This window comes from Cryptomeria japonica, chromosome 4 (genome assembly GCF_030272615.1).
Source record: "Cryptomeria japonica chromosome 4, Sugi_1.0, whole genome shotgun sequence".
NCBI classification, from domain to species: Eukaryota; Viridiplantae; Streptophyta; class Pinopsida; order Cupressales; family Cupressaceae; genus Cryptomeria; species Cryptomeria japonica.
The window spans coordinates 403,103,202-403,226,888 of record NC_081408.1 but is presented as its reverse complement, the minus strand read 5'-3'; the positions used below and the strand labels follow the sequence as shown (position 1 = coordinate 403,226,888).

Genomic DNA, 123,687 nt, shown 5'->3' with positions numbered 1-123,687 from the left:
TCTTTCCTGCCGGTATGCTCGCCTGAACCAGGATTCTAAAATTAAAATTCTTTAATAAATAAAATTTTGGCTACAACCCATTAGCTATAAAAAAAAAAAACTAACCCTATAGCCTAGAAATTGAGTTTTTATTTTACATTTGAAAATTGTACCTTTTATAATGTTAACATTAGAAACAAGGTTGAGACACATTGCTCAATATAATATCCATATTACTTTGGCTTTTCTTGTGCTTTTCTATAATTTTTTGATTAACCATGTATTTTTTATAGATCAACTTGTCTTTAATAATCCCAAATGTTGTTTATTTTTCCACACATCCTCTATAACTCTTTGCATTATCATGATTTGCATAATATTGTTCTTGCCACATGCTTGGGATTCCTTCTTAACTAGTATTCATTTTCTTGAAAATATCTATTTGTATTATCTTCCTCTTTTTGGTTTGTGTTACAAATTATTTAGTCCATCTCCAAATTCATTATCATAAATTCTAACATGTCTCATTTATTTTCTAGGGTTCATTCCATATTAGTAACCTTAACTCTAGGACTCACATTCATTCCTCTAATCTTCATGACAACAATAAATCACTAATATTTGTATATTCCCTCAACTTTCAATGCTTGATTCACTTACCCCTTTGAATCACTCTTTATTGAAATCTTGTTCAATAAACTTTAGATCTCAACTGAATTGCCTCCCAAATTGGCAATTTGTCCACCTTATTCTTTCATGGTCACTTTCAAATCTTACTTTTATAATTTATTTTAAATACAAATAAAATATTTCCTCTTTGTTGATGCTCTATCTATAGAGTTATCTACTTAGCATTACTCTTGTAAATTGACTCTTAGTTGACAATCTCATTTCTCAAACTTATCCACTTCTTCACAATTCTAATGTTGACTACCTCATACATGATATTTTTTCAACAAACTTGAAACTTTGTTTATCATCTACCCAACAACTTAGTGCTAGAATATTTCGTCACACTTCTTTCCTCAACTAAATTCTTTAAATTAAATACAACCTCTACCTAACTTATAGCTATAAGACCCTAATACAAAGATCTCACTCATCTCAATATTCAAAGTCTTAATTTCTTATTTAGATCCAAATACAAGATTCTCAAATAAACCTCTTATTTACTTTCCACCCTCTTTTAGGATTTCATAACCTTTCTCTAATCCACTTCTTCTTCCTTCTTTCTCAAGATTCAATTTGTTTTTAAATACTTCTACTTTTCTCCACTCTTTTTTTTTCCTTTTCAAGATTCAAATATAAGTTATACTTCCACTTCTCTCATTTTTCTTTTGTAACTAATTGCTTATTTTACTTTTGAACCAATTTTAAAAAATGAGCAATCATCTAAGCTAAATAACAAAAATAACACATCAACCACAATCTCTTCACAATGAGGAAATAATACTTCCAATTCCAAGAATAAAACTAGACTATAATATACTTCTTGTAATTTACAAAATCATAACAGCAAAGTTTTTAATAAAAGGATTGCAACTTTGGAAGAGGTAATGAAGAAACACAACATTAATATTCTCAATTATTTGATTTTGATATATGTCACTAGTTGCTTCACCATTGTGTTTGAAAAATTAGGCCATGCTAAACAATTACTTTAGGATGAAGAAATTATTGTCTATTCCCTTGGTTCACTTCTATGCCTATGGAACCAACCTTTGTGTTTGCAAATTTGAACATTGTGTGGATATAAAGTTTGCTAATTTTAATTCTAGGAAGCTATTTACCTTGATGTTTACAAAAAGTGTTTGAAAAAGAGGTGTTGATAAACATTGTTTAAATGCTTAGTATGCTATAATTCTTCGCCTTAGGTCAAACATCTCTTGTAGAATTAAGATATAAAACAATAATGAAAGACAAGAATCAATCATGTAATATATCTAGAGCATTGATTCAATGTTGAATCATACTTTTATGATGATGTCAGGCATAATTTAGCTCTTTAATAATTTATAAATTATGCAATAATAAATTATTTTTTATCTTTTTATATAACATAATTTGAAATATTTTACATTTTAATAAACTTATAATAAATAATTGAAAAGATAAGAATATGAATTTCAAAATTCATATCATCTCACTTCCAACTTGTAAAAATAATCTGAAAGAATATATAAATGAGAAAATCAAAACCCCTCTCTTCCAATATGTGGTGATAAAGAAGTCAGAATCCACTCATTTACAACCTCCAAACCAAACATCATCATTTTGGGCACTAATCATTGCATTAGGAAATAAGAAATTGGACTAATGCGTTCGAAAATTACAATTACCAAAATGGGGAGTATAAATGGCTATTTTGCTCCCAACATGGGCATAGGCAAGGAAGTGAAGGTGAATTAATGGCTACTTCAATTGCAGCTGCAATAGCAACAGGAATAGGAATGACAGCGACCTTCTGTAAGCCTCGTTTAACAATATCCAATACTTGTCTTGGTCCTCTTCCGCGGGGGAGGGAGAAGGGGATTCGGAAAAGCACGAGGAGCCGGCTATCCTCCAATTTCTTGGTAATCAAAGCAGATAATGCTTCCACGAGTATCTCTTATGCTAAATTGGGCTGGAAAACAAAGTCTAATTGTTTTTATGGGCACTCAATTTAATTATGTTTTAGCATGTTGAAAGGCCATTGGAATGGAAATGTTTGCCGGTTCAAACTTAGGGGCAGCAGGATTCTACAGGGTCCCATGCTTGAGCTTTTATAAAAATTGGGTAGCTGTTTTCAGAAATTCCTTTAATGTTTTTACTATAATGGAGATTTCGTAAAGTTTTAACAATTACATACAATTCCTGATATTTAATGGATGGCATACGGTGGCAGTGTTTTCTGTTCATACATTCCGACCTTCACATTGCTAGAGGAATTAGCCTATTTTCAGTCACCAGAAAATTCAAAAATATCTAATCTATGCATAATAAATCGTAGCATCGAAACTGTAATTTCCTGAATAGCATGACTGTACTGGTGCAAATTGACTCTTTACAGTATTTACAGCACCAGTAGCTGTAACAATAAATTGAGAACGAGGAGACTGAAAAAGGAGAATGTGGAAAGATGGATTTAAAGGGATTATTTAGAAAAAAAGAAGATAATGTGGATTCGTTTGATAACATTTAGGGCAACAATAGGCAGTTACTGTGCAGTTCTTTTCTCATTATATTTGGGAACCATTCATACCCTGATCAACATTGATTATATCAGGGAAAAACTTCTTTAAAACTTTCTGCTGAAAAAGATACACAAGCTAACATTTATATCCACATAAACATATGTGTACGCCGGTTTTGGCCACCATCACTTTTGTTTGCGACCTAGAGCACTCAGCACTCAAAAGGATAGCTTTCTAGGTGACGTGTAAGTACTAATTAGTACCAAATATTGTTTCTCTGAGTTTCTAGGATGTGGGAATGCGTGCATGTGGGGGTGCAGGGATGCTTTTTCGAGGACGGAAAAGAGGTAAAACTATGTTTAATTCTGGGGACAAGAGTGGGACCATGGGAGGACAACTATTGAAATAATGTGAACAGACTAAAAGCAGTTGAAATTGTAAACAGTAAATGCAATGTGCTAGATTTGCAACGTCAATCCTTCCCCTTTAGCTTTTTAGGGGTTTTTAGCAGTGTTTTCCTATACCTATTAAAACTTCTATGCACCAAATGGAACAGGTTCTCTATTCCAGAAAAAGGACATCCCCTCCAAGTCCTATGCCACTAGGATGCCAGGGACATCGGGGACATCACCTGGGCACCTTGGGATGTGCCCCTGTTGGCACCAAGCAACTCTAAGTGCTATCAACATTATAACTAGTCAAGTATCATGAAGCTGCATCAGACAGACTCTAGAACAAACGCAGTAGATCAAATTCAAGATAACTCTTTTGCCACCTTGTAGGCATTGGAGGAATTTTCTTGTGGTTCATCCAACAAAGGGCTCTCCATCCTCCTCCGTTATTCTCTTGGCCTTTTTGTGTGCTGGACACCCACTTGTCATTTCTTGTATGTGGCACTCTAAATTGTGAAACTCGCAGATAGATAGAGGTTATATTTTTCTAGCAAGACGTGGTTCTTTAAGGGCAATCTTGGCTTCAGTTGTTGGATGTTTTCTTTGTTCATTCTACTGCATTTGGAAACCTCTTTATTTGATGTACCTTCCCATGTTTACACCTTGACCCTCCTTGACTGGTGATATTTATACCTTAGAATTATATTTCACAAGACAGCTGGCTCTTTCATTTGATCAAATAGATCATCTATTCCTGGTACGGGTTACTTGTTCTTAATGGTGGCTTTAGTCAGCATCCTATAATCTATGCATAGCCTAATATTACCATCTTTCTTCTTGAGGAGCAAGGTAGGGGCACCTAGGGAGATATTTGGCCTAGTCAATACTTTTTCCAATAATTCATTGATATGAGCCTTTAGCTCTTGCAAATCTAATGCATTCATTCTATAGGGTGCTTTGGATATAGGAGCAGATCCATAAACTATATCTATGGAAATAATTAGCTTCCTTTTGGGAGGCATACCCAGAAGTTAACCCAGAAACACATTCCCATACAAAATTAGTAGTGGTATACTCAATTTCTAGTGGATGGTCATTTAGGCTGGTTTACACTGATTTTTAGTGATTTCAACCCGAATCGAGTACGATTGACGCCTTTTTCTAACTGCTTTCAGTTTAGGTAGCTGCAAGTATGGTATGGTTTTAACTTCTGGCTTTTTTTTGATGCCTTGCTGGGTTCTCAGATATCCCTGGTCATCAAAGCACTGTACCAACTTCCTAGTACAATCTACCTAGGCTGTGTGATCATGCAACCATATCATGCCAAGATTAAAATCATATCAGCCCAATGGTAATACCAGAAAATTTAATTTAGTCTTAAATTCACCTAGGTCCAACCTTAGTTGATCGTGCATTGCTTGATAGGTTGTTTATATCCTGTGCCTAGCTTGACACATACCGCTTCTTTGAGTGTTCTAGTGACGATTCCATATTATTTTATTACTTTAGGTGAAATAAATCAGTCAATAGCACCAAAATCAATTAAAATAGAAACAAAAGCATTGCAGATTTTACCTTTTATTTCTACTAGAGAGGTCTACTGGTAAACTTGTTAGTTTTCTACAGCAGCATATATCTTATGGTAGAGTCCTTATCCTCTTCTTGGCTTAGGACAGTCCCTGACTTAGTGGTCATTGCCACAGTTCCAGCAGTCGTTAATAGGAATCTTATACACCCCAGTTGCAGGTGTTATCTCTACTGCTACAACCCTTTGAGAAGGCTGATTTTTGTTACTGTACTTCCTTGAATTCTGCCTTTTGTTGGTTTGGCAGTAGGTTGGTAAGAATTCTTCCTTGGGTTTGAGTTGTTACTGAAATTCTTAGTGTTCTTTTGATGATTTCTGTAACCATCCTTTCTAAATTTAATCAAACTTTGCTCTGATCAAATTAACATTTTGTTAAATAGTTTGCATGTTGCCTGTAAGTTGGAAACTTGGAGCACATTTGCCATGGGACTTCTTCTTGTAAGTTTTTTGGCATAAAATCATTTACAGTTGCATCTCAAGATTCCATAAATAGTAATGAGACATTTTGACGAACAGTTTGCAAGCTAAAACTCAAATATTTGCAGACCAACTTATCCTAAGATAACAGATAACATTTGACTGTAAGGATTGACTGCAAGTTATTCCAAAATAGCACGTTACAGAGAATGAACAAAGAACATAAACATGTACTCAAAAGGATTTTGGCCTTACACTTTGATCATTGATCGTTCTGTAAATAAGATAGCTGTGCAAGATATTTTCAGATACCGTTTTTACATATAACTCTGTCCTTGCAAACAGTAAGAGCAGACTTCTAACCATGCTGGTGCTGGGAATAAGTCACTCTTACGCCCAATACATAAATTTTTTGTTTGGATGGTGCACAGAAGAACATATATTGAACTCAGCAATTAAGATACGGCAGAAATATAAACTATGAACTTCACATTCAAATACTCTCCTTCCCATCCAGGAATACCACCTCTCTGTTCAAGGAAGAATTTCTTCAAATCTGACTTCCAAACCTCCCACAAAATAGCCAGCAATAATATTATATGAAATTCCTCGTTCGTAAAGCACTACAAGCAAATATGATGACAACGGTTGAAGCAGAGAAATAAAATATGGTTTGAATGGGACTAATGACCACCCCTTATGCTACACCAATGAAATAATATTGTATATACACCACACAAAGATATGCAAATAAGTGTGAGTCGCTTAGTCTGCAGTGTTAGTTTTAGGATCAGACTGTAATATATAGATAGCAAAATCAGAAAACCAAAAATCAATACACATAAAGAACACCAGAATACCCTAGGAAAACCTCCCACGTGGAGGTGAAAAACCCAGCTATAATCTCAAATCTTATTATGACAAATCAGTTCGAGACTTTACAAATCTGCTTCAACACTTGAAGCAATCAGAACTGCAGAATGTGAACAGTAGTATGGAGTACTCAAACTAGGGCATACACAGTAATGAAATGACTTATCTGCAGTACACTTGAATGCTGATTCAATACACTATTTGCAGATCAATTCACTGCCTCAAGAAGGTTCGCTGCCCTTTGTATCTAGTTGGCTGTCCTCTGAATAAGGTTCGCTGTCCTCAAGGTGGAGTTCGCTGTTTCCAGAAAGCAGTTCACTGAGCATAGAAGATGATTCGCTGCTGATAAGAATGTATTCGCTGATGACTGCATGGATTCGCTGATTACTGCTGAATGTATTCTCTAATTGTCGCTGAAGGATATCACTGTGTGGGATGAAAATATGTAATAAGCATGAATGATGCTTTGTATATATATGTGACATAGCCTCCCAATTTACCTAGGTTGGCTTTATTGTTTTGCCGCCAAGAATAGGATCAAACCTATAGATTACAAGTTACATTCATATAGGTCTTGTCCAATACAGTTGCAAGTTACATATAGGTCTTGCTTAAATACAAGTTACATTCAATAGGTCTTGTCCTATCCACAAGTTACATTATATAGGTCTTGCCCTATCCACAAGTTACATTATATAGGTCTTGCCCAATATTCATAGCAAGATATAATTACATGTAATCCGAACTTAGCTATAATTTCAACATGCAGTTGCCAATGTTAAAGGAAATCACCTTTGTCTCATTCACTGACGACCACTTGCTCTATATTCTTCACATTCAAGCATTTATACGAGTTGGTATTTATTCAAATATATGTTTCCAAATATTTAATAAAAATAATAGCCCAATGCCCTTTCTTCGAATATGAATTTTATACCCAGCGTACAGTTTCCTGACACAAGCACATTAGTCTCCACAGATAATGTAATATTAATTCGCCAGAAGAGTCCTCTAGTTACATGTGCGGCTCAGTCACTAACTCAGACGCGACAAACAACGAATTAAAAATATTCTATTGCTCCCCCACTATCCAATACCCTAATTATAGAATATATATTGCCAGAATTTCATTACAAGAACAATGCCACAGGTACTCTTAGTCAGGCTACGAGCATGCACAGGTTAGATAGGTTGTTCCTCATTTGTCACCAATAAGAAAAGACCTTGATGACCAATAGAAGGTTTATAAAGATTGCAAAGTAATAAGGGAAATGCCATGCCGTCAGTCAGAAGAAATAACATAAACTTCTACAAAAACCTTACGTTTGAATGCTGGTATTGCACCCGGAGTTATTCAGTCCAATCCTTCTGATTAACCTTTCTTTGTCCAGACTTAATTCTGACCCCTCCTTCTGTATAAAGAATCCGAATCATAGAAGATATCCTGAAATTTGTCTTTTCAAAAGACTTTACAAATCTTCTTTATTATGATCATGCACGAATCCTGAAGTGAATCCACCCAGTAGAGAGATTGGGTTTCCGTCCAACTCTCTGAGAAGCCTCGAGGATATTCGTCCTTAAACTTCCTGAAAAGCCACAACTCTCCAATATTCTTCAATAAATATTTCCCTGAATGAATTCTCCTTTCCAAGCCTCCCTTTTTTTAAATTATTTTGGGCAACTGCTTTTGACAACTTCCGATGATAATTATATAACATTTTAGCCATAAAGTGATTTTATAAATATTTTACTCTTAACCAAAAATCGCTTTATTAAAATAATTACTAATAAATATTAATTTCCTTAAATAATTTAAGACAAATAAATAAATAATTTAATACAAATAAATAAATAATTTAATTTTGCATAGCTGTCAAAATGGGACATTACAATTTTTAACCCTGTACTCTTGCCTGTGTTTACTTTTGACTTATCTTTTTCTTCAGCCCTATGGACAGATTCTATGGCAGGAGAAAGATCAAGAGGATTTATCATATTAACATCATACATAAGCATGTCGCGAAGCCCCAGTTTGAAATGAATTTCTTGGGATTTGTTGTCTAGCACATAGTCCATGTAGTGGAGAAGGCTCACGAATATTGTCCTGTAATTTTCTATAAAACCATTGCCTTTCTGTAATAACTGAAATTTTGCTCTTTTCTTTTCCCTATGATTAGTAGAAATGCACTTTTCTCTGAATTGTTATTCTAACAACCCTAATGATAATTCTTCTAGTGGGGATCCCTTTAATGCACTTAGGTGCTTCCACCATAGAAAGGCATACTCATCTTATTCAAACACTCCAATTCTATCCTTTTCATCGGGAGCCAGTTCTTGAAGTCCAAAATATTTTATCATGTTTGCTAGTCAAGCCTTGGCTGTATAGCCCCAGTCTTGGCTAATAAATTTTGGTGGAGGCTGCTTCTTTAAGTCCTTAATAAAAGGTGCAGTCTCCAATCTGCTTCATTGCCTTCAAGGTATGCCCTCAAAGAGTCTAGGGTATATCATTCCCTTCATTCTGATTTGCTGGATGATTCCTATCCAATTGATTCAATTGAGCTTCTTGGGCTGCAAGCCTATCTGTTAATTTTATTGTCATTGATGTCTATCTGATCAGCTGTCTATTTGTTGGAGTTGAGTTGACACTTATTTCCCAGTTTATTGCTTGCCACTTGGTTGTTTGCATAATTGGTTTTGTCTTCATTTCAGTTTGCTCAGAATGTTCTATGCCTGGCACAGCTGTTGGTGTTTGACTCTGGCTTTGAGTTGTTTGGACAAACTCTTCTGAATCTTTTTGAGTGTGGATAGGCTCTTGTGGCATTTTTTTTTCTTTACCTGACTTTAGCATCTTTTTGAGTCATCGTGGCAAGAAGAGTATGCAGTGTAACCTAAGTGCTGTGTAATCTTTGGCAGTATTAATGATTCACTGTTTCTGTGTGCAGTGTGCGTTTTTTATTCCTGCGTGTTTGCAGTGTAAAGAACCACGTTGTCATGCTTTTCACGTAACAAAAAGACCTGTGCAAAAACATTAATCTTTCGCAGTGTTAGTGATTCACTATTTCAGTTCGTGTAACTGAAATCTAAGACATCTTTTGCTGAGAAGGCGTTATGAAACTGAAGTATAGTATGTGGTTCGAAAAAATTATTTGGTGTTTTAAAAAAAATTTGCTGGTTTTATCTCTTCTTGGCATTGATTCATATTCTCTAATCATGGATTCTGGTTCTTACTTCATTCCGACTTCTCTTTTTGCTGAAAAAGTTTTGTTTTTATTCCTCAACACAGATTTCAGATGACTGGGCTGGTTTGATTGGTGTGTTGGGAATTTTAACGGCCGGCAGCGCTTTCTTCTTATGACTTACTTTTGCCGACTTAGAGATGTGCAATTTTTAATTTGCACCATTATTATCTTAGCGTAAAAAATTTTCAGTTAAAAAAAAATTGGCATGTCTTATTACTGCTGTGTGGAGGATATGACTGGGATGAGCCCGAGAATTTTGAGATGGGCTGTTTACTCTAATTATCAATGAGTCAAGTTGGGTGCGGCTGAAGTTAAGGTGTGAGGGTGCTTATTTCTGTTTTGGTATGTGAAGAGTCGAGATATATGTTAGCCGTTCCATGTCTGGGTGGTTTTGAAAGATTGTGAGTTCCTCTGATTGGATTGTGGTTTGTCTTGACTTAGTCACAGTTTTCTTTGGCAATGCTTTTGTTCTGTCGTCCAGTATAAATATACGAGAGGTTTCATGAGTATATGTAAATTCATTACAGTAGTTGAGAGATTTCGTCAGTGATTTTGCTTTTACATCGAGCTGAGAGGATAGTTTTTGACAATGTCATGTCGATACACTTCTTATACAGCAAAGTGCATATTACAGAAAGTTGTTTATGAACAGTTCTGTACACCGCTTTGTTATAGTGATGAAATGTTCTTAGCTGAAGCGTGAGGAGTATGATACATGGATAGTAACAAGAGTGACTTTTGATGTAATTACAAAATTTGTGTTAAGGAGAGCTTGCAGGTACTCAACGGAGAAAATCAACAGCTATCAAAGAGCTTTATCACTTCTCAAACCCGTTAATCTTTTCTGTGAAGGTTGAAGCCTTTCAGTGAATTGTTGAAGTTATGTAATCAGAAGTTGGTGCTTTGTTTGTTATAGAGGTTGAATCCTCGATAAGTTATAGTTGAAGCTCTTTATTATAACTGGGTTGGTGCCCATTCATTTGCAATCAGTAAACTGTGGTTTTTTACTTGAAAGGCTTTTCCACGTGATAAACATTTTGTGTCTTTGTCTTTCTGGGAATCATGTTTTCAGTTTTATGTCTTCATGTTTTTTTTAAATGTTAAAATACTGATTCACCTCCTCCCCCTCTCAGTATTTTCTGTTCATCTTTCAATTGGTATCAGAGCAGGTCATCTTCTATCAATGCTTAAAAGCTTGAAGATTTGTTTCTAATAGTTTATTATGAATCCTCTAGAAGGTCTAGCTACCCACAAAGCTCCCTTGTTCAATGGGTCTAACTATGCTTTTTGGAGTGTTAGGATGAAAACATATATCATGTCTCTAGGTTTTGATGTCTATACGAGTTTGGTTAATGGGTACACTCTGCCCTCTCAACCACCTACAAATCATGATGGAAAGAAGGCCTTTGAAAACAATGCCAAGGCCATGAATGCAATTTTGTGTGGTTTGTCTGAATCGGAGTTTGTCAAAGTCATGCATCGTGACTCTGCTCAAGCTATGTGGGAAAAACTTCAGAATGCTTACGAAGGGGATGAAAAGGTTAAAAATGCAAAACTTTAGACACACAGAATGCTGTTTGAAGTTCTTAAAATGTGAGAAGAGGAGAGCATAGTTGAATATTTCTTAAGAGTTGATGAAGTGGTCAACTCCTTGAAAGGTTTAGGAGAAAAGTTGGATGATAAAGTTGTTCCAAAAATCTTAAGATCGTTGCCCTTAATATTTGATGCTAAAGTGTCAGCGATTGAAGAGATGACAGAACTTGATAAGCTTACAGTTGATAAGTTGCATGGGATCTTGACGACTTATGAAATGAGAACAAGTGCTGAAGCATCGTCAAAAAGAGAAACTGCTTTCAATCGTCAAAAAGAGAAACTGCTTTCAAAGTATCGAAGAAGGGCAAGGAGAAAAGTCCTGCATCTAGTGATAGTTCAGAGGAAGAAAGTGATGGTGAAGAAGCTCACCTTGCAAGAAAATCTAGGAAGAGTTCCAATAAGTTTAAAGGCAAACTGTCTTTAACATGTTTTAACTGCAGCAAGAAAGGGCATTTTGCTTCAAAATGTCCTTATGAGAAGGAGGAGGACAGTTGTTGTGGAAATGAACACAAAAACAACAAGAAGAAATTCTTGAAGAAAGGCAAAAAGTTTTGCTTTTCAAAAAGAAGTCTTTACTCGAAAGAAGAGAGCAGCTCGTTAGATGCAAGTGAAGGAGAATCTTTAAATGATGAAGTCCTTTTCATGGCTGTAGAAGAAAAATTGTCTGAAAATGATGAAGAAGTTGAGGTTGATTTGGAACAAGAACTTATTTTTGTTCTAAATGAAATAAAGAAGCTTAGAAAGAAGAAACAAAGTTTGAAAGTGCTGCTACAAGAGGAAAGTAACAAGGTTTTTGAAAAAATCACTGCATTAGAGGTTGCTGAAAAATTTATTGAAAAGCTAAAAGTGCAAATTGAAGAAGCCAAAAAGCTTGAAGATCTTAGGAAACAACTCAAAGACAAGGAACTTGTTTGTGAAAAACTTGAAAGTGAAGTTGTCTCTTTGAGAAATTTTGAAAAATCCTCACAATAGTTTAGTAATGAGAACTCTTTTCAGAATAGTACTATGACTTTGGATGGTCTGCTGAGCTCTCAGAAGCAGTCTCTTGATAAGAGTGAGTTGGCCATGATGAAGGTCAATGTTCTAAATCCTCTAGAGGTGAACAACGAAATCCTAATGCTGGTTTTATTCCTAATAACAAAAATGGTAACTTAAACAAGTTTTCTAATGCTAGACAAGCTCATATGTCTAGATATAACAATGCTTACTTTCATGGTTACTGTTTCTTTTGCAACTATTTTGGTCACAAGTCTGTAAATTGCAGAATATTTCCTAAAAAAAAATTTAGTTTTGTGAATCAAAATCCTTTTGCTCCTTTGAGGAATTATAATTTTGTTTGTTATAAGTGCAATAATCTTGGTCATTCTGCAAAATTTTGTAAGAATGTTTTGATAGATTCATCCAAGAAGGTGGATGCCAAAGGGAAAGCAAAGGAGAATGTCAAAGTCTGGAGGAAAAAGGAGAAGCCAAGTTCAGAAATGTCTTTAGTTGTGCAAACTACCTTTTTAGCACAAAATGAGAGAGACATTTGGTATGTTGATAGTGGTTGTTCCAGGCATATGACTGGTGGCAAGAACAAATTTCAATCTCTTAGAAGAATGAACGGAGGTAAAGTTAGATTTGGAGGTAACTCTTCAGCAAGAGTTGCAGGTATTGGTACTCTTGTTTTAAATGATGGAGAAACAAAGGTTGAGAATGTCTCGTATGTTAAAGGTTTGAAGCATATTTTGTTGAGTGTTAGTCAGTTATGTGATCACGGATATGATCTTGTAAAAGTGGGAAACATATTGCAAATGCAACTAGAGCAGCAAATAATTTATATATTCTTGATGATTCTAATGATGAAAAATGTTTTTTGAGTCAGCTAGATGAAACATTGTTGTGGCACAAAAGACTTGGGCATATGAACTTTGATAATCTGATTCAAATTAGTAAGAGAGAAGCTGTTAGAGACATGCCGAAGCTTGGAAAACCAACAAATACTATTTGCAAAGACGGTAAGATGGGTAAGCAAACTAGAACTAGTTTTAAATCCAAAGACTTATCCAACACTAAACCACTTGAGTTAGTCCATATTGACATGTGTGGACCAACTAGGACAGCAAGTTTACAAGGTGAAAAATATTTTATGTTGTTAATAGATGATTTTTCTCACATGACCTGGGTTACTTATTTGAAAGAGAAATCTGAAGCTTTAGAAATATTTAAAGCTTTCAAGTTGAGAATGAAAAGGATTTAAAAATAAAGTGTTTTTGTTTGATAATGGGGGTGAATTCACTTCTAATGAGTTTGTCAGTTTCTGTGAAAAGAATGGGATTAAAAGATAGGTTTCATCACCCATAACACCTCAACAAAATGATGTTGTTGAGAGGGAAAATAGAACAGTTCAAGAAATGGCTCGTAGCATGATGAACGAGGCCAAAGTGAGTGATGCTTTTTGGAGAGAGTCTGTTCATAAACAGTCTATATTCAAAACAGAGGTTTGTTGAGAGCAAAGCATAATAAAACTCCTTATGAGTTATGGAAAGGTAAACCAACAACTGTAAGGTACTTTAAAATTGTTGGTAGCACCTGTTTTATAAAAAGAGATGATGATAATCGAGGTAAATTTGATCCTAGATCAGATGAAGGCATCTTTTTGGGTTATTCATCTAAAATTAAAGCTTATAGATGCTTTAATAAAAGGTTGCATAAAATTGTAGAAAGTGTTAATGTTAAAGTTCATGAGCTTATTAACACTAGTGGTAAGAATGGAAATGGTGATAGCAGTGTTCAAAATGAGGAAACAAGAGGTGTTGTTCAGCCTTCTTCACAAACACAAGCAGGGACAACAAGTAGCAATACACAAAATAGTCCTAAGAATGTTCAATCAGGAGCAGCAAATACCCTTCCTTCCTCTAGTGTGCAAAATGGGACAGTAGGTACACATTCTGAAAACGAGTCAAAGAGTGATCATGGTAAGACTTCTTTCAAGGCTCCTAAATTTGTGCAAAGAAATCATCCCGTTGATCAGATTTTACTTGAAAATAGAACTAGAGCTACTAGAAGGAATGCTAACTATTTTGAAGATGAAGATGTTTTATTACTTTCCATGTTTGAACCTAAGTGTTTTGAAGAAGCAACTGATAAGCACTAGATAGCTGCTATGAAAGAAGAGCTTGAGCAGATTCAAAAGAGTGACACATGGGAGCTTGTACCAAGACCCAAAGACAAGAATGTCATAGGCACGAAATGGGTTTACAGAAACAAACTGAATGAGGAAGGTCAAGTGGTAAGAAATAAAGCACGTTTGATGTGTAAAGGGTATGCACAAGTAGAAGGTGTAGATTATGACGAATCCTTTGCTCCTATAGTACTTCTTGAAGCTATTAGACTTTTTCTTTCTTTTGTTTCCTATAAAGGGTTTAAAGTGTTTCAAATGGATGTTAAATCTGCCTTTCTTAATGGATACTTGAGTGAAGAAGTTTATGTTGAACAACCTGATGGATTTATTTTGACTGACAAACTTGATTATGTCTGTAAGTTGAAAAAGGCATTGTATGGCCTTAAACATGCTCCCCGTGCATGGTATGACAAGTTGGATAAGTACTTACAACAGTAGGGATTTAGAAAAGGAATTGCGAACAACAACCTTTACGTGAAAGAGGAAGGTAGCACATGTTGATTGTTGTGGTTTACGTGGATGATCTAATCTTTGGCAGTGACTTTGTAGGTATGTACAAAGAATTTGCAACCAATATGAAGAAAGAATTTGAAATGTCTATGCTAGGAGAGCTATCTTTCTTCTCGGGTTTGCAAATACATCAAACAAAAAAATGTATCTTTATCTCTCAAACCAAGTATATAAGAGAGATGTTGAAAAGGTTTAGACTGGAAGATTGTAATCCTGTCAGTACTCCTATGATAATTGGATGTAAACTCAGTAAAGATGATGAATCTCCTAACGTTAATCAAACTTATTACAGGTCTATGGTAGGCAGTTTGCTTTATGTTACAGCTACTAGACCTGATATTATGTAGGCAGTTAGTTATTTTGCAAGGTTTCAAGCTACACCAAAAGATACTCATGTGCAAGCGGTGAAGAGAATCTTTAAGTATCTTAAGGGTACAATGAATTTTGGTTTATGGTATCTAAATGTCAAGATTTTACACTAACAGCCTACATTGATGCAGATTGGGGAGGTTCAGTAGATGATAGAAAGAGCATGAGTGGTGGTGCTTTCTTTGTTGGTGGCTGTCTTGTTTCTTGGCTTAGTAAAAAACAGGCTTCTATTTCATTATCCACAATTGAAGCTGAGTACATAGCAGTTGTATCTTGTTGTACACATGTTATTTGGATAAAACATACCTTGTAGGACTTTAGGGTTGAGTATGCTGAACCAATTTCTATTTTATGTGATAATACGAGTGCTTTTGATATTTCGAAAAATCCAGTTTTGCACTCTCGTACTAAACATATTCCTATTAAATATCATTTTTTATGGGAACAAGTTGCTAATTAGATTGTTAAGCTAAAATATGTGCGCTCTAAAGAATAGGTTGTTGATATATTCACCAAGCCTCTCACGGGAAACATTTGAATATTTAAGGCAGAAACTTGGAGTGATTTCACTCCATCACTAATTTGTGGTTTGGTTTCAGGGGGAGTATTCATTGTTATATTTCATGCCCCGGATTAGATGTCCTTATTATTCTCAAGTTCGCAGTTTTATTTCAGGTCATTGATGTCAAAGGGGGAGCACAAAGACAGGGGGAGTGTTTTAGTGTGGTTTATTTCTTCATGGGTTGCCATCAATGACAAAGGGGGAGAATGTTAATTTTATTGTCATTGATGTCTATTTGATCAACTGTCACATTGTTGGAGTTGAGTTGACACTTATTTCCCAGTTTATTGCTTGCCACTTGGTTTTTTGCAGAATTGGTTTTGTCTGCATTTCAGTTTGCACAGAATGTTCTATTCCTGGCATAGCTGTTGGTGTTCGACTCTGGCTTTGAGTTGTTCGAACAAACTCTTCTGAATCTTTTTGAGTGTGGATAGGCTCTTGTGGCGTTTTTTTTTCTCTACCTGACTTGAGCATCTTTCTGAGTCATCATGGCAAGAGGAGTATGCAGTGTAACGTAAGTGCTGTGTAATCTTTGGTAGTATTAATGATTCACTGTTTCTGTGCATTTTTTATTCCTGCGTGTTTGCAGTGTAAAGAACCACGTTGTCATTCTTTTCACGTAACGGTAAGACCTGTGCAAAAACATTAATCTTTCGCAATGTTAATGATTCACTATTTCAGTTCGTGCAACTGAAATCTAAGATGTCTTTTTCTGAGAATGCGTTATGAGACTGAAGTATAGTATGTGGTTCGAAAAAATTACTTGGTGTTTTAAAAAAAAATTGCTGGTTTTATCTCTTCTTGGCGTCAATTCACATTCTCCAATCGTGGATTCTGGTTCTTACTTCCTTCAGACTTCTCTTTTTGCCGAAAAAGTTTTGTTTTTATTCCTCAACACAGATTTCGGATGTCTGGGCTGGTTTGATTGGCGTGTCGGGAATTTTAACGGTTGGCAACGCTTTCTTCTTATGACTTACTTTTGCCGACTTAGAGATGTGCGATTTTTAATTTGCGCCATTATTATCTTAGTGTAAAAAAATCTCAGTTAAAAAAAATCGGCTCGTCTTATTAGTTCTATGTGGAGGATACGACTGGGATGAGTCCGAGAATTTTGAGATGGGCTGTTTACTCTAATTTTAAGTGAGTCAAGTTGGGTACGGCTGAAGTTAAGGTGTGAGGGTGCTTATTCGGTTTTGGTATGGGAAGAGTCGAGATATATGTTAACCATTCCATGTCTGGGTGGTTTTGAAAGATTGTGAGTTCCTTTGATTGGATTGTGGTCCGTCTCGACTTAGTCGCAGTTTTCTTTGGCAATGCTTCTGTTCTGTCATCCAGTATAAGCATATGAGAGGTTTCATGAGTATATGTAAATTCATTACAGCAGTTGAGAGATTTCGTTAGTGATTTTGCTTTTACATCGAGCTGAGAGGATTGTTTTTGACAATGTCACGTTGATACACTTCTTATACAGCGAAGTGCATATTATAGAAAGTTGTTAATGAACAGTTCTGTACAACGCTCTGTTATAGTGATGAAATGTTCATAGCTGAAGCGTGAGGAGTATGATATATGGATAGTAACAAGAGTGACTTTTGATGTAATTACTAAATTTGTGTTAAGGAGAGCTTGCAGGTACTCAACAGAGAAAATCAACAGCTATCAAAGAGCTATATCACTTCTCAAACCTGTTAATCTTTTCTGCGAAGGTTGAAGCCTTTCAGTGAATTGTTGAAGTTTTGTAATCAGAAGTTGGTGCTTCGTTTGTTATAGAGGTTGAAGCCTCGATAAGTAAGAGTTGAAGCTCTTTACTGTAACTGGGTTGGTGCCCATTCATTTGCAAATCAGTAAACCATGGTTTTTTACTCGAAAGGGTTTTCCACGTGATAAACATTTTGTGTCTTTGTCTTTCTGGGAATCTTGTTTTCAGTTTTATGTCTTCATGAATTTTTTAAATGTTAAAATACTGATTCACCCCCTCCCCCTCTCAGTATTTTCTGTTTGTCTTTCACTATCTTGGATTGTTTCCAAGGCACCCAACATCCCTTGCAAAACTTCCTCACTACCCTGAGAAAGAGGTCGAGAATCTGTTTGAGGATTTCCTCCTCTTCCTCTTTGTCTCTCTCTCTCCCGCTTGGGCACCTTGATGAACTCCTGATAGGGTTTGGACCATTGAGTTAAGCTCCTCTCTGAGACCTGTATTAGGGCAGAGAGAAGTCACGCTTTGGTTTTTGTTATTTCCCTTTAAGGTCAGCAGTTTCTTAAAACTTGGCTTTTAATTCCAAATGTAAAGTCGCTTGAAACCCAGATTACAATTTTTTTGGTAACCAAGGGAACTTTTAGGAACATTACTTAGTTTGCCCCTATAAGAACCTTGATATTGAAATTGGCATTAACATGTTCTCAATTTCTTTCTTTGAATCTTTTTCTTTGATTATTCCTTTTATACTATCTGATCATAGAACCTGGTAAAGTTTTCCAAACCTTGCTAGATGCTGGGGCCCAAAATGGGTCCATTGGACCAGAAATGCACTCCGCGGTCATGATAATTGCGGTACTAGGTAATACAAATGAATTTCACAGCCTTTTGATGCTCATTAGTGCTCCTTGTATAAAACACTTGACCCATTAATTCTAGAAGGTTACACTATTGTGTTGCATGTTGGATGCTAGTATGACAAGTACATGCAGATTTGACCCTGCAACAAATGAGTGGGACGTCAAGAAGTCAACAGCGATCATATCTCGCAACACAATCAAAGAATAGCCACCACCGGGGCATCTAGATCATTAATTCTTACATTTTGGCATCAAATGGCTTTGATTTCTTAGTATGCTTTTTCTATTATTTATTGGTAAGCGCTCCAAATGTTTTTGACTATATCCTTTATATACTTTTGATTAACTACTTCTTTTCACCTTCTTGAAATTATATATTTTAAATTTTTATATATTTTAATTTAAAGAGAATCTCTTCTCTCCAATATTATGCAACATGATTATTTTCATACTTTTTCATCTTTGGTCTTGTTTTGAGATTTTAATATAGTAGGTTTTCCATTGTTCTAGTGATCATCTTCAGACAACTGGATGACAATCTAGGGATTCTGTTTTATTAGCCATTTATCATCTACAGTTAAGCATCTTTGGCATTACATCTTATTTCATTTCAGATTCTCCTGTGTATGTGGTTTACATAAGCCTCAAGTCATTGTCAACCTCTTCCAAGTTCAACTTATGAGAGATTTGGATGATTCTGATCATCATTACATCTGTCAACTGAGGTCTGATGATGGGTCAAGGATGTTGCTTCTGTATCTGTTTTTTTGTTTACTAGAAAATAGATCCTCCCACACAAATCTCATATTACAAAATGACGCTGTTCTTTTACAGAACGTTTTAATATTCAGTTGTAAAGAATTATTTCTTTGAATTTTAATTTAGTTTTGAATCTAGTTCATTGGTGAGTTTTATTTTCCTCTGATCAATTTGTTTTTTCAATCAGAATATTTCTATATTATAAAGCTACTTCATATTTTGGTACATGGGTTTGTGCTTTTAGGTACAATTGGGTAATTGGAGTTGCTCTCAGAGAATATATGATTTGAGGCCAAAGGCACATTTAGTATATTTGTACATTAGTCTTTATGGTGACTGATATGCCTGATAGTTCATGACCACTTTCAAAATGCATTTTTAATATAACCTTTTGTTCATATACTTCCAGGACATGGCTCAGGGGAAAAATAAGGGCTACCTTATGGTCACCTGTGAATCAACTGTTAGTACAGGTATGTGTTCTAGTATCATGCTTGTAGTACGTAGAATTGTACAGTTCAAATATATATGGAATTCTTCATGGATGATGAAATGATGCCCTTTTGTTTTTATGCTATGGATTCTTATGCTTTAAGAGTAACATGAGTGGTCCTAATGGAAAGCTTCTTTAGATGTACATGTAGTGTTTATTTCTTTATGCTTCCTCTATTTATAACATCTCTTGGTATCCAATGATATTTTCAAGCTTGCTTTTTCTATTCTAACAAGCCAAAAAAGCAGTTACATTTATCTTTTCTGTCTAGTCTTAATATTGATGATTGTATTTCCCCTTCGGTAGCAGCTCCAACAGAATGGACACAGAAGACCTTTTCACTTCCTCCATTTGGAAGGTCAGTTTTGTTCTTATAGCAGTTAGTGTGTGTGTTTTTCTGTGGTGTCAAATCCTAAATTTTGAGTCGCTCACCATAATCATCTTAAGATATAGAGTTTCAGTCTGAGTACAGAATGGTTGTTTCTTATTTTATTGTATCATTACTATGCATCTAATTTCAATGCATTTATTCATCCTTTCAGTATTGAGTGGATCATTGCCTTTTTTGTCCAGGGGTTGCCATATGATAACCCAGTATATATATCAGGCAGTTCCAGAAATTAGTCAGTTTGAAGTTGGTCTCGCAAACTTGTTCAGTAAGAATGGATTAGAAACTGTTTACTTCAACAAACATAAAAATCCTTTTTGGCAAATTGTCTGGATGGAATTGCATCATTCTTGGGTGGTCCAATTCTTCTTGTGTCCTGGACAAACAGTTGTTCTCTGCATTTGCATTTGATTCTAAGAAGGCATGTTAAGGAAATTATTGTTTGCTCTTAATAATACTCATGCTGTACATAAAAAAATTGTAAAAGGCATATGTGATTAGCTTTTATTTTATTATTAATTTTGTCATCAGGCATATTTGTTGTTGAAAAGAATTGTAAGCTTTGATTTGGTTATTTCTCTACATTGTTTCATAGGTTTTCTTGTTACATGTTTCTCAGTAATGCACACTTCTGCAAGCTTGACTATAAATGAGAATGCAAGTAGCGATGTTCCGCTTGACATGGAAGATACCTTGAACCGGATTGTTCCAGAGGTATGTTAGTAGTTGCTTTTATATTCTTGCTCAACGGTATCTCATTGTCTACTGTTAATCCCCTATCTGTTTGTCCAATCAGATTGCAACATGGACCTCTGCTGAGGAGTTTTGCATAAAATCTACATGCATAAGTGAAGGCCACTTGAAGATGTTAATTAACATTGTGGCTTTGCATCTAAGCTGTATTGCCTCCTTTAATCTAAATCCTTGTAATTGACCTTCTCACTTTGGATAGAGTAAGCTTTGATTTCTATTGGAAATGCTATATCTATTTCAGTTCTGGATTAACCAGAAGCCCTGACTAAGAAGTTGATTTGGAACAGCCTTCACTGAAGGTATAGGTTGGAGCAATGAGAATTAAGCAATCACGGCTTGTGGGAATTTTTGGTACCAGAACAACCTTATGTTCATCGTGTTGAGAAGCCTATATTGGAAGAATTTGGTTGTAACATTGATCATTGTAGGAAAGGATTTAAGATGCTTAGTTCATAGGACTTGAATGGGTTATTGTTCTAGAAAGTAGTGAAAAATACAAATATTGATTTGGAGGAGTTAAAAAGACATTGGCCCAAGAAGGATGCACAATATTAGTAGATGGAAGAAATTACAGTACACATTAACTTATTAGCGGCTTCAAATGGTCAATGGTGTTTTGGAGGCCCATTGATGCCTCTAACAAAGTAAAGAATATTTAGAATTTGAGTCAAATGTTGGAGGGGGTTCTATTAAAGGTTGGTATAAAAAATGTGTTCCAAGTTGTGATAGATAATGTAATAGTTGTTAGAATATTGTCATTGATGTCAAAGGTGAGATTGTCAATAATTAAGGAATTGGATAGCTGAAAGAGCTTAATACACAATCCGAATGGAAAGATTGTCATTGAGTTCTCATCATTATCATTGATGACAAATGAGAGTAACAGTTATGAATAATGTTACCACCATCATCAGGATTTAATAAAAGAAATGAATAACTATTGGAAACCACAGACAGAGTATGTGAGATAGAAGGCTTTGAAATGTTGGTGTTAAGATAACAATCAAACATTTAAAGACATACAAATGAAAGTTCAAGCGCTCAAGTCCAGGACATATTGTCATTTATGTCAACAATGATTATTATTGATGTCAAAGAAATTGGACTGAGAGTGATAGATGAATCATACAGAAGATATAAAGAGTTCATCCAATCATGGAGCAATGAAGAAGATTGTACATAGGCAAAGGGCAAGAAGATGAATATACAAGGTAGATGATCATAAAATGACTGATTTTGATGAGTTAGAAGATGAATATCAAAATCATGGTAGAGGTGATGTGGATTCAGATTCAAACAATGAATATGGGCAGTGAATATAGTTAAAGAAGAGCGACTTGAATACAAGATGCAGCAGTTAAAGACATTGAGCAATGACTTGTGTATAAAGTGCAGTAACCAAAATAAGCAGCAACCATCTTATGAAAACATACAGAATGATACAAAGGAAGCAGTCAGCAAATGCCGTGTATCATGGATAAAGCAATGAGGTAGCACTTATCAAAAGAATATAAAAGCAATAGTGGCAGCAATTACTAAAATGGTGGCAATCAAGATAAACAAAGTATTGAATAATTTATGTGTGTAGACCTCTATGAAATAATTACATATTACTTTGTGCCTTAAAAGAATTACAAATAGATTATGGGGCCCACACCTTTATGTTAGAGCCCCTAAAAGACAAAATAATCCTATGTAAAAGAGTGATAAGGTAGTAATTTAATAATACTAAATTGCAATAATAATGATTTGTTAAAGACAACGATCAAGTAAAAGAATGACTTCTAAAAAAGGTTGTTTAATAAGTGAAGAGATACGAATCATAAGAATCAAAATGGTACGACTTGTTAATATATGAAAGGTTGTGATAATTAAGATGCATTCTTAATATGTTTCCAAAAGATACGATTTAAGGAACAAGTTGTTTATGAAATCTTTTTATTAATTAAGGTTGAAAAGTCATAACTGATAAAGGTGGGTATATTTTGAAAGAATGCAACTTTTCTATGAAAGGCTATGTGAGTAATATATATAGGAAATCAAATCATTCTAAGAAGAGTGTGTGTGTAAAAATGCTGAGGAAATGATTTAGAGGAAAGAAGTGTAAGGAATGTGTGTGGTGTGTGCTTTGAAGACAATCAATATATACACACCTGATTTTACGAAGGCTGTCAATGAGAATATCATATCAGATTTGAAAGGAGGAATGTACAGATCTATAAAAGCTTTGTAATAGACGAGCTATGAAGCATTTTCAAGCAGATATAAAGAAAGAGAAACATGAAGTGTAATTCTGATTTAGAGCGAAGTATGTGTTATGTATGAAAAGGTTATGAACAGATTTGTGAGGAAAAATATTGATATACTTAGTGATAAAATTGAAGGAAGATGCTGACAGGAATTGGATCAGAGTTATGAAAGAGAAGTGTGCCTAATCATGATCAGAATTGGAAGGAAGATTGATATTTGATTGTGGATCAGATTTGTGTTTGGAGCAGAGTTGTGATCAGATTTATGAGAGAAGCTTATCATGTGAACTTTGATCAAAGACATTATATGGTGTGTGATCAGATTTGGGTGAAGGAGTAAATCATATCAATCATTGAAGAATTTTTGGGAATTGGTGCTTCCAGTGGGTTGGTGCCTACAAATTCAGAATTGGGAGTTCGTGCTCACAAACTAAGTTGTGGAAGTTGGTGCTTCCAGTAGGTTGGTGCCTACAATTCCAGAAGTGGGAGTTGGTGCTTCCAGTGGGTTGGTGCTCACAAACAAAGTTAGGGGTTGGTGCCTCTAGTAGGTTGGTGCCTACAAACATTGTAAAAGAAGAAATATAAAAGCATTAATTTGTCGTGGTTTTTCCCATTAGGGTTTCCATGTATATCATGTGTTCTATTTGTGATACTTGGTAGTTAGATCTCATGTGAATGATAATATACAATGAATATGTTTATGAGATAAGTTATATGCTTATGATTTAAGTTGAAAAAGTAAGAGTTTGTTAATATACTGATTCACCTCCCCCCCTCTTAGTATATTTGTGTGCTCTTCAATAGTGTATGTGATAGTAGGTAGACTACTTGAGGAGAGACAACCAACACTTCTTTGGAGCCCTTGCTTGCCTATTCCCCTAATCTTTTGTTGCAGGATATAAACAAACTTGATTGGGTGAAATTCATGGTGGAAGATGCGAGGAACATCACCAAGTACATCTACAATCACCTTACAAAGCGTTCATGGTTTGCTAACACCTTTGAGGCAAATATTTATGAGTCAATAATGGATGGATTTTCTTATTTTAAATTGAAGAAGACAAAAGGGGGAGGGCCACAAAGAATTTTTTTTGATGATGTCTTTGCAAAGATCATTAATGAGATTGTTAATGTAATTTCAATCTTATATTTAAATTTACTTTTTCTAAATTCTAATTACTAGATATTGTTAATTGTTTTTAAAGTTTAATATTTAATTGCTAATTAAATTTTTTGTAGGTTTTAAAGCCTTTACAAAGATGCAAAATATGCTTTCTACACAAATCTATGAGAATGGATGTGTGCAAAAAATCAAATTGTTCAAACAGTTAAAAAAAATACACACAAAAGCAATATACTATAACATATTGATTTATGTGGGGAAGGCTCTTTTGGTAGAAAAAGTCAACTCTGAAGCAACTCAATGTATTATTAGCAATCAATGGTTATGATATACTTGGAGAGACTAAGCCTTCACAAGTCTATCACCAACAAGAGATTTGGAGCACTTCTAGTAGCTTAATAGTACCTACAAACCTAACTATGAAACCTCCATCTCAAGCACCCAATAAATAGGAGAAGCAATTTATGAAACCATGAAATAGTAATTAGGAAAACATGAGCTAAAACCATACAAATTGTGAAATCTATAGTAAAAATCAATTGCCCAAATCCCAAGATGAGTCCTGTTGTGACATTTTCACACCACCCCATTGCAAATGGGGACCCCCACTTTTTTTTGCTTTCTAGGTTAGTTGTAGTGTCTTTTGCTATTAACCTTTTACTTGAGGTAGTGTAGCTCTCAGGTTGTCAAGAGCTGATCAAGTCTTGTCTCTCTTGTTGGGTTGAAGTGAGGTCAGTAAGCTCTCAGGGCTTAGGAGATGAGCAATTTGGATGATCATTTCATTAGACCATCAATGTCATATGCCTCCAAAATCAAAGATAATGAGTCTAAGCATAGAGGACTGCCAAAGAAAGTTCAAGGATGCTTGAGATGAGGACAGTCACAGCATAGGCAATCAGGATGAGGGTGTGTTGATGACAAAGGGCCCTAAGATTGATGAAGTAAGTGTCTCTATCTGTGAAATTGAATAAGTAAGGTCATAGTAAAATCAGACCTGAAAGCGAGTAAAATCAGACAAACTAGACCTGAAAGCAAGTTCAAATCAGAAACTAAAATCAGGATTAGGCACAAAATAAGAGATTAAAACACTTAGAATGCATTTCAGATTAAAAGATTTGAGAAACATGTCTATATCAGGCATGCTTCCTTTGTTGGTTATGCAAGCAGGTCTAACTGGAAGGAGATCAGAGCAGCATATTTAAGCTGGCAAAGCATATGAAAAGAGAGGTGAAGGCTCATCAGCTCACCTACAACATCAAGATCACACCATCCGAGACATTGCAACACTCCAAGACTCAAGCATCATAACAAGGAGATCGAATCATGCAAGAAGAAAAAATGCTAAGGACAAGATCTGTACATAAAAGGTAACTTCATGTGCATCAAAAGACAACTTATATTTTATCAAAAAATGCTAAGGACAAGATCAATACAGTTTAGGCTTTTTTGATATCTTTCATCCTATTTGGGGCTGACCTTACAGTCTTGGATTGATGCTTTTGCATGCCATTTATAATAGGGAGGGCGTTTGGAGGTATATTCTTCAATGCAAAGGTGACTAGTGTATCAAGATTTCCTACTTCAGCATCACCCATTGTTGCTACTATCTCTTGTACATGCTTTTGAGTAGGTTCTTCTTGAATATTATCAGAAGATATTGGATCTATAGGTGCACCCAGGCGGACCAAGGCCCGTGGGTTGCCAAAAACGGGGCTCACAGGTCATAAAGCTGCTAAAATAATTAAAAAACACTCTTTTTTTAATATTTTTTTAAACTCTAAACCCAAATTTCGTCCCTTATGATGCATGTAATGCATCAAAACATTCATTCAGCTCATTTCATTTGCATTTTTGAAGTTTTTTTCTCTACAGCCAGGTTTTGAAGTTTTTGCATTTTTCTTCGAAGGTGAAGACTACGAAGGTGTGAGACACGCATCAAAGGCATAGGAATCATTGGAGAAGGAAGATTTGGCCACCAAAGGTGAGTGAATCTGAATTTTTTTCAAGTTTTCAAGAATTTTTTCAATTTTTTTTTCAATGTTTTTTAAAGAACTCTTGTATATTTTTTTACACTTTGTATGCATAGTATGGGGTTATAATGCCGAATTTTCTCAAGTTTTTTCAATAATGTTGTATTTTCTCTTTTTATTTTAGGTGCATTATTCATATAATCATACATAATGGTTGGAATTGGAAGTGCAAGTGCAAGCCCTAGTTTAGTTGCCCAGGTCCGAACTCAAAATAACCCCTTTAAAATTGATCCAGATTCACCACTTTGGCATTATACGACAATGATTAAGCAAATGTTTGGTGGTGGGAGTTTTCTTTGGCGGTGTAACCATTGTGGCATTGAGTATACCAGCTCATACTATCGAGTGAAAGGTCACGTTTGCTTCATCCCCAGACGTGGAATAAAATTTTGTAAGGGATCAGATGGCAAGGGGCTGCCAAAAGCTCTAATTTTGGACTATATTAGAGAACAAGAGGAAGCTGATAGGAGAAGTGGCAAAGCAAAGACCGATCATCCTCTTGTGCAGTCAAGCTCGAAGAGGCCTTCTAGTAGTTCTAGCTCCACAAGACCTGCTGGTTCACATCCTTTCATGCCAAAACCACCAATTGCTGTAGTAGAGAATTTTGTGGCTTCACAGAAAAGAGGCCCATTGGATATTGCCTTCAAAAATGAAATGAGAGAGATTGTAGATTAGAGCATTGGGTGTTGCATTTATGGCAATGGGCTTCCTTTCAATCTTGTTAGATCACCTTACTTTCAGGACATGGTGCATACCCTTTGCAATACACCTTCTGATTATGTTTGTCCAGGGTATGAAAAGGTGCAAACCACCTTATTGGCAAAGGAGAAAGCATCCATAGAGTCATAGTTGAAAGTCATCAAAGATACATGGCTGGAAACAGGTTTGTCCATTGTTTCTGATGGATGGAAAGATTGTAAAAATAGGCCATTGATCAATGTTTTAGTAGTGTGCCCTAAAGGGGCAATGTTTTTGAAAGCGGTGGATTGTGAGGGGGAAGTGAAAGATGCAAGTTTCATTGCCAATATCCTGATAGAATGCATTGACATGGTGGGGGCTGAAAATGTTGTCCAAGTCATAACGGATAATGCTAAAAATTGTAGGGCAGCTGGGATTATAATGGAGGCTACACATGGTCACATCTTTTGGACACCGTGTGCAATCCACTCACTCAATTTAATCATGCAAAAGATTGGCACACAAATTGATTGGGTGAAAAAATTGTATGCGGAGAGCAAGGAGATTCAAATGTTTGTGACTAATCATCGTATGTCACAAGCCATTTTTAGGACCTTCTCCAAGTTGGAGTTGTTGAAGATAATTACTAATTTAAATTTTATTTTTTAATTTTTTAGTTCTAATTTTTAATTTTTTAATAATTGATATGTGCTGTGTATTTTTTTATGTCATGGTAGGTTGCTGAAACACGATTTGCATCTCACACGCTTGTCTTAAGACAACTTGTGAAGGTACAAGAGGCCTTGAGTTCAATGGTCATCAATGGATTGTAGAGTGTATGGAAGTAGTCCCACATAGATTGAGCTCTAAAAGTAAGAGCATTGATCCTTGATGAGAAATGGTGTGATAATGTGGAATATGTTTTAAATTTCATTGAGCCCATTATGAGATTGATTAGGTATGCTGATACTGATCGCCCATGTTTGGGTGAGATTTATGATGCCATGGATTGCATGGTGGAGAAAATAAAAGAAGTAATAAAAAGAAAAGTAAATGACCCAACAGAAACATTTTTCAAAGTTGTGCAGAAAATTGTTGTTGACCGTTGGAACAAGATGACCACCCCCTTACATCTCTTAGCATTTTCTTTGATGCCAAAATCTTATAGTTCAGAGATGCTTGCAACACCAAGGAGGGTGCCATCGTATAGAGATGCAGAGGTTGCTTCTGGCTATAGGGCTGGCTTTAAAAAGATATATCAAGATGAGGGGACAAGAAATGTTGTCTTGAGGGAGTTTGGCCAATTTGTATCCACAAAAAATCATGATGTTGTAGCTCTTAATGCTAGATATGGGATGGAAGCTGATGAGTGGTGGTATGTACATGGTCAAGGTTCCATTTACTTGCAGCCTCTTGCAATTAAACTTCTCTCCCAAGTATGTATCTTTTTATTTTTTATTTTTATAGTTTTCTGATTCCATTTGATGCTATCATATTTTTATTTTATAATTTATAAATTTCTAATTATGTTTTAACTTTTAACAAGTTACAAGTTCTTCTTCAGTTGAGCGGAATTGGAGTACATACTCCATCCACTCAGTCAAACATAATCGTTTGGGTGAAAAGAAAGCTGAGGATTTGGTCTACATACACTCCAACCTTCGTTTGTTGTCACGTAAGGACCTTGAATATAATGCAGGTGCAACAAGGAATTGGGATCTAGCCCCTGAGTGTGCTGATTTAGATGCTACAGTTGCATAGCTTGCTCAAGTCTCTATAGACGAGACAACTATGGAATTTGAGAGAGACATAGCTAGTGGGAGTGGCATTCCAATCGATAGTGGTTCAATTGATGCTGAATTTGAACCAATTGCTGACCTTGGGCTTGGGTTGGATGCTTCAGATGAAGATGAATATGGAGTTTAAATCCCATAGATGGCTTGTAATTTGAATTTTTATTGTGTCATGACATTTTCACATTTTGAAACTTGAATTAGACGAAAGTTGAAAGTTGAATATTATCCTTTTTGCAAATTATGAATATGATATTACATTTATGATATATGAATATTTATTGGCATTGGCAATTATGGATTTATGATTTATCAATTATCATTTATGTACGGAAAGTTATGTTGCATATTTCATATTTGTATGGGTTGCATCTCTGTAATAATCAATAATGATAGTGATAGTTTATACAATTATATTTTATAATCTAGGTTATCGGGTTCGACCCCCCTAGACCCTTGGTACTGGTCCAGTCTGGTCTTGGTCCGGGGTTTCAGTCCGGTCCACCTGTGGTCCGGACAGGGTCCGTGATTCACAGGCCTGGTTTGGACCAGGTAGAACCCAAGAGGACCCAAGTTGAACCCAAGGGTCTGATGGCCCAAAAATGGTTTTTTTTTTTGCAAAATTTAATTTTTTTTGAATTCTACCACATAAAAAATTAAAATATAACCCTAAAAGTGAGTTTTAAAACATTAACTTGGCTCATTTCACACAAGCAACATGACTACAAGCAAGGGGAAACGAAGATGTGGGATATAGAGCCAAAGCATACTGATTTGGATGCTTTCACTTCTTAGCTTGTTGCATTTGATGACTCAGATAGCGAGCAAACTTAAAGTGGCATTGGCATTGGCATTGATTCATCTAATGTCAATGCCAATGATGAGGAGGAGGAGAATGAGGATGATCAATTAGAGAATCCATTTGATGATCAAACTTTAAATTGTTGAAAGTTGAAACAATGATACTTGAATATTTTATCATTTTGATATTAAACTTGATGTATATGATGCTGTTATGGTATGATCATGATGCTATGATTACAAGTTTATGTTGGTTTTGTTGTTTATATGATGCTATGTGACATGCTAATCTTAATTCATGTTTATATATATATATATATGTTTTTGTACTAACGAACCCAAACCCCTTTTCAAAATTTTACCATACTAGTGTACCGGTTCTTCGAACCCGAACCCAAACCCAAACCGGCAACTTAGTTTATAATTTTGATGTTTGAACACACACACACACACACACACATATATATATATATGTACGGACGTACTCGTACCCAAGGAATTTTTTTTTCCTGATTCTGTATTCGTATCCATACCGAATCGGGAACTTAGATATTAACACTATAGGAGTTCGTTTTTATAACAAACTCTTTTATTGAGTAGTAACACAAAAACTAGGAACATGGTTGCTTCATTAGTTCAAGATTAATGATGCACAACTTCATCGGTTTCCATGATGCATTATCTTCTCAACGTCCTCTGGAAAGACAGAGTCAACAAGGACTCTTCTTGTCCACATTTGCTGCTCCCATGCGTGCTGATAAAGTTTCACCTTCTTCAGCTGTGTATGAAATAGAGATATGCCGGCTACAGCCAACTCTTGCTTCCTATTGCATGTTAGTTCCAGCAATGGCAATAATCCACATAAGTTAACATTCACAACATTTAACATGTCATCCATTAAAACGCATTGCATATCCATATCAATATACCATATGTATATATATTATAATTAGCAATAATTTGATTCTAAGGATGATCAAAGCATATAATGAGTTTGCTGATGATCTAGTAAAAGTCTTTTAAAGTAGCTGAAAATAAGTAAACTCAAGACATTAACAAGTCTCTTCACACCCCCCAATTTTACCCCTTGCTTGTCCTCAAGCAAACCATTCCCTAAGATTAAGTCCTAGAACATCTAGTCTATAATTTATTATTTGGGTCAAAGTTCAAAAACTCGGACTCGCCATGGACTCGGCAAACCAAAAATTTGGATTGGTGAAAGACTCATGAAAGACTCGGCAAGGACTCGGCAAAAAAAAAAACCGTAGTTTTACAAAAAAACATAAAGAAATTAATGCATTTAGAGAACATAAGAGCCATAATTGAAACATTACACATGTCATATGATCAACAAACGTGCAATATTTGAAATTTCATCATTCATACTCATAGTTTTAAACTTTCAACTCTAAAATGTATAATACCAAGATTTCTTCAATGCTAATTATGTTGTTATATGGAGCCTAATCAGACTCGGAGGTTAAATTTTCCCTACTTCCATCAGTGCAGTTTCCCCCTATATTTTTTGACAGGGGTTTGGGGGCAGTGCCCCCAAGTTGGGGTCAAGGGGCATTGCTAGCCCCCTTGCGTGCTCCCTAATTGGCCCACGTCCAATTAGGCTTACCCCTTAGCCCCCCAAAAAGTCAAAAAGGGGGGGAGTTACGCCAAATGAGGGCAAAAAATCCGAAAAAAAACTCATTTTTAAAGCTTGCCTGATGGTTTTTCTGGGTTGCGGGAGTCCATCTGAAAGACTCGCGAATCTGTGCAAAAGAATCACGCGAGTCCTTGCAAAAGACTCGCGAGTCTTTCAAATGGACTTGCCAGGACTCGCCTCGCGAGTCCTTGGCGAGTCGACTCGTGGCTCCCACGGACTCGTGAGTCCGTGGCGAGTCCACGAGTTTTTAAACTATGGTTTGGGTCACTTTAAAACTCTAATTTGATTAGAAGCCTCTGTCGTTAGTAATCTTACTTTAGTGCTCCCTTTCTCTTTTTGGATTGATCGCTTGATTCCCTATCCAGTGTGGCATCGGGTAATGAAGGAGTGGAGGATTGAACTTGAGTGGCAGCCATGCTATTCCTCTGTCCTCCACAATTCTCATGTACCTTTTAGCTTTGAGTTCTAGGGCGATAAAATTATACAGTGAATGGGGCTCTCTCCTAAGCTCATGAGTTAATTCCATCCATCTGTGCTAAATATGTTTCAAAGTTTTGTCTTTTACTGTTCCATGCACAAATACCCTGAATCTCTGATAATCTTGTCTTCTGAGCCCATAAAGTTTTGCTACCACCTCCGACGTATTAACCATTCTAGACCATTCTACTACAATATTATTTGGTTCTTCACACAACCCTTATTTTCAATGGACATGTCTTTTCCTGCTCCTAATACTGCTGATATAATTTCCCTCGCTCTTGCTCCTTCCTAAGATAGGATGTGAGTGTTTTGAGTTATAGGTCTCCCACATAGTATAAAGGATTCCATGTAGTGTTGTAGGGAACAACCAAATTGTGCAGATAAAACACACACATCTAATCTTGTGTGTCTGAATCAACTTTGGAACAATTAATAAAAATGACCATGGTGATACAATAGAGATTAGCAAATTATTTAACAATTGACTAATTTGGAAACATAGAAATTTCTCTTGCAAATATAAGGCATATACCTAGGCAGGAGGGCGACAACTTCTCAATTGGTTGGCTTAATAAGCCATCTGTGTCAGATTAACAATCAATTTCTTGACCTGTACATTTTTCTCCTTTAACTCCGCCTTATGCCTTTACTAGAGCAACTATTTTTCCTTTTCCCATTGTGTCTTTTGCCATTCAAATTTCATTTGCTACTTCCATAGGGCTTACCCAAGTGTAATAGTAGTGAATGGTGCAAATGCATCCTTGCTCTTCACAGGAGGGTATCCTTTCCTTTGTAACTCTATGATGGTCATGTTGGCTAAGTTTTGCAATCCAATCCCTTCTTGCTGCTGCAGGGCCAATTGTGTTTTTGATCTTTACTCCTTGCCCTTCAATCCAATTTCTCTTTCTCTGTATTCAAACAATTGTTGTTCCAAAACTTTTATTTTTTTAAGAGTTGCTTGTAGCTCTGCTTTTTATTTTCCTTCTAGGTTGTACTCAGGACCAATAGAAATATCTAATCCTAATTCCTTTCCACTATCATCATCAAGTTCCTCCATAGGGGGAATGATCCTTTGTTCCACAAGACTGGACACTCTTGTAGGCAAAGAAACGAGACTCGGACTCGGCAAGGCTGACTTGACTCGAGACTTAGCAAAAAATCGACAGGACTCGGCAAAAACTCAGCAGAACTCGGCAAAAAAACCAATTTCTAATGATTTTTGCCTAGAGCGAGTGTTGGAGAGTCACAAGTCCTTGAGACTCGGCTAGGGTCACTCGGCTCGGGACTCGCCAGGACTTGGTGAGTCTTGGAACTATGCTTGTAGGTATTCTTTTGGGGTCAAAAGGATCTTCATTTTCCATTCCTAGGTCAAAGTCATATAGACCAAGTCCCCCTTGTTCCTTTTCCTTCATTGCCTCTGTTTTTGGCTTCCTTGGAGCTTTGCCCCAATTTCTTTTATTTTTGAATGTATATTCCCTCTGAGAATCAGTATCATCCACATGTACAGTCTCTTGCATTGGGGTTTCTTGCTCTAATGAGGATTTTCGCTTACCGAGACGGGTAGAACATCTCCTTGAATCTTGTTTCTCTGGTGTCCCCTTTTTCCTCAATTTTTGTTGCTTAGACTGTTTTATAGATTTTGAAGTTTCACTTTCTTCTTCTAACTTCTTCTCTGCCTTCCCTGTGGACGTTTTCTAAGACTCCTCTATAGCTTTTTGCCTCTTGGTTATATGCTCCTCTCTTTACAACTCAACACTCAACCCCTTTTGTTTTGAGTTAGAGGAAGAGATAGATTCTTTCCTCTTGCAGAAGATTTTTGCTTTGAAGATGAGGAGTTAATTTTTTCGGAAGCTGCAGATGCATCTAGTGATGTAGCAGGTGAAACCACCAACTCACTATCACTAGTAATCTCCCATTCCAGGTTCTCCTCTTCATGCACACTAGGGTTTTGAAGGGGTGAGGAAGAAACATCTAAATTATCCTAGTCAACCGCTGAGGCTTCCCCTACTAGGGTTTTAGTTCCTTTACCCGTAGGTGCTTGTTTTTCATGAATTCTCACAAGCTCTTCTTCATTATCCCTTCTTGGCTTTGGAACATTCCTCAACAACCTACTGTGAATATTGTAAGGATAGACTTCTCTTGACTAACAAAACAACCAGACAATGGTGGGACAGAGAAGTAGGTCTTCTTTTCTTTCTATATTCTATTGCCATGGTGGTCAACATGTGATGCAAATAGTTGGGTATATTAACCAGTTTATTGTGCCACAAATGAATTAACAATTTAAACTAAACAATGTACAACATAGAATGTCTTCCATCATAGATAAAGTACCTGATAACTTGTATTGCTACAACATGCTAGAGTGGAGGAAGAGTGTGGAGTGGTGCCTTGATTGGTTGAGCTAAAAGTCTCATTTGGGTAGGCAAATTCTAACCTTGATAACCTAGGCTCTGGAGATGTCTAGAACTCCTCTCCCATTCTTGGAAGATCACTAACTTCTGCAATGGTGGCTTCAAATGCTTCCACTCTCAACCCTCTAACAGTTGCTTCATTGTTTCATAAGGTGGCTGCAAATTCTTCTGTCAATTCATCATTGTACTCGGTTAGTCGCAAATAGTAATCTATCCACCTTGACTTCTCAAAGAATGGAAGAGCATGCGTATCATTGAGCAATAGAGTGTGGTTTGAAGGTTCTTGTCTAATTGGGTCACCACCCATTCTTCTTGTGTTCCTGCTTCTTTCTCATGCAATTTCAACAAGCTGTGTTATACCTTGTTCAACTCAAAATCCCAATTTGTCTTCAAAAGTCACCAATTCCTGCTCAACTTCCTCAGTTTCTTTCCTCTTCTAGATAATTACCAGAAAATTGGTAACCTTGTAACCACTTATTAACAATTCATTTTGCCAACCTATATGGGTAACTAGGGTGATTGCGCATGATTGTAAGTTTTAAACAAAAGACTGGTTTTGGTTCTAAAATTCAGCCAAGAGGTGGATATTACTAGACTTTCAAAACAAATGTGAGTTCATCAAATGGTGCACGTATCATTAGTCACATCACCTACCCTTTAATGAGCAATAATGACAACAAAATGCTTTTTGGATGGAAATGTAATGATGACAACATCACAATATCCCTCCCCCCAACTTAAATATTAATTTGTTCCCAAATTTGAACAAGGGAGGTAAATACGATTGACAGGGAGAATTATAAATAATATATAACAATGCCATATTGATACGAATATAACATGTGAATCAAAGAATGGAATAATTGCTAAATATGTCATAAATGCTTTTTTATGTCGGCTCATACCTGATGTGACAACGTAAATATTTTGAAGTACTTGTACTTGTTGAAGAAAGAGTGTGGAAGCGATATGCATGGCAAGTGAAAAGTTTTGAAGTGATTGTGATGTGACGAATGTGACAACAAGGACGACAGTAAGTTGTTGATGTGGGAAAATCAAATTGGAATGTGGAGTTGGTGGCAAATGTGAATGCATGAGAAAGAAAACTGCCAAGTGTAGTTGTATGTAATTAAGTAGCTACATGTAATTGAAGAAAAGCATGCTTTGTATAAAAGGAAGTGTAGTTGCAAACTGGATCAATAAGTCCCATTGGAAAGAAGCACATCAGGTCCCAACCATTCGTTCTTGTGTTACTTAAAAAGAGAAAAATAACATAGAAGTAAATATGTGTAGTGTGTGCATGTATTCTTAGGTAGTGAATTATGTGGAGGTAGTAAAGTCCAATCTCCTTCTTGAAACTCCTTTGTCTTAATGTACTGATCATGCAATTGATACATCACAGCATTGGATGAACTGACTTCTCTTTAGTGATGGTAGCAAGCTTCATCTGCAATTGGACCTCTTTTGTCTACAATGAGGACAACACTTTGCAAGAGAAGCCTTTGCTTCTTGTTTTTTCTTAAGATGTAGAGTATCCAACTATGTTGCCAGATGACTTAGTATATCTCCTTTCATATTGAAGAGTAGGTTACTTAATTCCACCCTTGAGACACCGGTAGATGTCTGTTTAGTCTTAAATATATAGTGGTGGATAATCAATAACCCAGTAGTACCTGCGTATACTAAGCATTCATAGAACAGAATAATTGTACATCATAACACGAATGACAGATGATAATAATCAGACCAGAAAGTTATATCTTTATTCCAATGTCTCCAATGGTTCATACATGATCCCCCCCGGCCAAGGTTCCAACCAAACAATATATAGACCCGACGGTTGGCCAAGTTGCCAACTGTCACCAACTCCCAACTACCCGACGGGAACCTTTCGGCAACAACAAAACATAACCACACATAACACACTTATAATTATTATTCATACTAACATACGTTTTTACCCCTAACATTAGCCCCCCCAAAAACGTAGTCGTCTTCCAGACGACTCAGACAAGAGAAACTGAATTATATAAAACATAGCTAAGACCGAGAAGAGGGAGGAGGCATCCCTGTAGTGGCCGCAGGAGGAGGTTGTTGTTTGGCCTGAAGTTTCAGGTTCTTTTCCGCCAGCAGCTGCTGTTCCCGTGCTTTCTTTACCATGTGAGCAGCTTCCAGTAGCTTTTTATCTTTCTGTTCCAGCTGTAAGGTGAGCTCTGCCACTTGGGCTACGAATGCCTCCCAGTCACCCGTACCAGTTTTTGCTGGTACCGTACCGGTTTCTACCTCCAAGTCACCCGTACTAGTTTCTGCTGACACCGTACCAGTTTCTGTAGTCGCCGTACTAGTTTCTGCTACCGCTGTACTAGCTTCTACCGCCGTTGTACCAGTTTCTGCCGACACCGTACTAGTTTTTGCTGCCGCCATACCAGTTTCTGCTGTCGTCGTACTAGTTTTTGTTGCTGCCGTACCAGTTTCTGCTGCCACCGTACTAGTTTCTGCTGCCAGCGTACTAGTTTTTGTTGCCACTGTACCAGTTTCTGTTCTTGCTGCAAGTACAGCCAAACTGATCTGTGGCAACGATATCCGTCGCTGTGCCGACGGTTCCCCCTCTCCAATCTTCTGGAACATTGCGCTCGTACTCTTCCATTGCACTCGTAGCCCTCCATGCCAATCTTCTGGTTTGAATGAAACCCACACTGTGTACCCTTGGAACTGGATGACCGAAGCTCGTTCGTGAGGGTTATAACCGGATACCATGGTCCGTAGGACTAGCTCAAACTCTTTAATGTTAAATATGGGCATCTGCACAGCGTGGTCGACCTGTGCTTTTTTAAGCGATTCCTTCGTCACATGGTCTGGAGGGTTTTCCTCCCACCAAGTACGGCATTCACTGCCAGCCACACTCTCGAATGCTACGTTTGCTGCCATGAGTTCCTTTGCGTCCTTTGTTGCCTTCAGTTTGCTCCTGGTTTTCCTGCTGCTGGCAAGTTCTGTGGCAGTCATGGTTGTACTGCAACTGCCTTTCTTTGCTCTTCTGCCCATACCCCTTTCTGAGTCGTTATTATAACCGCCTGACTAATTATCTCGCCAGTTGGTACGACCCATTGTGTCACTCTTCGTTTCCTTGTTGTACGATCTCCTTGATTGTCTTGACAAGTGCCTATCATACGGATGTTGTAATGTCCCTGCGAATTAGAGATCTCAGGCCTGCAAAACAGATTGTTAGAATACAACAGATATATATATATATATATATATATATATATATATATATATATATATATATATATATATATATATATATAAACCATTTTTAATTTGCAATCTATTTTTAATACTTAATTAACATAATCATAATTTTTATCTAAAAAAAGGATACGAATGCCATACGAAAGTATGTCCTTAGGCGGTCATGAAGCTCGCCTTCTTGGAACCCCTTGGTTCCAAGCCCTTCAGGAAATCGAAGTTGAGTTCGAATCCTGTCTTGGGTGTAACCTCTTACACCCAAGCCCTTCAAGGAAGACCCTTGTCTATTCCTTGCCTTGGGCGATGCCTTCATCATCCAAGTCCTCAGAGGGGATTGGCCAGATCCGTCTCTTCTTGGTTGAGTTTAATCAAGCAAACCCTAGATATGCATATCGACTTTCAGTATATACTGTCCTAGGGATTATCATAATCCCCCCTTAGACTAAGAGAGTTTCCTCCCTATAGCCTCCCTCATGTGATTTCATTCATAATACATTCCTTTGCATTTTCATTTATTATTTCCTATTTCATAATCCACATGTACATAGTCTTGTATTCATTACCTATATTCATAAAATGTTCATTAACCATTACTCATATGTAATCCTAACATACATTCCTATTATCCTGATATGTATTTTTCCTATCATTCTTTACTAATTACGAATCATTCATTATATATGTTTACAACAAGTTCTTCATTCCTATTTATTAATATATATATATATATATATATATATATATATATATACATTAACTATTCCTCTATGTATTAACACACACACACACACACACATATATATATATATATGTATGTATAATGTCACTATCTATCTTTATGCATTTGTATTTATTAATGTATATATATTAATTATTCCTATTAATATATATACTAATTCATTGCCTATCTTTATATCTTTATATTCATTAATACATACTATTCCTATTAATGACCAAAAATCATTAATACATACTATTCCTATTTAATATATTAATGCAAAGGCCATTAACTATATAAAATCCCTTACCTATATTTAATGACCCATGAATTAATTAATACATATATTTATGTGCACTAGACCTCAATTAACACCCCTTATTAATTAACGTTACATATTACCCTTTGAGTGTTACCCATTAACTAGTAGTAATGATGTTACCTATTAACTGCTGTTCCCCCATTAACTGATATGATTATTTAATATCAGCAACCAACTATTACTTACCTTGCCTCTTCGTAGAAGACCTTTCCTTTTTTTTCCCCCCCCTTTTGGAAATGATCGGGATTGTCTTCATATACGATGGGAATGGTGACTTAAGAGACACGTCCCTTGTCTCTTTATAATGGTGCCTTCTTATACCTTGCATTTGGGATGATGAGATGTCTCATAGCTCTTGATTATATTTGCACCATTTAGTTATTGATTGACTTGTATTGCTAATCGGACTCTCCTTATAATCGCATCCTTAACATTACAAAGGATAGCACTCTTTTATTATTATTAATTTCCCAAAATAATCATTGTTTCGTTATTCTTTTATTTAATCATCTACATCGCTGCTCATTATCCTATTTGTGTTTATTATTAATAGACACTGCTTCATCACTGCCTTAACAAAGCATAGGATTGTAGCCTGACGTGGAATTTTAAGACTTTGGTACCATATTATTTCCTCTAAGGAAGGAAGCGATTAAAGTAAATAAACCGGTGAGTTTAAGATGCTCATTGCCCCCTCATCATTAGTCAATGCAGCCCCTAAGTCTTCCTACATCTGACGTAACATGTTATTGTTTGATGAAGTTTTAAGGGACCAAAACTGACACTATTCTGACATTCTGACATCCTCTGATTTGTTGTCTGCTGAAGGCAGGCACTTAGGGAAAAATTAACTTTAATGTTAAAGAATATAATTCGGTGGTGAACAATTAACGATCTAAAGTATTTAATTCAAGCTGGTAGGTCCAGGATGTACAGTGGACTGAATATTGATACTTTATTTCAGATCAGATTTGCAGTATTTATTATTTTTGCAATAATGTATTATTATAATATTAATATTATTTTTATATAACATCAATTACATAATAAATGATAATTTATTATTATGATGAAGAATCACAAAATCTATTATTAATTACATCACTAGGATGTGGGGTTATGACAACCCTCTCACTTTAGAGGAAAATGGTGAAATCTCATAAATGAGACGATTTTCTAATATTATTAAATGTTAATTAATAAATGTTTTAATTATCGTATTTATTTAATCACAATAATCCAATGTCCAAAGAGGGGTTATGACAGATGTCTTTGCTTGTCCACCTGGTACCTTATGCCATACAGATCTCCCTGTTTGCCTGACTGATGCCGTACGCCGTACGGACTTTGCCTTGTGGGTGTGGTTGATGTTGATTGCTGTACGGATTTTGATGATGTTGGCCGTACGGATGCTCTTGGCCGTACGAATGTCTCTGTTTGTCTGGCAAATGTTAATGCTGGTTGTCGTACGGATATCTCTGCTCTGCACGTACTGGTGGAAGTGGGCCGTACACCGTACGGTGGGGGTATACCCTCGAGGGTTATGGTCGTACGGTAGCTCCGTACGCCGTACGATACTACAAGTTGACAACCCCCTGTTTCTCCTAAGCCGTACTCGTACGGCGAATGGTTTGCTCTTCCTCGTGCCACAATTCTAGTCACTATGTGCCGTACACCGTACGGAGCTTGTATGTCGTACACTTGCTCCCCTTTAGATGTGTTTTGTATACCGTACACATACGACAGCTTAAGCCTTTCCCTTCCTATATTCAGTACACCATACACCGTACAGTGGCTCCAGTCTCTCGTGCCCTGAATCCGTACGTCGTACGATATGACTTCTGCGTTGTTCGATAGACTCTGGCAATCTTCTGAAAACCATACGCCATACGGTATAGCCCTCAGATTTTCGTGCCTTCTTGATCGTTCACTTCATACCCTATATGGAATTGTCCTCTCTTGGGCGTCCGTACACGTGCTCCGTACTGTTTCTTCTGTCCTTGCAGCATGCCATTGATCCGTACGGTGTACTACTTCCTTTTGTACGCCCAGTCTTGTCTGCCTGTCAGGTTCATCTTCTTGATATTTCAATTTTTTAGTACTTGCCGACTTGGACTTAGTTGCTTTTTCCCTTACAAGTATCCCCTGTGGTTTTGCCTCATTGCCTAGATTAACCTTCTCCACACCCTGTTCCTCGTACTTGATGGTTTCATCCCGTTCAAATTGGTGTGCTGGCATGTCGTCCATCCGTGCCATTCCCTCTTGGTATCTACCGTACTCCGGGGGAAAAGATTGTTCTTCCATCCCGCCGCTTGATTCTCCTATCTCACATATTTGAAGTATGTGACACTCCGGGTGGAAGAGCTCATAGTCCTCCATTTGCCAATGAAAAAGTCCTACCAGTGAACTGGTTCCATCCTCGGAGCATCCGTCTAGTTCCAGCACTCCTTCCTCGTCAGGTTCTTTCCCTCCTCCGTCTCCTTCAGAACTCCACTACCATCGATTGGAATCTTCTGAGTCGGAGTTCGATGACGCGAGCTCTTCGCTGACGGATTGGTTCCTGAGATCAATTACATACTTATGCCCGTCCTTCTCGATTGAGAGCGTATTCCTTTTCTAGTTGTGGTTAGCTTTGGCCATGATCAACCACCCCCTTCCTAGAAGAGCGTCGTACGCTTTCCTTTCCAGAGGAATGACTACAAAGTCGAGAAGGAATTGCTGGGTCCCAATTATCACCTTTTGTGCCATGAGGGTGCCAAGGGGTTTGATGCCGTGCTGATCCGCCCCGACCAGGTGGAAGGTTGGTGGCCATAGTGTTGGCTTGCCGAGGTTTTGCCAAGTTTCTTCCGGTAGTACATTGACTCCAGACCCACCATCAACGATGGTGTTTGTAAGCTTTTGTCCCAATATATCCATCTCTACCACTGCGGGTTTCCGTCCGACTCCTGCCGTTAGTAGCACAGGGTTCATAGCATCCGTACCGGATCCCTGAACCGGGTCCGTACCAGACTTTGTCAGCGTTTGGTGTTCTTGACTAATGGTAGTGTCCTTGGTTACATTTGTTAGAGCCATCCTTAGTTGTGGCATGGTCTGCAGAAGGTTAGACACCTGTACGAGTATTGTGGTTTGTAACATCTGCTTGATGATAATTTTTTCTGGTTCCGGCTGGACCGATGTATCGGTGGCCAGGTGCGAGGCCCTTCGTTCTCCAGCCATCGCCCGCTGGATATCTGCCCTTGCCTCTTGAAGTCTTTCTTTTCTGTGCGAGGGTCCGGGTACGTGACTTTCTTATTTTGCAACCTTGTGATTGCCAGTACGTCTTCCTTTGATCCCTCTACATTGAGCATGTTCACCCCTTTTTGCTTTGGGCAATCTATGTCCTCGTGATTCCCTGGGCCGCACCATCTGCACAACAAACTTCCTACATCACCTCCGTTTTGGCATTCTCGGGCATTCTCGGGCAAAGTGACCCCATTCATTGCACTTCCTGCACTGAATCATGGGTCGCCCCTTCCCGTCGTATTGAATTCTGCTCCTTGGTGTGTTATTATTGGATCTGTTGTTCCCCCGTCGATTGTTTCTGTATCCTCCGGGTGAGGCATCAGGGTTTGTTGTTGGCCTTGGAGGCGTTGCTGGTGGTGTGGTTTGGTTGGGTTGGGCATAGAGCACTTGTGTGCTCCGTGCCTTCAAGTTGTACGGGCATTCCTTGGTGGAATGTCCCGTTATTTAGCAGATGTCACAGAAGACTTTTAGGGGACAACCTCCTTTAGTGTGCCCTTCAGTCTTGCAGTCAGTACACCATAGTTCTTTTCCTTCCCTACCACTTTCTTTGTCACCTTTTAACTCCTTCATCAACCTCATCATATCTTTGCGGAGTGCTTGCACTGTTTTTGATCCTCCATTGCTGTCGTCGTCCATACTATCACCATCGCTGCTCAGTCGCTTCCCCTAGGATGTCTTGTTTTCACTTTCAATATCCATGACACGATTGCATGCTTCATCGTACGTTGGCGGAGGTACTACTTTCATCGTCCTTCTTAGGGATGGTACCAATCCTTCCACAAACCACCGCTTCTTGAGGCCATCCGCCGGCTGGTTCTCCATTTTGTTCAGTAGTTCCCTCAGCCGTCTGTTATATGCGCGTACACTTTCGTTTTTTCCTTGTTTGGTGTTGTAAATTTCCGCCACAATCTTGTTGTCGTCCCGTAGGAGTTTGAATTCTCCCTCAAAGGCCTTCTTCAGATTGTTCCAGGATGTTTTATGCTGCGCATCGAGATCTGTGTACCAGTCAATTGCTATTCCTCGCAAGGTGGCTGGAAATGCCTTCACCCAATAGTCTTGGTCGTCCTGGCCATTTGCTTCCAAGATGGTAACTCATGTCTTGCAATGCCGTATGGGATCCTCTGATCCGTCGCCCATGAATTTTGGAAGTTTTTGTTTCTCCAGGGTGTGCCATCGTTCTTTCTGTGCGGTTTTATGTAGTGCTTGGAAATGGCTATATGCCGGGAAGGTACTGTGTCCGGGTGGTGCCGTACGCTCCTGGTCTGGTTGGGTCCCTGCTAACCGGGCTTTGGTCACCTTCACTTCTATAGTCCCTCCTTCCCGGGGTTTCCGGGTCCAATCTTCCTATTTTGATGCCCTATGACAACGACAAGTTTTTAATGCCGGACAATGTTGCTTCGAAAATAGTGGCGATTTCCTCGTGCAGGTCTCGTACCGCCTCCTCTCCTTGTTCGGAAAATTCCGATTGGGTGCTTTGTGATTCGATTCCGGAGTCTTCTTCACTTGACGTCGAGTGTGGGGCCTGGTCGGCGAGATCTTCCTCTGCTACGTCTGGAAGTGGCAGGTTCCTGGCGACCTCGGCCAACTTCTTCCACGTACACGGTTTTTGCCTCTCCCGACTACGACTCCGACTTCTGTTGTGTTTCTCCGGACTCTTTGAGTCGGCAACCTCTCTTAGTCGCTGTCTCCTGTTGGCCTGTTCTTTTATGCGGAGGGATGGCCATACAGTTCCCTCGTTTACTCCTTCGGTAGCAGTGGTACGTTTGTCTTTGTTCGGCCGTAGGGGCATCAAGTGCTAGAGGTACGACGCTGACTGACCTCCCTCTCCTCTTCCTCTCTACGACTCCATTCCTCGTACCGTCGGAGAACATGTTGCCGCCAAAGTTCCTTTGCCGTTTTCTCCCTTTGGTCTTGGAGTGCAATCAAATTTCTGGTGAGTAACCTTGGAATACTTCCGAGTAGGTCAAAGACGAGGGTGCTGACGGTGAGTTCACCACGTACTGTACCTTCCGAGACGGCTCTCTCTTGAGCCTCTTGCCGTACGTACTGCGTGACCGACACGTCCCACAACTCCACCAAGTCTGCCGTCAACTGATCCTCTCGTTCCTCTTCTGCGGTACTCTCTTCGTGCGTGTTGCTGTCCACGACAATTAATTGCTGGTTAAATGGTCGGCCCATTAATTGTTTCCGCTTGCCGCCATGGTTATCTCCAGGTTCGTTCAGGCAACAACGCCAAAATGTTTAGTCCTAAATGTATAGTGGTGGATAATCAATAACCCAGTAGTACTTGCGTATACTAAGCATTCATAGAATAGAATAATTGTACATCATAACACGAATGACAGATGATAATAATCAGACCAGAAAGTTATATCTTTATTCCAATGTCTCCAATGGTTCATACATGATCCCCCCCTGCCGAGGTTCCAACCAAACAATATATAGACCTGACGGTTGGCCAAGTTGCCAACCGTCACCAACTCCCAACTACCCGACGGGAACCTTTCGGCAACAACAAAACATAACCACACATAACACACTTATAATTATTATTCATACTAACATACGTTTTTACTCCTAACAATGTCTTAGTGTTAGGAAGAAACCTAGAGCTTTTATCCTTCCTCAGGGTAGCACTAGAATAATTCCTTGCTAGTTTGCAAATATCATCAAATGTTGTTTGTGTAATATCATCTCCACCCATTGAATTGAGTATTCCTTGTTAACTCCCCCGAGAAAAACCAAGAGTGAGCCTATTTTGTTTGGATTTTTCAAACAAAATTGAAACCTATCGATGTAGTCTTCAAGGGGTTCATCTTCTCTTTGAGACATCTTGAAAATGTCTTCCTTCTTTGTGTCTCCACTCTCCACCTTTGCAATAGTCTTGATATTTCTGCAGAAACTTCTCTTTCATTACATTGCAACTAGTAATTGCATTGCTTCCCAGCCCCATGAACCACCATAATCCATATTCCTTCAAAGTGTCTAGAAATAGCTTTAAGCGATGAGCATCAGTTACACAGTCATAACTTCAACAGAGTACATCAAATTCAAACAAAAAGGTATCAGGATCTTCAGTGACTAGGCCATAAAAGTTAGGGAGGGCGTTTGGGGGTATATTCTTCAATGTTGCTACCCTCTTCAAGTCAGTGATTGGAAATGCAAAGGTGACTGGTGTATCAAGATTGTCTACTTCAGCATCACCCATTGTTGCTATTATCTCTTGTACACGTGCTTGAGTAGGTTCTTCTTGAATGATATCAAAAGATATTGGATCTATAAGTGCACTAAATGGATCTTTTGATGTCTGTGTTGAAGCTGATGAGTCCTCTAGCCCCTCTCTTGAAGCTAGGGCATCTCCTACACTTGATGTATAGGGAAGAAATCTTCCTCTAGCATCTCTTTGTTGGTGCATGCAATGGAAATAACTTGATGCCAGTTTCAAAATCTAACTTTCCTAATGTTGTAAACAAACATCTATGCTACTGAAAGTTTATAACAGAAAGTATATCACAGAAAATAAAAAACTGAAAGAAATCCTAAACTTGAGAGTCCTGAACCTTAGCACCATCCCTGACAATGGCGCCAAAAATGATTGGTCTCCACTATATCCATTGAGTTGGTGTAGTTTGTCATGCACATGGCCCAGTTGAGGTATTCAATGGGGTAATCCTATGTTCTAAGTGAAGGCTCATTTAATTATTGACTAGGGACGTATCTTCAAAGATGGCACTGGCATTGTATGTGCAGCAAGGATTCCTAAGTTTTCTATTGTCGCATAAAAGGAATGTACTAATCTACTAAAAACATAAACAATGCTGAAATGAGGAACTAACAAACACAACAATTGCTACGGGTGACTCTAGGAGTAACTCAGCAGTGGCTACAGGTACAACTTATCCATATAACCGAACGAACTAGAAATTGGATGCAACTAGGACTCTTAACTACAACATTGCTAAACATGAAATAACAATTGAAGATTAAGAACAATTATTAACTGCATTCATGAAACTAAATAACAGAAAAAAGAAAGGCTCACGTTACCTCAAGTGGCCCTTGCTTGAAGAATGCAATTTTTGTGAAAGATAATAGTAACTTGAACTTACAAAATAATAATCATTCCATCATCCTTAACTCATGCTCGAAACAACCAGGTAATGATTACGTAGAAGATCTAGCAATAAACACAATCTATATTGTCTGCATTGTATGTTCAATTGATAAGTACAAAAGTAGATTGATTCTAATAGCAGGAGAAGATTTTTAGCTGGAATGATACTTTCCCTATTTAAAGCATTTAGAGAAAGTATGCCATTAACTTCTTCCAACTGAATCTAGCCAAATGTCGCTTCTCCCTAACACTGAGGCGACTTATTCTAAGAAGAAAAACAGATTAACACTACAAGAGTTCGTTTCATAATATACTCTTTTATTGAGCAGTAACACAGAACTAGTGACATGGTTGCTTCATTAATTCAAGATTAATGATGCACAACTTTATCGGTTTTCCAAGATGCATTATCTTCTCAACATCCTTTAGAAATACAGAGTCAACAAGGATTATTTTTCAACCGGACTCTTCTTCTCCATGTTTGCTGCTCCCACACTTGCTAGCAGAGTTCCACCTTCTTCGGCTATGGATGGAACAGAGATATGTCAGCTACGGCAGCTCCTACTTCCTGCTGCATGTTAGTTCCAGCGATGGCAATAATCCACATAAATTAACATTCATAACATTAACAACATGCCATCCAGTAAAACGCATTGCATATCTATATCAGTATACCATATGTATATATATCAGATATAATTAGCAGTATTATGGTTCTAAGGATGATTAAAGCATATAATAAGTCTGATGATAATCTAGTAAAAGTCCATTAAAATAGCAGGAAAATAAGTGAACTCAAGACATTAGCAAGTCTCATAAGCTCCTATGTTTGTTAATGCCCATTCTAGTTCATCTTCTCATATGAAGAAATGAGAGCCATAACCTCTTGTATAATATTGGGCTCAACTTTGTCACAAAGTAAAAAATCTCATCAACAAATTTGTGCAAGATGATATTTGAGGCAGTCGATGCCTCTCATCTTCCTTTGACAATAATTGCTCACTACTTTACTCATTTCTCTTTTTTGGGTTCCTTGCTTCCAGGTAGGGTCCCTAGGGTTGCCACTTGATTCCATATCTCAAACAAATACCAAATTTCAAACCTTAGCATAAACAAAAAATCAAATATCATAAAATGTGTCATGAAAACCTAGTAGCTAGCCAAAAATAAAAAATAGAATAGTAAAACTTCACAATGAGATGGAAAACATAACAAAAAATTTGAAAACAAAAAACACAAGTGGGACATTGCTATGTTACATACATGCAAAATCTATTGAAATCACTTAAATGCATTGAATGTTATCAATGTGTTGAAATAGTGGTCTTGCAGAAGAAATTGTGTAAAAAATAAAGTGTTTTGATGCTTTTCTAGTTGCGGACTATATTTATGAATCACTGGGTGAGTTTTTCTCTTGAACTTGCAATTTTTGGCAAGTTAACTCAAAATCTACCTTTGAGTCTTTGTGCAAAACTCATTGGCAATTGAACTTGCAAGTGATGTGCCTTGTGATTTTTCACACGAATCAATGACAAGTGTGTTGGGCAACTAAGAAATCTATAGATGAATTAGAATTGGCATTCATGATTGCTGCCATCGCATCCCGTGTCCTTTTCTTTTCCATTTTTTCTCATATCAAAATTGTTAAGTAGGTCATTCATTTCTCTCATAACCTCTCAGGTGCTTCACTGCATGCCTTCTCGTCATGTCTAGGTATTCGAGCAGGGTGGCATTACAATCTATTGATTCATAAGAAGCTTTCAAGCATTATAGTAGACATAGCCCTTGATATCACCTAGTGTCTTGTACTTCCATCTTGAGTTTTTCCTAATGCTACTTTGTACTAAACTTGACATTGCTGATTTTAAAATAGAAAAATAAAAATTAAAAAATAACAGCAGTTTTTTGAAAGAAAAATATCATGGTGAAATGATAAACATTTATAAGAGAAAATAGAACGAAACCATAATAGAAATACGTTAGGAAATGAGGAAGGGAAAAATAGGTAGCATTTCCCTTGGGCTTTCAACTTTCGTAATTCCCAATTCAGAAAAGAAGATAGATTCATTTGAATCTTTGTGAAGGCACCTTAAAATCTCTTTTCAGTCCCTTCTCTCAGGGCATTTTGTCGTGTGGATACTAAACACATCTTTTGCTGGGTGAAGTTAGAGCATAAATTGTCAAAGTAAATTAGACAAATGACAAATTGTGTGGGTTTTTTCTATCTTTCCACCAGATGAGTCCACTCCCAAAATCTGCAAGGTTTTCTTTAGAAATCCACATGTTTACAGGGGGAACTGTGACTTGCACCGAGTCTGCCAAGTTTTTGGCTAGTGTTCAAACAGAGTTTTTTTTTCTCACCTATATCTTTTTTGTGCAATCATTGGTTATATTAATTTTGAACTTGTTATCTATTATTATCTTGATAAACTACAGTTACAATTTTATTCCTTTTTGACATGCCAATATATAGATATGAAAATTTTGTTCAAAGTTTAGTTTATATTGAGAGCACACTTTCAGTTTGTGTTCTCCCTCAAAGATAATTGTCTCTTCTAAAATATAACTGTTTTTTTAGGGAAACCATTATCGCCATTTGGATGAAGGGTATGACGACATGCCTGGTAAGTTTATTGAGCCTGATTGGTAACTCTTTATTTCCAATATCTTTTCTGTTTCAACATTTGTTTTGACATTGGTTCCATGGGTTTCGTGACAATTGTGGCAGCTCATGTAAAGGCATCAATGATGGGATGTTCACTGGTTATTCCTGTGAGAGCAGGAAGGTTCCATCTGGGTATTTGGCAGGTGCATTAAAAAAATAGTTAAAGTGGTAGCATGCATAGACCAAAGATTTTGTTACCTTTCTGTTTCTTGTATGTAACGATACTCTGAGCATATCATGTGATTGCTAGTTCATTACTCCTTGTTCTGTTAATAAAGTAGTTGAAATTCATGAATCACATCAGTTTTTGCATCTTTTCCAATTCCTGACCGCCTGTTTTACTGTTACTAACCTGGCTACATTTACAAAATCTGTGACAGCCAAATTTTTAAAATTTTATCATTCACTAAGAAATAAAAGGATATAACAACTGTTATTGCCAGTAGGTAAGTCCAGTATATTAAGATTAGCATTGTTAATACTTTCTGCCCTTAAAAGATCTGTTCAGTCTCTTCAGACTGGTTTCCTAATGCATAGAGCTTCTTCCTTCAACCTTAACTTTAACACAAGGAGATGCCTTTCTAAATAATCAACTAGAAAAGTTTCCCTAAGAACTGGTATTATCATACTCACTACTAGAAGCTTCACTTTGGTTTATGCTTATAGTTTCTGCTTTCACTTTTTGAACAAACAATCCACATCTCAGGTTGCTTACTCATCAATTTCCCATAAGCTGCTTAAGTTTTACATTTCCATTTCATATGGTATTGCATACAATTTCCAGCAATTGCCATTGTTTAGTATACCATATAGTCCAAAGTTAGTTTTCTTTTATTTTTGCAAATAACTGTGAATAATTCCCAGAACATCCTATTTACCCTAGTCATCTAGTTAGTTGCAGTTATTTACTTGAGTCTTGAGCAGACTTGTTACACCTCAGTCTTGTCTAGATTGATCAGGAGTTATGAATTGTTATACTAGGATTGATTGATTAGTTGATTGTCTCTCACTCCAGTGAGTTGTAAACTCTACATGGAGCCTCATTTGGCATGCATGCTAGTGTTTCTTAGTTACACTCTTTATTGAACTTGCCATTTGAAGTGCACAAATTTCGTAATAAACATAAGAGGTCGAAAATAGGTTTGAGGTAGTGTTTTGTAATATTACTCTGCCATTTTTCTTGATAAAATTGTCTCTGATAATCTTTTCAATGTGAAACGTTTAGTTTGTGAGTTGGTTCTAGGATTTTGGATCTCATGGCTTGTTTCAAATGGTTTAAGATTTCAACATTGCATTAGAGCCATAGGACTATAGCTCTTTTCCTCTGTATAAGAGCCTTAGGACTCTGTTAGCGCAATACTTTATTATACCAAATTTTAAACTTTGCGTCGAAATTGGTAAAGGTCATCATGCTGAACCCATTATGATAACTTAGTTGATCCAGGTATGTTTAATCACCCCCAAGTGTCAAGTTGTTTATTAGGTTGAAGATGCTCACCCACCTGTGTCAGAGCATGAAGTCAATGCTGCGTGTTTCTACACACAACTTCACCTAAATTGGCTGAAACAATTAAATCTCAAGCTCTGTTGAGTCTGGAAGAAGATTGTTTTACAAAGATATTGGTCACATCATTGAGCAAATTTTTTAGGTCAAAATACCTCTCTGTTTGGGACATTTTAGTTTTTCATGTTTTCATCAAGTAGTTTGTGGAAACAATTAAAACACAAGCTTTGTTAATTCTAGAGCAAAAACAAATCAACATGGTGCTTTTTGAAGTTATTATGAATGTGCTTTTTGAAGTTATTATGAATTATCTGGTTAGTTTTTCTGCAAAATTGTTCTTGTAGTCAAAAGTTATAAAATTTCCAATTTCCAGCATTGGTCAAGTGGAGTCATTATTGCAAAGTTGAAATGAAAGAGTTTCAAGGTTTTATTTTAAAAATTGGAGCTTTGAAAGGTTATAAAACTCTTCAAATTTTCGAAATGTATTATTTCAACATTTTTAAGCGGGAACAAAATTGCTTTGATAAGGAATTTTGTTCTAAAAGTAAAAGGTTCGTTGGTGCTTTTTTGTGGTTCTATAACCACTGTCATAATCCGACATGGTTGCCAAAACCTTAAAAAACTCACATACATTTTTAAAGAAAAGGGAAAAATGAATTCAGAGGTTTTGAGAGATTTTAAAACCTTTGTGGGCACTTGAAGTGGTTGTGAGAACTGCCTAAAAACCCGACACTTTCTTCATAACAAATTATAACACCAAAAAACACATGTGAAAGTCTTTTTTGTGATATTAAAAGGTTTTGTAATTGTTGGCAGCGTTTGAAGTGGTTGTGAGAACCACTTCCAATTTCGACTTATACTCCAAAACCTTGTTCATTCTTCTTCTTCACACAAAAGAATCATGGAAGCTTAGGCCATGTGTGTTGACTTGGTGGTCAGCTCCTCCTTCGGGGTTCGCGACATGGCTCAACCGCCTCTTGTGGATTTGGGTAAGTTTGGCGTTTGTAGTGGGCATTGATAGCTCGAGCTTTTGGCGCAACGACAGACATACCTACAATTGGTATCAGAGCCTTGGGAAACGGGTTCGAATCTCGGGACGTCTCCTTCATTCCGTTGGTGTGGAACCCTTAGTCGGTGTTGAGGGGGATATTGTTGACTTGGTGGTCAGCACCTCCTTCAGGGTTCGCGACATGGCTTAACCGCCTCCCGTGGATCTGGGTACGTCTGGCGTTTGTAGTGGGCGTTGATAGCTCGAGCTCTTGGCGCAACGACAAACATACCTACAATGTGAGGTTTTTCTCAATGGGATGCCATTGTTGCAAGATACACACAAAATGGATTTGTTAAAAAGGCTTTGGAAGCTTCCAAGCAAATCAAGCCATGGGCCTAAACTAGAATCTTCAACATTTGCTAGCATCTCCCTGACTCATATAGAGATAGCTGTAAGTGCCTTGGTAATCATGCTTGCAAATATGAAAGTAGACACAAGTGTGGCTTTGTCAAAGTTTATTCTGAAATGGGTTGCGAGACTCAAACAATCACAATGTCACATTGTTGCATCTAGATTTGAACAATATTTGGATGGTACAAAGGCAAGACAAGAGGGTAGCCTCTCAATTCCTTGATTTCACCCAAACCCACCATTAGTGACAACTCTATGAAGCCTACCCATGTTCTTTGTAATATTTCTCCTCTATAACTTAATGAGCAAGCTATAAAGTATGAGAAAGGGACCTTCATCGCTTGTATTGGTACTCCAGCTACCATGTCTGGTGTGAAAATAGGCAGATGTCTAAGGGTTTTGAGGGAAATGAAGTTTGAGTAGGGGCTATGTTGGGGAAGTGAATCTCCAAACATTGAGATGGACGAACAAACATTTGTGGTCAATCTAAATTCATTGGATAAGGTGTTTTTGAGCTATCAATTCCTCAATGGGGATCTAAAGCACATTCTAAAAGTAAGGATTATCTTTGTTAGAGCGTATCATTCCCTCTTCATGCATAACGCATGTATTTGGCTAACACCAAAAGAGCTGGAAAGCTTTGGTGTACCAGAGCTTATCATCTATGATGCAAGACAATTCTTATGCAATTGTTACTCATGCTACATTACCTCCTCAACTTGGGCGTAGGGAGGCAAACATTAGAAACAAATTTATACTCCCTCCACATCTAACCCTCAAGAACTTTAAAGGCTTAGACCTTGATAAGATAGAGAAGGTTGAAGACTCTAGACTAGCTCTTACCAATCAAATCAACAAATGACCAAGTTGGAAGGATGTTAAGTGGTTGTAGATAATAATGCACTTTGCAATACTTTGTGAAGTAGTACATAATGTTGAGGACACAAGGCTAGTTGTTCAAGTAGGTATGGCAAGCATAAATGTTTTCAACCACGGAGCTCGATAGCTTGATGGTGTTTTGGCAATAATAAGCTACCTTGAAAAGGTAGTAAATTTTGCACAAGGCCAAGTTCCTATATTTCTTGATGGTGGAGTTTGGCATGGAATAGATGTTTCGGAGGAGTTGACCCTTCGAACCTATGGTATTCTTATAGGAAGGCCTATTGTGTTTGCCTTGGTTGCAGAAGGTGAAGCTGGAGTTAAATAAAATTTGTGCATATGCTTCAAAATTAATTTGAACTCACTATGTCTTTGGTAGGATGTTGTTTAGTGGACATAAATTGACATTGCCATAGAGACAATGTCCTTGCCAATACTTTATTGTTTGCATATAAAAAAATGCCTTTTGTAGATGTTTCAAGTAGTTACTAGCGGGCATTTCTTGATTGTGGTTCTGAATTGATATTTGTATTTGGACTTGACATTTTTGAAGAATGATTGAAAACATATATTGTGGGTTAATGGTATATGATATGAGTTATAGGAAATTTAAGGTAATGGGAACTTTGTAGGGATTTACTTTGACACAAGTGATCCTAGAAAGAATGTGCTGTTTGCATATTAAAGCCTAGGAATGCAACTGTTTTGCCTTGTCAACATGTGCATATGCAGTGAATATGCGAGTTACCATGACAAGTATGCGTTTCTTAGGTTTTGTTATAATGGCCTTAAAACTGACCAAAAGGAGATATTTTAGACATGGCTTGTTTAGTCATAAGAAGAAAGAGGGAAATTATGATCAGCTAGTGGGAAGCAAGTCATTTGCATTCCAAATGTAGGCCTTGAAGAAACACACACTTATATTGAGAGGGTAGGGGGGAGGGTGAATCGATATAATACAACTTTTCACTTATTAAAACTTTAGCAATCACAGAGCAATAATCAAAAGTATGATCTAACAATAGAGAACACAAGATGAACACATGATTTTATGTGGAAATCACAACTTTTCACTTATTAAAACTTTAGCAATCACAGAGCAATAATCAAAAGTATGATCTAACAATAGAGAACACAAGATGAACACATGATTTTATGTGGAAATTCTTGTAATAGGGATTTTATGTAATAATATCCATGATGAATAACTATTTACACCAACACCCCCCCTTAAGTGCAACTTAGGGGAATGAAGACTCAAGTCAACAATGCAAGATGGGTCCCGGCTACTAGGCCATGATAGGTACCCATGTACAATATGCAAATGCAAGCAAACCTATGCAATGCAATCTCTCACAAACGGAGAAAGGGAGAAAACCCAGTGGAAAAAACTCCCCCCTAAAAGAGAGATGAATGTACAAAAGACTCTCAAAGAAGGACAAAACCTCAAAGAGGAAAAAGTCCCCCCCATAAGAGAGGAAGGAGAAGTCGGCCGACCCCCCCTAATGAGACATCCTGCACCCCCAAGAGAGCTCGCAACTGCTGGAACTTACTCTCGGTGAAAGGTTTGGTAAAGATGTTAGCAACCTGCTCTGCTGTAGGACAATACTGCAAATCAATGACCTGCTCCTGAATCAGCTCTCGGATATAGTGCATATGAATCTCGATGTGTTTGGTCCGCTGATGGGTTCCTTTCTTCTCTCAGCAGGGTTCACCAGGTGTCATTCCGATCCGAATGTCTACATTTTGCGATAGGATGACTCTCACTTGATACTTGTGCTCTATGTTGATGATTTGATCATTACAGGGAGCACCGCATCCATCATTAGCAAGGTCAAATCTGTTTTGCATGACAAATTTGCTATGACTGACTTGGGTCTTTTGCACTACTTTCTCGGGATAGAGATTTCATAGTCACCTTCCGGGATTACACTATCGCAGCCCAAGTATGCTCTTGATCTACTTGCACGCTTTCATATGGCTGATTGTAAGCCTGCACCGACTCCCTTTCTTTCAGTAGTTAAGCTTGAGGCTCAGTGCTCTGATACCATGTGAGATTTTGCCAAGATCAAGGGTACAATGAAAAGCACAAAAGAGAGACAAAAGTATGAAAAGAACAAAACTATATTCTCATCAATATGCAAATGATCAACTGGATTAGCCAATACAATGAATATGGGCCTGCTTATATAGGCAAGGCCATATGGATATGTGAGCACACAATCATGACATGTGGCTCAATGAGAAACAAGGGTGGGTAAGAAAAAGTAGGGGTAGGTAGGAGAAATAATATAATATTCCACAAGAGGTGGATGACCCACCTAATGTGGAGTGTAACAGCAAGATAAGACCACAAAAGGCGGAATTTCTCCTACAAGCTATATCCCTATGTGCACACTTCCCTAAGTGTCTCATATCCAAACTATGATGAGATGCATTATCCGAAGTTAACTTAAGTAAAGTGTAATAATATCCATGATGAATAATTATTACACCAACACTTCTCTTGTTTCATCTTCTCATATGTGAAGACAACACCCATATCTATCAATCTGTTCATCTGCTTGTCTATCCACTCTCTGGAGAAATCCATGACGTCCTGTTGTGACCTTTTCACACTTCGCCCCATTGCAAACAGGGACCCTCTCTTTTTTGCTTTCCGAGTCTTGTTAGTTTAGGGTTTTGGCAATAACCGACAATTTTGAGCTTCCAAGTTCCAGTGTTTGAGTCTCGAGTTTTGAAATGTGATCATGCCTAATTGCTATTAGGGTTTTGAGTTTTGAATAGGATCAAGTGTGTAAGTGTTAGATGTCTAGGTAATCCTAATTTTGTCTAAGTGTAGACCCTTTTGATTGTGAATGAGTTTAAAATGTCCAAGTCAGTGATATTTTTGTGCCCAAGTGTTAAAAGGTCCTTTAGGGGTTGTTTTCTCGCTTCTTGGAGGTTTATTCGAGTTAAATTTGCACTTTATCCCGATGAAATTCCTATTGTCTCGCTCAAATTTTGATGAATTTGGCTAAGTCCCAATGTGTTTTGTTGAAAATTTGAAGTGTCCAGATGATTGAGTGGAAAAATCATTAAATTCTTGATGAAAATCCATGTTCTAGTGGTCAAAAGGTCAAAATTCCTGATGGGAGGTGCTTTTCCCCCCACATTTCCGGTGACCCATGATTTTCCCCCTCTAAAAATCTTGACGGGAGGTGAATTTCCACCAGATTTCCGATGGACCTTATTTTTCCTCCATTCAAGTTCCTGATGGAGGGCGATTTTCCACCAGGAGGGTAAATTTTGACTAAGAGTTGGGAAATTGTCCTGATGACCTACGTTTTTCCCCTAGGAGTGCAGATGACTTTGATGCGGATGAAATTCAAGTATCTTGGTGTAGTTTTATTTTCCACCAGGGCAATTCATGATCAAATTTAATGGATTTTTATGCAGAGGATGATCTTGATGAAGGGTGAATTTCCCAAAGTGCAGATTTTGATGAATTTTGATCTGGATAATTATCCAGATAGGGGGTTGATTTTTGGACTTAGTGATCAAAATGAAGTGAATTTTTTGACTCCAGATGCAAGTTGATTTTCCCCAGAGGTGTTTTTGGGCAAATTTAATGGATTTTGATTGGGATTTTTATCCCAAAAGAGGGCGATTTTCCCCCAAGGGCAACTGGTGACATGGGGCGATTATTGGAATAAGTTTTATTTGGTTTTTTAATCCAGATATGGGGCGATTTTCCCCCAGGTGCCCAAAGTTGGTAAATTTTTTAAGATTTTAATGTAAAAAAGCCCAAATTTAATTGTTTTTGCATTTGATGACAATTATTTAATTTTCAAAAACAGTTATTAAATGATTTGCAACATTAATTAATGATTAAATATTTTTCCCATTGCAAATTGATTTTCCCTGGCTAGTATAAAAGGCAAGTTTTTATTCCACATTGTTTGTGTGGTGAAGTTTCAAAGTGAAAACATGAATAAAGAGACCCAATCAGCATTGTAATAATATTATATTTTGCTGATAGTGATTGCTAAGTGGTTGATTTTGAAGATTTCTTCCAGCTGGGTGATTTTTGAGGAGTGTCCATTGGACACCATTGAAGGTTTGAAGTTGCAAGTTAGTGATTTATTTGTCCAAAACATCTGGGTGTTGCCATTAGGGAGCCGATTACAACAAGTTGGTGGCCATTTTTGCCACATGAATCAATTTTGCTAAGGTGGCCATTCTTGGGAGTTGGGCGATTTTGTTTTGGAGGTGATTTCCTCCATTTTTGGAGTGATTTGCTTGCATTTGTGAGATGCCATTGCTGTTGGGAGGCTGTGTTGTTCTCAAACCTGCATATTTCGTCATTGCTGAAGGTGATTTGACCTCCATTGTTGGCTGAAAACTCATTTTTCAGAATTATTTCTTCACTTTTAGCCACTTCACTCTTGGGCGATGTTGGTTGAAAATTTTGTACACCTGGGAGGATGTGCAAAATTGTGGTTTCAGCCACAATGTGTGAGTATAACTCTCCTAATTTAGGGAAGGCTCCCCCTTTTCTACTAACTAATTAAAACTAACTTAATCTAATATGGGTAGGACAACAACCTTTCCTCTTTTTTCAGGAAAGACTATACTCTTTTCTTTTCACAGAAAAGTAATAAGAGATGTAAAGTAATGATAACAACTTTCAAAATAAAACCAAGAGAGGAAATGAAGTTTCCTGAAAGCACGAAGACTTCCGTCACCTCCTTCGGGATGGGAAAATAGTAATCAAGCACAAAGTCTTGAATGTCTGAAATCCTATCTACCCTTTTAGAATGATAACTTAAAAACAAAGTACAACGTATAGCAGTGCAAAGTCTGCAAATATGATGCACCTTTAAATCACTCTAGATGGGAATTACTACAAGCACAAAGTCCTGCAACTCTTCTTAAATTCTAATCACAAACCAATATGACACAAGAACATAATGGGTACAAAGTAAGACTTCGACACAGTCTGAAATTCTAACTCCTTGATATTACTTGAAAAAGAACAATTTACAGCGATAAAGCTCAAAGTCTTTATGAGTATAAAATTTTGTAGAGTTTACTTGCTTGCAAAAAAGATAAAAATTACAATAGACCCTCTCCAGTATACATAGGAGAGGAGCCTTGAGAAAAAGGTGGGAGGATCCTAACTAACTTGAGAAATTCTCTCAACCACCATGACTTATTCCAACTATAGTACTAATCTAACTCAACTTGTAGTTGCTTTACATGTAATTACATTTTATGAAAAATGCAAGTGAAAGTGACACTTGCAATTACAAAAAAATGGTTTTACATGTAACTTGTCAAAAACAAAATACATAAACTAAAGAGTAAGTGTCATTTGACACTTTTTATTCTTTTCCATTTCTGGCCCTGAAAGACTGAAACTTGCTGATGGATCTCTTCAACTCATCAGGATCAAGAACTCCTGTGTTTTTGACAACTGCAAGAGTTTTAATGATAACATCATAATATCTTAATGTTGCCTCCCTGTGCTCTTCAAGAACAGTTTGCATCTTATCGAAAAACACTTGGTAACTTACAAACCTACGGATCGAATCCACAGTAAAATGTTCTGAGTCTTGCGCCTGGCAAAGACTTGATACCATTTCAGTGCCTACTAAATCTGCTGCAAGCAACTCTCCATCATGACTTAGAATTTTGCAAGACATCTTGTCAAAATTAGAGAGTATGTTCTGTTCGACTTCGTCACTCATTTCAAGTGTTACTTGAATATCTTTGATGAGCTCGCTGATAACCAATGATTTGTTTGTCAAAAGTTCATCAAATTCTATATATTTTTCTCTGCCAGGTATCACCATATTGTTGCACAGAATTTCCAGTTTGATCTGATCCCTCTCGTGCCAGATCTTCAAATCTTCTTCAATTGAACCTAGACTTTGATTGAAAGCCTCCAAAGTCTTGTTCAACTTAACTTTTGCTGCTCTAACATTGTTCAATACATGCAATGCCTTCTTCACCACTTGGGTACCTTGATCAATCAACCAATCTACCCAATAATCGACTGCCCTGGCCTTCTGAGCAACCTTCTTCAATCGCCTAACAGATTCTTCAAATGTGGAAGAAGTCAATGGATCAAGCTGCTCTGAAGCATTTGTTCTTTTCTGAATTACCTTAATGAGTTGTGGATTCTTCTCCTTGAGCTCATTCTTCTTCGCCAGTAATTCATCATAATTTTGGACCAAAGAGGCTACTGAATCCGTGGCATCATCATGATACTTGTATGTGTCTGCTGCCCAAGTTCTATCCCAGTGAGCCTATAATTTGACAGCTGCATCTCTTTTGGCAGTTTCTCAACCAATGGTTTTGTTACTTTTGCATATTTCATTATATTCTTGTCTTCTACCACCCGCGAGACTATCTTTGCCTTCTTAACATCTCTAGGTTTAAGTTTTGCAATCATTGATTTGCAGTATTGTCCTATAGTGGAGCAGGTTGCTGACATCTTTACCAAACCTTTCACCGAGAGTAAGTTCCAACAATTGCGAGCTCTCTTGGGGGTGCGAGATGTCTCATTAGGGGGGATCAGCTGACTTCTCCTTCCTCTCTTATGGGGGGGGACTTTTTCCTCTTTGAGGTTTTGAATTTTGTTCTTTGAGAGTCTTTTTTACATTCATCTCTCTTTTGGGGGGGAGTTTTTTCCCACTGGGTTTTCTCCCTTTCTCCGTTTGTGAGAGATTGCATTGCATAGGTTTGCTTGCATTTGCATATTGTACATGGGTACCTATCATGGCCTAGTAGCCGGGACCCGTCTTGCATTATTGACTTGAGTCTTCATTCCCCTAAGTTGCACTTAAGGGGGGGTGTTGGTGTAAATAATTATTCATCATGGATATTATTACACTTTACTTAAGTTAACGTAGGATAATGCATCTCATCGTAGTTTGGATATGAGACACTTAGGGAAGTGTGCACATAGGGATATAGCTTGTAGGAGAAATTCCACCTTTTGTGGTCTTATCTTGCTGTTACACTCCACATTCGGTGGGTCATCCACCTCTTCTGGAATATTATATTATTTCTCCTACCTACCCCTACTTTTTCTTACCTACCCTTGTTTCTAATTGAGCCACATGTCATGATTGTGTGCTCACATATCCATATGGCTAACTAAGCAGGCCCATATTCATTGTATTGGCTAATCCAGATGATCATTTGCATATTGATGAGAAGATAGTTTTGTTCTTGTCATGCTATTGTCTCTCTTTTGTGCTTTTCATTGTGCCCTTGATCTTGGCAAAATCTCACATGGTATCAGAGCACTGAGCCTCAAGCTTAACTCCTGAAAGAAAGGGAGTCGGTGCAGGCTTACAATCAGCCATATGAAAGCATGCAAGTAGATCAAGTTGCCAACTTGTTTTGAATAGTGTGTTAAGATAGACTTATTTTTGCAAACAATCAACCAAAGGTATTTTTAATTATTCTTGGGTTTATTAAGCATGCCAGCTCTTATCATGATTAGAGCATTGAACCATTCTAAATTATGATGATACATAGAAAGATTAGTTGTTTGCTGGGCTTGAGCATTTAAGTTCTTTGTTAGGCTTGAGTACTGTGTGTGTGTGCACATGTGCATGATTTAATTCAGGTCTTGGAGACAATTAGAGAACAATCAATAACATATGGTATTAGGAATTGTAGAATGTGTAATGGGACTTAGAGAGATGCGGAAAACCGAAGCAAATTCAAAGAGACATTGACATAAATGCTACTTCATGTATTACCAAAATAGGATACGTGCATATAAGTGTATTCATTACAAAAAACAGGAGAGAAGAGAATTAATGTGATAAAAAGGTGATGAAACATCTTTCCTGTCTTGCCTAGATTGCATAGGAGGCTTTCTTAGATGTGTAGAGCATGCTGATATGTTGATGTTTGTATGGAGCACTTGACTTTCCAAAGTAGAGTGCTGGACTTACTAGGCTTTGAATTCATATGCTTTGATGGCTCTTCTTTTTGAGTCCCCTATATTAGGTGTACAGTGCCAATATTTATAGGTAAAGATTGATAGCTAATAGTCACATCTATTCTAATATGTGTTCAACATGCATTGTTGTGTGGTATGTGTGGAGAGGACGTTACCAAGTGTCAAACACATATGTTGCAGATTATATTACATGTGGCACAAGGCATTGCCATGTGCCAGATGCATATGGTGTCAAATGTCGAACTTGTATGGAGCCATTTCTTGTGGTAGTTGGGCCTTGTAGGTGTTTTGTACTGTAACATGTGGATGTTGTTGTTCCGTGTGTTGCACACATATGGTTAAATACAAAGTTGAATAAGGTAGAACATATGTGGAGAGGCTTAAAGCATATGTAAAGAATTATACTGAAAGGAGCATTGTGGAGCTAGTAAAGCTTGCACACAAGGGATTCTTGATGTTGTGCAGCTGTGCATAGAATTCCTAAGATTGTTGCTTGTGTGGTTGTGTATGAAGCACTATTGTTGGATATGCATCTATGCACGAGGCATTTGGGTTCTATGCTAGCACCCAAGTGGTTGCACAAGGGATGTATAGCAAGCAATTTTGTTCATGGTCCTGTTGATGGTGTTTTTATGCACAATCGAACACATAATAAAGTATTGAATATTCTATCCTCTCTTGAACAAAGACTTCTCAAATGCTGAAGATTAGCAAAAAGGATCACTTGAGACGACTCCAAGGTTCTCGATGTCAGGTTTTGACATGTTGGATAGCTTCAATGGTATGATGTGTTTGCTATACCTGCGAGGGGACTTATGTAGTTGTTCTTTGCTCGATTAAAGCTCAATGGAATGATGTTCTACGAATGATGTTGCAATATTGCTCTTTCCTGCTACTATTGATCTTTGATAAAAAAAATGAAAAAGGAGCAAGGTTTAGGAATACTATGCTAATACTAGGAATGCAAGGCAATGGACAATTTCAAGTGAACTCAACTAAGCTTTGTTTCGACATGCCATGAACATCTCTACAATGCTAGTGCAATCTTCTAGGGATAGCTTGATGATTTTCAAATCACTACCACAAGCATGGATACCTTCAGATGAAGCATATCAATGATGGAATAGTAATTGAAGTTAAGCTTTGGCTAAAATGAGTTCAGTTGATTACGTGGGATACTTCACCAACGATGGAGTACTAGTAGTATGAACAACGAGCTTCACTATCAATCATGCACATGCATCTTTCATTCATCTAAAACACTTAAAAGCAAATTCTACTCTAATTTTTTTTTTCTTTTCAATTTTAACTTCTCTCATAAAAGGAATGAAGAAACAAGCAAAAGCTTCAAAACTTAATAAGTCACCAACACTTCAATGATTTTATTAATTTTTGTAGCATCGAGCAACAATTCTTCAAAACTCTTCTAATCAATTCTTTACAAATGAAATGAGTTGAGCTTACATAGAGCTCTCGATTACAAATAATGGCCAAGATTAAATCAGAATCGATGGCCCAGATTATGCCACCTAAACCCTAATTAGGGTTGTGTTGACGTGTATTTCATACACAATCATACACAGAATAAAATACCGACAGGCATCTTATCCTCTCTTGAGAAAATAGTCTCTAACTGCTGAAGATCTGCCAAAAGGATCAGTTAGATGGACTCCAAGGTTCTTTTAGTGGGGTCTCCACGTGTGGACAAGCTTTTTTTAGTGGTATGATGTGATTTGCTGTTTCCTTCAAGGCGTCTTACGGATTCAATGGCTCGAAGATTTTACTAATCTAAAAGGAACTTTCAAAAAATGGAAAAAGGACAGGGTTTAAGGAAGTCTAATCTAGCCTAACCCTATGAATGACTTAGCATGAATGAGATTCAGCAAGACTCAACCAACTTCAATTTTGCCATAAGATAACAACTCAACTGAAATTAGTGCGATCTTCTAAGGTAATAATGGTGTTCAATGCATCAAAGACCAAGGACACTACTAAGAAGGTACATATCCTAGATGCGAAAATGCTTGAAGATTAAGGACTCAAAATGTTTTCCAGTCGACCACGCAAGGCGTTCCTACAATCAGCAAGAAGCTAGTGGTTTGGATAGCGAATCCTACCAAATATCAAATCTCACACTTAGCCTTTCAAATTAACAAACTACTTCGATTGAGCGTGATTCAAGTACATCCAACAACCATGAAGATAACTCAAGAAATTTGCAACAAAACACCATAACTTCAATATTTTATTGATTTCCAAGTCATCATATACAACAATTGCTTGAATTTCTCTCTTCAAGACTCAATCTTGCTACAAAATAAAAATTGCTTCTAACTCTAATCTCTCTATTTCACTCCTATCTGACTATTCGACTATTAACTATTAACAAATGAAATGAAAAATGGGGGTATAAATAGCATCCCCAGTTACAATGAAAGGTCCAGATTGAAAGTAAATCAATGGACAAGATCATGACACCTAAACCCTAATTAGGGTTTGTTACAAATGACCTCCTTTTTACTGAACAATATTAAATACATAGCCAAATATTAAATTTGGCACAAAAATCTAGGAGGTATCAACCAATGAGAAATAAGATGTCATGTCATCTGTAACAACCTTTCATCTAGAATCTTATTCCCTTTCCAACTCTCTTTCTTAGCATATGCAATGAATTTTGTTACGATTCCTTCGATTTCTGTGCTTGGAATCTCGGGAAGATTCTTGATACTCTCTTCTAAGTGGATAACCTGATCAAATGCATCTAGAAGAGCTGTGTCCCAAGTAGGTTCAAGTTCCTTTGTTCTATCAATCAGGAGCATGGTGGCATACATCTGATCATACTGCTCATCTGTAACATCTGCGTCCTTGCGAAAGATGATCGTGATTCTATCCTCAAATTCTTGTAAATCCACATCTGTCTCGACCTCGATCCTTCTGCCAAGAATGGTGCGAAGTACCTCAAATACTCTGTCCTGGATCGGATTGATCACCTCCTCAACTTGACCACATCTAACACTGATGTCCTCAAAGAGAACACTCTTTATATGGAGTAAGGTTGACCACTGAAACAAACTGTGAGAATCACCTTCTAAGATCCTCTCCTGTGCTAAAATTCTTCTGGATGTGTGTCTTATAACTTTCAAGACAGGGATGACAACGTCTTTGGTATGGGTGAATGCAGCTACTGTTGCCATCAATCTGTGAATAATCTCAAGAACTTGGATAGCCTGATGGGTGATCTTCGACATCCTTGTAACAAACTCAATGGCCACCGTGTGAGATCTATCCATCCAACCACATGTACGCTGGACCAGGTTCCTGAATCTTTCTGCTTCATTGATTGATTGAAGGGGCAATGCCTGCAATGGTGATCTAACTGGATCCTGACGTCCCAAAGGTTCATTGATGTGACTGAAATACGTCCTCCATGCACCTCTCTCTCTCTCAAGCTTTCTATTCTTCTCTACTTCTTCCCTAAGCTTGTCCTTCAATGCCTCAAATGTGTCGGTGGCATCATCTAAAGTCTGCTCTGCTGTGGATGGTCCTAACTCAATAGTCTGTATATGATAGTCTTCTGCTAGGATCTCACCCTCATATTTGTCTGCTGCCGGTGTAGCTATCTGCAGTTTTCTAGATCCAGTCTCATCTCGAATCATCTTGGACATCTTTGTAGCCTTCTTCTTCTCTGTTGTCATATGTGAACGTCCCACGAGGCTCTCTAAATCAATTGCACTGTCCTCGTCCTCAATTACGATCACCTTAGTCAATCTTTCCTTCAACCAATCTGGGATATTTGATCTTGTCTCTTGAACTTGAATCTCTTTATGTACTATTTCTTCTTGTCTGGGAGGAGATGTTACTTCATTATCATTATCTAAATCATAGTCTTGGAGAGATCCATCGGATGAAACATGCTGTGCCTGTCCTTCCTCCTGTCTGTCATTCTGTACCATCGATTCCATGGACTCTTCTACTCGAACTGTTCTATCCTCTGGTCTAGAAGAAGTACCTGGTGTTTGATCTTTGTTGGCACCTTGCTTTTTCTTGGAAGGCTCTTTCTTTTCTGATCTTTCCTTTCTCTTCGAACCTCTCGAATGGAGATTGCCCTCACTGGCACATCGAAGGTTACCTTCACCTGAATTCCTAGGATTAGGATTGCCTTCACTAACACTGGCTCCACCCTCGGCTGGCTTTTCTTCCAACGTAAAAGACATAGCTATGCCTTGTTCTCTCAACTTCTGATGCTGAACGTCTACCCATCTGCGAGTACAAGACAAGACTGGTGCCATCAAATCATCTAAATCCACGGCCTCGGGCTCATTCCAATTCAAACTTATTGTTTTGCTTTCTCTATCATATGAAGATTGGATGTGCCTGCCGTTGTCCTGAGCTTGGTCGGCTACTCTGTAAATCTTACATTTCCTGATGAAATCCAAAGGCAATCTAGAATGTATCTTTCGTTTCACTTCGAGATCATCTAGGAGATTCATCATAAAATCTTCAATCTGGTACTCATGTCTAAATCTTCTACCGACCGTTTCCTCTAAATGTCCATGAGGATCAAAACTATTCCTCCAAGCAAAAGATGAAAAAGGATACAAGGCTAACTCCTTCTCTGCGTCATCCATGGCTGAGACATTGGGACATACCTCAACTGAATTACCCAAAATAATAGGTACCTGAACTCCATTCTGATGTCTGTGTCTGAATGCCTTCACATATGCTGCCAACTGCCTTGTTACTTCAAGTAACACAATTCTGTCTGTCGGGTACCTCGGCAACATGTATGGAGGTAAAGGACATCCATGCACTCTAATGTAAGTGAACTTGGGAAACTGAATGAACCAAGCACCGTACCTCTTGATGAATTCCTGGGCATCCTGAGATAATCTGTTGTGAATCCCTCCTTGCAACGTCCTGGTGATGTTCATCGTGAAAGTATCATTGATTAACTTGTAGTTCTTCCCTGGTGGATGATGCAAGTAGGTATAGGATTCACAAACTCTGACCTCGCCGGGTCCTCTTCCAATCACTCCTCTGTGAGGTAGTCCTGCGTACTCAACGCTCCTGATTAAGGCATAGATGACGTATGAACTCATGTGGAAGGACTTAGTAGCCCTGAGTCTTCTCAACTGTACGTCTAAGCAATGGCTAATTATCCTAGCCCAATGTATTGTACCCTTTCCTTGAACAATCACCTGGATGAAGTAAAACATCCATTTCTCAAAATAGAAGGCATGAGGTGCTCCTGTAACTCTGTTGAGCATGGTAATCAAATCTCTGTACTCCTCTCGGAAATCAATCCTGTGTGGTGTGTTCGGTACTTTGCTCAGACGGGGACGACTCTTAAGTAGCCAGTTCTTGTTGATTATGCTTAGGCAAGCATCTGGATCATCATCGTACACTGATCTGGCTCCTTCAATGCTCTTGTATATCATGTCCCTGTGCTCTGGAAGATGGAAGGCTTCACTTATGGCCTCCTCAGAAAGGTACGCCAAAGTGTTTCCCTCGTTGGACACAATTGTCCTGGACTGTGGATTGTAATGACGGGCACACTCGATCATCAACTCGTGGCACTGAATGGCTGGAGGAAAACCGGCCGCCTTGATGATGCCACTTTCTATTATTCTTCGGGCGACAGGTGATGGCTTGCCGATGTAAGGGACCTCTCGGAACTTCTTCGTGCTAAAGTTCCCCAAGTTGGTATCTCCAATGTTGCTCCACTTGGACACGATCTTGGTCTCCACTTCTTCGGTCTTCTGATCTTCTTTCATGAGAGCCGAGCGACTGGTGGATGCTCCCGCCTTTGGGGTCGCCATACCTGCACAACATTCCATTATAAGAAATAGATTTTGCAATAAATAGCGTAAATAAGAGATATAAGTTTTAGGAAACCTCATGATAAGTCTCTAGAGTTATCATTTCCTAAAAAAAAACAACGATTGAGCCAAGAGATTTAAAATTCAAAATTTCAAAATTTGAAATATGACGATGAAGGAATAAAGCAATAACAATAAATCGCCATACCTCGATAGAGAGCTAACTCTAAAACGCAAAAAGGAAATTTGCCTAGGCAAAATTGGAGGAGTAAAATAGTCTTCAATATGATCTCCTCAAAATTAACTTCGCCACCTCTGGAGAGAACGTGATCTTCAATTATCGCCTTGGATGTGGTCTCAAATGATCTTCAAGTTCGCACCAACAAATTTCCAAGTCCTTAGCAAATTCGCCTCAATGTATCTTCAAGCTCGCACTTGGTGTGGTCTTCAAATTCGCACCACCTTTTGATTGTTTACGTCACCTTGGATGGAATTCGCACCTCTTCAAACACACTTCGCACTCCACACAGGATGATACTAGCGCCACCTTTGGTTTGAAATCGCACCACCTTTTGATAACTAAGCGCGCCACCCTTGGATGAATGAAACTTGCACTATATTCGCCTCTTCTCAATTCGTATGAAGGAAGGTAAAATAATGATGTAGAAAATGATAATTCCACTCCCCTTATATAGCGCGTTCATCCTTCACCCCTTAGGCCGACTTGATAAAAATAAAACCATTTTTAAATGATTTGCAATGAAATGACAAGGCCGACCTCCATATATGAGCGCTCAAATCGATTTTTTATTAATTAAATAATTAACTATTAATGCCTTGCGTTTTTTAATTTGCAAATTTCGATTTTAAATAAAGGCAAAAAATAATTAATAAGAGATAACGCCATATTAAATGCCAAATAAAAATGGATTTTCAATTTTTTAAATTGATTTAGCATTTAAAGAAAATTTGAATTGTTTAATTTGGCGCCAAAAATATATGAAAATAAAGGGACGTACCTCATCGCTCTGGTCCCTTGGAGAGGGACAGGAGCGATTCACCATCTTTGGCATGATTCTTGCGTTTTCAATGTTCAACTCCTTCATTTCCACGTCCCAAATCGATCATCTGGTGGTCCTTCGAACTTGAATTTCTTTCTTGTGCGAGCAAGTGCATCTCATGATCATTATCGCCCTGGTCCCTTGGAGAGGGACAGGAGCGATCCTAAGGTTTTTGCTTGAAATTCTCCATTTTGGTACGATCCTTTCCTTGTATCATCTTCCAGTTGCCATTTAAAACCCTGTGCGTCCTTGTCTTAACGTGATTTTCAAAGAATATCATGTGTTTTGTCTAACATCGCCCTTGTCCCTTGGAGAGGGACAGGAGCGATCTCCATGTCTTCACGTTTATCTTGTATCTTTGACCTTCGAACCTTCATTGTAAGGCGAATAATATCATCGCTTGTGTCCTTTGCGCTTATTTCCATTTGTCTTCATTATGTGTTTGGATGTATTAAAGGGACCATCGCCCTTGTCCCTTGGAGAGGGACAGGAGCGATCCATTATTTCTCCTTGATCTTGGCGACTTTTAAACTTCGATCCCCTTTGCAATGTCTTCAAACGTCGTCCTTCGTACTTCCTAACCTCGCTTCGCCTTGATCTTTGATGTTATAAAGATCATCGCTCTTGTCCCTTGGAGAGGGATAGGAGCGATCCATGTTTTTTTCTCCATTTTGAGCTCAAGTTGGTAACGTTTAACCTTGGTTCATTGTTTATTGCCTTCGAAATAACGTCCTTTACCTCGTCCGTCCTCGCCTTGGCTTGCCTTTGAAGGAGTGTGAGTGTTATTAATAGCATCGCCTTGGTCCTTGTCCAAAGGACAGGAGCGATATGGGGCTTTTACATTATTTGGCGATGTTTGGACGTTCAAACCTTTGCGAATTATCTTCAAACGATGCCTTGGACCATATGCAATCTTAGGACGCCATAACTTAGCTTGAACTTGAAACAAAACAAGGAATCCAAAGCAAATCGCCCTGGTCCCTTGGAGAGGGACAGGAGCGATATGGTCCCTAGGTCCATTTTGGTGATTATTTAACGTTTGAAATCCTTGTATATCATCTTTTTACCTTTCCGTGGACCCTCTAAGACCTTGCGAAATCTTGTCCTTACGTAAATCTTGCTCAAAATGATCAATACATCTAACATCGCTCTGGTCCCTTCCTGAGGGACAAGAGCGAAGTATGTTATATGGTGTCAATTTCTTCATTTTAACGTCCCTTGAGTGTTTGCGCATGATGAAGATGCCTTGAAACGTCCCTCGCCACCTTGTCTTGACTTATGTCGACCTTGAACTTTGGAGGAACGACCTTGAACTTGCGTAGGGAGTATTATCATTATTGTATCGCCCTGGTCCCTTGGAGAGGGACAGGAGCGATCCTTCCCTTGTGGCTTTCATCTCACTTTGCCATGCTCCAAGTTTATATTCAACGGACCCGTCCTTCTTCACTCTATTCGTCCATGCCTCGACATCATTTGTAACTTTTGCAAGAAAAGCAATTATATCAAAAATCGCTCTGGTCCCTTCCTGAGGGACAGGAGCGAACTAGGCATTTAATACTGTTATGGACGTCCCAAAAATCTTCAATTTATATTCAATGTGCTCATCTCATGTTCTCCCTTGCTTTTGAACGTAAACTTGCCTTGACCCTTGTCTGGATTTTGCAAAATGAAGGAAATCGCTCTGGTCCCTGGGAGAGGGACGAGAGCTACAAGGTACTTCGCCCTGGTCCCTTGGAGAGGGACAGGAGCGATTTAGTCAATATAGGTCATTTTCCTTCGTTTTTTGCATCTCAAATTATATTCATTTGGCAAAGTATCTTCCTTCGGCCGTCCTCAAATCATTAAGTTTTCGAAATCTTGCAAGGACAAGGTGAAATTTGAATTGTAGCTCCGGTCCTTCACTGAGGGACAGGAGCGATTTTCCCCCTGGAGGCATTTCCGTGCTCATGAAAATCTTCAATTTATATTCAATGGAAAGATCTTGTCGTTCTCCATCACTTCAAACGTAAACTTTGTCCGGGCTCTGCAGGGATGATGAGATATTTGAGAATGAGCTCCCGTCCTTCACTGAGGGACAGGAGCGATTTTGCTCCTACAGGCCAAAATAACAAGATTTTTCACATTTTAACACTTCACGAGGCGAAAACAAATCAATTCCAATGCCCAGGATCAAAATTCAAAAAAGTCAAAATTTGGTCAAAATATTCAATCAGACAAAAATTCACATTGACGGTCAACACTTAGACAAATTTAAGCTCTGCATGAACATTCCAATTGAAAATTAGACCATTTTGGCGAATTTATTGCATTCAAAATTTGCATTCTAGAAAAGAAGCTCAAAAGCTCTCAAAAAACGACTGGATTCTGGCTTGAAAAGGCGAAATTTAAAACCCTAAGGCTTGGCCCTAAATCCAGACAACTAACTAACTAACAAAACCCTAAAAACGAAAGCGAAAACGAGCGAAAACAAGCAAAAAGAGGGGGTCCCCATTTGCGATGGGGCGATGTGTGAAATGGTCACAACAGGTTGGTGACAACCAATGGGAATATGACATCCATTTATCACAAAATACAAGGAAAAATCCTCCAATTGAAAAAAATGACACCACATAGGATCATAACAAACTATCTTCTAGAATCTTGTTGCCCTTATCCTTTTCTCTTTTTGTAAATTCAATGAATTTGGATGTCATGCATTCAATCTCAGTTATTGGAATTGTTGGTAGGTTCTTTAATTGTTCTTCCAAGTAACTGATTTCTTCCAAGGTTGAGGCAAAAGTTATCTCCTATCCTGGCCCAAAATCTCTTCTTACTAGCAAACACGGAAAATGAGTGTATATTGTCCAACTGCTTCTCAGAAGGTGATCCATCTGTTCCAAAGAATATGATCTTCACTCGTTCAGCTAATTGATCAGCATCAATATAGATTCCTCCATTCATCTCCTTCTTGAGAATGATCTCAGCTACCTCCACGATCTTGTCATGTATCAAGTTAATTGCTTCATTGACTTGGGTGCATCCTGTGCTAATATCCTCAAATATGACCTTTCTCATGCGAAGCAAATTACACCACTATTGGAAATCAGGCGATTGCTCATCTCTCAATACTCCTTCATTCACCAAAGTTTGCTTCAACATCTTCTTCATTACTTGCAATATGGGTATGGTAAAGTCTCTGGTGTAAACAAAAGTATCATATGCTGCCATGAGAGTCTGAGTTCTTTCAAGAATGCTTACAGCTCTATCAAATATCTTTACTAATTCCTTTATGAATGCGTTCACCCTTTTGAATGTCTTACTTATCCAAGTATCCATTAGTTGTGTTGAGGCTTTCATCTTTTCAAAATTGTCAATTGAGTCTGGAGGAGGCAATGGTGGTGGTGTGGCTAAAGGATCATGCTGCCTTAGCAGTCTCTTGAACTGTTGGAGGTGATCTCTCAATACACCGATTTCTCATTCCAACTTCTTATTCTTTTCTACTTCCAAATTCAGCATGTCATGGACTGTCTTCACTGTATCATCCATATCTTCTAATGCTTGATCAGTTGTGGGAGGACCTAAATCAATAGTCTCCAAGTCATATTCTTTTTTTGTGATCTAGCCTTCTGGCTTGTCTACTCTTGGAGTGGGGATCTGTATTATTCGATATCCTTCACCATCTCTTGTCATCTTTGACATCTTCACTGCTTTCTTCTTCTCAGTCTCTTGGGTTCTATCCAAAAAGTTGTCTAAATCAATAGGATCTTCTTCTTCCACTATCACATCCTTTGCTAATCTCTCCCTAAGCCATGCAGGGATTGCTGATTTCTCTTCTCCTACCTGCACTGCATTCAATTGCCGATCTTCTTGTGGTGGAGATGTTACTTCTTGATCTTCATCTTCAATATTCACTTGTACATCACTGCCGACTTTATCATTGACTAGCTTAGGTGAAACTGACTTGTCTTGACCCAATGGTTGCTTACCCTTGTCTGCCCTTTCACACTTGCTGTTCTGAATTGTAGACTCCATGGACTCATTCACTCCACGATTAATGCTCTCTCTAGGTAAGCGATCTTCTTGGGCAGCTGCCTGATTCATTTCTATTTCATGCACGAAAGAGTTATTGGTAGAAGGGCGGTGTCTTGCACTTGACTTATGTTTCTTCTTTGGAGTCTCTTCTTTGTTGGTTTCTTTCCTATTGGATCCCTCGGAATGAGCCAATTAGGTAGCACTTCCACTTTGGCTTTCACTTCTTTATCATCATTGGAGGACTCTACCTCTCCCATCAATTCGAATGTTAGCTGGGTGCCTGTTGTGACCATTTCACATATCGCCCCATTTAAAATGGGGACCCCCTCTTTTTGCTCGCCTTTCGCTTCGTTTTTAGGGTTTTGTTAGTTTGTCAATTGTCTGGATTTAGGGTCAAGCCTTAGGGTTTTAATTGCCGTCTTTTCAGGCCAGAATCCAGTCAGTTTTGAGAGCTTTTTGAGCTTCCTTCCGTAGGATGCAATTTTGAATGCAATGAATTCGCCAAAATGGTCTATTTTCAATTGGAATTTTTGAGTGCAGAGCTTAAATTTGTCTAAGTGTTGAGGAAGAAATGTGAATTTTTGTCCAATTGAGGAATTTTGACCAAATTTTGACTTTTTTGATTTTTGATCCCGGGCATTGGGAATGATTTGTTTTTGCCTCGTGAATTGATTAAACTTGTGAAATCATGTTATTTTGGCTTGTAGGAGCAAAATCGCTCCTGTCCTTCAGTGAAGGACCGGAGCTCGTTTTCAAATATCTTACTGTCCCTGCAGAGTCAAGATGAATTTCGAATTAAAAGTGATGAAGGAAGGCGTGATCTTTCCGTTGAATATAAATTGAAGAATTTCACGAACACGGAAATGCCTCAGGGAAGAATATCGCTCCTGTCCCTCAGTGAAGGACCGGAGCTACAAATCAAATATTGCTTTGTCCTTGCAGGATTTTTACGACTTGATGATTTGAAGAGGTCCAAGGAGATGTGTTCTACCAAATGAATATAACTTTAAGTGCCGTCGTGAAGAAGAATGACCCAAAATGCAAAAATCGCTCCTGTCCCTCAGTCAGGGACCAGGGCGAAGTTCTTTGTAGCTCCCGTCCCTCTCCCAGGGACCAGAGCGAAATTCTTCATAAGGTACGTTCTGGGCAAAGATCAAGTCAGTTTTATGTTTGAGGCAAGGAAGGACGATGAGTTGAACCCGTTGAAGATAAATTGAAGATTATGAAACGTCAACAAGGGACCTAAATGCCCAAGTTCGCTCCTGTCCCTCAGGCAGGGACCAGAGTGATTTTTGTTTTAGACAAATTTCTTGCTAAGTTACAATCAATCCCAAGGCATGGATGAATGAAAGGAGGTACAACGGATCTGTTGAAGATAATTTTCGAAGATGATAAGATGAAATGAAGCCTACAGGACCAATATCGCTCCTGTCCCTCTCCAAGGGACCAGGGCGATATAATGATAATATTGCCTCTTCTTCAAATTCAAGATACTCTAAGACGGAGAACAAGGTGGCAAGGACGTTTCGAAGTGTTCCAATCAAGCACAAAGCATCAAAGGTCGCCAACATTGAAAGATTTGCACTAAAATATCCCAGTTCGCTCCTGTCCCTCTCCAAGGGACCAGAGCGATTTGCATAGGATCACTCATGTTCCGTCAAAACCAAGACAAGGCAAGTTCACACAAGATCAAGGACGTCCTTTAAGAGGCAATGAACGAGGAACCAAGGTTAAAAGATAACGCATTTTGGCTAGAGCTTTAAGATCGCGCCTATCCCTCTCCAAGGGACAAGGGCGATGATCCTTCCAAACGTCTAAATGCCTTGGAAAATTCAAGTGGAACAAGTACGGAATGAAGAAACAAGGTTATTATTCGCCTCGTGATGGAAATTTGAGATCAAAGATGCAAGATCAAGGAGAAAACACTAGGATCGCTCCTGTCCCTCTCCAAGGGACCAGGGCGATATTTGCCAAAGCACTTATTTTCCTTCGAAGATCATGACAAAACAAACTTGCAAAGGGTTCAAAGCGTTGTTTGAAAGATGATAAAGGAGAAGTTGATGTCAAGAATGGAGAATTTCAAGGGAAAACATTAAGATCGCTCCTGTCCCTCTCCAAGGGACCAGGGCGATATTACATCCAAAGGCGCTCATTCACACATGCAAGTCAATCTAGCTCGAAGGACCCAACAAAAATAGCAAATTCAAACGTGGCGATGGAGACCTTGGACGTAAAAATTGCAAGAATCAAGACAAGGTGATGGATCGCTCCCGTCCCTCAGTCAGGGACCAGGGCGATGAGGTATGTATTTCCCATCTTCAAAATTTTTGGCGCTAAATAAACATTTTTTTAATTTATTTTAAATGCTAAGTTCGAAGGGTTTTGAAAAATCAATTAAATGGCATTTAAATATTGCGCTTGGTATTAATTAATTATTTTGCCTTGTAAAAAAATCGAAATCTATTAATTTAAAAATGAAGGCATTTAATAATTAATTATTAATTTAATAAAAATCAAATGGAGCGCTAAGATATGGAGGTCGGCCATTATTATTGATTTAAAATCGTTTTTTTTAATTGCTATATTTTTACAAAAGTCGGCCCAAGCAAATTAGAGGTAAGCGCTTATAAAGGGAGGTGAAAACCTTCATTTTTACATCATCGTTTTACCATTCAAGTGCGAGCTTTCATTTCAAGCAAAGTGGTGCGAACTATTATTCAAAGGAGTGCGAACTTGAAGTTTACATTTGAGCGAACTTGGAGATCACGTCAAAGACTTGAAGGGTGGTGAAATTGACAAGAGGCACGTTGCTTTGAAGATCACATCAAGAACATATCAAAGGTGGCGAAGTTGATATTTTAAAGAAGAAATCACGTTGAAGAGAGATCTAACGTCAATTTTGGCCTAGGCGATTTTATTCATTTGCATTCTAGAGTTAGCTCTCTCGTGAGGTATGGCGATTTGGTTTTATTGTTTTATGTTTTAGATCGTCATAGCTTAAATTTTGAATTTTGAATTTTGAATTCTTAGCTCAATCGTTTTTAGGAAATGATAACTCAAGGATTTATCATGAAGTTTCCTAAAAATATTCTCTAATCTATGTTATTTATTGCAAGATCTAGTTTCTCATTATGAAATGTTGTGTAGGTATGGCGACCCCGAAGGTGGGAGCATCCACCAGTCGTTCAGCTCTCATGAAAGAAGATCAGAAGACCGAAGAAGTGGAGACTAAGATCGTGTCGAAGTGGAGCAACATTGGAGATACTAACTTAGGCAACTTCAGCACGAAGAAGTTTCGAGAGGTCCCTTACATTGGCAAGCCATCACCTGTCGCCCGGAGAATAATCGAGAGTGGCATCATTAAGGCGGCCGACTTTCCTCCAGCAGTTCAGTGCCATGAGTTGATGATCGAGTGTGCTCGTCATTATGATCCACAGTCCAGAACGATCGTGTCCAATGAGGGAAACACTTTGGCGTACCTTTCAGAGGAAGCTATAAGTGAAGCTTTCCATCTTCCAGAGCACAGGGACATGATATACAAGAGCATAGAAGGAGCCAGGTCAATGTACGAAGATGATCCAGATGCTTGTCTAAGCATTATCAATAAGAACTGGTTACTCAAGAGCCGTCCCCGTCTAAGCAAGGTACCGAACACACCACACAGAATTGATTTCCAGGAGGAGTACAGAGATTTGATTACAATGCTCAACCGAGTTACAGGAGCCCCTCACGCCTTCTACTTTGAGAAGTGGATGTTCTACTTCATCCAGGTGATAGTTCAGGGAAAGGGTATGATACATTGGGCTAGGATGATTAGCCATTGCTTGGACGTACAGTTGAGGAGACTCAAGGCTACCAAGTCCTTCCACATGAGTTCATATGTCATCTATGCATTGATCAGGAGTTTTGAGTACGCAGGACTACCTCACAGGGGAGTGATTGGAAGAGGACCCGGCGAGGTCAGAGCTTGTGATTCCTATGCCTACTTGCATCATCCGCCAGGAAGCAACTACAAGTTAGTTAATGATACCTTCACGATGAACATCACAAGGACGTTGCAAGGTGGGATTCACAACAGATTATCTCAGGATGCACAGGAATTGGTAAAGAGGTACGGTGCTTGGTTTATTCAGTTTCTGAAATTCACTTATATTAGAGTGCATGGATGTCCTTTACCGCCATACATGTTGCCGAGATATCCGACAGACAGAATTGTGTTACTTGAAGTAACAAGACAGTTGGCAGCATATGCGAAGGCATTCAGACACAGACATCAGAATGGAGTTCCAGTACCTATCATTTTGGGATTTTCAGTTGAGGTATGTCCTAATGCTTTAGCCATGGATGACGCAGAGAAGGAGTTAGCCTTGTATTCTTTTTCAACCTTTGCTTTGAGAGAAAGTTTTGATCCACATGGACATTTAGAGGAGACAGTCGGTAGGAAATTTATGCATGAGTACCAAATTGAAGATTTTATGATGAATCTCTTAGATGATCTTGAAGTGAAACGAAAAATGCATTCTAGATTGCCTTTGAATTTCATCAGGAAATGCAGGATTTACAGAGTGGCCGACCAAGCACAGGACAGTGGCAGACATATCCAGTCATCCTATGATCGAGAAAGTAAAACAATAAGGTTGGATTGGAATGAGCCCGAGGTCGTGGATTTAGGTGCTTTGATGGCACTAGTCTTGTCTTGTACTCGCAGATGGGTTGACCTAGAGCATCAGAAGTTGAGAGAACAAGGTATAGCTATGACTTTCACTTTGGAAGAGAAACCAGCCGAAGGTGGAGCTAGTGTGAGTGAAGGCAATCCTAATCCTAGAAATTCAGGTGAAGGTAACCTTCGATGTGCCAGTGAGGGCAATCTCCATCCAAGAGGTTCGAAGAGGAAAGAGAGACCTGGGAAGAGAGAATCTTCCAAGAAGAAACAAGGGGCCAACCGAGATCGTTCATCCGGCACATCTTCTCAACAGGAGAAAAGGAAACTTCAAGTGGAAGAATCCATGGAGTCGATGGTACAGAACGACAGGCAGGAGGAAGGACAGGCACAGCAAGGGTCGTCAGATGGATCTCTCCAAGATTATGAGTTAGATGAAGATAAAGAAGACAATGAAATGACATCTCCTCCCAGACAAGAAGAAATAGTGCATAAAGAAATTCAAGTTCAAGAGACAAGATCGGCTATCCCAGATTGGTTGAAGGAAAGATTAACTAAGGTGATCGTAGTAGAGGACGAGGACAATGCAATTGATTTGGAAAGCCTTGTTGGACGCTCACACGAAGTAACAGAGAAGAGAAAGGCTACCAAGATGTCCAAGATGATTCGAGATGAGACTGGATCCAGAAAACTGCAGATAGCTACACCGGCAGTAGACAAATATGAAGGTGAGATCCTAGCAGAGGAATATGATATACAGACTTTTGAGCTAGGACCATCCATAGCAAAGCAAACGTTGGATGATGCCACCGATTCATTTGAAGCATTGAAGGACAAGCTTAGAGAAGAAATGGAGAAGAATAGAAAGCTTGAGAGAGAGGTCGGTGCATGGAGGACATATTTCAGTCACATCAATGAACCTTTGGGACGTTAGGATCCAGCTAGATCACCAGTGCAGGCACTTCCACTTCAATCAATCAATGAGGCAGAAAGATTCAGGAATATGGTCCAGCGTACAAGTGCTTGGATGGATAAATCTCACACAGTGGCCATAGAATTTGTAACAAGGATGATGAAGATTATTCACCAAGCTATCCAGGTTCTTGAGATAATCCACAATTTGATGATAACAGTAGCCGCATTTGCCCATACCAAAGATGTTATCATTCCTGTCTTGAAAGTAATTAGACACACATCAAGGAAGGTCTTAGCGCAAGAAAAGTTCATGGATGGAGGACCTCACAGTTTGCTTCAGTGGTCAACCTTACTCCATATGAAGAGTGTTTTCTTTGAGGACATCAGTACCAGATGCAGCCAAGTGGAGGAGGTGATCAATCCGATCCAGGACAGGGTATTTGAGGTACTTCGTACCATTCTTGGCAGAAGGATCGAGGTCGAGACAGATGTGGATATGCAGGAATTAGAGGATAGAATCAAGGTCATCTTTTGCAAGGACGCAAATGTTACAGACGAGCAATATGATCAGATGTTTGCCACCATGCTCCTGATTGAAAGAACAAAGGAACTTGAATCTACTTGGGACGCAGCTCTTCTAGATGCATTCGATCAGGTCATCCACTTGGAAGAGAGTATGAAGAATCTTCCCGAGATTCCAATTGCAGAGATCGAAGGAATCGTGTCAAGATTTATTGCATATGCTAAAAAAGAGAATTGGAAAGGGAATAAGATTCTAGATGAGAGGTTGTTATAGATGACATGGCATCTTATTTGTCATTGGTTTATGTCTCCTAGGTTTTTGTGCCAAATTTAATATTTGGCTATGCATTTAATATTGTTCAGTAAAAAGGAGGCCATTTGTAACAAACCCTAATTAGGGTTTAGGTGTCATGATCTTGACCGTTGATCTACTTTCAATCTGGACCTTTCATTGTAATTGAGGATGCTATTTATACCCTCATTTTCATTTCATTTGTAATGTTTTTTTGTAATAGAGAAGAGAGATAGCTAAGAGATTAGAAGTTAGAAGCAATTTTATTTTGTAGCAAGATTGAGTTTTGAGGGAAGGAATTCAAGCAATTGTTGTATATGATGACTTGGAAATCAATGAAATATTGAAGTTATGGTGTTTTGTTGCAACTTTTTTGGTTATCTTCATGGTTGTTCAATTTACTTGAATCATGCTCAATCAAAGTAGTGTGTAGTTTGAAGGACATAGTGTGAAACTTGATCTTTGGTAGGATTCGTAATCCAAACCACTAGCTTCTTGCTGATTGTAGGAACGCCTTGCGTGGTCGACTGGAGAATACCTTGAATCCCTTAACCTTCAATCATTATTGTATCTTGGATATGTACCTTCGTGGTAGTGTCTTTGATCTTTGATGCATTGAAAATCATTTTATTACCTTAGAAGATCGCACCAATTTCAATTGAGTTGTTATCTTATGGCAAAATTGGAGTTGGTTGAATCTTGCCAAGTCTTGTCTACACGAAGTCATTCTTAGGGTTAGACTAGATTATACCCCTTGAAAACCCTACTCTTTTGTTATTTTTTTGAAAGTTTCTTTAGTTTAGTAAAATCTTGAACTTTCGGAAGCGTAAGACCCCTTGAAGGATACAGCAAATCACATCATACCGCTGGAAGCTTGTCCACACGTAGAGACCCTACTAACCAGAACCTTGGAGTCTTCCTAACTGATCCTTTATGCGAATCTTCAGCAGTTAGAGGCTTTTTCTCAGGAGAGGATAAGATGCCTATTGGTATTTTATTCTGTGTATGATGGTGTACAAAATACACGTCAACAGAATTGGCGCTAGAAGGAGGGCAGTTTCCCGAATTTCCGAAAGCTCAGATTTCGAAAAGGAATACATTGCAAACGTGATCATGAAGTATGATGGTGTTGCCACATGAAGGATTGAATCAAGTAGTGTAACCGAATTTGCAGATAGGTAACACTCAAGAAGATATCATTTCAGAATTGAATCAAGTAGCGTGGAACGCAAGGAGAAGTGAAGTTGAGTATAATAGAGTCAGAATTATCTTGGAACAAGAGGAAGATAGAGCCGAAGAACATCAAAGGGTCATAGCTAGAGAACTTCGCAATCAAAGGAATCCACAATAATCCTCGCAAGACTTCACGCTGGATCGCATTGGTTCTTTCTCGCCTGAGAAACATCAAAGGTTATTGAGGTCTACACCAGGCGTCAAGAATCTAAGTGAACTTCAGTTTACTTCTAAGGCAAATCGAGCTAAAAGAGAGGACACTCCCAAAGAGTTCGAACTAAGATTGGAAGGATCTCCTGAGTCATCACAAGTTCTTCAAGAGCAAGTACAAGCGGCAATCCAATCCAGTATCCAGGCAATCTCTCAAACGAAGGGCCAAGCCAGTTCATCAAGTTCAGTTTCAAAGAGCACAATGGCTCAACGTGCTCCACCTCCTCCTCCTCCTCCTCATATACTTAATGGTGCGACTTGGTTAGTCAACAATCCATCACTGTTGGAATTTGCAGTTTATCATGATATGCCAAAGAATCCAGAGCACTTTTGTTCCAAGTTCAATGTCAGTGATTTCCATCGCACAGCAGAAGATCATATCAAGATGTTCGAGGACCTTCTTCGTAACAGACAAATTGAATATGGAGATGTGGCATGTAGGCTTTTTCCCTACTCATTGGGAGAAGAGGCGTACTTTTGGTTCATTCATTTGCCTACAGGGTCCATCCGAACTTGGGACGCGATGAAAGACGCATTCATTGCCAAATTTGGTATCCCAACTACACCAGCTGAGTTATATAGACAATTTGTGGAGGTTCGAAGGAGAGAACATGAACCTATTACTTCTTTCAACAACAGATTTCACCGCGCATACACAATGCTACGTCCCCCTTATCTCATTGCAGATCCAAGAGAAATTTACTATGGAGCCTTAGATCATCTTACTGCTATGTTGGTAAGGACTCATCCTACTCCGAATGATCTAAATGCGGCCTATGCAAAAGCTATTGAAGTAAGTAAGCACATGGGACAGAATATCACTGGGCCACTACTACATATGGGACCTGTCGCAGCACCTAACCAGATGCAGGCAGTTGGTACGGCCTTGGCCAACCAAACTCCAGTCATGAATCCAATTCCGCAAGCAACGTATCCAAGCGTACAGCCGACAAATCAGTTGGTCCTTCACCCCGGAGCTCCAATTTCTCAAGCTCCACCCGCACAACCTGTGTACCTGCAAAATGCCACAAGTTCGTCAAGGACACAAGAAGAAAAGGACGAAATGAAAGAGTTGATTGAACAAGTTAAGAAGCTATCAACTGAGGTGACTCATTTGAGGAACCAGAATAATCAACTCCAAAGCATGCAAAGGATCAATCACAACCAAAATTTCCAAGGAAATAATAATCAAGGATTTAGAAACAATTTCCAAGGAAATAACAACCAAGGCTTCCAAAGGAGACCTTGGAATACGGCTCCCAACAATGGAAATGTGGTGACGCCTCTAGACAATCCACCAAATTCGCAAAATCAAGAAAATCCTTCTACAAGTAAAGTGTTTTTAGCTGAAGCAGCCTTGTCCAGTTGGTGCAGACTCCACAACACGAACCAACATTCTGAGTTGCAGTGTCCTGAGTTCAAGATTGCGGCTGATATTTTCCGACAAGAGATGCGCACCACTAATCCACCTGAAAATCCTCCCACGACAGGATACGAAATTGTTCCAACTACGCAGTACGGTCAAGCCATGATTGTTGAAACCTGCAGATATTCACAAGAAGAAATTAGTCAAGCACAAAATGGAAGATTTCCACCAGAGTCAGCTAATGGACCAATGATACCACCAGGATCCCAGTTTCCGCCAGCATCTGCAAATGGACCTGTAGAAGATTCAGAGTATTATTTTCCACCATTGAACGACAGTGTCCTAGTAGAAGGCATAAAGGAGGTATTTCATCAATCATCAGGAGGTGTGAATCAAAGAGTTTATCACAGAAATCAAAGGAACCAAGAACCTTTAACTACATCAATCCCTCCAAACAATTTCTCTACTCCGCCGGATCCCCAAGCCAGCAACATTCCAGAATACCCGCAGAATACTCAAGAATACAGACAAAGGAATATTGCACCTCCCGCAGGAAATGAAATGAAAAGATTGGCCGCACTGGTGTTGGATGAACTTAAGAAAGTCAAAGTGAGTCTACCACTCTACGAGTTGCTAAAAGTGTCAGAAATCAAAGATGCAGTAATCAACAGTTTGAGTGAATCTAGGTCAAATACTCAAGCCACCATCAATGTGACCCAAGAGGAAGCCTATGACCAAGGACATTCCGAACAGAATGAATGCATGGTCCAGACCATAACCTTCCCAGCCAAAAAGGAAGATATGTTGGAAGGAAAGGTATTACTCAAAAGAGGCGAGACTAAGAAAACTCAACCTACTATCAAAGAGGGCCTCGCCACTAGCCAGATTCTTCCAGAAAAGGAAGTAGCGATCAAGAAAGATGTGGTTAAGAAAGGAAAATCCACAAACAAAGCCGATCACTCAAAAGAGGAGAGTCTAGCAAAGGACGATCATTCAAAAGTCAATGAAGTGAAACATCAAGAACACAATATGGATTCTTCAGCCCCTTCTCAAGGAAAAGACGAACCGGCCCCGTTCCTGTTATCAGTTAGAATATTTGGAAAATTACTACACAATTGCCTTTATGATTCCGGAGCTTCAAGTAACGTGATGCCCCTGGTTGTCTGTCAAAGACTAGGAATAACCCCCGCTCCTACCAAGAGAAAGGTCACTCAACTTGATAAGACAGAAGTTCCAGTCATGGGCGAATTGAACAACATTCATATGCAATTGGCCGCGGACCCAAGAGTCCAAAATTTCATAGATATATCAGTGGTAGATATTCTAGATTCATATGGGATGCTCCTAAGTCGAGATTGGTCCCGAAAATTGAATGGATATGTGTCGACTGATTTCGCACACATGTGGCTACCATGGAGAGGAGTCCCGAACCAGATCAAGATCGATAGCACTCCAAGGTTGAGGTTGATGATAACTGAATATGGGGAAGACAATGAAGTCCTGTTTTTAGAGTCCGACCTAGGGACATACAAGCCCAAAGTGGAGGAAGTCTTGATGATACAAGACATACGAGAAGAAGATACCCAGCAAGAGGTGATAGAATCTACAGAGATGGTCATCGAAAGCGATCAAGGATCCGACCAAGAGGATGAAGGGATGTTTGAAAATTTCAGGAGGTTCGTACAAAGAAATATCCAACAAAGTGTGCAACTTGGCAACTTAGAGTCCGTCCGAGATTTGCTTCTTCCAAATTGGTGTAGAATTCACAATGCAATCCATTCAGAATTATCTTGTGCTTTATGCCAGACTGCATTGGAGCAAGTATATAAAAGAGCCCCGCAGACACTAATTCTGGAAGAAATTCAAGATTCAGAGAATGAAGGCTCTACAGAGACCGAGAGTTCTATGGAAGACGAAGTCTTATCCGATACATCATCTGAAAGTCAGGAAGGCCAAGAGATAGAAAAACAAGAAAATCAAATATGGACATTAAGGTTCGACGGATCTAAATCTAAACAAGGATCTGGAGCTGGTTATGAATTGATTAGTCCAACAGGAGAAACCTACCTTGCCGCCCACAGATTGCAGTTCCCTTGCACCAACAACGTAGCTGAATATGAATCCTTGATTCATGGATTATTATTAGCCATCCAAAAGGGAGCGAAAATACTGCAAGTATATGGAGACTCAGAAATTGCTGTAAGGCAAATCAGGAAGCAGTATGTTTGCCATGACAAAAGATTGACCAGATACAGAAATCGAGTCTGGGATCTCATTGAAAGTTTTGAAGCTTTCAATATCAATTCTATTTATAGACATCAGAATCAAGTGGCCAATTCACTTGCACAGGCCGCCAGTTCTTTGATACCATTAGCAATGGAAGGATTAAAGAAGTTCACAGTCGAGTTAGTATCAGTTCCCTCAGTCCCAGACAACATTACCAATTTCCAAGTTTTCGAAGATTATAGGCACATCTTAGACTTCTTAACCAACACGGACGTCTTCTTAACACAGATCATTGATGAAGATGAGGTGGGAGAAGCAGAATTCGATGCTGAAGGTGTCCTGAATTTAAAGACAAACACTATTCCAAAAGGAATGGTAGAATTGGAGAGAATTTTTGATCCTGACAAGTTAAAAGAAAAGAAAAACCACAGTTTGGACGGAAACATGTGCGACACGATCCATCTAGGTGATGATATACAAGTTAAAAATGTATTCATTGGTAAGTCCTGCTCAGCGACTGAAAGAAATGGAATCTTGAAAAATATGAGGGACTTCCCAGATGTCATTGCATGGAGCTATGAAGATCTCAAGACCTATGACACTGCAATTATCACTCACACGATCCCGTTGAAACCAGGAAGCAAGCCATTCAGGCAGAGACAAAGACCGGTTAATCCTTTATTGGAACCACTGATATATCAAGAAGTGAAGAAGCTGCTCTCAGCCAAGATAATCTTCCCAGTAAGACACTCGACGTGGGTCGCCAACCTAGTACCTGTTAGAAAGAAAAATGGAGAGATCAGATTGTGTGTTGATTTCAGAAATCTCAACCGAGCATCAGAGAAAGATAATTATCCGCTACCATCATTAGATGAAGTGTTGCAGATCGTTAATGGGTCGCAGATGATGTCCTTTCTAGATGGATATTCAGGATACAATCAAGTTCTAGTCGAACCTGAAGATCGACTAAAGACCGCTTTCACCACCAAATGGGGAACATTTGCATATAAGAGGATGCCTTTTGGACTTATAAATGCCGGGGCCACATTCCAGAGAGCTATGGATATCGCTTTCAGAGATTTAATTGGTAAATGCATTATTATATATATGGATGACATCACAGTTTTCTCTAGGCAAAGAGAAGATCATGTGGACGACTTAAGAAGAGTCTTCCAAAGGTGCAGAAGATACGGTGTCTCCCTTAATCCAAAGAAATGCATATTTGGAGTAACAGAAGGAAAGCTTTTAGGACATGTCATTTCAGAAAAAGGAATATCCATCGATCCTGAAAGAGTGAAGGCCATATCTACTATCAATTTGCCAGCAAGCAAGAAGGAACTCAAGTCATTTTTCGGCAAGATTAACTTCATTAGAAAGTTCATCACCGGATTTGCCGAGATTGTCAGACCTTTGAATGAAATGTTAAAGAAAGATGCTAAAATTGAATGGACTCCACAAGCCAAAAGGGCGTTTGAAGAAATAAAAACTGCGATTTCAGAAGCACCAGTATTAATCAGTCCTGATTATTTCAAGCCCTTCTATTTATATTCCTTCGCTTCTGACTACACTTGTGCCGCTATTCTGACCCAAAGAAGTGAAGAAAGAGATGAAAATCTGATTGCATTCATGAGCACCCCGCTGAAAGATGCAGAACTCAGATATCCTAACATTGAAAAGCAAGCATACGCATTAGTAAAGGCAGTTAAGAAATTCAGACATTACCTCCTGAGGGCCAAGATTTATGCAATAGTACCTGATGCGGCAGTCAAGACTCTTCTCATGCAAAGCGAATTAGGAGAAAGAAGAGGTAAGTGGGTCGCCATTATCCAAGAATTTGATATTGAAATCCAGCCCATGAAACTTGTCCGAGGACAAGCTTTGGCGCAGACATTAGCAATTGATGGACTAGGATTAGTCCAGCAAGTTTATGAACTAGAGGATGTCACCCTTGATGAATGGTATAAAGATATTGTGACATACTTACTTAATCACAGATGTCCTGCTCGCATGACACCCACACAGAAGAGAGCATTAAGATTAAAGTGTCAACACTACATGCTTCAAGGAACAGTTCTATATCGCAGAAATCACGAAGGAGTATATTTGAGGTGTGTTGGCAAAGATGAAGCAAAACAGATAATTGAACATTTTCATTCCAAGTTTGGAACCGGACATGGAGCCAACCTCGCTACAGCTCACCAGATCCTAAGAGCAGGATATTATTGGCCTACACTTTTCAAAGATACATTTAATCACATCAGGACTTGCCACACATGCCAAGTCGCAGCTTTTAGAGAAAGGAATCCTGCCATGCCACTGAATCCAGTAATTGAAGCTAGACCATTTGCCAAATGGGGAATGGATTTTATTGGTGTTATTAACCCCGCATCTTCGGCACAACACAAGTGCATCATCACAGCTACAGACTATTGTACCAGATGGTCAGAGGCACAAGCACTTAAAGTTTGCTCTACTGAAGTTGTAATCAAATTTCTGGAGGAAAATATAATCACAAGGTTTGGATGTCCCTATGCGCTGGTTTGCGACAATGGATCGGCATTCACATCATTGAGATTCTCAAATTGGGCTTTTGAATATGGAATAACCCTTAAGTTTTCATCAAATTATTATCCTCAGGGTAATGGGTTAGCAGAATCTACCAACAAGAATTTGCTCAGTGTTATCAAGAAATTACTAGAGAGAAGTCCCAGAGAATGGCATACCCAGTTAAGGTTCGCCTTATGGGCAGACAGAATCAGGACCAAGAACGCATTAGGCATTTCACCTTATTTTCTGGTTTATGGACAAGATCCAGTCTTCCCCATGCAACTCAGGATCCCGACTTTGAAATTTATTTAGGAGTACATGGAAGACACTGATGCAGTACAAGCTCGACTGACGCAATTAATGAACCTGGAAGAAAAGAGAGATCAAGCATTAGAGAACTTTGCTAAACACCAAGGAGTGGTGAAGAGATGGTTCGATCGACAAGCAAGAGTCAAGGCATTTCGAATTTCAGATCTCGTCCTGTATTGGGACAAAGCACATGAGAAACGAGGAGAACATGATAAGTTTGATAAGCTTTGGAAAGGCCCTTATCAAATTTCAGAGACATTGGGAGAAAATGCATTTAGGTTGCAGACTTTAACTTGAGAAGACATCCCGTTGCCTGTCAATGGGAGGTATCTCAAGCATTATTTCCAGTCCTAAGATGCCCAAGGCCTTCCCTTGTACATAGCTAGTTTAGTTTGCTTTCGTTGTTTTCCGTTTGTTTGTTTTTCTTTTCGTTTTGGTTTGCCTTTTGTTTTGTTTTCGTTTTCTTAGTTTAGGTGTTTTTGTTTTAGGTTAGTTGTTTTGTCCTGAGGGGTATCCATTTGAGATTGGGTGATTTTGTCATGTAACGCTCTGACTTCCTGCTAGGTTGTTGGTTGCATTTGGAAAATCATGAGGTCTTTTGGAATTACGAAGGGAGTTTCTTTTAATAAAGCTTTGAGTCAGGACATATTTGCATTGAAGTAGATTAGCTTATTGAACTCACGTATTTTTGTCCTCCAGTTATTATATCTTTACACACTTATAATCTCCGAGTCATTATGGTTTCCAGGCGAAGCTGTGATTAGTGAAAAATCGAAAGTCTGACTTCAGCGCCACCGCAATCCTCAGACCCTAGTGAGTTTCACTACTCACAAGCCAAAAGAATTGACGGAACTGAAAAGCAGTATCAAAAAAAAAGATAAAAAGATCATCAAAAGAAAAGGATCAGCTAAAAGAAATATCAATTTGGCTAAAGGGAATTTACGAGTAACTCCATCGGGGCTATAGACGCCTGGCTGGCAATGGAGCAATGTTCGTGAGCTTGCGGCGATAACTTCGTCCGGACTATAGACGTCTGACTAGCAGCGAGGCTCTATCCAGGATGCTTTTGGAGTCTAGATGAACTACGTAGCTTATCACAGGGGAACCTGAAGATCATGATTGTCTTGTTGAGGGGAATTAACGCATTTGCACACACATGGGTAACTGTGGACTTGATACTTTGTCTCAATATGATGGTCTCTTCTTGTAAGTGTTTCTTAACTCCTGGTTTTGTTGAGGGAGGTTTTCTGAGTTTTCTTCTAGAAAGATTGATTCCCAAATGTTTCTCAACATTTCTCAGTGGTGTCGCCAGATGTTGTGACCATTTCACACATCGCCCCATTTAAAATGGGGACCCCCTCTTTTTGCTCGTTTTTTTGGCTCGCCTTTCGCTTCGTTTTTAGGGTTTTGTTAGTTTGTCAATTGTCTGGATTTAGGGTCAAGCCTTAGGGTTTTAATTGCCGTCTTTTCAGGCCAGAATCCAGTCAGTTTTGAGAGCTTTTTGAGCTTCCTTCCATAGGATGCAATTTTGAATGCAATTAATTCGCCAAAATGGTCTATTTTCAATTGGAATTTTTGAGTGCAGAGCTTAAATTTGTCTAAGTGTTGAGGATGAAATGTGAATTTTTGTCCAATTGAGGAATTTTGACCAAATTTTGACTTTTTTGATTTTTGATCCCGGGCATTGGGAATGATTTGTTTTTGCCTCGTGAATTGATTAAACTTGTGAAATCATGTTATTTTGGCCTGTAGGAGCAAAATCGCTCCTGTCCCTCAGTGAAGGACCGGAGCTCGTTTTCAAATATCTTACTGTCCCTGCAGAGTCGAGATGAATTTCGAATTAAAAGTGATGAAGGAAGGCGTGATCTTTCCGTTGAATATAAATTGAAGAATTTCACGAACACGGAAATGCCTCAGGGAAGAATATCGCTCCTGTCCCTCAGTGAAGGACCGGAGCTACAAATCAAATATTGCTTTGTCCTTGCAGGATTTTTACGACTTGATGATTTGAAGAGGTCCAAGGAGATGTGTTCTACCAAATGAATATAACTTTAAGTGCCGTCGTGAAGAAGAATGACCCAAAATGCAAAAATCGCTCCTGTCCCTCAGTCAGGGACCAGGGCGAAGTTCTTTGTAGCTCCCGTCCCTCTCCCAGGGACCAGAGCGAAATTCTTCATAAGGTACGTTCTGGGCAAAGATCAAGTCAGTTTTATGTTTGAGGCAAGGAAGGACGATGAGTTGAACCCGTTGAAGATAAATTGAAGATTATGAAATGTCAACAAGGGACCTAAATGCCCAAGTTCGCTCCTGTCCCTCAGGCAGGGACCAGAGCGATTTTTGTTTTAGACAAATTTCTTGCTAAGTTACAATCAATCCCAAGGCATGGATGAATGAAAGGAGGTACAACGGATCTGTTGAAGATAATTTTCGAAGATGATAAGATGAAATGAAGCCTACAGGACCAATATCGCTCCTGTCCCTCTCCAAGGGACCAGGGCGATATAATGATAATATTGCCTCTTCTTCAAATTCAAGATACTCTAAGACGGAGAACAAGGTGGCAAGGACGTTTCGAAGTGTTCCAATCAAGCACAAAGCATCAAAGGTCGCCAACATTGAAAGATTTGCACTAAAATATCCCAGTTCGCTCCTATCCGTCTCCAAGGGACCAGAGCGATTTGCATAGGATCACTCATGTTCCGTCAAAACCAAGACAAGGCAAGTTCACACAAGATCAAGGACGTCCTTTAAGAGGCAATGAACGAGGAACCAAGGTTAAAAGATAACGCATTTTGGCTAGAGCTTTAAGATCGCTCCTGTCCCTCTCCAAGGGACAAGGGCGATGATCCTTCCAAACGTCTAAATGCCTTGGAAAATTCAAGTGGAACAAGTACGGAATGAAGAAACAAGTTTATTATTTGCCTCGTGATGGAAATTTGAGATCAAAGATGCAAGATCAAGGAGAAAACACTAGGATCGCTCCTGTCCCTCTCCAAGGGACCAGGGCGATATTTGCCAAAGCACTTATTTTCCTTCGAAGATCATGACAAAACAAACTTGCAAAGGGTTCAAAGCGTTGTTTGAAAGATGATAAAGGAGAAGTTGATGTCAAGAATGGAGAATTTCAAGGGAAAACATTAAGATCGCTCCTGTCCCTCTCCAAGGGACCAGGGCGATATTACATCCAAAGGCGCTCATTCACACATGCAAGTCAATCTAGCTCGAAGGACCCAACAAAAATAGCAAATTCAAACGTGGAGATGGAGACCTTGGACGTAAAAATTGCAAGAATCAAGACAAAGTGATGGATCGCTCCTGTCCCTCAGTCAGGGACCAGGGCGATGAGGTATGTATTTCCCATCTTCAAAATTTTTGGCGCTAAATAAACATTTTTTTAATTTATTTTAAATGCTAAGTTCGAAGGGTTTTGAAAAATCAATTAAATGGCATTTAAATATTGCGCTTGGTATTAATTAATTATTTTGCCTTGTAAAAAAATCGAAATCTATTAATTTAAAAATGAAGGCATTTAATAATTAATTATTAATTTAATAAAAATCAAATGGAGCGCTAAGATATGGAGGTCGGCCGTTATTATTGATTTAAAATCGTTTTTTTTAATTGCTATATTTTTACAAAAGTCGGCCCAAGCAAATTAGAGGTAAGCGCTTATAAAGGGAGGTGAAAACCTTCATTTTTACATCATCGTTTTACCATTCAAGTGCGAGCTTTCATTTCAAGCAAAGTGGTGCGAACTATTATTCAAAGGAGTGCGAACTTGAAGTTTACATTTGAGCGAACTTGGAGATCACGTCAAAGACTTGAAGGGTGGTGAAATTGACAAGAGGCACGTTGCTTTGAAGATCACATCAAGAACATATCAAAGGTGGCGAAGTTGATATTTTAAAGAAGAAATCACGTTGAAGAGAGATCTAACGTCAATTTTGGCCTAGGTGATTTTATTCATTTGCATTCTAGAGTTAGCTCTCTCGTGAGGTATGGTGATTTGGTTTTATTGTTTTAAGTTTTAGATCATCATAGCTTAAATTTTGAATTCCTAGCTCAATCATTTTTAGGAAATGATAACTCAAGGATTTATCATGAAGTTTCCTAAAAATATTCTGTAATCTATGTTATTTATTGCAAGATCTAGTTTCTCATTATGAAATGTTGTGTAGGTATGGCGACCCCGAAGGTGGGAGCATCCACCAGTCGTTCAGCTCTCATGAAAGAAGATCAGAAGACCGAAGAAGTGGAGACTAAGATTGTGTCGAAGTGGAGCAACATTGGAGATACTAACTTAGGCAACTTCAGCACGAAGAAGTTTCGAGAGGTCCCTTACATTGGCAAGCCATCACCTGTCGCCCGGAGAATAATCGAGAGTGGCATCATTAAGGCGGCCGGCTTTCCTCCAGCTGTTCAGTGCCACGAGTTGATGATCGAGTGTGCTCGTCATTATGATCCACAGTCCAGAACGATCGTGTCCAATGAGGGAAACACTTTGGCGTACCTTTCAGAGGAAGCTATAAGTGAAGCTTTCCATCTTCCAGAGCACAGGGACATGATATACAAGAGCATAGAAGGAGCCAGGTCAATGTACGAAGATGATCCAGATGCTTGTCTAAGCATTATCAATAAGAACTGGTTACTCAAGAGCCGTCCCCGTCTAAGCAAGGTACCGAACACACCACACAGAATTGATTTCCAGGAGGAGTACAGAGATTTGATTACAATGCTCAACCGAGTTACAGGAGCCCCTCACGCCTTCTACTTTGAGAAGTGGATGTTCTACTTCATCCAGGTGATAGTTCAGGGAAAGGGTATGATACATTGGGCTAGGATGATTAGCCATTGCTTGGACGTACAGTTGAGGAGACTCAAGGCTACCAAGTCCTTCCACATGAGTTCATATGTCATCTATGCATTGATCAGGAGTTTTGAGTACGCAGGACTACCTCACAGGGGAGTGATTGGAAGAGGACCCGGCGAGGTCAGAGCTTGTGATTCCTATGCCTACTTGCATCATCCGCCAGGAAGCAACTACAAGTTAGTTAATGATACCTTCACGATGAACATCACAAGGACGTTGCAAGGTGGGATTCACAACAGATTATCTCAGGATGCACAGGAATTGGTAAAGAGGTACGGTGCTTGGTTTATTCAGTTTCCGAAATTCACTTATATTAGAGTGCATGGATGTCCTTTACCGCCATACATGTTGCCGAGATATCCGACAGACAGAATTGTGTTACTTGAAGTAACAAGACAGTTGGCAGCATATGCGAAGGCATTCAGACACAGACATCAGAATGGAGTTCCATTACCTATCATTTTGGGCAATTCAGTTGAGGTATGTCCTAATGCTTTAGCCATGGATGACGCAGAGAAGGAGTTAGCCTTGTATTCTTTTTCAACCTTTGCTTTGAGAGAAAGTTTTGATCCACATGGACATTTAGAGGAGACAGTCGGTAGGAAATTTAAGCATGAGTACCAAATTGAAGATTTTATGATGAATCTCTTAGATGATCTTGAAGTGAAACGAAAAATGCATTCTAGATTGCCTTTGGATTTCATCAGGAAATGCAAGATTTACAGAGTGGCCGACCAAGCACAGGACAGTGGCAGACATATCCAGTCATCCTATGATCGAGAAAGTAAAACAATAAGGTTGGATTGGAATGAGCCCGAGGTCGTGGATTTAGGTGCTTTGATGGCACCAGTCTTGTCTTGTACTTGCAGATGGGTTGACGTACAGCATCAGAAGTTGAGAGAACAAGGTATAGCTATGACTTTCACTTTGGAAGAGAAACCAGCCGAAGGTGGAGCTAGTGTGAGTGAAGGCAATCCTAATCCTAGAAATTCAGGTGAAGGTAACCTTCGATGTGCCAGTGAGGGCAATCTCCATCCAAGAGGTTCGAAGAGGAAAGAGAGACCTGGAAAGAGAGAATCTTCCAAGAAGAAACAAGGGGCCAACCGAGATCGTTCATCCGGCACATCTTCTCAACAGGAGAAAAGGACACTTCAAGTGGAAGAATCCATGGAGTCGATGGTACAGAACGACAGGCAGGAGGAAGGACAGGCACAGCAAGGGTCACCAGATGGATCTCTCCAAGATTATGAGTTAGATGAAGATAAAGAAGACAATGAAATGACATCTCCTCCCAGACAAGAAGAAATAGTGCATAAAGAAATTCAAGTTCAAGAGACAAGATCGGCTATCCCAGATTGGTTGAAGGAAAGATTAACCAAGGTGATCGTAGTAGAGGACGAGGACAATGCAATTGATTTGGAAAGCCTTGTTGGACGCTCACACGAAGTAACAGAGAAGAGAAAGGCTACCAAGATGTCCAAGATGATTCGAGATGAGAGTGGATCCAGAAAACTGCAGATAGCTACACCGGCAGTAGACAAATATGAAGGTGAGATCCTAGCAGAGGAATATGATATACAGACTTTGGAGCTAGGACCATCCACAGCAGAGCAGACGTTGGATGATGCCACCGATTCATTTGAAGCATTGAAGGACAAGCTTAGAGAAGAAATGGAGAAGAATAGAAAGCTTGAGAGAGAGGTCGGTGCATGGAGGACATATTTCAGTCACATCAATGAACCTTTGGGACGTTAGGATCCAGCTAGATCACCAGTGCAGGCACTTCCACTTCAATCAATCAATGAGGCAGAAAGATTCAGGAATATGGTCCAGCGTACAAGTACTTGGATGGATAAATCTCACACAGTGGCCATAGAATTTGTAACAAGGATGATGAAGATTATTCACCAAGCTATCCAGGTTCTTGAGATAATCCACAATTTGATGATAACAGTAGCCGCATTTGCCCATACCAAAGATGTTATCATTGCTGTCTTGAAAGTAATTAGACACACATCAAGGAAGGTCTTAGCGCAAGAAAAGATCATGGATGGAGGACCTCACAGTTTGCTTCAGTGGTCAACCTTACTCCATATGAAGAGTGTTTTCTTTGAGGACATCAGTACCAGATGCAGCCAAGTGGAGGAGGTGATCAATCCGATCCAGGACAGGGTATTTGAGGTACTTCGTACCATTCTTGGCAGAAGGATCGAGGTCGAGACAGATGTGGATATGCAGGAATTAGAGGATAGAATCAAGGTCATCTTTTGCAAGGACGCAAATGTTACAGACGAGCAATATGATCAGATGTTTGCCACCATGCTCCTGATTGAAAGATCAAAGGAACTTGAATCTACTTGGGACGCAGCTCTTCTAGATGCATTCGATCAGGTCATCCACTTGGAAGAGAGTATGAAGAATCTTCCCGAGATTCCAATTGCAGAGATCGAAGGAATCGTGTCAAGATTCATTGCATATGCTAAAAAAGAGAATTGGAAAGGGAATAAGATTCTAGATGAGAGGTTGTTATAGATGACATGGCATCTTATTTGTCATTGGTTTATGTCTCCTAGGTTTTTGTGCCAAATTTAATATTTGGCTATGCATTTAATATTGTTCAGTAAAAAGGAGGCCATTTGTAACAAACCCTAATTAGGGTTTAGGTGTCATGATCTTGACCGTTGATCTACTTTCAATCTGGACCTTTCATTGTAATTGAGGATGCTATTTATACCCTCATTTTCATTTCATTTGTAATGTTTTTTTGTAATAGAGAAGAGAGATAGCTAAGAGATTAGAATTTAGAAGCAATTTTATTTTGTAGCAAGATTGAGTTTTGAGGGAAGGAATTCAAGCAATTGTTGTATATGATGACTTGGAAATCAATGAAATATTGAAGTTATGGTGTTTTGTTGCAACTTTCTTGGTTATCTTCATGGTTGTTCAATTTACTTGAATCATGCTCAATCAAAGTAGTGTGTTAGTTTGAAGGACATAGTGTGAAACTTGATCTTTGGTAGGATTCGTAATCCAAACCACTAGCTTCTTGCTGATTGTAGGAACGCCTTGCGTGGTCGACTGGAGAATACCTTGAATCTCTTAACCTTCAATCATTATTGTATCTTGGATATGTACCTTCGTGGTAGTGTCTTTGATCTTTGATGCATTGAAAATCATTTTATTACCTTAGAAGATCGCACCAATTTCAATTGAGTTGTTATCTTATGGCAAAATTGCAGTTGGTTGAATCTTGCCAAGTCTTGTCTACACGAAGTCATTCTTAGGGTTAGACTAGATTATACCCCTTGAAAACCCTACTCTTTCGTTATTTTTTTAAAAGTTTCTTTAGTTTAGTAAAATCTTGAACTTTTGGAAGCGTAAGACCCCTTGAAGGATACAGCAAATCACATCATACCGCTGGAAGCTTGTCCACACGTAGAGACCCTACTAACCAGAACCTTGGAGTCTTCCTAACTGATCCTTTATGCGAATCTTCAGCAGTTAGAGGCTTTTTCTCAAGAGAGGATAAGATGCCTATTGGTATTTTATTCTGTGTATGATGGTGTACAAAATACACGTCAACAGTGCCTTGACTCTTCAATTTGTGGATAGACTGGCTTCGTTAGATCTTTCAAATTGGTGATCTCCACCTCAATCCAATTGACTTTTATTTCTTTATCTTTCTCTTGCTCATATATCGGTAGGAGGTGTCTTCCACTATCTCGTGCTTGATCGGGAATGTCGAAGACCTTGCATGCTCTGACGATGTGAATAGGTAGCCTTGAACACATTCTTCTTCTTATATCTAGATCATCTTGAGCATTCATAAAATGATCTTCCAATTGTAACTTATGCTTGTGACTTCTTCCATTTGATCTCTTGATGCTGTAGTGATCACATCTGTCTCTAGAAAAGTATGGGATAAGAAGGTGAGACTTCAATTCCTCATCCACCTTCTCTGCTACTTGCAAAGATGGGCACACTTCCAATGAATGTCCAACTGAAACGGGAAATGGAATTCTTGACTTGTGTTTATTCTTTCGTACTTTGTTGTATGCCATCAACTACCTCACCAACTCAAGCAATACCAACTTGTCAGTAGGATATCTTGGTATCATGTAGGGCGGATAAGAGCATCCTTGTATCCTTATGTAGGTGAACTTTAAAAACTGGATAAACCAAGCACCGAACTTCTCTACTAGCTCTTTTGCTTGTGGGGATAGTCTTTGATGAATGCCACATTGCAAAGTTCTTGTTATGTGCATTGTGAAGGCATCATTTACTCTTTTGTAATTTGTCTTGCTAGGGTAATGTAGTTGTGTGTATGATTCACATGCTCTCAATTCTCCAGCTCTAGTACCAACTGGACCTCTATAAATTAATCCTACATATTCATGAGCTCTAGCAAGTGAATATATGATGTATGAACTCATGTAGAATGTCTTGGTTCGCACAAGTTCCTTGAGCTGTAAGCCTGTATATCAATGTTATTGCTTATAATCCTTGCCCAGTTGATCCTCTCCTTTCAAGTCGATATGATCTCCATGAAGTAGAACATCCAATTCTCGAACTGAGATGCTTGAGGGGCTCCTACAATTCAGTTGAGCATAGTGATCAAGTCATTGAATTCTTGCTTGGAGTAAATCTTGTGGAGATTGGCAGGTATCTTGGATAGGCCAGGCCTACTCTTCAATAACCAATACTTGTTAATTATGCCTAGGCATTTATCGGGATCATCATCATAAAATGCCCGTTCTTTTTCCTTGCTCTTATAGATCATGGCAGTGAATTCAGGTATATGGAAGGCTTCACTTATAGTTCTCTCAGATAGATATGAAAGTTCTCTGCCATCAGGTGCTACTATCATCCTTTTGCTCGCATCATAGTGCTTGGCACACTCAACGATCAATTCATTGCACTGTACAGCTAGAGGGAAACCTGCCGCCTTCACTATTTCGCTCTCGATCATCATCTTCAAATGTTCGGAAGGCTTGGTGGTGTACAAAGGTCCTTGAAACTTCTTCATGTTGATTTGGCCAAGGTTGATGTCTCCTACATTGCCCCAAAATGATGCAATCTTGGATTCCATCGCCTCTCTCTTTGAGTCCTCCTTGATGAGAGTCTGTCGTACTCCTGCCATGTTCTACCTATGAGAGTTGTCCAAGTTAGTTTTATGATATGGTATTAATGCTTACAAGTGAAATATAATCCCCTAAGTTTACAATTTCTGCTCTAGAGCTGATAATTCATCAAAATCTTCAATATTGCTAAAACCCTAGGTTCTTATGTTAAAACCCTAGCTTGCAAACTTTGATCCTTCTCAAACATGACTATCGAAGCTAATGAATTACGCCTTGAGGTATACTTAGATGATTGGAATGCAATGGATCAAAGCATCATATGATCAAAATCATGAAAAAACAAAAAGCAAGAAGCTGTACCAGCGCCAAATCAGGGTCTGATTTCAATAAAGATGGTCAAATAACAGTCAATTCAGACCTGCAAACAACTTCAAATTGATCGATAATTTGGCAAAATTGCCCTCTTTAAAGGCTTTGGTTGGAGTCAAATGGCTGGAAATCATTGAATTGCTGATGTAGAATTGATAATCTCCTTCCAAATTTGCTCGCTGATCAATGATAGGATCGCTGAGTTTGATGGACACAATGTCACTGATCTCCAATTGTCACAATGTCGCTGTCCTTGATGATAAATTTGCTGATCTTAATGACAAATTCGCTGTGGATGATGATTAAATTTGATGCCTCAATGACTTCGCCTTTTCCTTGATGAAAATCGTTATCAACAATGAATGAATTCGCACTCCAGCAATAGCAAACTTGACAATATAGAATCTCTATTAAGCCTGATCAGAATTGCTGCCTTCATAAGAGCATTTGCAATATCGATTTTGTGTTGATCAAATGCAATGATCAACAGAACTTTATAGTTGTTTGAAAGGGTGCGATACCTCATCACAAGGCCAACTTGTGATTCCCATTTAATGAGTTGCAATTAAAAACAAAAGGCCGACTTGTGATCACAGATTCAAATTTAAATAAAACGTTCTTCCTTCAATATCATGGGGCCCATTCAAGGTGGCACACACGTCAAATGCATCTTCTTTACAAAATGATATTTCCTTAAGTCACACATTTTGGGGGTCAATGGAAATCGTTCATCCTTAAGCCCCTCTTTTGAGGGGGCAATGGAAATCACTTGATCCCTTAAGTTGTACATTTTGACCCTCAAGGAAATGAAATTCGAAATGCCCAAGTCACCCATTGGGAGCTTGATTGGAAGTAGAATCCCCTTATTTCACTGATCCAGGCAATCGAAGGAAATGAGACATCTTAGATCACTGATTGGAGGAGGCAAGGAAATGATCAAAAAGCCTTAAGTCGATATCTAGGCAATCGAAGGAAGTCACTAAAATCTGAAGTCGCCGATCTAGGCAATCAAAGGAAGTGATTGATCCTTCTACACTTGAAATTGCTTGAACCTCCTAGCAACATACTTGGCAAAAACGATGATCTCAATCAAAGCAATGCAATGCAAGACCTCGGTTTGCTGATCTAAGGGGTCAAAGGAAATGCTTGAAATGCTTAAGTTGCACATTTTAGGGGTCAAAGGAAGTCTTCTAAAAATGCAACTTTCGCTGTCTTGACCTGATTCATTTCCAGCTCTTCATGATAATTTCATCCTCAACTCCCTCTTCTTAGAATGTTTGAGCTCTAAAATCAACTTGCCTTAGCCAAACTTGCATTTCATTCTCATTCAAGCAAGCAAAAGATGTGAATCATTGACTCTCAAAATGTTGGATGTGAGATAAACTCAAACTTATTCATCTAAAAGGATCGCTTGTAGCAATCTAATCTAAAACTGAAATCAAAAGAGGGGGTCCCCATTTGTGATGGGGTGATGTGTGAAATAGTCATTGTAGAGAATTTTGTCATTGATGTCAATATTTTTTGGTGGCATTTGAGTTTCTTGGCTGAGTATTTGTATCTGGACAAGTCAGATTCATGTGCCATGTTAAATGTCAACTGTTATATTTCAAGTTGAATGTGTGATGACTGTTATGTGCATATGGCTGTGGGGTTGAGTAATTTTTCTTCATCGTGATGGGTTCTGTGTTTTCGTCATAGAAACTAAAATCACCAGAAATCACCCAAACTCGGCGGGTCCGAGTCCGAGTCACCCCCCACGAGTCCAGCAAACTCGGACTCGGACTCGGACGAGTCTGGGGTCCAGACTCGCCAGACTCGCCAGACTCGGCCAGACATAGACTGGGGTTCAAAATATTTAAAAATCTCTAAATTTCTTGAGTTTTTCAGTTTCCCGAGTCCAGCCAAGTCTGAAGCCGAGTCCGAGTCCGAGTCGGCCTTGCCGAGTCCAAGCAGAGTCCGAGTCCCGTTTCTTTGGTTTTTGTGGCATTCTTTTCCAGACTCGTCTTCTTCTATAACTGCTCTGGCATCTCTGGGTTCACAGTTATGTCTGGACAATGTCCTGCAGAGTTTGTTTTCAGTTCTTATAAATCTGTATGGCCACCTCAGAAGGGAATCTGAAACGTTTTTTGTGACTATTCTCTCAGCCTTCTACATAACACTTCTGGTAATTATTGAGTGCGTTTTTGAAAGCGAAGATGTGATGAAAAGCACAGATGGCAGATTTCTGATGTGTCGACCTGCATAAAAACGAAATCTCTCTTTGGCAGGTTGATTGCTGTATGTGTGAGCAGCTTGTGCTTTTGGATGATTGAAAAAGGGTAATTTGAAAGACTGAAGTATATCTGTAGCAGCCATTTCGAAGTTTTTTTGGGTGAAGTATGTGGTGCTTGGTGTGTGGAGAGTTACTTATGATTCACGTTGTTGATGTTTGCCAACTCTTTTGTTCCTGCTGATGGCGTCGGTTTATTTCCTCTTTCTGATTGGATTACATGGTAGACTTCTGAAGAATTGTTTTTGTTTTCGATTCTTTCTACTGGACGTGTGTGATCTGATGGAAGCCATTTAAAAAAAAAATAGAATCGAGCATGATAACTGTACACTGGTTTGATAGCTGAGTTGGTTTTGTTGCCTTCAGGAAGTTCATTTTTTCAGCAGCGCTTTCATATTGTTGGTTGCTTTTTGCTGTCTCTGTGGGTGATGTGTTACGGTTTTGGTTGAAAAATTTGTTCTTTGTATGTGATCTTTTGAAAAGTGGTATGTATCATTCTTAAAATTAAAAAAAACAATTCATCTTGTAAGTGGGTGTCTTGAAAAAGAGAGGGAGAATCAATTTTGATCGTGTGTGGTCATTTGCTTTAAGTCTGAAGGTGCAAATAAAAAATGGATTAGAGTTGTAGACAGTTTTGGGAGGTTGACGTATCTGAAGCAAAAAGCGTAGGGGTTGAAGATTGATATCATATATATCTCTGAGAGCAGTCTGTGTTATGTTGTTATTCAGAACATACGAGTGTTTTGGTTTTCTTTTGAAGCTGGCTGAGAGATTTGTAATACTGAGTAAAGTGTGCATCTTTTGGAGATTGACTGTTACAGCAGGGTGAAGTTTATTTTAATGAGAGTTTGTTTCAAAGAGGATTCTGGTTATTTTGTAAAATTCTAAATCAAAGCTCACTAATGTATATTTGAGGTTGGAACCTCTGTTTTAGGTGTTGGTGCTCATTGTGGGTTGGAGCCCACCTTTTGTATACTGAGTTGGTGCTCATCGGGTTGGTGCCTGTTCTTGGTAAAGAAAGTTTCTTAAATGACGTGATTTTTTACCTGAAAGGGTTTTCCTTGGGATAACTTGCGTACTAGAGTTATGGTTTTCTATTGTATGCTTTATCTTTAAGTTTTTAAAGTTTTGCAATACTGATTCACCCCCTCCCCCTCTCAGTGTTGCCTGTGTGTTTTTCAGTCACAACAGGTCCCATTGTGTTGTGGTATGCACTAAAGAAGCTTGTCTGAAGCTGATGAACTAGCATGCATGGTTGTGCTTGTATCATTCACCCTTTTCTCGTGGAGCAATGGTCCTCCATCACATTTTGTTGTGCCCTGAGACATTGACATATAAATGGGGTGTGACCAATTATGTATGCATCAATTTGGGATGATCCAATCAGATGGTGCTAGCTAACCTCAGATACATGGTGATGTGGGGATGCAAATGTGGTTATTTGCTGATCTAGGTAGGGTGAGTCAAACAGATTATGTAGATGTAGCACAAGAGAGTATCTCTAGCCAAGAACTCTTGAACAAAGCCCACATATGACCAAGAATCTGATCATATCTTGAAGAGAAAATGTCCCTGTTTGTGGTGAATCTTCAGGTTCCCAAGAATGCAATTGTTATTGCTGCTGAAAGTGATGCTCTTTTTGTGGATGTTGTAAAGTTATTTCAATTTCAATTAAAGAACAAGTTATGAACTATGAATGCTATATATGGATATGAGGAATTATGTCAATGTCTAATAATTCTGATTTTTATCTGTAGGTCTGAAGGAGAGAGATCATTTAATATTTTCTATGTCTTCTCCAAATGAATTCAATTGGCATATATATCATTTAGGCAACCGGTCAATTGGTGTATTGACCAGTCATGCCTTTTAGGCATGACCGATCAATGCACCCATTGATCGGTGCCCTTTACAATTATACCATTAACACAATGCTGATTATCGGTTCAAAAACCCCCGATAGCATATTGTAATATCATAATATAATGACTGATCAATATAATGAATCAGTTCATATAAACACCGATGATTCAAAGTGCACGATGTATATAATCCAACCGGTGCATTTGTTAACCAATGTTAATGCCAAATGAAGCGGTGTATTCATTAAACCCGATAACAAATATGCCCGATATAATTAAGCCTGATAACAGATGTGAATTGGTGCCAATGTTTATGCACCTGATAGCAAGTATGTATCGGCGAATTTAACCCGATAACTTATAGCATTTAATATGCTATCGGGTTAATACCCCAATAGCATATTAATGCCAATTAACAATTGACATTAATATGCTATCGGGTTGTTAGCCCGATAGCATAATGATAAGCAATGTTTGTACAATCCGATAATCATATGCAATATAAATCAGACATGAAGCATGTAGATAAATAACAAAACAAGCAAGGTTAGGAATATCTTATCTTGCATAAGCTACCATGCATTAACAGATGTTTGTAGCTGTGAAGAGATGTATGTGATATCCCCATACTTCTAACATTGAAAAGGGGAGGGTGTAGATGTACTCATGTTGTGTTGTGAAGGAATGTCTGGACCACAGATGGAATACTCGCCGAGTACTCTATGAGTTTTGAAAAACTCGCGAGTATTTATGCCATTAACTCGCAGAGTTTTTGCTGGAAAAACTCGGCGAATTTCCAGCAAAAACTCGGCTGCATAAAAAAAAAGAGGCCCAAACACAAAAAAATTATCTAATTTTTTTTTTTCAAGTCAGTCTCAATCTCTTCATCAGAATATATACATGAAATGTAACATTTAAGTAATTCTAGGTTTTAGAAGATCTTTTAAATTTTCAGACAGTCAAATTTCAGTAATCAATAGGCTCCTATCAGCATGCTCTCGCTCTCTCTATCACACTCACTTTATCTGCCCCGAATTTTAGACCTATCTATCTCCCTATCACTCTTCCTCTATCCCCTCTCTCTACCACTCTATCTCACTCTCTCCTGGCTTCCCAAGATCTAGACCTATCTCTCTACCCCTCTCTCATCCTCAGACCCCCGCGAGGGTTGCTACCCTCAACCTAATTTTGGCGAGGTGGAGAAGCCACATCAGACTCCTAGGGCCAGACCCTCTAGTTCTATCTCTCCCCTGGTTTGCACCAGAGATGGAAAGAGGAAGATGTAAAATGTTTTGATGTAGTATTTACTTTTAGTTTTACAAGAACAATTTGCTATTTCATTTTGTTTCAGTCTATCAGCCATCAGCATTCCACAAGAGGATGCCATTTTGTACCCAATTTGCATTTAAATCAATCAAATATATCTAGAATCAGCTTGTTTCTTTTGCGTACTCATTTATTGACTCATTGGATGCATCTCCTCATTGAATTTTGCAAAAAAAAAACATTTCTATTAAATTTAAGCAATTTTTTATGTTGCCGAGTTTTTTGCCAAGTTTTTTTTTTTGACCTTGGCGAGTTTTTGCTTTTGGCGAGTAGTTCAACTATGGTCTGGACATTTCTTATATGTGAGTGAATTGCAGAAAGATACACATCCTAAGACATCAACAAATTTATGCCTCAACCCACGTTCTATCTTTATATGCCTGCTAGATTTAGTAAGGCGTCATATCTTATTCACAAATTTCCTTTGTCGATTCAAACTTGAAATAATATTTTATTTTCCTCTTTAAAGCAGTGTCCACCAAAGGAGAAATAAGTACACACAACACTAAAAAAATTTCAATAATCCCAAAGCCCTGCAAATTGTCCTTGAAAGAGACCTCACAATTTGTCAAGCTCCAACTATGAAGGCACTGTGAAATACCTGTAAGATATCTCCAACATATACCAGCCAGGGTAGATCTTTCACCACGAGGTCTTCTCCAAGAGGGATTTTGTCCTCAGGAAGGCTGAGATGGACTGAGTCCAATCTCCAGAAACTACATAGGGTTTTCTTCTCTTCAGAGAGAAATATCAAAAAATAATAATTTCCAACATACTGCAAATGAGCTCCAAAAACCTTTTTAAAAATCTCCAAGCTCAACTGTAATGTCCCCTACTAAATTCTGTCCTATGAACCAGAAAATTACAAAGTTAGGGTTAGAGATGATTCTGAGATTATACCTTGTCAACTTAGAAACATATGATTAAATATAGTTTCCTGCATATAACAATAAAACCATATGCAAATAGATACATTCCTCTGATTAATAAACATGCAAGTTTAACATTATGATGTAAGTTCCAATTTATATAAACATGATGTTTGGAAGGAGGTTACTATGAGGACTGCTTTAAAGTCTCTCTACCCATCCCCAAGAGAGGTTGTTTCCTCCAACCTTCTTGCTCCACTTGGTGACTCTAACTGATCTCCTCATATATCAACCTTCTTCATGGCTTACTTGCCTTGTGAGTTTGGGATGAGGCTGTAACCAGGTTGCTAGACTCCTCAAGGTAAGTGCTCTCAAGGGCCTAGACGCCTCTGGGGTTGTTCTAGGACAGCCAACTTACGAGTCTCTCCTAACCTCTCCATTACACCACCATTCCCTCCCTCACAAGTAAGCACTGCAATTCTGATTTAAATACTTAAATATTTTATCAGTATGTTCCTAATGATTGAGCATTCATGATTCATTCATAGTCTTTCGTATTACCACATACATCTTGTATTTATTTGATTTGCCTGTGTAAATTATTGTTAAATTGTAAATCCACTATATTAATCTGCTTATGTTGTTAGGGCCAATTATCTGTAGATTACTGAAGTTATTAAAATTTATTCCTTATGATTGTAATGCTGTGTTTGTGAATCATAACAGTATGCAGATATGAATCTAATAAACATTCAGAAAGATGTTATCGTGACCGATGTGCTGGAGTATTGTTTTGCTGCCAACGTGTTTTCTGACCCTGTGCGAATTCTCCTTTTTTTCTCCGTATCCCCTTCTTGGCACCCGATGGCCCTTCTTAATCTCCTCATACGCTGTGTCTCTTTGTTGTGAGGAGACGTGTCTGTAAAGAGAGGCGTCTATCTTCTTAACCGCATTTCCCAAAAGGGTTATGTCCCTTGGGTCAAAACACCCGTTGATTATTTTGTTAAGCTATTCGTCAAAGAGATTAGGATTAACATTTCACCAACAATATACATAGGTAAATATTTTTTTTTTACTTTTTATAATAAGGATAAATGGCAGATTTAATACATAGCTGCTTCGAATATAAAACAAGAGGTATTTAAGGTCGGAAGATGACATCAACGCTCTAATTAGGGTTGTACAACGTTTTAATTTGATTGTAAATTCATCTTATGTCTCTCTAAGTTGGTGCCACTTCCAAAAAACACTATTTAATAATTTAAAACCTTATAACTCCCTATGCACCAAAATGAAATCACTTTATTAAATTAGATAACGTAAACTTAAATAGTTAATTTAACTCAAATATTTTAACGTTGTTGAAAATAACATCTTAAAACACCTTATGTTGACAAGATATCATCAATTTAAGCAATCACGGACTATCCAGAAATAGTAAATCTGCCATCTGACCAAGTTGGTATCCTGACTAACACTTACTATAAATATTAAGTACAAACATATTGTCCGAAATCCCTCTACAAAATGTCAAACAACTCCAATAAATCCTTTGGGCTCATTGGTGACAATGAAATACTGCTCTAAACTGGATGACACAAACCCTAATAGTCAACACCAGCTACACTACAAGAGAACACGGAAAAGAAGGGACATTATAGTTTCTTACAAGAAATTTGCTAAAATTTTGATTTATAAAATCATTTACAAATAATTCTTTCAATGCTGTGAGAAACGATTCCCGCAATTTTTGTATTTCCTCTAGAGATGTTTTTGCATGTGGGAAACTTTTTTGGAGCAAAAAAAATTACTCTAGATCAACGTAGAATTGAATGTGGCCATGCTCCAGTAAAGGACCTGTGAGTGGATCTAGTAACACTGTTGAGAGCATGCCATACTTTTTAGGTAATTCCATATGTAGTGAGATGCATCATACTTTAAAGTTAGAAGCTTTTGGTCTAGAAAATGCCAAGGGAAGATAATGAAGTAGATAAAATAGTATTACAAGAAGCCTGCCTTTGTGAATTTGCATTACAAGAAATGATAAATTTCTTGTCTTAGTGGAGCATTACATTTGACTTGCCATTTCCCAAGTTTTTCATAAAGTGATATGTTTTTTTTATATATATCTATCCTTTAGTTGCTCATTTTTACACAGAGAGAAAAACTAAGCACGAGCAGAATGATTTTTGTATATAATCATTTTTTCATGAAGTTTCAAGGATGTGGGATGGGGGGATGATGGACCCAAACTTGGGGATGACAGGCACTGGCACAAATATAAGCAAGGATGGGTTTTGGGGGCAATACCCCTGGAATTTCAATATTGCAGTATAGGGTGGGTTTGAGGGGCAGAGCCTCCACCGAGATGAAATTAAGCCATTCAAGACCACATGGACCTTCATAGTGCGTGCCATCTTTCATACTTTTATCACCATGTTTTCTTGGACACCTGATCCTCACTATTTCTGACCGAATCTCAATTCTTCAGAGAACTAATGGTGAAGTTAGGGAATCTACCTTGTCTAAATGGTAAAGGCCGCATAGTTGAAGATAGTAATATCTTCATTCTTGAATCATTTTAATCTGTATTCTTTTTTGTTTTTAGAAACTCCTTACAGTAGTCAGTACTAGCAGTAACTGAAACAGTAATAGCTAAGAGAGTATGAATCTGCCTATTGATAAACAGAAACTATAACAGCTGTTTTAAATTTGACTAGTCTATTTTGCCTCCAATACTGTGTAAACATTTCTTCTTTCATCCAAGGTCAATCATTTATACACGCCATCACATTTTTTGTCTATTCAAAGCTTTTACACAAATCAAAATCGTTATCATGCCAAAGAGAAACTTCGTTTTGTCTTTTAAATTTAAAAAATGTACATTATTGCTGCCCACGCTGTGGGGACTTTCCAGCCTCCCTGAGACAATTGAGGGACTTCTTGATGTGACTAGGTCATCTTGGAGATGTCAAGGCATCTCCCCAAGATCCCCATCAAGGGGGCATCCTGCAGACATACCCTACTTCTGTAGGTCATCTCAGAAATGTCCCACCTCATTGGTCACAAGGGCCGTGAAACGAATTTTTCATCTGCATCCTCCATATAGCCCAGTTTCCAAGACATGGTTCTCTCAGGATGAACACATCCCTATGGAACTATGGTTTTAAGGCATTTTAAAAAATGCTTCACTTTTTATAGATCTATTTTAGAATTAAAATTTTATACAGCAATGAGTATTTTTTTCTGTTACTTTTACAACTCAATGAGGGTCTAGGTTAAAAACATTAGACTATCCCTATAGTAATAGGCCCTGCTCCATGACAACATGGTCTGCTATTTTAAGAACAGTTCTTTGTTTTTTTTATGCCGACTCTCTCAGGTAAAGTTAAATATTTTTTAAAATCCTATTGGTTTTCTTAACATTTGATATTATTTTATGTAATATGTTTAATTTTTATCTCTATGTTTTATATTTGATCATCACAGTTTAATTTCTTAAGGTTTTTCTGTTTTAAAACCAAGCAATTGAATTCCGTTTACGCTTTTGTGATGCCATGTAAATGGAGTGATACCATGATTCTCATGAATTACATGCTACATTTGATTAGGTCATGCCATTCTGGCCTCTTTACATACAGAAGATAATGTCATATGAGAAAGGATTAAACAAACAGTATGTGCTACAGATATGAAAGCAACAAGTTCTAGATATATTATAGAAGGGAAATTTCAAATTTAGGATTGAATAGATTTAAAATCTGAGACTTATTCTCTAGAGCTTTTATGCCTTTTCTGGATATGTGACATTGTATTTTCTCTTTGGTCTTATATTTTCTTATGTTTTTTTGTTTATTATTATTTTGGGTTTTGATGGATATGATCACCTTTTTTGCTTATCGGTATATTGTAGATCATAAGATGAATGAATTGATGAATGCAACTTGCAGAATTGAGGTTTTAACTGTTGGGCAATCATACATGCTATATCATTAATTATAATTGATATGTGTTCAGGGGATATGGTTGAACGAGCACCGAAACTATGGTGGTCCAAGGAGGATCTGTATTACTTTGCAAGGAACAAGAAGGGCAGATGGAAGGTTTAACTTATTTGAAAATACCATGATTTTTTTTGAAATGTTCCTCAGTTTTTTACTACATGATATTCATCATCTGACAGCGATTTTTTTGGCACAGGAAATATGCATAAGGAAAATTTATTTAGTGTGGAATCGTCTACAAATTATATTTCTTAAATGCTGGCCAACAGACTTTCAAATTTAACTACACGAGATTCATTGTCTGAAAGCAATTTGTTTGGCACAGGAAGTATGCATGAGAAAATTCCATTCTGGAATCATCTGCAAATTCTTTTTCTTAAATGTTGGCCAACAAACTTAAAAATTTATATGATTTACCAACTTGACAAAATAGAAATAGGGAAATTTCATATCTACTGACTTTAAGTTACCTAGTATTACCATAAGTGTAGTAGTTTGGGACTTCATGCTACCTAGTTTTAAGAACCACTTTTAAATGTGTATATAAATGGGGTTTATCCATATGAACACATATTCTGTCATTTCATATTTGTCTGATCTCTGAACTTTCGACCCATTGAAACATAATTTCATCTTCCACAGGGTCCCAATTTTAGGTACAAGGAAAAGGAGCGGGGAACATGGGAATCCGAATATAGGATGTCCAGAAGCATCCCCAAAATCTTAGATATGATATGGGGATGGGGGCTACAACAATGGCTACACATCCCCATGAATCAAATGGTTTAGATCAAGTTAGCCGAGCAGGTTATTATGTTTCCACAGAATGTTTTTTCTAATAAATAAATTTTTCTTACCATGGTACTTTCTTGATTCCTTCAAGATGTCTTTCATTGCTTTAGTACTTGGGGCTATAATGTTTTGTTTATCCAAGAGAAAAAGGTCACTTATTTCTGCACAGTTTCTATCCTAAACATCCCCATGAATCAAATGGTTTAGATCAAGTTAGCAGAGCAGTTTATAATGTTTCCAAAGAATGTTTTTTCTAATAAATAAATTTTGCTTACCATGGTACTTTCTTGATTCCTTCAAGATGCTTTTCATTTCTTTAGCACTTAGGTCTATAATGTTTTGTTTATTCAAGAGAGAAAGGTCACTTATTTCTGCACAATTCCTGTCCTAAAGTTTTCTTCTTTTATATTATAAAGAAATAAGTGGATTCCTTCATGAAAAGTAGGTTTAGTGAAAATAATAAACAGTAAATCTAATTTAGAGTTGTAACAAATCATGTAACAAAAATTTGAAATCTGGAAATAATAGAAACGAAAACACATAGCTAAGTTTGGTGGCTGATAGATAGTTGTTTATTGTTTTGATCATAACTTTCTAACCTACAGCTCAAAATCCCAACTTCTTATGTGTTGGAAGTAAAATGTCAAAATATGAATTGAATTGCTCCCAAAATTTGGCTGGATCAATCCCATGGGATTGACCTTTGTGCATGAGAATGATTTGAGACACAAGATTGATTTGGTAGAAATTGTGCATGAGGACCTATTTGCCTTTGCCTTCTAGATAACTGAATCTGCCATGGTGGTGTCTAGAGACATTGTTGAGGAGTTTATTGACTCTATAGGTGAACAATTTCTCCCATGACAAATCCATTGGAATAAAGTAATGGCGATGGTAAAGATCCAAAGCAACATTCACAAAAATGCAAATGGTTACATGATGATGCCGATTCAGTTGCTTTGTTGTCCCTTAGAATTGAAATGTGTTGTAATTATTCTCCTCCATATTTTAGATATACAATGAATGTTTTTAAATACTCGAACACATGTCACATGTAACATGCACTAAGTCAGCTCATAATGACTAGCGTAATAGGCCAAGAAATTTTAAATTTGAAATTGGATCATTTACAAGCTGCTTAGGATCGACTTAGGTCAATCTTGCCTCCTTAGAAATGAACTTGGAAGGTATAAAATATGCTGATTTCAAGGTGGGGAATGAATATCTATGAATTAGTTCAAATATGGGTGAAATGAAAATGAATAGGGATATATATATATGCATGGAATTGTTAGCTAAATGTATCACCAGAGTATGGCGCTCGTCAACATGTTATTAACTATCTTGAGGAAACCTGAAAAAGGCAAACCATTGGTTATGAGTCTTGAGCATTTGAAAAAGGTAAACCATTGATTATGAGTTTTGAGCATTTGAAGAAAGGCAGGAAGGGTGAAAAAAAATTCAAAAGCATTGAAGGAAGTCGTAAATTCAAACAGGAGGAAATTGCTATACATGCGAAGCATTGAAGGAATACATGAACTATGGTCTGAAATGTGCCAAAACAATGACATTGAAAGAAAGTTTTGCATACACTTAACATCTAGTTGAGCAAATGGTTTGGTTTGGTCTGTGAAAAATATGGGTATAACAACATGGGTATCTTTTCTCAAATTTGTGCTTATCTCATTTAATAAAAAAGTGGTTTGGTTTGGTCTGTGAAAAATATGCAACAAAAATGGCATGTTCTGAGAAAAATCCTCATATTTTCAGTAAGTCTGAATTTTTGTTTTCGCTTCTGAAAACTATTCTCACAGTGAGGGTATATTTAGATGTGAAGGGGGGCACGACCTCCTCCTTTACCCATGATGGGGAGGGGGAAAGCCCTCACCCAACATCACTTCGTAATGCAGGTTTGGCCCCCTCATGGGAGTGTACTGACTCTTAAAAGGGGAATGATTGCCATGGGAGGAGTCATCATTCCCATCTCTTTAGATTTTTTAAATGAAAAAAATATATAAATTTTGAACTTTTTTCTGCATTTTGTTAATAAAAAACTATAAAACATGGTAACATAATAGTGTTTGTATATATTTTTAAAAATTAAAGACAAAAAAAAAGTATGCATGTACATATATCTATCTACATATATTTAGATGAAATAACCAAATAAAACAATACACATATGGTGAAAGCTTTTAACTTTAACATGCAACATGCAACTATGGATTGACTGAAGAAAGAAAATTTAAGCTTTTATTGGAAAAAAAAGTGTAATAGAATATGTAATAGTCTAGAGGGAAATGTGGTGATAGGCTTGCAAAATCACCCATCAAATTCGCAACACAAAGTAATAGAGGGATGAATTTGAGTTTGCTGCTTCTTTTTTCTTTTCCTCCAAACTTTAAAAAAAAAGTGTGCTCAAAAGGGGAGAGGAGTCAGTAGTGGAGTGGGGTCGTAAAGTGGGGATACAAGTGGAGGATACTAGGCCCCATAGTGGAGCATGTCAGATATGCATATATTTGTCCAAAATATAAATATATGAGTACATTTTGACAAGCTGGAGCATATTTCTAATGCATTTGTCAGAACCCATATTAATCAACAACATACAAGCAATCGACCAAACCGATCAAGTCTGCATTTTATGGAAATTTTGAAATCTGTTAAATAAAATTTAAAACACAATTGAAAGAATAGGATAAATATTTATTTCTCCAATTGAAACAAGCATGCCTTAAATCATTAATGCAACCATTTCAAATAACCATGACATATGTTCAAAATAGTCATTTTGTTGTGCTCAAACCTAATTTCATCCAGTTTTCAACATTTTAGTGGTGGCAACATTGTAAGAGATCTAAAAGAGTAGACGACTAGCAAAAGCAATTTGCATATTGTTCCAGGTATTCTCCACATATTATTGGGATAATATCGTCAATCTTATTTGCTTCCATGTTCTTGTTTTTGTTGTTTCTAGTTTCTTTGATGATGCGTTTAGTTATATTGTTTATATCTGTGAATGGCAAATTGTTGTTAGTTATATATATATATATATATATATATATATATATATATATATATATATATATATATATATATATATATATATATATGTATATATATATATATATATATTTGGTGGAGTTAGCAGGTCAGTCCTATGCTCATATGATTTGGATGTGGCAAGGAGAACTAGTAAAATAATAAAATAAATCAAGGTGATTACATATTTGAATTCTCTTGCTAACAGTCGTAGATTCTTTTGGAGATACAAGGAAGAAATAATACTTAATGTGAAACACGACATTGACACCTCCAAACCGCCACTTGTTAGCTAGTAGTTAACTAACAATTATATCCCACCAATCACATGTACACAAGAAAGTCCAGAAAAATGGTAGAATTCTTATGATTCAGAAAAATCAAGAGCTCTTTGTTGTTGCCCTTTAGCAGCAGTTTCAGTTGACAAAAAAAAATGGGGAAAGTAATGAAGACAAGGAAAAAAATGTCCACATTTGCAGCAGTAGGTTATTACCCTTAATCCTCAAGGCTTTAAAAGTGTATAAGAGATCTTGGTCCATGAAGAGAGTTTCAAACACTTTCACAACTAATCCCTGGTATGACGAAGAGTGCAAACTCACTAAAAGATCATGCAAAGAAAATGATACAGACACAAAAAGAAGGATAAAGTATAAAATTTTTAATAAAAACTATAAAGAAAGTTGTGGCAGCAAGAAGAAAAGAATTAATATTCTTGGGGAAGCACAACCCCAAAGGTTTTTGGCGTGAACTAGCAAAAGAGAAAACAAATAGAAAATAACACCACAAATACTCATTGGTTATAGTATGTGGAGAGTCTATATGAGTGGACACGAGAAAAGCCAACCTCCCATAGTTGACACTACAATTGAGTTATTTTCAGTGGAAGATATCAAACATGGTATAAAAAATTTAGCAAGTGGTAAAGCTCAAGACATTGATGTTGCAGGCCGAATTTTTAAAATGTGATGTTGAGACTTTGGCTCCACACCAAAATAATTTTTAACAGCATTACTCAATGCAAATTTCCATTGGAATGGACAACCAATGTTGTTATTCATCTTTTTAAAGGGAGAGGCATTAATAACCCTTCCAATTACTGCACTATCATGGTCAACCCTCTTCTTGGAAAGCTATTTGGTTGCTTGGTGGAACATAGAATTAGTAGTTTGGGCTGAAAAAGAAGGCAAAAGAGCAAAAGGGTAGGTTAGTTTTAGGCCAAGGCACTCTACCATTAACCATTGCATCACTCTTAGACACTTCATCGAAAAGGTTTGGGACACTTAAGGTGGGGAGGCTTTTTGTTGCTTCGTTGATTTAAAAAAAAGGTTTTTGACACTATCCCCAGGGACAAGCTTTGGAATAGAATGAAAGAGCTTGGGATCCCAAACGAGTATAGAGCGGCTATCCATTGTTGAATATCCGAGCAACTGAGAGGGGAGGGGGTGTGAATCAAAATGCAAATATAACATGAAAGCACATACACGACACAGATCACACAATGAACACCGAATATGACGTGGATAACCTAAGAAGGGAAAAACCATGGAGAATGTTAGTTCTCGATATAAAACATTGGTTAAGGTGATTTTTACAAAGGGTGGCTCATTGCAGGAGGGTTCACTGTCGAAGAAAGAGAAAGAAAAAAAGGTAACCCACCACTATAATACACTGCAAACTGGACTGCTTTCGGTGCCTCAATACCAATCAAACACATCACACACCATCAATAACCAGGTCCTTTTTTCTCAATCTCGCATATCTTCAATAACAATGCCACACTTTCTCATCCTTAACACAATCAAATCATCCTCATATATATACTGTCTTTTGGGAAGCATAATCTTTCAAGTCGGCCAAGACAAAGATCTAAACTAGGTCAACACTAAACATTCCAGTGGTGGGAAGGAATGAGAAGTAGACCATATCACAACACATATCATTGATCAGATCAATACGTTACATCCATTACAAATGCTGGATGCAAATCATGACTCACAAGCTACACCAATGCCGCTACACATCCTCAGATTTCAGACTAAATTCGGATCCAAAAAGCATTGCCCAATACAACAAAAACAGGAATGGAACCGGGATATAGTCGATCAACACTACGTCCGATAAATAGAGATATTTGGATCACCAACAACTCAACTAATCCATGCAGAAGCACAACTTTCGGAACTCCAAATATTTTGAGGACATCTTTTGAATCACCAACACCAAGAACACATGTTGACACTAATGACAACCATTATGTTGACACTAATGACAACCATTATGTTGACATCAATGACAACCAATCATACTCATCAACAACACATTTTCAATATCCATAAGCTTTATGAACAAGTCAAAGCAAAAAACAAAACTAAGGAAGGATTTTTAGAATCCTTTGGTAGCGATATTGGGGTCAAACTAGGGTGTCCTCTCTCCCCCACGTTGTTTGGTTTATATATTGATAAGCTAGAAGAGTGGTTAAGCAACACTACAGGAGAGGGTATTCAGTTAGTAGGATATGTTGTGAAGCTTCTCTTGTATGTAGATGATCTTATACTGATTGCAAAATCCGCTCATGGTTTGAGAGAACACTTGAAGGCTGTGAAGCTCTTTTTCCAAGAGGTTGGGATGCAAGTTAGCACTAGCAAAACCAAAGTCATGATCTTTTCCTTGAAGTGGAAAAAGCAACAAGTTAACTTTATCTTTGAAGGAAACTCCTTGGAGAAGATTAAAGAGTACAAGTACTTAGAAATTGATTTTCACAATAGGCTCATTTGGGAGACTTGTAGGACAAAGAGGAGCCAAGGGGGATGGAGAGCTTCTCACCTTCTTCAGAACATGTAAAAAAACCAGAACTATGGGATTGGAAGACCAAGAAAACACTTTTCGGTTTATTGGTCATCTCGGTTGTCCTTTATGGTTGCGAGGTTTGGGGGAGTAGCATGTCAAACTACAAGTGGAGACAATTATAAAGAATTCAAAAACACTTAATCACTAGTAGCTTTAAAGTCAAATCAATGGTTCCCTATGAGATCCTTTTAGCTAAGGCTAGTATGTTCCCTATGGAGGCTTCAACTATAATTTGTTTGTTAACTTACTTAAAAAAGGTTGAAAACATGGATGAGCATCGATGACCCAAAATGATTACTATGGAGGAGCTAAAACATAGGAAGAAGACTTGGAGAAAGCAAAATGACAAACAAATGAACAAATGGGACATTTATTGAGAAGATTGTCCTAGTTCTAATGAGGAGATAAATGTTTGGGTGCTGGAAAAATTTAGGACTGCCATGTGGACAAAGCATAATGGTTGGAAGAAGACACACTATATTAAAGAATTCAATCCCATGTGGACGCATGATGAAAAGGCGTATTTAAGGGCTAAAATCAATGGTAAGGCTAGAATCTTAATGGTTCAGTTGAGGACTGAGTCACATCATCTTCAATGTGAAACAGGTAGATGGACAACTCCCAAAGAAGAGTGGGAAGAAAGGACTTGTATCTTTTGTGATAATGGGGCTGTTGAAATTGAGTGGCATTTCATCATGGTGTGTGTGGCATACGAGGATATCTGTAAGCAATTTGAAAACAATCCGAAGGTGGACAATCTGAGTAAGTTGTTAGAGGAAACTAGGTTTCACAAATCTACGAATTTCTTAGTCAAGATGCATAAAAGGAGGGTTGACTTTGAGAGAAAACTAATTTAGAGTTATTTTTGGATCTCTTGGTTCCTTAGACCACTTGGTCTCATGGATGTTATTAAAATCCCTTCCTTTCATTTCATTTCAAACCCCAAATCACATTACATATGAGTCTATGAAATATTAAATCAATTAATTTTTGCATTGTGTGGTCATCACATTTCTTTGGAAGCCCTATCCAATCGCTAAAAAGGTGAATCACATGTGTGGGGAAGGATATGGCATCTTTGTTATGCTTTGTTTAACCCCCCACTATCTCTAGCCACCCAACGAATAAGGAGGAAAAAGATAAAGAAGAATCACAGGTCTAGAGCTACTTTGAATATTATTTGTTGATACATAAAGGAAGAAGCGAAGCCTATAAGGACTTAACATTCCCGTCTAGTACATTAGTATTTGGGTAAGAGTATAAATCTTTGTCACACTTTTATTAGAGAATAGTCAACACAAATTAAAAAATTCATCTTCAAACAAATTTTAAAATGATATAAACTAATAAAATGTAGAATTTTTAGTGAAGTTATGCTTGTAATATTTAAAAAATAAAATAAAAAAATTATCGATAATTTTTTTAAGTTCAAGAGTGAAATTTGAATTGTTAAAATTTTTAGAAAAAAAGTGAGGTCAAGTTGACGTCAAAGGAAAAAAAAGAGAATAATTTTATTTTTCTATTTTTTTCAAATATATTACTTTAATATCTAGTACATAAAAAAAATTAATGAATAATTTCCTCATATTAACATTTTAAAGTCAAACTTCACTAGAATGTCATAGTTTTCATATGATATCAACTTTAGTATAATTGGCATATCGCCTCCTACAAATTTGAATCAACTCCATACAAGGGAAACTACAATTTAACTAAAAATCCATTGCTTAGTTGGCCGATACTTGTCACCCCTATCAACATCTAATTCAAAAAGGTTTCAAATTTAAATTGGATGTAAGTGTCAAGAAGCTTTTTAATAGCTAAAAGATTACTTACACTCACCTCAAGTATGCATGCTACCCATTGAAGAAAAAACTTTACTATTATACAGTTCAATTATAACATATGCATTAGGAGCATTTCTAGCACAACATGACTACTTAGTAAAGGAAATGACTATCTATTATATTAACATCATACATGAGTGTCTTGTTGTTTTTTATTCTCAAAAGCTTTGACATTACATGCTAAGCCACCAAATAAAGTTTATTGCCAAAATTCATACCCTAAAGTACCTAATAAACAAAACAACACATATTAGCAAACTAGCTAAATGGTTCATGATTCTAAGTGAGTTTGACATCAAGTATGTGGACATAAAAACAATCAAAGGATAGGATATAGTTGATCAATTAGTGGATGCCCCTACTACAAACAACCATCCCATGATATCGTACTTTCTTGATAAAGTAGTATTCATAGTAGTTACTCCAAACCAATGGAAATTATACTTTGATGGATCATTATACTCAGCCCAATTCTGGAGTTGACGTTCTCTTTATCACTCCACAAGGATACTACATTCTTATATCATATCGCCTATCATTCCCTTACAAACAACATTGCAAAGGATGAGGCTCTTGTATCTGGACTCAGAATGGCTATGAAGTGGAAAATCAAAGAAATCCAAGTTTATGGTGACTCCCAGCTAGTTTAATGAAATGTCAACGATGAGTATCTCAAAAAAGATGAAAAACTTCTACCATACAAGAAAATGGTTGACATTTTTATGCAATACTTCACATCCATATCATTTGAACAAATTCCAAGAGTGAATAACAAAGTAACATGTTATGGATACTATTGGATCTCTATTTGAAATGTCACATAATAAACAAAATTGTGAGTTCTTAGTAGAATAGATCTTGATCCCAATATTCTATGTTCCCAATACTGATTTGTTTGTGTACTTGTTGGTCCTAATTTGTCCTAGTACAAAGACATATACACTTACCTTCATGGTCATATCCTTCCATCCGATCTCTTGTAAAACATTTATCCATCAATCATCTCACTACACAATAACTGATGATGCTCTACATTGAAGGAGTCTTGATACTACCCTTCTAGGATGTCTTGACTCAACTAAAGCATACACTAGCTTACAAGAGGATGTGTGACTCATTCTAGTGGTCTTAAATTAGCTAAGAAGTTGATGTGATGTGGCTACTATTGTTCGACTATGGAGCGTGATACATACTTCTTTATCAAGAAGTATCAACAATGTTAGTTACATGGAGACCTCATACATGTACCATGTGTAGTCACTCATGCTCTTCCATCTATCACAAATCTATCTAGTTATCCATTTCCATTCATAATAAAGTTCGTCTCCATTCATAATAAAACCCCCATCCATCCACAAAAAATCCCATCCATCCATAGTAACACATATCCACACCTATCATGGTTTGAAACTTGTCAATATTTAGCGTCATTTATCCCATAATACACCATAATAAAGTCAATCCATCCCATTCTTCCCATAATAAACGTGTCCTATACCTAACTAGGGGCATTTCCCCAACCTAGTATTTTGGATTGGATCCTCGAAATCACAATCACACCATCACCTACCGCCACCTACAAATAAAACTATTCACCAACCCTAATAAACTTACATCACATACCATAATTCACCCACCATCATCCATAATAAACTATCTTTTGCTAGGACATTGTCATTTCAAGGGAAACAAACAAAACATTACAAAAAACATTGAGCTTCAAACAAATCACAAACAAAATATAACTACCGAGCTAGCCTACAACTTAACCGATCAATTTCCTAAACAAAATTATCCATCCTTATCACAATAGTGTGCCTTAATGGATACATCTTTCCTATAATACGTATCTTATCTAACATTATGCTATTTAAAGCACTTATCTTTTGACAAGAAGATCTAAATGGTTGTTGATTTGTTTGGTCATTAAGTCTTTTTTTTTCTTGATTTATCTAATGTCATGTTCCTATGCTACTCAAGGATATCTACAAATGATTAGATGAGCGATCATGGAGGATGTTCATTGTTTTGATATGTTATGTTTACATCATGTTCTTGTGACATTATTGGGGAAAATGTGTTCCTTGTGTGTGTTGAAATAACATCTAGCATAAACAATTATCCTATGCAAATGAAAGGTCATCTAACACATTGTTGCATTGAGACTATCATTCTTTATGGTTACTTCCTCACATATTCCAACAAGGTGCTATTGTATCACAAATGAATTAGAACACTTCTTATTTCTAGAGTCGTTGTCCATGCAAAGGATACCAAAATCACCATGGTTTTGTCATATCTTGGTGTACAGATATCCATTTTCCATAATAAAATGCTCCGTGATGATAAAAAGAACAGTTCACATCAATTTCATATCAATCCATTTCATATTAGTCACTGTCTATCAACCAATCATATGTTGATCTATCTCATATCTATCTAGTTCATTTCATCCATTAACTATTTCTCTACCTACTATCAATCAAATAACCATCATCACTCCACATTTCTTCTATCATACTAACCATATATCCAACCATGCAATCCAACCTTAACCACCCATCTAGCCTATCCATCCTTTCTTGAGAGTTTGACCACAAATTTTATTCTCTGGAATCTCTTGAGAAGGCATCCTACCTCAATCCCTTGCTCCAATGGGGCACACTATGGCATGTCCATGATCATCTTCTTTTTTACTGCATTTTTTCTTTGAAACAATGCTACTTCAAACATTGTCTCAAAGAGAAGAGCAAAATGTGGACACTAAAAAGTGACTAACTCATTTCATGTCATTTATTCTTCTAATAAAAATCAAATTAAGCTAACCTCATTTCCTAATTCATAATTTAAATTCAATTCAAATTTTCTCGCCATTTCTATTTTAATTAAGATTATTTTATAATTATATCATTAATTATTCAATTCTTCTAATATTAATTAAATTATTTTTATTATTTAATCAATTTATTAATTTTCCGCCTTTTCACATTAATTAAATATTTTTTATTATTTAATTAATTTATTTTCCACTTATTCTTCTAGTTAATAATAATTAAATAATTATTTTTGTTATTTAATTAGCTAACTCTTCTTATATAATTAAATAAATTATCTTTATTTATTTGATTATTTATTTTATTTTTATTTGATTTTCCACCATGCACATGGAATTAAACAATTTATTTCTTTAATTCTATTTTATCTCCGATGCTCCTCCATTTCTTCAATTCATATACCACTTTCTATCAATTCTCTCATCCATTATTCTCTCATGAAATCAATTCACTAAAATTGGCATTCAGTTAACTCCTACTTTTAGCCTTTAATTTCTCCTGTCAATTCTTGACCATTGTACTTCAAATTTGTCTCAACCAATCTCCATCGTTGATTTATATTGGAAACATCTATAAATTCAACCTTCATCTGTCATCTTTCTCTAACCACAATCTTTGAGCTTTCATGCAATCATACTACTATTTGTTCTTTGTGCAAAATATGAGAGCAACACTACATTCTTTCAAAGAGAGCTTCAAAGGACAATGGAGATAAGGTAATTGTATGAAGTTAACTTTACAAATCCTATTGGTAGATTATAATTGTGTAAATTTGAGGGTTTTGTGGTTAATCCTTAGATAGTTCACATTGGTTTAATTTCTAGTCTAATATTTTGGCACACCCCATGGGACCCACGTCCCTAACTACTAACGTTTCTGTGAGAATTTAGCATTTTTATAGCTACAAGTATCGATCGACGCATTTGCCCACAACTTTTGTGCAATCGATCTTCATTTTTGTCCAATTGTATCTTTTAACTTCACAATTGTTTCCCAATTCTACACTTTTGATTACTTATATTGTGCTATTGACCTTTATTTATGTGCCTTTGTTTTGCTAGATTTTTTTGTTTGTGCAGAAATAGATTCTACACAATTGATCTTATCCTTGGCACAACTATTGGATCTTTCTGTGGAACTGATAGGTATAATTACACAACTATCATTTATTTTTGCACAATTGCTTCATTTATTTGGTGCATCTATTCTAGTTTTTGCAATTTCATTGATTATATTTTTCGCTAACAAGAATTATAGTTTTTGGGGTACTAATCAGATCTCTACAGCTTGGCATTTGATGGGAGAAGACCATAAGATTCAAACTACTGACGAATCTGTTGCAAGGTTTTATGTGTCTTTGATTTCTAGAGTAGCTAACACTTCAATTTCATAAAGGAAAGAACCTTGTTTATTATGTCGTGTGCACTTGCATGCTTTGTGTTATCCCAAGATTTGTTATGTGTGTATGCTCTCACTTTGCATTTTATGTGAACTTGGGTTCGCCGAAATACCAACTCTTCTTTTTATTTTCAGTAGGAGGCTTTCCTAGGCATTTCATTACCCTAGGGTTTGACCTCAATCATGTTTTTTGGTAGCTATACAAAGGGGAGAGATCAAAAGTTGTAGCTTAAAGAGTGGCTAGCATCATTCAAATCCAAGTTGCAAGACTCTTGATCTATTGAGACTAGCTAGTGAGGAGAGCAAAGGAGATCCCACCAATCTCATGCTCCTACAAATCAACTCTTTGTTCACAGATTCCACTTTGAACCTTGTATTTAGTAGCCTTAAGACCTTCGGTCATTTCCATAGTGTGGTGTAAGTTATAGTATCATACCTAAAGCTACCCAACATGTACCATCATGAGTAGGTGGGAATTCTTTGTTCTAAAGGTTTTTAACTTCTGAAGTAAGGGAAAAGGTGAACCCTTGTGCCACTAGATCCCTCCTATTGTCTCTTAAGAGTGGAAGGTGCGTACACTCCTAGGGTATTTTAATATGGTCCTACACTATTGAAAACACTTATACTTGAATAACTTACGTTGTTGGTGTGTTTGACATGTCTTTCAAGTGTGGAATACTAGTGAAACCATTTGGCCTTCATAACCTGAAAAATTATTATCATCCATTATGTCTTCATTGCTTGTTAGTGTCTTCTTTCCATAGACAATTAAAATAACTAATCGTTTCAGAAAAAAATGCAATCACCTTAAAAAATTTCCCAAAACAAGTTTTCCTATTGCAATTGTGCATGTTTCATAACATGTTATGTATCTGTGTTCTATATTGACACATTTGTTTCTACATTCTACACAATTGAGCCCTATTTTTGTGTGACTATCTTATACACCTACACAATTGATTCCTATTACTATTCATTTGACCTATTTTCCTACACATCTTATAGCAAAGCCTGAACATTGTTCTTCTCATACTATCATCCATTCAAACTTGAATCAATTAATTGTGTCAACCTTCTAAATAATAGATCAAATTGTAAGAAGTATTTTGCTATATCTTGTTGAGATGAACACATTAACTTTCTTTTCATAAATTTGAGACCTAAAACCTATCTTAAACTGAGTTGACCTAAAATTGAGAAGAAAATATGACCAAACAACCCTAGATACACAACTATTATGTTTTTAGTCCTTTTGCACAGCTGTTTTAGGCTTCTGCACATATGGCAGTCTAAATTTTGTAATTGTTTAGAATTCCTACACAACTACTTAGGACTTTTGCACAATTGATCCACCTCTTTACACAACTATTAAGTTTTTTGTGCATATGGCTTTGATTTATACTTAATCATTTAGATTTCTTGTGTAATTGTCACATCATATTCTGCCTGTGCTTAAACAAGAAACTTTCAGATTTAGACTATTTTTTGTCAAACCACATAGGCTAAATTTAGACCAAACCTGAGACTAGTCAAATCACCCCCACCCAAAATTTGCATCCATTTTGCATATCATTTCCACCATTTCATACATAATACTTAGAGATTCACTTTAGATCAAACATCCATCAAATATCAATATCAACAAAAAACTATCAAAATCAATCCAAAATTGTTCATTGATTATCTAGATCTTACATCTCCCATATCTCTAACTTGTCCCTTTTTGTTGATATTTTTCCTTCTCCAAGTCTAGGGTCAAGTTAGCCTATCAATGTAGTAGGTTATGTGAGGAGTGTTGGCTACTTCTAAGTTTGATCTATTTTATACCCTATCTGTTTGGACTATGCTCATAAGTCTAGTACAAGTGACACATCATCAAAATCTCTATTGTTATCATCCTAATATCTAGATACACTCTTCAAATCTTTTATTCTACCATTAATCTTTCATCCAAGCTTTCAATCCAACTTATCTAAAAAATTAAAAAAAAAACCAATTATCTTAGGTTCAATTTTTAAATCCATGGCAATTATTACATCCAATTCACATTAATTCAATTCAAAAGTATCTAGGTCTCTTGCATGTTAGTTGTCACTAGGTCTCAAAGCAAGAAAAAACCAAATAGATCCCCAACAAGACCCCATGTTCAATCCTACAATCCTATATTAATAAGGGATGCCTCCATATTGGGGATGACCCCACAATATGACGGTATGTCATGAGCCCTGTTGATATGGCGATCATGAGTTCAAAACTCATTCCTTTCATCCCACAGGAGGAAACACTCCCATAGGAAAGGCACATGCAGGCAGCAAGGACCACTAGGCAAAAGGTGTCCATGTTGGTTGCCAAGACAAATAAGAGATTTGTGGATGTTGGAACAATGGGTGTGTGCGGAATATGGAGAGATAAGGAGATACTTGCATGTAGGTGACAAAGCGATAAGGAGATACTTGCGCATACGTGACAAAGAGATAAGGTGACTCCTACATGCAGTTATGAAGAGATAAGGTGATGCTTGTGCGAGGTAGAGGAGATATAAGGGTGAGCTTCCATGCGCGCATGGTGACAAAGAGATAAGGTGACACTTACGTGAGGTAGAGGAGATATAAGGGTGAGCTGCCATGCATGCGTTGTGACGAAGAGATAAGGTGATGCTTGCGGGAGACAAAGGAGATATAAGGGTGAGCTACCACGTGCACGCAACAGAGTGATAACCTGGTGGAGATGCCAAAGCATGCAATGGAAAAAAAATCTCTGAGGATGAGGTGTCTAAAAAATGTGGCCTCATTAGTTCATAGCTCCAATCAAAAGCATTAACGGCTTTGGCCCCTTACCAATTAAAAAAAAGGGGATTCCTCCACATGTATACGAGATACCTCAACAACAACCGCAAGAAATACTACAACAACCACCTATTAAGATGCAACCTATCAGAGATTTGATCCAAGACGAGCTTGAGGAAGCACAATAAGACCTAACCATTCAAAGATCTTAGGCTCACTCCTAACTACATATACCCAAATCACTTTTTCTTGTTGTTAGCACAACAAGGCTCTAAGTTACCATCCAACTTTGACATCTCTAATGTTATAGATTCCTCGCAAAACATGACATCACAAAACACAAGACCTTCACACACAACACATCCATGTAACAATTCGACATCACAACAACTCAACGCTAACATACCTCAAACTAAAACATCCAACAATTCAATACATGTCTTTGTACCACCATTACCTTCATATGACCTATGGTTCAACAATCCACTTTACAACATACCACTCTCACCTCAAACATCTGCACTTTTGAGTAACCCACCAAAAAACATCAATCCTAACTCTACCTCATCTAGTCAAAACACAACATCACCAAACCAAAACCAACGAAAAAAACATAGCATCTCCTAACCAACAACATAACCTACCACCCCCATACAAATACATGACAAACAATCCAAATGTCAAAATCATGTCTCATAACTAAATAACCTTTAGTCAACCCCAAGCTCGCATCCCACATAACTAAAACCTTACACCTTCACCTAAATACCAAAATACACTTTCAAACAACACCACATGTAATCCAAATTGCACAACCTTTCCAAAACAACATTCCACAAAACATCATCTTACCCAATAAAAATTTCTCATACCAAAACATCAACCTAATGACACATCAACAAAACTCAGGACTTAATAAAATGTATCACATATGCTACTTCAAAATAAAAAATCACAAGCCATGCCATACAAATAAACCAAAACCATTCCACCTATAAACTTTGACTATATAATTAACAACTCATTTGTCACAACATAAACCCATTTTCAAACCCACTTCATGGAACATGACAACATAACACTTACATGTAACAAGGCCCTAATAACAACATCAATCCATCACCTGCTCATAACTTAGCACAACAAATATTGAATCTTCAACAATAAATCACTAATATGTAGCTAGGAGTGACCAAGAAAACTTGCACATTGGATGACATTTGTCCGTATTCATTTGATAGAGCTATCCCTATGCCACTATATCCATGCTATTTTAAAATGCCAAAATTTGATAAATTCAAAGGAAAGGGTTATTTCAAGAACATATCAATGAATTTTATGTAGCATCTCTAGGTTTCTCATAATAATACATATCTCACACACCTCTTTCCACGTACTCTAGGTGGACAAGCCATTGAGTGGTTTTAACACCTTCCATGTGGCATTAGAACCTTTCATGAGCTAGAAAAAAGTTCATCACACTTCTCATATAGCATAGAACATAGAGTATTAATGAATGATCATTATAATATAAAGAAAATGAATGGAAAATCCATCACCTCATATCTATAGAGAAGGAGAAACCTTGCTATAAAATGCCCATGCCATGTACCAAAGAAATAATTTGTATAGATATTCATCCAAAACTTCAATCAAGAAAGGGGGTTCTACCTACAAATCCAATGTTCAAACACCTTTGATGAGATTATTAAAAACCATCTTACCATTGAGAAAGCCCCTATATCTAAAGGACTTGTCAAAATATTTAAAGAGACCAAGGATAACCTAAGCACATCTAATGACAAATCCCAATTTTGGTCTAAAAACAAGAATGTAGTTAATGATGGTGTGGTAGATGCAAAAGTGTTCTAAAAGATAGATCCTAAGATTATCCTTCAAGCACCTATACCGCCTAATGTCCACACATCAAGCATTGTCCAAACAAATGCACAAAGAGGTCATCCTAGGCCAAACACCAATACACGACAAAGATGTACACCCTTAGGAGAACTGATCGAATTAGAATTGCAAAAAATAGTCCAATCAAATTTCATAACACTTCCAGAAATTAGACAATACGAACCATAAGTAATATTGCATGGTGGAAGGACACTAATTTCTACGAATATCATAAAGTTGAATGACACAAAGCTTCTAGATTCTTCAAACTAAAAAACCTTATGTAGGACTTCA

General features: G+C 37.8%; 1 protein-coding gene across 6 annotated transcripts; it reads left to right on the top strand.

Annotated features, from left to right (window-relative positions):
• The first annotated feature begins 2,315 nt into the window (after window positions 1–2,315).
• On the top strand, window positions 2,316–106,824 carry LOC131074686 (uncharacterized). Of its 6 annotated transcripts, XR_009113103.2 has the most exons (10): window positions 2,319–2,552; window positions 19,580–19,643; window positions 19,970–20,021; window positions 20,237–20,319; window positions 20,647–20,765; window positions 48,287–48,332; window positions 48,437–48,516; window positions 105,962–106,047; window positions 106,145–106,276; window positions 106,591–106,824. XR_009113103.2 is itself a non-coding variant. In XM_058011368.2 (9 exons), the coding sequence occupies exons 1-9, from the start codon at window positions 2,388–2,390 to the stop codon at window positions 106,155–106,157; spliced, it is 681 nt and encodes a 226-aa protein (XP_057867351.1). In that variant the 5' UTR covers window positions 2,316–2,387; the 3' UTR covers window positions 106,158–106,824. The 6 variants fall into 6 exon arrangements, 5 of the variants coding, with proteins under 5 accessions (XP_057867351.1, XP_057867348.1, XP_057867349.1 ...); XM_058011368.2 differs by having other exon boundaries at window positions 2,316–2,552; window positions 19,973–20,021; window positions 20,671–20,765; window positions 106,145–106,824; XM_058011365.2 differs by having other exon boundaries at window positions 106,145–106,824.
• Window positions 106,825–123,687: the final 16,863 nt, after the last annotated feature.

Bases quoted from the DNA above. Each gene is read 5' to 3' on its own strand.
- LOC131074686 (XM_058011365.2), top strand. From the start codon at position 2,388: ATGGCTACTTCAATTGCAGCTGCAATAGCAACAGGAATAGGAATGACA. The intron at 2,553-19,579 runs GTAATCAAAGCA...ATATACTTCCAG, and splicing joins GGCTATCCTCCAATTTCTTG to GACATGGCTCAGGGGAAAAA. The intron at 20,320-20,646 runs GTAAGAATGGAT...ATTGTTTCATAG, and splicing joins TGGTCTCGCAAACTTGTTCA to GTTTTCTTGTTACATGTTTC.